The following is a 142722-nucleotide window of genomic DNA, read 5'->3' as shown; positions in this document are numbered from 1 at the left end:
GGTGGAGTGTGTGAGCACTGAAGCAAGATGGCCTGGTTCACAGCCACCTCTGCTTCTGCATCACCTTTCAGGTCTCTTCCCGCATCTCACGTGTGAAATGGGGTAATAATCATACCCACCACATAGGGTCTTGTGAGGATTAAGTTCATTTTTATGTGAAGAACTTAAACAGTGACTAGCACATGAGTGCTCAGTAAACATCAGCCATTATTACACTAGTCTGATGGATTAAGACAATCATTTCCCTGCCTCAAGAAGAACCTAACTTTGCTGGAGAAATAGAACCCTCTCTTGTACTTTTTCTCCCCATGATGCGAGGCAAAGGCTGGTCACATTAAAGCACTCACTGGGAGACAAGATAGTCAAGGATGGGATAGGGGGTATCTCTAATGCAAAAACTCGCAGGCAGGAGACTGGAGAAGGGATTTAGGAGAGATGCTCCAGATGTTTTCCTCCATACAATGAAGCTGAGCACCTCTCACGTCGCTGCCCTACGACAGCTTCCCTCCACATTCCGTTTCTACACCAAGATAATCTCTTACCTTACAGCGGCCAAGCTCATTTTTATCTATTTATTTAATTTGTTCCTTCTCAACCCCATATCCCACTCACTCCTCCCGTGGGCAACCGTAATGCCTGTATGTAACTTTTCGCTTCTATGTGTTCTTACAAAGTGATTTGTTTTGTGTACGTTTTTAATTTACAGAAATGGTATTGTTATAGATCTCATTCAACTTCTTACATTCGCCACTCGGCACCATGTTTAAGATGGACCCATACGGCCACGTGTGTAGCTAAGCCAATACCCCTAACTGCTCCCCAGGACTCCTGGTGCACCCACTGTGTCTCACCTGCCCTCTCTACCTCCCAACGTTCAGACGCTCAGACTGCCTGCAGCCCTCGACTACCACAGGTGTTGGTGAGTATTCCCATACACGCCTCTTCTCATCTCCCTAGGTTTAAGGAAGGATGCAGGTCAGGCTATGCCATCAGGCCTCTGGCACTGCTCCAGGTCAGGCACCGCCTCCATCTTGGCGCCAGGAGGGTATTCTTGACAAATGGAGAAAAACATCAAACAGGAGTTTTGTGGGTTTTTTTTTTTTTTTTGCTAGTGGTAAGTTTTATTCTAGGCAACTGCAAACATCAAAGGGGACATTCACATAGGACCCAGGAGCCCACTCTCATCTCCCCAAACAATAGTGGGGCAGGCATTCAACACTCCTGAGAGATGGGCATCTGTGTGCTTTTCTTCCCATCATTTCAGGAACAGTCAGTCCCAGAACTACTGTGGAAAGTGTGTGATCTGAACAACCTCAAGAAACAACTGGTATCATAAAAACCAACTCAAGTAACCACTGGTATAAGCTGAACAAACATAAGTAAAAAGTAGTCTTCTACGCCGGGAGGCTGCAGAATGGCAGCAAGGATGGGATGGAAGAGCAGAGAGAAACCCCAACTCAGAGAAGCAGGACCACATCTCAGCTCCTCTGCAGGACGCTTCATTCCCAGCAGGGGCTCTGGGGTCTAACCCTACTACTCTCCTCCCCTCGGTCAGGTAGCCCTATTCGGAGTGCCAAGCACCCGCACAAGAGGGGGCCCAGCACTACGGCCCTGATCTCTGGCCTAACTAAACGTGGGTGGGCTAAAAGAGCCCCATAAATGATCCCCTCCCAGAGGGCAGGCCCAGTCCCCATGTTAGGAACAACTTCTACAACTCTGGAAATTTAAAAATTGTCAGACTTTTTTTTTAACCAACTAAAATCTAATTCCAAAAAAAAAAAGTTCTTCAGAGCACGGTGAGCAGTTCATTTAAATTATTTCTTCTACTTGTTATTAACAAGCAGATGACACAAGAAGAGCAACTAGAGGGCTAAATGCTTCCACACATCTGCTCGCTCCTTTGGCCCGACTCAACCCTCGGGAAGACCTGAATGCCGGGACGGGCCCTGGAACAGGCCACCAGCCCTGCGGGCTCAGAGAGCCAACCCCAGCCCACGACTATCAACTCGGATGGGAAGAGCAGAGACTTGACGGTGCCACAGAGATGGCAAACTCGGCAGCAGTGTAAAGACAGCAGGACAGGCCTGGCCCCGACTCTTCCTCTTCCGTGGTTTTCAGGACAGCCTTTGGGCTCGGCCTGGCGCCTGGTCAAGGGAAAGCAAATCAAAGTGACTCCCCTCGGAAAGCAGTCAGTCCCTGACGCTACACTGTCTCTTCGGGGGAACAGTGCCAGCCCCCTCCGCCTCCCCCAGTCGGGCGAGGGGCTGGCACCCCTAAAGCAGGCCGTTGGGCCTTCCGGGCTCCAGGGCTGGCCCGCCCCGCTCCCGCTGGTGGATCTTCTGGTGCTGCAGGAGGTGCTGCTTCTGGACAAAGCTCTTCTCACACTCAGGGCAGCTGTAGGGCCGCTCGCCCGTGTGGATGCGCTGGTGCCGCACCAGGTCGGACGGGTGGCTGAAGCTCTTGCCGCAGTAACCACAGATGAGGGCGCTCCGGCTTTTCCTCCAAGGAATGTGGCCGGGCAGGGCGACCAGGCTGTTGGGTGAGAACCGCTCCTGGACCCGGCGGCCGGCCCCGGGCCCCTCCTGCAGGTGGCAGCGCTGGTGGGTCAGCAGGCTCACCCTGCAGCTGAAGCTCCTTGTGCAGACATCACACTGGTGCAGCTTCGCCTTCCGGGGCTGGGGCTTAAGCCGGGGCCGGGGCCGGGGCCGAAGGCTCTCCTCTGGCTCCGAGGCCGTGTAAGGCTCCCATCCGGGGTGGGTCCGCAGATGTGCGGCCAGCTGCTGCTTACAGCGGAAGATGGCCTCGCACTCGGAACATTCGTAGGGGCCAGCAGTGTCCCTTTTCAGCTTCAGGCCCTGCCCACACTGCTGACCCAGCTGCAGCTGCCTGTTAGACTTCTGCTTCGGGGGGCAGCCCAGAGTTCTGCCACCGCTAGGGTCTCTACTGCCCGCAATGGGCTCCTCTGGATTAGTGTCCCCGGGACCTGATTCCAAGAGGACAGAACGTCCCTGACCATCCCAGAGCTCAGGCTGCTCCGGGCTCAGGAAAGCGTGCTCTTCGGCAATGCCCGAGAACTCTCCAGGAAGGTCCGCAGAGCCGTCCTGCGTGTACTGTATCTCCTGCTTGATCATAACCCCTTCCACTGCCAAGACAAAGAAGAGCCACAAAAAAAGATCACATTCTAGAACCTTCGGTTTTTTCAGAGCTGAACAAAACGTCTGTGAATTTCAGAAGGGCTTAAATCAAAGTACCCCAGCATCAAGGGAATCAGGATAATTTGCAAGAGGATGAGACAGACTGGGCTGCAAGACCTGAAAAAGTAACCTATACTCAGGTAGAGACATACTGATCGGAAATCCGAATATGTTATTCTTACAGAACAGTGTTATAAATTCTCCAAGCTTGTCCACAAATTTGTATTCAACTCTGTGGAAAATAGTAAAACATACATAGGTAACACCTAAGCTAATTTAAGTGTTACAGAGTGTTAAAATAATAAATGTGAATAATTTAAAAAAAAACAAACAACTAAACCTATAGCTTAAAAATTCACGTATCCAGCTCTGTTCTTCCTGCATATTCTCCCCGAATTACCTGGTTTACAACGGTTTCTCCTGCCCCTTACCCAGTTAGCTTCACTCCTGAAGGTCTGACCAACCCTATTCTCAATCTCCAGTGGGTTTTGACTAAGGCCTATTAGACACTCTACACTGTCTGCAGGGCATACAGAAGTATGACAGCCGTGAACCTTAGGGACTCCACACAGCAGTTAAGGAGGTAAGATACACATGTAATAGGTGAGCTGATGATAATCATAAAGGACTTTAGAACAAATAAACGCCAGATGAGGTCACTCACCACCAGTGTTTGGCAGTGTAGCAGTGGGGCAGCTCACTACAGGCTGCAGGGAGCGGGCTTGGGGTGGAGTATTCTGGAGCCACTCACCCGGGTGGACACCACGAGAGTCTTCCTCCTCCAAGTCACCCAGCATCTCTGTACCCAACTCTGCTTCTCCTTCCGGCTGGCCAAGCACCTCTGGGTTGGAAACGGCACAGTGTGAGCCCAGGAGAGAGTACTGGTCATTTGCCGATGAACAAGGTGACCAATGTCAAGGAGCTGATATTAAAACTTCAAAAGATTCAAAGTCACTTTCCCTTAGCAGTTTGGGACAATTAGAAAATTATGGCCAATTCGAGTGGTCCATTCAGCTAACTGCTGCCTTCAATGCCCCTTCTCAGCCGTTTGAGGTGCAGGTGGTCAGGCTTCAGAGCCCACTGCTTTCCTTCCAACACCACCACTGCCACCCACAGACATGGGTTCCTCTCCAGGTATCTAACTTCATCTGGGCTACAGCACTGCAAGGTAAGGTCAGCACCGCTATCCCCCACTATGACAGACAGGGAAACAGCCACTAGCAGAACACGTGACCCAGTCGAGGTCACACAGTCCCATCTCTGACCCATTTGCTACTTCCCTCCCCCTCCACTTCGCTCCAGACACGCTGGCCTTCTTGACAAGCCTCCACGGACCTAGGTTCTAAAAGATTTTGTCAACCAAACAAAATGCATTTATTATGTAATAGCCTATATTTTACATACAAAGATGTACATCTATCAATCAGCACTTCTCATCAACACAAAATGAACACTGGGACCACAAGAACCATCTGTAATTCCAGGTAAACGCCAAGAAACAGTGTTCGGTGAGCCCATGCTGTCTGCCCATCCCAGGCAACAAAGGATTTCTTGTCAAGCAGTCCTAAGTATTAAAAGCAGCATGAGGAACCCTAGCCGTGTTATACTCTAAGGCACATGATGACATCTTATCTATTAGTAAATATTATCAAGAACTGACTGGGGGCTTCCCTGGTGGCGCAGTGGTTGAGAGTCCGCCTGCTGCTGCAGGGGACACGGGTTCATGCCCTGATCTGGGAAGATCCCACGTGCCGCGGAGCAACTAGGCCCGTGAGCCATGGCCGCTGAGCCTGCGCGTCCAGAGCCTGTGCTCCACAACGGGAGAGGCCACAACAGTGAGAGGCCCGCGTACCAAAAAAACAAACAAAGAAACAAAAAACTGACTGGGACTTCCCTAGTGGCACAGTGGTTAAGACTCCAAGCTCCCAGTGCAGGGGGCCTGGGTTTGATCCCCGGTCAGGGAACTAGATCCCACGTGCATGCTGCAACTAAGAGTTCACATGCCACAACTAAGGAGCCTGCCTGCTGCAACTAAGACCCGGTGCAACCAAATTAATTAACTAATTAATTAATTTTTTTTTAAAAAGGGCTTCCCTGGTGGCGCAGTGGTTGGGAGTCCGCCTGCCGACGCAGGGGACACGGGTTCGTGCCCCGGTCCGGGAAGATCCCACATGCCGCGGAGCGGCTGGGCCCGTGAGCCATGGCCGCTGAGCCTGTGCGTCCGGAGCCTGTGCTCCGCAACGGGAGAGGCCGCAGCGGTGAGAGGCCCGCGTACCGCAAAAAAAAAAAAAAAAAAAAAAAGAACTGACTACATGAGCACAGAGAAGAAATACAAAATGCACAACACCAAGACCTTTCCAAAGTCTTCATAAATTCAGGGCCTGGAGACTCCCATTTCTCAACCTGGCTAAGGCCAAGAGAGGATCCACAGCCCACTAGAATCACAGATGCAGCCTGGGTCACAAGCTACTTGGCCAAGAATTGTAGGATGCCTGAGAGCAAATTCCAGGGAGAAAACTCTGCTACTTACTTAGAGAGACCAGAGTCTCATAGTTGCTTTTCATCACATTTGTGTAGAGCTCCTTCTGCCAGTCCTCCAGGTTCGCCCACTCCTGCTCTGAAAAACAGACTCCATCATTTTCAAGTGACCTGGGCACCTGAAATCACAAATGTCACACAGTGAGTGTCTCCTATCAAAGCCACAAAGGAAAAGCCAGCCACTGAGAATCTTCACTAACAAAGGGCTGGGCCCACCCCCTCTGGTCTGACTCTCAACCCTCAAGGCTAACCTTGGGCGCCTCGCCCTTGCTGCCCGGGGGCAGCCGCAGGACCCAGAAGTTCCTGTTCCTCAGCAGGTTCTCCACGTTCTCCAGCCGCCTCTGCAGCAGCCCGTACTCCTGCAGCAGGGTCCCCAGCACCGCCCACTTGCCCTCCAGCTGGTTCCCCAACTCCACGGCCGTCTTCTCGCAGTCAGCCAGCTTCTTCTCGGCCGTCCCTGTCCGGCCCTCCAGGCTCTGCAGCCGGGCGGCCTGGGACTCCATCTTCTTCTCCACAGCTTGAATAGCGGCCACCACTGTCCAGAGTGAGATATCTGTGGTCTGCAAATAGGAGCTTTTCTCTGGTGCTTGTGGGGGCAGCGTGGAGGAAGTCAAAGGGGTGGAGCGGCGCTTCCTCCTGTGCTGAAGAACCAGATACAGCGTCAGGCAGTCAGTGTCACTTCCAAACAACAGGTGAAAAAACACAATGGGTCCAGTGGGTCCAAGAGCGCTTATAGCACCTAGTTTCTACTTCTTTTCTTTCTTTTTAATTTAAAAAGCATGTGGGGGCTTCCCTGGTGGCGCAGTGGTTAAGAATCTGCCTGCCAATGCAAGGAACACAGGTTCGAGCCCTGGCCCGGGAAGATCCCACATGCCACGGAGCAACTAAGCCCATGTGCCACAACTACTGAGCCTGCGCTCTAGAGCCCGCAAGCTACAACTACTGAGCCCGTGTGCCACAACGACTGAAGCCTGCGCACCTAGAACCCGTGCTCCACAAGAGAAGCCACGACGATAAGAAGCCCGCGCACCGCAACAAAGAGTAGCCCCGATCGCTGTAACTAGAGAAAGCCCGCGCACAGCAACGAAGACCCAACACAGCCAAAAATAAATAAATAAATAAATAAATTTAAAAAAAGATTAAGAGGCATATACCATTTAGTAAACTAATAAAAGCATGAAAAACATTAAAAAATAAAAATAAATAAAAATAAAAAGCAGGTGCTTTTACATTCTGATACTGCAAACTAGTCTACGGCCATACCACCCTGAACGCACCCGATCTCGTCTGATACTGCAAACTATACATCTATACTGTAACAAGAAAAAACTGAAAAGAAGAAAGAAAGAAAAATGTATGTAAAATACCACGATCCAGAAATAAGCTGTTGGAATTTTGGTGTACTTCCTATAAGTTTTTTTCATCTTTTAACTTATTTCTTTTTCAACAAAACTACAATCATATTGTACATGTTTTGTTACCTGTGTTTCACTGTCAGCATCTTCCGTAAGACTTTCCTGCATCAGTATTCATTTTTTAAGCCCATTTCTTTCTACTTGATATTTTGGACTATTTCTAATACTTTGCTATGATAAATGATGTAACTTACATCCACACTCAACTTCACATTCCTGCCTGACTTGTAGTTGATCATGTCAGCCCTGCTAAAAACCTTTCAGTGGCTCCCCACAATCAAGACAAAATTCCTTAGCAGGACCTACAAGACTCACCTCATTCATCTTTGCACCCTAGCAACTAGTGTAGTAAAAACACCTACTAAATCCTTCATACACGTTTACTTAAATGACAAGTCCTCGGACATTGTCCTTAGTCTTCACATTTTTATGGTCTGTCCCAGACAGTAGAAAAATCACTGTGGCTGAAACTCAAAATTACTAAAACCAACACTTGGGAAGTCTTCCTGAACTGCTTGCTCTCTTGCCCTCACTGTCCCACTGCATGTTCATTTCAGTCCTAAACCCCTGAAACTTCATATTCTCCAGTGGAACAGCATACACTTGATTCAAGGCTGCTTCTCTAACCATAATGAGGACACCGAGAACAAGGCACTGAAAGGAAATATCTTTGAAAGAACTGCTCGGGCCAGAGCTTATGGTCTGGAGAAAGAGGGGACAAGATGAAACCAACCGGCACAGAACTGAACACTTAAGTTTGGCCATGACCTACTCCAGTTAACCAACTCAGTTCATTATTGAGCATACGAGTCAAAAGCTTAACTATCCCCCTTTAAAAAGATTTAAAGAAAAGTTTAATGTAAAAGAAAAATACAAATGAAACAAAAAAAATTAGATTACTGGGTAAATTCATTTCATCACATGTTCTGCTTTTAACTTTAAGTCTCTAAGTCTCTAGTTTTTTGGAATCTCCTCTTTCCTTTCTGTGGCCAGCACTGTGTCGCTTTCTAGCACTTTTTCCAAACAGGAAGGTGGGTTGGGATCTGAGCAGAGAAATAACATCCCTCCTCTTCCACATAGTCAAAGGCTAAAAAGAGCAGGCAAGCCAAGGTTCCTCTTTTCTTTTGTTTTAAATTATCTATCATGACAGAAACAATTTGAATGTCCATCAACTGGTGAATGGATAAACAAACAAACTGTGTCCACTCATATGTTATGGGTTGAATTGTGTCTCCCCAAAAAGATATGTGGACGTCCTAACCCCTAGTACCTCACAATGTGATTTTACTTGGAGATAGTCTTTACCGAGTAATCAAGTTAAAATGAGGTCATGACAGTGGGCTCTAATCCAATGTGACTGGTGTCCTAATAAAGAAGGAGAAATACGGACAGAGACAAACACACAGAGAGAGAAGAGACAATGTGAAGGCACATACAGGGAGAAGACAACCACGTGAAAATGGGAGGCAGAGGTTGGAGTTATGTGGCAACAAGCCAAGGAGACACCTGGCACCACCAGAAGCTAGGGGACAGCCTAGCTGGAACAGCCTCTGCCTCGCAGTCCTCATAAGGAACCAACCCAGTGGACACCCTGATTTCAGACTTCTAGCCTCCGGAACTGTGAGACAATAAATTTTTTGGTTAAGCCACCTAGTTGATGGGATTTTTTTACAGCAGCCCTAGGAAAGACATATCATATATCAGAATACTCCTCAGCAATGAAAAGGAACAAATTATTGAGACTTGTAACAACATGGGTAAATATCAAAATCACTAGGCTACGTGAAAGAAGCCAGACACAAAATGCTACACACTGTATTCCATTTACGTGACATTGAGGAAAAGGCAAAACTATAAACACAAAACAGAGATCAGTGGTTGCCAGAGGCTGGGATTGGGGGACTTTAATTACTTAGGGGTAATTTCTGGGATGATGACAATATTCTATGACTTGGTAATATGATGGCTACACATTTTTCAAAACTCACTTAACTACAGTTATGCCGAAGGAGTAAATTTTACTGTATGTAAATTATATCTCAGTAAACAGCACTCAGAATGTCAAGGAAGGAGAAAATATTAGCTATCATAAAAGAGACCATAAACAAAGTCTAAAAACAATCAGGGAGAGAATATTTGTAAACAGGATATGGAGTGCAAAGAAAAGATAAACAACCCAAAGATAAAACTGCAACTATAAATAATTTGGGAAAGTGGAAGTGCAGGTGGTCAATAAGCCAATGAAAAGACAGCCACATTAGCAGTCAGGAATGCAGATACAACCAAGTGAAACCCCTTTTCACCCACGAGGTTGAGAAATATGAAAGAAAGGGACAGGAACAACATTCAGAGCTGACTCTGATGTGGTAAAACTGGCACTTTCCTAACACTCCTGGAAGGAATGAAAAATACTACAAACTTTGAGGAAAGAAAATATCCAGAAAGTCATTAAAAACCCTTTCACCTAGTAATACCACTATGGGAATCTTCAAAAATAAACGGCATTATTGTTTAGTGACATACATACAAAGATGATTACTGGCAACATTCTCTGGAATAGCCACAACTTGGAAATAATCTAGATGTCTAATTTTTTTTTTGGCCACACCACGTGGCTTGCAGTATCTTAGTTCCCCAACCAGGGATTAAACCCGGGCCGTGGCAGTGAAAGCACCAAGTCCTAACCACTGGACCACGAGGGAACTCCCTCTAGATGTCTATTAATAAGAGGATGGTTAAACAAAATATGGCACAACCCAAGATGATGTTATACGACTGTTAAAAAGAATGAGTTAGATCTATATGTATGGTTTGGAAGACTGTTCATCATACATTGATAGGCTGTCAACTTTTAGGGAAACATTTATTCTGACTTCATTTTCCTAAAGAAGAGAAAAGATACGTGTATATGTTTCCACACACAGAAAGGTTTGGGAAGATATTCACCAAACTATACTAACACGAGTCAGCCTCAGGATATGAGAGAGAGGAATTTTAATCTTTGATTATAAACTATTGCTTGTTTGACTTTTTCAATAAACACGTATTCCTCCATAATTTTTTTCTTAAGTTCCATATATAAGAATATTCCTGAAGGTAGTGAGAAAGTTTTTAAAAGTATACTTACACTAACTGTATTTCTAGATTTTCTGGGACAGTCCTGCTTGCATATTGTATCATAGTGTCAGATCATGTATCATACACTGGGCCTGCAGCCATGGTCTGAAACCCATTAAGTACAAGACACAGCCCCTGTTGTTAAGACACCTACAATCTGCTTGAGTAAAACACTAAACAATTAAATAACGCTCTAAAGTGATACTTGCTTAAGCTGGACTAGATGATATTTAAGGTCACTTCTAACTCTGAGATACCATGACTTTTTTTGTTTTGTTTTGTTTTGTTTTTTGTTTTTTGGTTTTTGGTTTTTTTTGCGGTATGCGGGCCTCTCACTGTTGTGGCCTCTCCCGTTGCGGAGCACAGGCTCCGGATGCGCAGGCCCAGCGGCCATGGCTCACGGGCCCAGCCGCTCCGCGGCATATGGGATCCTCCCAGACTGGGGCACGAACCCGTATCCCCTGCATCGGCAGGCGGACTCTTAACCACTGCGCCACCAGGGAGGCCCACCATGACTTTTTAATATTGAATAGTTAAAAAAAGAATATTTACATAATACATAAAATATATAAAGTAGTGACAACAAATCTCCATGTAACCACCACTCAGTTTAAAAAATTAATTAATTAAAATTAAATATATATGTATATACACACATACACACACATATACACATGCACACAGCATACCTCAGAGAATACTGTGGGTTCTTAAAGCAAGTATCACAATAAAGCAAGTCACATGAATTTTTTGGTTTTCTAGTACATAGAAAAAAGTTATGTTTACACTATTCTGTAGTCTAATGCAATGGCATTACGTCTAAAAAAACTATATACCTTAATTAAAAAATTAAATTTTTTCAGCTAAAAAATGCAGACCATCATCTGAGTCTTCTTTCTGTAATATTAACATCAAAGTTCACAGATCACCATAACAAATATAAAAACAATGAAAAAGTTCAAAATATTTTGAGAATTACCAAAATGTGACACAGAGACACAAAGTGAGCAAATAAGTTGGAGAAATGGTCGATGACAGACTGGCTCAACACAGAGTTGCCACAAACCTTCAGTTTGTAAGAAACATAGTATCTACCAAGTGCAATAAAGCAAAGCACAATACAATGAGGTATGCCTGTGTGTGTGTGTACGTGTGTGTTTTATATATATCACCTTTACAGTCCTTTGTGCAACTCTCTGAAGTAACTACTATCCCAAATTTGGTTTTTACTATTAATTGCCCTTTTTCACGTTTGTTTGTTTTTTTACATTTGTTTCCAAAAATACATATATTCTTTAAATTTTGCATGTTTTAGGATTTTATATGAACAAGTCACTCTTCTACAACTCCTGGGAACAGCCTGTTGTTGCAGGTGGCTTTAATTAATTCATTTTCACTGCTGTATAATATTCTGTCATGTGACTGTACCACAGTTTATTTTTCTATTTCACTATTGATGTTTCCCCATCTCTGTCATTACAAGCAGTGCTATGATAAATAGAATTGTGTCTGGCTTCTAGTGGACATGGGCAAGTTTCCCAAGGGTATAGTCCTAGGAGGGGAATTGTTGGCTCATAGGGTATATACACATCCTGAACTTAAGCAGATAATGTCAAATGTTTTCCAAAGCAGTCATACCAAGTTCATTCCTGTCAGAAGTCTGTAAGTATTCTGGCTGTTCCACAGCTTCATCAACATTTGTTACTGTCAAACTAAAATTTGCGTCCCTCTAGTAGATCTGAAATGATACCTCATCATGGTTTTAACCTGCATTTTCCTTGATTTTTAACAAGGGATAAGCATCTTTTTTATGTTTATTGGCCATTCAAACTTCCTCTGACTGAAATCTTTAATCCATTTATCTTTTGGGTTATCTGACTTCTCATAGGCTCTATGAGGTTGTCTCATACAATTTCTCTGTAAATTCTGTATACTAATCTTTATCAGTCATATGTGTTACAAATAACTTCCCTTATTTGTGCCTCGTTTTAAAATTCTCTTTATTATCATTTGATTAAAAGTCCTTAGTTTTAATGTAGTTGAGTTTTATCAGTATTAATTCTTTTGTGGTTTGAAATTTTGTGTCAGGTGTAAAAAAAAATCTATATCCCACAATACTGTCTTCTAAACACTTGATAGTTTTGACTTGCACAGTTAAGCATTTATCTCAACTAGAATTGAGACAGTATTTGTGTACAGTGCAAGCCTCGATTTTCATATGGAAAGTCAATAGATCTAATACTATATAATGAAAAATCCATCATTTACCCACTAATTTTTAATGCTATCTCTGTCAAATCAAATTTTCATACATACAGTCAGTCTGTTTCTGGCATCTCTGTTGTGTTCTATGGGTCAATTTTTCTACTGCTTTACCAAAATTACCATCTTAATGACCACAGCTTTTTGATAATTATTGATACAAGTCCCACCTCCTTATTTTACAGGAGTATCTTGACTAATTTTGGCCTGTTGATAGTTTACAAGCTCGAAAGGTTTCATAAAAATATCTTTAGAGATTTTGTTTGGCACTGCATCAAATCCATAGATAAATTTGAGAAGTGGCATCTTTAGGATAAAATGTTTCAGTTCACACACACAGTATATACTCCTTTTGTAAGGTATTTTTTAATACCTTTTGGTATTTAAATATATTCCATAGGTATCTGTTCCAATCATCAATTGCTATATCATAAATAATTCCAAAATTTATGGCTTAAGACAACAACATCTATTTTGTTCACGAATCTGCAATTAAAGGAGGGTTTGTCAGGGGCAGTTTGTGTCTGCCCCACTCCATGTCAAGCAGAGCAAATCATAGGCATGTAGGTGCTGGAATCACCTGAAGAATCCCAAGCCACATGGAGAGGGATGTTATTGGTGGTGATGGTGATGTTCTGTCCAACAACCCTACCTAAGGTCCCAGTCTATACAGTCAGCATCAGCCACCAGAACACACTTTCATTTCTAATGGGGTATTTTTGCCTTCTCTCTTTTTTCGTTAATCTCTCTGAACACTGAAATTATATATTGATATGTGGATTAAAAAAATTAGTATTATCCTCTATATCTGTGCTGTCCAATATAACAGCCACTAGAAACATGTGGATGCTTAAAGTTAAATTAATTAAAATTAAATTAAAAATTCAGTTCCTCGGCTATTGAGCCACATTGCAAGTGCTCAAATAGCCACATGTACTTTGTAGCTACTACACTGAACAGGACAGAGAGAATATTTCCATCATCTCAGAAAGTTCTATGAATGCACTACACCCTTACTAGTTTTTCTCTGCTTGATAAAATAATAATGTTGTTATTAAATTTTCTACTATGAAAATGAATTTTCCCTGTAGTTCTATCAATTTTTGTTTTATATATTTTGAGACAATATAATTAGGTGCACGTAAGATTAGAAATGTCCTATCAGCCTGGTAAATTGAGTCTTTTACCATTATAAAAGTAGTAGTAGCCCTCTATCTCTAGCAATATTAATACAGTTAAGCCATCTTCCTTTTGATTAGTATTAGCCTGGTACATGTTTTCATATCCTGTTATATTCAACCATTTCTATAGCTTTATCTTTTAGTTGTATCTCTTATAAGTCATTTGCTGAACTTTAACCAATCCTATCAATCTTTGCCTTTTAACTAGAACATTTAGTCCATTTACATTTATTGTAATTGTTGACCTATTTTATTTTTACTTTTTTTTTTTTTTTTTTTACCACGGTACACGGGCCTCTCACTGTTGTGGCCTCTCCCGTTGTGGAGCACAGGCTCCGGACATGCAGGCTCGGCGGCCATGGCTCACAGGCCCAGCCGCTCCACGGCGTGTGGGATCTTCCCAGACCGGGGCACAAACCTGTGTCCCCTGCATCGGCAGGCGGACTCTCAACCACTGCGCCACCAGGGAAGCCTTATTTTTACCTTTTTTGTGCTATTTATCCCATCTTCTTTCTTGCCTTCTTTTAGATAATTTTCTCTTATTCTATTATCCCCCCTTTTAAATTGTAAGTTATACAGCCAATTTCTAGTCTTTTAGCAACCATCCTAGAAATTACTTACAAAGACCTTTAAATATCTGAATTCTGATCATCTCTTCCTAACATTTACATCAATGCTGCCATGTATTTTAATTCTGCCTTTGTTTTTAACCCACAAGAGATTATTACTGGGTTTTTTTTGTTTTGTTTTGTTTTTTTTTTTGGTGGTACGCGGGCTTCTCACTGCTGTGGCCTCTCCCGTTGCGGAGCACAGGCTCCGGATGCGCAGGCTCAGCGGCCATGGCGCACGGACCCAGCCGCTCCGCGGCATGTGGGATCTTCCCAAACCGGGGCACGAACCCGTGTCCCCTGCATCGGCAGGCGGACTCTCAACCACTGCGCCACCAGGGAAGCCCTATTACTGTTTTATTCAGTCAATAGTTGTTTAGATTTACCCATTTTAACGGATCATCATACTTTCTTACACTTTCACTTTCCACTTAAGATAATTTTCCTTGTACCTGAAGTATATCCTTTAGAACTTCCTTTAATGAGAGTATATTGGTAACAAATTGTCAGTTTTAATTTGTCTGAAAATATTTTATTTTACCGTTTTTTTGAAAGATACTTTTGCACAGTTTTAAAATATGGGATTACATAGTTATTTTCTTTTAGCCCTTTGATGAAACCATTCTACTGTTGGCTAGCTTCCACTGTTGCTGAGAAGCTGAACCTCATCAGCCTTACAATGGTTCATTTGAAGTTAATCTTTTTTGTTTGGCTGCTTTTAACAATTCTCTCTGCCTTGTATTCTGTACTTTCACTATTATGTGTCTAGGTAGAGATTTCTTTATGTTTATCCTGATTGGGATCTACAGGACTTCTAAGTATTAGTATTTGCATCAGTCCTACAATATCTTCAGCCATTAACTATTCATCAAATATGTCCTCCAGTGCAGATTGTGTGTGTGTGTCCTACTGCAATTCCAATATGTTTTTCTTCTAGAATTGCAATATCTGAAATCTCTGAAGGTCTAATTTTGTTGCCCATTAATTTTACTGGCTTTTTCTCATAGTTTTTCATCGTTTTTTGGATAACTTTTTATTGTGAACTCATTTTTCTTGGAATTTTATCTGAGAATTATCTGACGTCTGAGTTAAGTGTAGACTCCTCTGGAGAAGATCTGTGTTTATTTCTTATAGATGGCTGGAGGCTCTACTTTAAATTCTTGGCTTAAGGTTTCCCAGACACCAAGGTCGTGTGAATTCAGGCAATAAACCCACTTGAGAGTCAACATGAATTTTCAAGGGGCACCTTGCACCCATCTCCCAGCACCAAGGTTTGACATGATTTTCTTTGCAATCACTCCTTGGGGGTAAGAACTTACTTCCAGTTCACGCTGGAACCACGCTGGGGCACGAACCCGCGTCCGCTGCATCGGCAGGCGGACCCTCAACCACTGCAGCACCAGGGAAGCCCAAGAATTCTTTTTAACAAGGTCTGTTGAAGACATGTAGGTAACCGCACTGACCAGTCAAGAAGTACTCTGGAAATTAGTAACTTGTCCTCCTGCTCGACTTTAGTACTACAATTTGATCTCGGGGAAAAGGCAAGTCTTTGACTGGATCACCTTAACTTAAAGGAATCAAACGAGGTAAATATTGTGATATCATGAACATTTGTCTTGTTTCCATAATTTGTTGAAAGCAAACACTGTGTTCTTTAAGTCTTCCAATCCTTCCCCTCTTAGTTCTTACCCACTTCCTACAAGAACCAAATACAATGCACCCAGCTCATGGTCAAGTTTTCACTACAGGATCTCCTTAGCCCTCTATTCTCACAAAGGTCTCACATGATTTTGAAAGTGTTTCTAGATCGAGAAATGCTGCACTAAAAACCAGTTAAACTCCATCTACCCTTCCTAAAACAAATAATCTTGTATCATCAAAATAACCACAACTTTGTAATAATATGAGCGTGTCAGAGCTACCAGAAACCTTAGAGACCGTCTAGTAACTAGTCCAACACTCTCAACTTACAGCTAAGGAAAAGGAGGCTTCAAGTGAACAAAGTTGCCTAAAATCACTAAAGTGGATAGCTGAGAGCTGAGTTACGGCTGACACCTAGTTTCCCGACACCGTGCCCAAGCTCCACGTCTTGCCATTCCTTGAATGGGGACATTTGGGGAAGGGGGAGAGGGAAAGGGGTCGACAGCTTCACAGACAAAAGCCAACAACTACACCGTGAGATAACACCTGTCCCAAGGAGAGGAAGCCCAGCCTGACTTCAACCTGCGGCTGCAACCCAGGACAGAGTCTGTAGCAGGAGAGCAGGGCAGAGTCTGTAGCAGGAGAGCACGGCAGAAGGAACGAGGGAAACTCATCAGCCCGAGAACGAGCTGGTCGCAGAGAGGCAGAGTCCTGGGGTCCCCGAAGCACCGGGCAAGTTCACTGGCAGCGACGGGGACCCAGGGTTTCCAATCCGCGCCCCCTCGCCAGCCTGGAAACGGGCTCTCTTAGGGAGCGACGAAAACGTGTAGGGACGGTAGCAAATCCAAGAACATGAAACAAACCTCCGAGAAGTTTCTCGGCGAAGGCGCGTGGCACTCGGGCTGTGGCCCGACGTGGAGGAAACCGACAGGGGGACGGCAGAGCTCCGGGGTTGCGCGGGGAGGTCGGCGTTGACCCACGCCAGCTGCGGACCACGGCCGCCCAGCCCCGCACCTCGAAGCCCCGCCCCGGCCGGGGCTCCGCCGTCCCGAACGCGCCCTCGGGTCCGCGCCAGGAGGACTCTTACCCGAGCAGGCGCCGACTCCGCCATGGCTGCCAGTCGCCCCCCAACACCCGGGCCCCGCCTGATAAGCCTCGGGGTGCGTGCGGGTCCGCTGGGCGCCCCCGGCACCTCCTCGAAGCTGCCCCCAGCGCCGTGTTGATACAAGGTGCATTATGGGAGTTCGGCCCTCCCGGGCCAATACCGGCGCCAGCCGCTCCTCCTCACCGCGCGGCATTCCCCTTGCGCCCCTATGCGGCAGGAGGGTGAACAGCACCTCGGCACTCCGAGCCCGAGAGGGACAAAAGGACTCGGTGCTTCCCAGTCAAGTGCGTGTTCGGAATTTAAGGCAAACCCATGGACCTTTTTGTGTCTTCTACGTGCCCAGCACTCTGGTAGGTGCTATGAGGGATTCAAAAAAGTATAAAAATCAGACTTTGCTCTGAGGGAAGAACGTGTAATCTTGTTGGGGAAAAGAGATACGGTCCCAAATGGCAAGCAGTTTTATTCCAAAAGTACACCAAGTCATGAACTTATCAGCACCTCCATGACCTCATTATTAGTGAGGGATAATAGTAGCACGTATCTCATAGAGTTATTGTGCAGATTACATGAGTTAGTTCAAATCAAGTGCTTAGAACAGTGCCTGTCGCAGGTTAGGAGCTCAAGAAGCACTCCCGATCCCTATTACTCATTGCAAGATAACAGATGTAAGTAAGGTGCTTGTGCAGCTGAATGCCTAACACTTAGCAAGCACTCACTAACAAGCAATTTCTCATTTTGGGTTTTTTTGTTTTGTATTTTTTTTTTGCGGTACGCTGGCCTCTCACTGCTGTGGCCTCTCCCGCTGCGGAGCACAGGCTCCGGACGCGCAGGCTCAGCGGCCATGGCTCACAGGCCCAGCCGCTCCGCGGCATGTGGGATCCTCCCAGACCGGAACACGAACCCGCGTCCTCTGCATCGGCAGGCGGACTCCCAACCACTGCGCCACCAGGGAAGCCCTTGGTTTGTTTTTGCTTTGGCAAGGTCCAAGCCTTGAACTGCAATGAATTCACCAAGATAAATGTCACCTGTTGCATCTCTTAGACGCCACCCACTTGTCCTTTCCCAATGACACTCAGATCTTGACACATGCCTTTAAATAAACTTAAATGCAGTTCACAATTATTCCCATTGGTGGCAGTGGTATTAGAGGAATGAAGGAAATATACTCTTAGTACTTGTATCCTGTCATCTCCACATCTGTACACTATGAACGTAACATGCAGAGCTGAGAGCCAACTTAGACATCATCTTACCCAAACCCTCATTTTCAGTGACAGAAAAAAGGTATTCTTTGAATCACAAATAATATAAAGTTTAATAATGCTGTAAAATATTTATCTTGTCCCTTTAATTTTCTATCATATGATTTATAGCATACATATTAACACATTTATGTACATATATGTATGCCCAAACATTTTTTTAACTCAAGAAAGTTTATAGACCACGGCTTTGAGACCGTTTCTAGTCTGTTCCCCTTACTATCCTGCAAGTCTCTAGATGGCAGGGACCATGTCTTTAGTGCTTCTCTCCCATCAATAACCCCCTGGGGAGCATGCTCCACTCAGCTTCTGGGTCAGTGAGAACCCCAGAATGAACACTCCTTGGCTCAAGCTGACCCCCGACCCCCACTGTATATATGTATGTAGTAGGTTCCTGTTAACCTTGTCAGCCTAGCACTTCTCCCTTCCTCTGGACATATATATACCTCCTTCCCTTTGGGAATGGCTCTTTCTGGGCTCTAGCCGTGTAATTCAAATGGATGCTGCCATCTTGTTCCGTGACAATTCCAGCCTGGTCACAGTGACTGAAAAGCAGGCATCTGACTCAAGCCAGGCCAATCATAGCACCCCAGCCTACTGGCCACAGTAGTTGAGCCTGTGGTGGGCATATGACTTAAGCTCTTCCCTTGGATTCTTCTACTGGAGCTGAGGGAACAGGTTAATTTTCTCTCTGGTGAAGCTGTAGATGTGAGTCAGGAATAGTCTTGTCCCCCATTTTTTTTGGAGTAAGTTAATTTGAAAGAATGATCCCAACACACAGAAAGGAGCAGAGATGACACATTTTTGTCTCTGTCCAGGATTGGTTATTCAGATGTTCCTTTGAGTCTGTGAATGATTCCAGGTTCCTTCCAGAAACTTCCCCTTTCTTCGTGATTGGCCAGTCAGCCTCAGGTAGGGGAACTGGGTGTCTGGGTGACAAGGAGATTTTTTACTGCACATCCTTTTACCCATTTTGAATGTATCAGACTTGTACAGATGAGAATTCCCTGGCGGTCCAGTGGTGAAGAATCGGCGCTTCCACTGCAGGGGGCATGGGTTCGATCCCTGGTCTGCGAACTAGGATCCCGCATGCCACACAGCGTGGCCAAAAAAACCCAAACAAACAAACAAGAAACAGGATTTTCTAAAAATAAATAAATTTTAAAAACTAGTACAGAGTTCCTTTTAGGGAGAGAAAAGTGTTTTGTTTAGCAAAAGAGTTTTATTGGTCATTTTAATTGTGGAAAAATAGGCTCCCGGGCAGGGCTTGGAAGGCAGAAGGAGAGCAAAGATAAAACTAAATTGCTCTCCAGAGTAAATTGGGATTTGGGGGTTTCCCTGGGGAGCGAGGGACTGGAGAAGGGGAAGGGAAGCTACTCTTCAGAGGCTGGCAAGGTCCTGCGCTAGGCTGAGGTGAGACCCTCTCTGTGAACTTCAAACTATAAAAGTCTATTACGTGTAAGTGTCTTACCTGGGGAAGGCAAAGAAAAGGCACAGAGCTCCACCGTCTGGGTTAACGCAGAGCTGACAGGCAAGACCAGTAGTGTGAAGGAAGATATATGTGAATTGGGGAATCCAGAAAGCACGCAGTAACTAAGGAAAATAAGCCTCTCCTCACGCCCAGATCCTTGAGATGGGGGGCAGGGCTGCTCGTTTTGACACTATATGCTGGGGACTCAAGCCCCTTTACCATTAAAGGATATCGATCCCATTGGGACGGAAGGTGTGGGGACACCCGGGTAAACAACGCTGGCTTACACTTCTAAGACTGGATATAGGCTCTCTCCCGACTATTAAAAAAATTTTTTTTAATAAATGTATTTATTCTGGCTGTGTTCGGTCTTTGTTGCATGCGCGTGGGCTTTTTCTAGGTGCGGCGAGCGGGGGCTATTCTTCGTTGCGGTGCGCGGGCTTCTCATTGCAGTGGTTTCTCTTGTGGAGCACGGGCTCTAGGAGCACGCAGGCTCAGCAGTTGTGGCTCGCGGGCTCTAGAACGGAGGCTCAGTAGTTGTGGTGCACGGGCTTAGTTGCTCCGCGGCATGTGGGATCTTCCCGGACCAAGGCTCGACCCCCTGTCCCCTGCATTGGCAGGCGGATTCTTAACCACTGCGCCACCAGGGAAGTCCCTCCCTGTACTCTTAAATGGGAGTCTTCTTTTATAATAGGAGATAGTAAGCCTATAGCGATTCGAATGCTGAGGACTGATATGGGTTTAAAATATGTCTAAGGAGGTTTGAGCAGAGGTTCTCAGCCTTTAGCACACACTGCCAGCATCTCACTAGGAGATTTATAGACCTACGGGAACCTCGCTGGACGGGGTAGGGGGATGTGAGATTCTTATATCCAGGACCCCTCTTCTCGAGAATAACCATTTTAGAGATGTCCCTCCATGATGGCTCCCTAGCGAGTCAGTGTTGGATGGAATGACGGCCATGGCCTCCCCCAAACTATTAGGGTCCCAGGATGATAAAATGCTGTTACATGTTTTTCTAACAGTAACAAACCGATGGGCCAGCACTGTAAAACACAGACACAGGCTGGTTCATCTTGCGCCTGGTGTGTTTACTCATTTTTCCTTTACCCTCTGCCATCACCCAATACTCCGGGACCAGATCTCAGAGAGCCAGTTAGAGCGCCCAAATCCTTGGTGGTGAGATAACTTTGTCCACCTGTGGCTCTTCATTTTCAGTGGCATCTAGCTTAAACTTGCCGTCTCAAGACTTCCTCTCTGAGGAAGCTATGCCCTGTTTCTAAGGAGTTCTAAGGGGGGGGATGAGGGTGTCTGTGGCACAGCAGATCGCAGGCTAACTGGCAGCCCGTCTGTGGAAGAGTCTTGGCACTGAAGGCCCTCCATGGCCCGACCCCGACTCACCTTGCATCTATATCACCTACAACTTTATACACCCTGGCTCCAGCCGGGCCAGTCTCCTGCCTTACTGCCCCAGTTCCTGCCTCCCCGACATGTTGGATCCTCATCCCACTTTGCCTCTCCCTCCTTCCCCTGCTCCATTCAATGCATCCTTTTAGCCCCGACTCCTCCAGGTCTAAAGGACATATAAGCTCTTGGCCGTGGATGCTTCTCAACAGGAATGTGGTAGGAAAGAGTTTTACTCTTCATTCTTTTTTAAAACCGATTTTTACTGCATGCATTGATCTTTTCATTAAAATACTTTTAATTAACACATTATCGGAAGGAAAATAAAAATCCACCCCCAAAGCAGGACCGCCGTCCTGCTTCGGTAAGCGGACTGCAGGGTCCACACTGAGGATCCTCGCTGCCTGGGGGAGGTCCACACTGAGTGTCACCACCTTTGCTCAGCTCCGGGGTGGGGGGGGCCGTTAGAGGTCACTCTAGGACTCCCCCAGGGGCTGGTGCTGGAGGCTGGGTTGACTTGTGGTATAACCGAGGGGCACTTGGTGCGTGGGGCCCACCAGACTAGGACGCAAGAAACCAGAAACTTGGCCTTGGCTCTCTCACTCATCCGTCATGAAACCTCTTTGGGAATCAGCTCCTCGAAGGTAAAATAAAGGGACAGACTCGAGCTATGGGCTCAAATGTTTCAAACCATGTCTCAGTGGGGATTTCTCCCCCTCCTTCACACTCTTAACAGCCCGAAGAAGCAAGAAACAAACAAACAAACAAAAAACCCTGTTGGCCTTCCTTCCCGTGGTTTAGGTTCTGAACATGTCGATTTTCTCCACGTGCTTTTGAAAAGCAGAACACTGCTGCCTCCCAACCGGTCCAATGGACTAGAGGGTCCCCTTCTGCTCCAACAAAACTCCACTGAGCTTGTCTATATTTAACTTCTCATTTTCTTAAGATGTGCCTCCTTCAAAAAGCAGAATAAAGGGGGGAAAAAATCCCAGTTAGCTGGATTCCAGTTCATTGAGGGTTTACTGTACGAAGCCACGCTGGAGAGCCCTCCGGCCTTGTGAACATGCAGTCTGCAATCTGGACACCTTTTATTTAATTTCAAGAATTCCCTTTGCACGGCAAAAAGGGGTCTGAGGAAAGCAGAGCGGCACAGATGAGGGGAAGGCAGAAGCAGAGCGCGCACACACGTGCTCCCCGGCTGGGAGAGAAGTGGGACCGACGGCAGGAGCGGAAGTCATTCTTGACACAAACAAGGGTCCTGGGGTGTGCCACCCCACCCCAGCGCCTGGCCATGCAAGACGCAGAAATGGAGGCTGTGGCCCATCAGGACCACAGAGCAGATGTACTGACACGGGGAGTCCTCTGGGCGCCTCCCAAGGCGCCTGCAGGGTCTGGAGCAGAGAAGGGTCTGTGTCCATGTCCACGAGCGTGGTCGGTTAACAGACAGCACCAGTTGGGAGGCTCAGGGCAGGAGAGAGACTGAGGCTCTCAGACGCTAGCACCTACTGGCCCCGGCCCTCCTGGGAAGAGACTCACTTCCTCGATGGCTGCCCTTGCAGCAAGAGCCTCTCCCTCACCCCTGTGCCCTGGGAAACGAATAAATCATCAGGATGAGGTCTGAGCCAGGGTGCTAGCTGCCTCTGGAGGGCCAGGTCACTGCTGTGCAGTGGAAAGATGCTGCTGCACCAGGTAGAGGGATTGGAGGTGGGAGGGACAGGCTGGGGGCCGGGGGCCCTCCCTCTCGCCCAGCGGTGCCCACACAGGAAGAACCTTCTGGAAGCACAACCCCGGGCATTTTCTAGTCCGTCTATTCCCCATTCCCAGTAACCCCACGAGTTGGCCCCTGTTGCTTCTGATTATTTTTGGTGGGTCAGGGGAAAGAGAGAGGAGAGAGACCAGGCCAGAGAGGTCTCTCACGTGCCAGAGGTAGGCAGTGTGTGTGGTGGGGACACTGCGCTGGGGGCAGGGCTCTGGTCCCAGCCCTGCCACTCTCTTCTGTGTGATCTCGGGCAAACCATCTCACCTGTGTCTCACTTTCCTCAGCTATCAAGTCAGGAAAATCCTACCCCACGTACCTCAGAGGGATAGGCTAAGGGTGAAAATAGATAACGGATAGAAAACGTGTTTAAAAAAGTATAAAGCGCTATTCAAACGCGAGGCAGTCTTGTGACCACGGAGATCCATCCCTTAGCACGTCCCTCCTCTCACCGGGACACCTTCGCTTCCTTTTTTTAGGGTCTCTTAACTTTAGGACCTATTTCTTTATCTCAGAAGGGTTCCGAGACTCCCTGGTGGTTTCCCCTGATCACAATCTGTGACCCCAGAGGCCCAATGGGCACGCTAGGTGTCTGAGGGGGGGTGCCGGAAGAGGGACCTATCCGCTGTCCTTCCGGCACCTTCCCTGTGCCGGCCCCCTTGGTCCACCCTATGAGAAGAGCTGGGCTGTCCATTCAGGCCGGACAGGTCTAGGGGACCCCTGCCCCACACTCAGGGGACCCCGTCTGGAGTGCAATTCCTGTTCCCGATTTCCAGCAGGTGGCGGGTAGAGGGAGGGAAGGCGCCCCGAGAACCAAGGGCAGGATCGGATCGTGGGGCCTCAGGACGCCCCTGGGCTCGCCCCCGCCCCCTGCTCCTGCCGCCGGGCCCTTCCCTCCCCCGGCCCAGCCCTAGTCTCGCTCTGGCGGCGCCTGGAGGGGCCGCTGGGCGCCGAGGCCCGGTCCGCCGCCGCTGTGCACGCGCAGGTGGTCCTTGAGCGACTCCTTGTAGCGGAAGCTCTTGCCGCACTCGCCGCACGTGTAGGGCCGCTCGCCGGTGTGGATGCGCTGGTGCTTGAGCAGGTTCTGCTTGCGGATGAAGCTCTTGCCGCACAGCGCGCACTGGAAGGGCCGCTCGCCCGTGTGCAGCCGCTGGTGGTTCTGCAGGTGCTCCTTGCGGCTGTAGGTCTTCTCGCACTCGGAGCACTTGTAGGGCCGCTCGCCGCGGTGCGTCATCTGGTGGCGGATGAGGCCCGAGTGGCAGTTGAAGCTCTTCTCGCACTCGGCGCACTCGTACGGCCGCTCCTTGGTGTGGCTGCGGTGGTGGATGATGAGGCTCTTGCGCACACCGAAGCTCTTGCCGCACTCCGGGCACGAATAGGGCTTGCTGCGCGCGCCGTGCAGGAGGAGGCTCCGGCGGAGGCCGCCCGGGCAGCAGCTGCCGCAGCCCCCGCCGCCCCCGCCCGCGCCCGCGCCCCCCGCGGCCCCGCCGCCGCCCGCTTGGCCGCCCGCCTGCGCCCCGCCCGCGCCCCGCTCGCCGGGCAGCGCAGGGAAGCCGTCGTCCAGCAGCGCGCCCCCGCCGCGGCTCGGGGGGCCGCCCGAGTCCTCGGGGGGCGCCGGCAGCGGGGGCAGGCTCTGCGGGGCGGGCGGGGGCTGCGGCGGGGCCGGGGGCGGGTTCTTCACCATCAGCAGGCTGTCACCTGGGGGGGAGACACGAAGAAGCGACATGCTGACACTGCTCGGTCCAGGACTCACGCTGTCCCTGCAAGGGGGCCCCGGGCCTTAACTCGTTCCTCTGCGGCTTCCCGCGAGTCACAGGCTAGCCGGGCCTCAGCTTCTCTAAAGGATGAGGGGATTGAACAAGGCAAATGATCACGTTCCCTGTGCTAGAGAGTTCCCCAACCCTCGGAGCTGCACAGAGCCACCAGCTGGAGAGCACCTGAAGCGGGTCAGGCAGGTGGCATGCAGTTAGGATAGGAAACACCCCCAGATGCCGGGAGCCGGTGGGCGGAGGAGCGGTGCTCTGCGGAAGTCCCCTTGGAAGGCGGAATCGCCTGGAAATAATAAGACTTAATTGTATTCTGATGTTCAGTATTAATTTACCTACGGAGAATCTCCCGACTGGAGGGAGACAGTTTGCCAGAACCTATCCCAGGTGAAAAGCCCGTCTGAAGGCCTACAGGAGGGGAATGCATGGGGCCGGGCGCATAACCACCCTGCGATTTGCAGTTATGTCTCCACTAAGCAGGCAGCCTTCGGCCTTGTACAGCGGCGGGGTCAGCCGGGTTGATATGAGTCCCACCCTGGCGCCTGACCCCACCTGGCCGCAGACCACATGTGACTGGCGCTCTCCACATCCTCGTGTGGAAGTGGCTGCCCAGCCAGCCTCCCCAGGAAGCGCCTGTCTCGCTCCTGCAATGATGCCCTTTCCCGCATCCCTGAGTCTCCAGGGTGCATGGTTCCACACTACCTTGGGATCAGTGGGGCACAAAGCCCAGGCTCTGAGCATCGGAGCAGCAATCTTAGGCCCAGGACTCCGACTTCCAAGGCACTACTGGGTTTGCTGACTGTATTTAGGAGTCTTCCCTTTCCTTCACCCTCCATCACCTCCTTGATCCCCAGTTCACAGTCCTTTCTTCCTGCAGGAGCCCCCTCCCCGTGACATGTGTTCCTTACGTGACACTCCTAGACAGACTGGGCCCAGCCTGGCCCCCTCTATCCCAACCAACACTGACCAGGCAGAGACCCTCTATCCCAACCAACACTGACCAGGCAGAGAACCATTTCCATAGGACACTGGCCAGGGGCAGGGGCCACTGTAACTCTCCTAGCCTCGATCCAGGATGTCATGCCGTTGATCCTGCAGGTTTGGCTGTGGCCTCTGTCACAGCTGCACTGTGGGCCTTGCTTCTCCTTCTACCCGACTGGCTACTCTCACTCCTTCATGGGTGTTATTCCCAAGAGGACCCCCAAGGAAACCACATGCATGTAAACCTCCATCTCAGGGACTGTTTCCCAGGAAACCCAACCCCAAACAATCCTAATCCTACTCTGATCATTCTTCAAACTCAGACTGAGCACCAGACCACTTCTGTCCACTGCCTCCCTGTTCCCCCCCGCCCCCCGCCTCTGTTCTCCCTTCCTGACCCAGCTTAGCTCCTGTGCTCCCTCTGCCCCTCTCTCCTCTGTTGGGCTTGCCTGGGGGACCCCAATGCAGTGACAGCACTCAAGTAGCTGAAGGCTGCTGGAGAAGATCACACACCTCAGACCCTGGCATCCTACCCCATGACTCAGCATACCCCACTTTTCCACTCTCCATGGGGATTACATCACACCTTCTCCTCCAGCCTCTAACATGAGGACTTTAACTCCAGAACTCACTGGCCAGTAACTGATTCAGATACAAGCACGGGACCTTGTTCTGGCCGATGAGATGTGTTTGCTGGGAGGCTTCCGGGAAAGCGTCTCCTTGGAGACAGTGCAGGAAAAAAGACGGCCCTTCCTTTCCCTCTGGGTCTGGAGGTGATGCTTGGAACAGCTGTGGCCAGCTGGCTCCATCCACACCAAGGATGACCGAACAAGCAGTTGGAAAGAATCTGGGTCCTTGATAATATAGCTGCATCCTTGAACCAACCAAGGCTAAAACTGGACTACCTCTTAGTTACATAAGAGAATAAATGTCTTTTATTTTATTTTATTTTATTTTTGTGGTATGCGGACCTCTCACTGTTGTGGCCTCTCCCGTTGCGGAGCACAGGCTCCGGATGCGCAGGCTCCGCGGCCATGGCTCACGGGCCCAGCCGCTCCGCGGCATGTGGGATCTTCCCGGACCGGGGCACGAACCCGTGTCCCCTGCATCGGCAGGCAGACTCTCAACCACTGCGCCACCAGGGAAGCCCCGTTAATAAATGTCTATTCTTGAAAGCGGTCTGAATATTCAATCAATTGTACGTATGTAAAGAAACCCCAGTACAAACTCTGGACACAGAGGCTCTCCGGTGCGGCTCTCTGGTAGGCAGTACTGTCCCTCATCACTGTGCGGGGAGCATGACACTCCCAACTCCACAGGGAGTAGGTAACAGAAGCTTCATGCTTAGGACCCTCCCAGACCTGGTCCTGCGGCTCTCCCCTTTCGGCTGGTTCTGACTTGAATCTTCTTGCTCTAATAAAACTAATTGTAAGTATAGCACGTTCCTGAGTCCTGTGAGTTGTTCTAGGGAATTACTGCACCCGAGGCATTAATGGAGACCCCTGAGTTTGCAGCCAGCTGGTCAGAAGTGCAGGCGGTCTGGGGACCCTCGAACTTGCAGCTGCTGTGTGAGGTGAGAGCAGTCAGGTGGAGAACGAGGTGCTTCACCTGTGAAGTCTGGCCTAGTGCCAGGTAGTTGGTGTCAGAAGTCCTTGCAACCTGTAACTCCCCAATCAATCTAGCCCCAGGCTCTCCATCTTCAGACTCTTGACATTGCTACCTGGATGTCATCTCAAGTTGAACGGGTCCAGAGGAGAACACCTAATTTACACAGCTAACCTGCTGCTTTTCCAGGACTCACCATTTCAGCAAACAGCACCACCATTCACCCAGTGTTTCTGGATCAAAACCTAGGAGTCACTCTTGTCTCCTCATCCACCACAGACAATCCATCAGGTATATTTCCAACCATCACCTCTTGACCTGGTCTCTTGACCCACCACATTAGCTCCTACATGGTTTCCCTGCTTCTGGCTCTTTCTCCCCACCTGACTCCGGTCAATTCCCAAACTTACGTTTTAAAAATGTAAACCAGATCATGTCACCACTGTGTTTAAAACCCTCCCTTAGTCTCCTTTCATATTAGCATAAAATCCAGACGCTAACCTGGCCCATAGGTCATACGTGGTCAGACTCCTCCTTGTCTATTGCTCCAACGTCATTCCCCAGATGGCCTCCCTATGGCCTTCCCTCTTGTGGCCTTCCCTTCCCCAGCAGCCCCATGGTCAGCTCCTTCTCATGATCTGGACACACTCAAGTGCTTCCTCCTCTCCTGCCCCGACTCCCATCCTCCTGTTCTCCCTGAGTCGTCACCCTCAGAGCATTTACCACCCCGACTTGATCTTGTTTGCCTGCTTATGGTCCATCACCGTCCCACAGAGGGAAAGGCCCCTGGTCCTTCTTCACCACTTACTCCAAGTGCCTGTAGTACTGCATAGCATAGAGCAGGCACGAGGTAAATATTTGTTAAGTCACAGAGACTAAAAAAGGCTGGAATCACTGTTTTAACCAGTTTTAACCCAAGGCAGTACGTGGGAATTTCAGGAGGGTGCTTTCAAATCGTATCCTGTGATTTGCGAGTGTGTTTTGAGTACTGGCATCCGGGGAGGGCGGTCTGGCCCGAGGTTCCCCACTCTCTCCAGAAGCACCCGGTAGCCACTGAACTCCAAACCCCTATTCATACTTCCTGCTTCAGTGGAGCCCCATGCACATTACTTCTGAGGGAACCAGACTTTTTTTCTGTCTTACACTAACTGTCAGAGAGCAGAGAGTAATACCCACTCATTAATATATAAAGCCAGGAAGCCTCTTGACTAAAATGTAATGTCCAGTTAGGCTGCCGTCTGACTTTGAGTTAAGCAGGACACCAGGTCTTTCTCTCTTGTTTACGGCAGGGCCAGGGAAGGGGGCTGGCATGAACATGTATATATTACTGCGTTTTACTCTCTAGCCCTGCCCCCTCTCCCCTTCCAAGCCCCCTCCAGAAGACGACCACATGATGCCACGTCTTACCAAAAGTCCACCTGGTTGTCCTGGGCAACCACAGCACTAGGTGGGTTTTAAACCTCAAAGAAATCACAGGTGAGATACTAATTTCACATTCCAACATTAATGAGCGGAAGGCAGGTTCATTTTGGGAGAAAGACAAGAGGCTCTGATATGAGGCTCTAGTGACTGGGTGGGCAGGAGAAGCATTTCCAGACACCCCTCTCTCCCAATTCTGGGCATTTCTTCCCAAATGCAAAGTTTCTAAGGCCTCCCAGAGACAAAACAACACGGGGCAAACTGTTCTATGAGTCGCTCGGCGTATTTGAACTGGAGAAGGAAAGCGTGTTGGTAATTTGCAAAGCCTGTTGATTTCTGCACGCGTTTCTCACATTGTTTTCACAACCACGCAGGTCCCAGGAAAAGGCTCCTTGAAGCCCACACACTCTTAGCCAAGTTGAAGAAATCAGAAGGCAGCGCTGAGGGACAAAGATTTGGGCAGAGTTTCCTGGCACAATGTTTGATGATCTGGTACCCCTGCCTTCAGGGCCAGGGCTAGAAATGGTGGCCTGAGTGCTGCAGAGCATGGGTAGCATCCACCGCTATCACTTCTTCCTGCCCTCACAGGCAGTCCCCTGGATGTCCCTGTCACATCCCACCCCACCAGCAGGTTAGAAAGAGGACAACTGAAATTCTGTTTTAGACAAGGATGTGCACCGTTCCTCTGCCATCCCATGCCCATTCCTCCGGCCCCACTTGCTCTTCCAGAATGAACTAAGTTTGTCTCACAGAGAGTGAGATCCCCTCACCTGGGTTTTAAATGTCCCTTCAGATTCAGAAATAACCCGTGTCCTCAGCTCTGACATGGATTTCGAGCTCTTAGAGGGTGTCAGGCATGTGAGCAAGGAACATACGATTAATTGTCCCATCACCACCCCAATCACCCAGAGGACATTAAGCCAGCTGTTTCAGTGGTACTGGCCCTGGCAAGGAATGTGAGCCTGATGTTACGTGTTACCTAATCCACCAACACGTGACAAAGGTCCTCAGCCAGTAAGGGAGCTTCCAAAAAGACCCAAGAGACCCAAGTCAGGGGAGATATTTGGCCTCAGACTTGTCGGCAGAAAAAAATCCCCTCTTCCTATTTGAGCTTCAGGAGCTTCCCAGTTACTCTGGGGTGTCAGCTGCCTTGGGTGCTCTGGTGAGTGTCTCCTAGTGTGTGAGCCACCTGTTACCACCACCTGGGCCTCAGACACCACCGCCTCAGCTCGCTCCCAGCCTGCTCGCCTTTCCCTGTTGTTATGGGTTGAATTACATCCCCCCAAAAGATACATCAAAATCTGGACCCCGCAAGTACTTCAGAATGTGACCTTAATTGGAAATAGGATCTTTCCAGGGGTAGTTAAGATGAGGTCATACTGGAGGAGGGCAGGCCCCTGATCCAATGTGACTCGTGACCTTATAAGACACAGACCGTGTGAAGACAGAAGATTGGGGTGACACATCCACAGACCAAGGAACACCAAAGATCACCAACAAACACAGAAGCTAGGCGGAGGCAAGGCAGGGCTCCCCCACAGCTTTCAGAGGGAGCATGGCCGTGCCGACCCTTTGATTTCAGACTTCAGGCCTCCAGAACTATGAGAGAATAAATTTCTGCTGTTTTAAGCCACCCAGTTGGGTATTTTTGTTAAGACAGCCCTAGGAGACTAACATACCTGCCATCCTCCAGAAGGAAAGGGGACAGTGCTTTGATACAGGCCTTCGAAAGCCTGCCGTGACAGAACATCATCCTATAAGGGGCTAGGCTGGGTGAGCAACCATCCCTGTGGACAAAACACCCAGGGGCCCCGCTGGATGCACCACTCACCGGGGCCAGAATCCAATCCGAGCTCTCCTTCCATGGAGTCGCGAGGGCCCCACGGGTACGGCTGCTCCTCCTGCTTTATCCAGGACAAGATGTCGTGTGCGGAGATCAGAGACTCTGCTTGGGGAAAGAAGGCAGCCTTACAGCCTGTTCCTTTCCACCGAGCATCCCACCGCAAGTTCGAACACTGCCACGTGCAGAGGCCGCTGCTCTGCTCAGAGGGCGTGTGGCAGTTTGGGTATCCCTGTCCCCCCGCCTGCCAACAGCCTCCCCAGATGGGACCTCACTGGTGCTGCTGCCAGGGAGGAGGCTGTGTGGCGGCAGAGTCAGGACCGGAACCCAGGTCTTCTGGCTCTGTCCTCGGAGCCCCAGGGCCATCCGCGGGGCCAGGCCGGAGGGGAGCCTGGTCTCTGCTGGCCCACAGGACCAAGGGAGGAGAGGTCGGCCTTCCAGATCGGCCACGGCAGAAGCGGTGGACAAAGGTCATTAATAGGCACTGCAGTGGACACTGCCGCCTCTCTGTCGGGAGGGCGCTGCTTGCTCCTCTGCCCTGGACCCCTTCAACGTCCCCCCCTTGTGAAGTTGTAGAGTTGACAAACGACCCGGAATCCTAGATTTTACAGCTGCTTCTTTTCCTGGTGTGTGGGGATGCATGAGACTTTGGGGTCACAACCAGCAAACAAGATGACACTGGCCTCCTCCAGCTCTGTAAGCGTATGTGAACACACGTGCACACGCACAGTGCACACGCACACAAATGCACACGCACGCCCACATGCACACGCACATGGGGCCTGGGCGGGCAGAGCTTCCCTATTGTTCTTTTATGCTTCCCTTTATGCCTGGACTCTCCCCAGAAGTTTCCTGGGAGACATCTAACTACTATTCACTCAAGGAAGATTCCAGGAAATGTAAATTACTTTCTTTCTGTCACAGAAATATATACAACTTTTAAAAGGCTTTTAAATTATATTTCAGAAATCAGTGAAGTCATTTTAGTATCAGTTCACTGACAGTACAAATTATCAGTGTGATGATTAGAGAAATCCTCCCCACTTTTCTCATAGTTTTATGCCAAAATGTGTACAAAGTTGCCACCTGAGGAACACACTGTAGTTTATTCCCTCAGTCTTTCACTGGACTTTGACCAAAGTGACTCAATCAGATTGATTTTCTGGCAGTTACAAAAGTCATCCTCCCCGTGCTCCGACGGCGTGCTCACCTGAGTTGGGGTCCGTTGGAATGTCCCTCTCCGCCAACTCCTGCTGAGCCCACACGCACGGCGGGTCTTCCTGTTTGATCCGGGACAGGAGGTCTTGGGCAGAAGCTGGTGAGTCTGCTTGTGGGAACAGAGCAGCAAAGGTGTCGGGGACACGGAAACGCCCGCAAGGCGGTGCTTTAAGTCTCTCGTGTCAGGCAATTAGTTCTTTCCCCTAAACATCAGCAGTAGTTTTTCTAGTTAATTAAAGCTTTAGGTCAGCTTGGCCTCAGTTGCTGGAGCTTTTGCCGCAAATAAGTGGATACTACAGGGGGTGACCTAACAATGATGTCATCGAGAGAGCTTTCCTGTCCTTCAGGAACTTAACTCCTTCAACCGAGGTTCACGCCTGAGGCCTGAGCAACACTGTGGAAGGAGGTCTTCCTCCTGCAGGGACCATCCAGGAAAATGACACCTTCCAGGAAGCCTTTTATCTTAACCATCTTTTTTTTTTTTTTTTGCGGTACGCGGGCCTCTCACTGTTGTGGCCTCTCCCGTTGCGGAGCACAGGCTCCGGACGCACAGGCCCAGCGGCCATGGCTCACGGGCCCAGCCGCTCCGCGGCATGTGGGATCTTCCCGGAGCGGGGCACGAACCCGTGTCCCCTGAATCGGCAGGCAGACTCTCAACCACTGCACCACCAGGGAAGCCCTATCTTAACCATCTTAGTGGGATTTTTCTAAGATGTATCCTGCACGTTCTTTCCTCTGCAGAGTCTATTAAACCTCATTTACCCTTTATTGCCTTCTTATCTCTTAAAGATCCCTTTGAAGCTCTGTGATGCTCTCTGAGGAATGGACCGGATGAATTGGGAAGCGGCTTTCCTCTGCTTGGGGGCTGCTATCACTTACCTATGAGTGTGAGGCTTTGACTGAGGGATAACTTGTGGATAAGTAAAGAGCTACCGCGTGTTAATATATCCTTTGATGGTTAATTTTATGTGTCAACTTGCCTAGACCACAGTACCCAGATACTGGGCCAAACGTTATTCTCGATGTTTCTGTGTTGTTTTTTTGTTTTGAGGAGTTCAACAAGACCTTGAGTAAAGTGGACTGCCTTCCATCATGTGGGTGGGCCCCGTCCCACCACCTGACAGCCTTAATGGCAAAAGACTGACATCCCGAGGAAAAGGGAATCCTGCCGGCAGACTGCCCCAGAGGTCCAGTTGGCAGAGGCCAGCTCCTTAAATTCAATCACTCAATCAATATCTCTCTACACACATGCGCACACACACACGCACGCATGCACACACCCTGTTGACTGTTTGGAGAACTCTGACTAATAAATACATATCTTCTCTAACAGAGATCTCACGGACAAAGTCCAGCCGGAATGCCATCGCAGAGGAGCTATCCAGACCACCCGACAGGACTGCGGCCGTGCGGGGCCTGACACAGAGCCAGCAGCCCTAAGTGCTTGGTTAAAACAACGAAAGCTCTTCCCACCAGTCGGGAGCAGGTCTCACGGACCCACAGATTCCCCCACCCACGGGACCTGTAAAACGCCTCACACTCAGTACTTCTGCAGATACTACTTTCCAAAGGAAGAAAGGAATAGTTAAAAACTGGTATTACAAAGAAGAGAAAACAGAACGGCTAAGCCCAGACGTGCTGGCAACTCGTCCACGTCGTGTGCCGGGTCTGTGGCTTGTGGGAAACCCCGTCTCTCCATCCATCCCGGACCCACAATCTTCCGTTTTCAGCTCAGGCCTCTGGCCTGGCACACACGTCAGACGACGCTGGGCGCCTGCAGACCACGTTGGACCTTTCCTCTGCCACCCGGCTTGGGCGGCCAGTCAGCCCACTCACCGGTAATGGACTCCGTGGGGATGGCTCTTTCCTCCAGGCCCCGCTGACCCCGGGCGCACAGGGCCTCCTCCCGCTTCACCTGAGAGGGCGCGTCCTGTGCAGGCACCAGGGGCTCTGCTCCTGGGGACAGAGAATCACATCGTTTGGTGCCGTTTTCATGAATGATGGTCAGCTGGACGTTCCCGGGGTCAGGAGCACGGCTGACAGCACTGGCCAGGGAAGAGCACAGGGGTCTTGGGTTTCTCTGGGCAACTACGGGGAACCCCCAGGAGAAGGACCTGGGAGCAGAGAGGCGATGGACGTTCAGGACAAGGGGGTAGGCCAAGCCACAAAATGAGGTGTGGTAAGGCTGGGAGAGGGTTCCAGAAACAGCCCACGCTGGGTGGGTGCCAATCAGGACAGGCCATAGGTCTCCCTCCGTGTGGGAGACATTCGTCCTTGTTCTGCACACCAGTCAGGAAGAGTGGGCCAGACAGACACACACAGACACACACACACACACACACACGAAGTTAGACTGGGCAAAGGGAAGCAACCCCGTCCCATTCCTGGATGGATAACGCACAGCATCCTTTTGCATAAAAGACAGCAACATATCTTCCACGCAGACCCCATGACGTGACCACAGGGGCATGCTCCTCTTATGAGGGTCTGTGGTGTGATGTATAACACTAGCCCCAGCAGGAGCCAGCAGGAGAGAGACTACATGAGGAAGTGGAAGACACGGATCCTGGTTTCACCTCTGCCCCCAGCCCAGAGGATGAGTCACTCGCCCTCTGTGGCTCTCAGTCTGCTCGGTCCATCCATAAAAAGGCCACAGTGGTCCCTGTTCTATCTGGCACAGGGATGGATGATAACTCAGTGAAATGGCTGAGGTTACATTGCTTTACTGTGAAAGGTCACCACAGCTGCTGACCTCAAACATTTGTGGTACCTGAGACGGGGAGGAGCCATTTAGACGAAATGTCCAGAACAGGCAAATCCATAGCAACCAGGGGCTGGGGGGGCATAGAGAACAGGAGTGACTGCTCATGGGTGCGGGGTTCCCTGTGATGAAAATGTTCTGGAATTAGATAGTGATGACGGCTGTACAATTTGGTGAACTGAATGATACACTTCAAAAGTGAATTTACAGCATGTGAATTATATCTCAATAAAGAGAGCAGAATGGGGGGAGGGGGCTGCCTTGAGCTACCTTCTAGGGAAGTTTCGGTGAATACGCCCTCCACTGAAAAGGGAGGGAGGGCAGAGGGTGCCAACGGGTGAAGGTTCCTGGGATAAGGCAGAGAATACAGTTCAAGGACCAGATGTCACCTGGCCCAACAGTGCTCCGGAGAGCTGAGGTCCCGAGAAGCCTCGCACCTCCCATCACCAGGTGTGACGTTCTCGGGGAACTGGATCCTCAGAACGTAAGATCTCCCCTGAATGAGGAGAAAGCCTTGGAGGCTAAGGCTGCCTGTGATGGGGCGTCTGTGAGAACGGGGTGAGGCTACTGAAGAAGACAGCCAGGCACGAAGCAGTCGGCCACGCACCCCACATGCACCACGCAGAGCCCCCTCTGCCCACCTCCCTAGGCTGGAGCTGCACTCAGGTCAAGGGCCCCCATCAGGCCTGGGAGGCTGCAAGGCACCCCCCCCTCTGCTTTCTCTTCTCTCCAGCTTACCTGGGCACCTCGAGCTACACGGTTCTGACCCAAAAGACAAACATCTGTGGTGCGCTTTCTGGCCCTGACACTCTTCCTGTAGGTGACCGCCAAATTTCAAGGGCAGCAGAACTGGCCCCACGAACAACTCAGGAGAAGCCCGCCTGGAATTCATGCAGGGATGGCGGTGCTTCTCTCCCACCCTGCCCCGGACCTAGGGCTGTCTTTGGCTGCCATCACCTGTGTCTGGATCCATCAGGATTTCTCTCTCTTCTGGGTCACGCTGCTCCCACACGCAAGGCTCTTCCCGGGGCTCGGCCTGGGGTGGAGCATCTGGCTTGGACACTGGACCTTCCGAGTCTGGAATGAGGTGGAAGGGAAGGAAGAGCTGAGTGAAGCTGATCAATGGGCCCCGATCAAGGGCGATGTGGAGCTCTCCCCTCCCCCACCCCACCCCAGCGGTCCTCTAGGTGGTGGCCGTTATGTGAGTACGTCAGGTCATCTCTCACGAGGAACTATGAAAACAAGTCAATAGATTCTCCAGTTTCTGGTGCGGAAACAGCTGGTCTCTGAAAGCCAGCAGCAGAGCGACTGCGGCTTATCCAAGGCTGCTGGGAGTCCGCGCGCAGTGATGCTATTTGACTGGAATTCCACTATGGCAGCACCACAGTGTTCCTTCCTGCAGTGACAGGCCCTGTTGTCACGGTCCACTCTGTTACAAATCATTCTAACTTCCTAGCAGGCAGGCAAATCGTTTCTTGAGGTTCCGTGAGGTATAAACATGAAACACCTTGCCCAGGGGTGGTGCACCATGGGTCGAGAAGCATCTCACTCCCCACTCCCGAGGTGCCCGCCACAGGGGAGGGAAGGCGCCCTTACCCAGGGACATCAGGGTTTTGTAGTTCTCCTTAACCAGGTTGTTGTAAAGCTCCTTCTGCCATTCATCCAGGTTCTTCCACTCGTCCTCAGAGAAGTACACAGCAATGTCTACAAACGTCACCGGAACCTGGGCCAACAAGAGTTTTAGTCTGGAACCTCCTGCTCGCTCCTCCCCGCCACCAACTCCTCATCAGGGGCACTGGGCCCGCTCCATCCACAGCCCCCGTCCTCCCCATCCCGCCCGGCCCATTTCAGTGGAGTCAGTCCACTCTGTTCCTGATCCTCCTGCGCCTCCAGTAACAATGATGGTCACCACTACCTTTTAAAAATTAAGCATTTAGGGCTTCCCTGGTGGCGCAGTGGTTGAGAGTCCGCCTGCCGATGCAGGGGACGCGGGTTCGTGCCCCGGTCCGGGAAGATCCCACATGCCGCAGAGCGGCTGGGCCCGTGAGCCATGGCCGCTGAGCCTGCGCGTCCGGAGCCTGTGCTCCGCAACAGGAGAGGCCACGACAGTGAGAGGCCCGCGTACCGCAAAAAAAAAAAAAAAAATTAAGCATTTAACCACATCCTTTGTAATTTCACTTTTAGGTAAACTGGGTACCTGAAGGTAAAGCTTTTGGCATTCAGGGTGACAGAGATGCAGCAGGTTCCTGGAGTGCGTATCAGCGAGCCAAGTACGATAAAACCCTGTTACAGAACCTGTACTTCAGTCAGGTCACCCCTAGGTACACAGCCACGTTTTTGTCACTAAAACTTGCCCGTGCTAAGGCTCCGGAATCTTGATCTGTTTCGTGCACTGCTATATCCCAAGCATCTAGAAGCATGTAGTTTGGAGTCAATAAATATTTGCTGAATGTGTTGAATAGCTGTTGCCAACACTAGGAAGGTCCCACTGTGGCCCAAGTCATCCAGCATCCAATGTCAGTCACGTGGTGTTCAAGGTCATCTAATCTGCTCCATAAAGCGGTTGTTTCAGGTCGACAAGGATTCTCGTCTGTACTCATTTCAGGCACTCACCATCATGGCCTCATCTCGGACAGAACTGTTCAAGATGGTTTCACTTCCAAGACTTCACTATCTGACCTTCACTTCTCTGACCACATAGCCTTACCTCCTACCACTTTCCCATCCCTGCTGGACCAGCCTCTCCCTCTCGCTCTGAAATCCAAGCCCTCGGTTCTCCCCAAGGCCCTAACCCTAGTCCGTCCGTCTTTGTACCTGACACATGGCACCTTTGTGTGAATAAAAAAAGCAGCACTCTTGGTGTCAGGCCTGCTGCTGCACTGCTTGGTAAGTGGGCAGTGCTCGCACACAGATGATAAATGCCAGCCCTGGCATCAGGTGCTCCTCACCCTAAGGGCGACTGGGCAGGTGCCATGTGCAGACCTGTATGTCACCCACTGACTGACTCCCATCTTTAGAAACGGAACTAGAACTCCTAATTCCCTGGACCTTCCACCAGACTTCGGCAAATCCCCAACCTGGGAAAACGGATACAGGCCACTTTCTTCATTTTAATTCTCTGCTCTAGATAAAAGTCACAAAATTCTGCAGGTGACAACCACCACACACTCAGGCCTCCTGGCCCCAGCCTGCTTCGGAAGCCTTCTGGTGATGTTGCTGGCGTCTCCCTGTGTTCCCCGGGGGGCTGCTTTCGCACTTTTCCCTCTCCCCGGCGCTCCCCGGGCCTTCTGCCATCTCCTCCGGTCTCCCCTTGATGGCAGGTCGCTGGTGGCAAACTCCCGTCTCTGCCCTCCTTCTCGCCAAGCCAGCACCCCCGCCCCCCGCGTGTGCCCTTCATTTCTCCTCCTCCTGCCTGTGAAACTCAACCCAAACCACCTTTTCCCTTTGGCATTCTCCGTCTCTCCGTCTCCCCCGGTTCCGCCTTCAGGACCCCCAGCCCGAGAGGAGCCCCACTCCCCTCTGCCACCACAAATGAGTCTACTCTTCCCTTTCACTTGACACACCCCGAGACACACGTTCTGTGCTCTCCTCCCAATCCAGGCATCCTTAACCCCCGAAATCTATGAGCATCCCCTATTCTCTGAAACCACATCCTGAGAGGTCATCAGCCTCCTGCTGTGAGCTTTCACCCCTTCAGACCTCTCTGAAAGGTCAGACCACCTTCCTGGAATTTCCTCCCGCTTGGTCTCCACGACCACGCTGCCTCCTGCCCACCCGGTTCACGTCTTCTGTACCTGCTCTGTCTTCTTCCCCCCGGGACCAGGGTTCTGCCCTCACCCTGCCCTGTTTCCTCACTTTCCCCTCGGCAGTTTCATTCTTTTCACAGGTTCAGTGGTTACCTCTTTGCAGATGACACTCTTCAGTGTTCCTTCCTCCCTTCAAAGTTCACATTTCAATAGCCTTCTGAGTGGCTTCATTTATTCATCTGGGTTTTTTTAAGATTTGTTGTTTTGATATGGACCATTTTTTTAAAGTCTTCATTAAATTTGTTACAATATTGCTTCTGTTTTATGTTTTGTTTTCTTGGCCGCGAGGCATGTGGGATCTTAGCTCCCTGACCAGGGATCGAACCCGCACCCCCTGCATTGGAAGGTGAAGTCTTAACCACTGGACCGCCAGGGAAGTCCCTATTCATCTTTTAAGTACCTCAAGCTAAATGTATCCAAAACCAAGTTTGTTGTCTTTTCCCACACACCAGCTCCTCTGCCCACCCCTTCACCAGTCAAAACTCCAGAATCATAGTCCCACAGTTGGAAGTAGACAGCACTCTGCAAAAACCTCACTCTGCTAGGATGCAGCAGAACTCTGAGACATGGGCCAAGATTGCAGGGAACCTACAGCCTAGCCAGACAGGAAAGAATATCCATGAACAATTAACCAATTAATAGAACCCACGAGGCACAGAGACGCTGAGACAACAGCCTTAACTGTGAATCTGACAAAGAGAATCAAGGCCAAGAGTCTACAGTGAATTAAAACCATTGCCAGCAACAGTAATTAACATTCTCATGGTGCTTTATGGTTACGGAGGTTTTAAAATATGTCTGCAAATTCTTTGACAATCCCTTCAAAAAATAAATCCAATTCTCCTCCTCTTGAGTGCAGGATTGAGTGACTTGTTCCTAACAAATAAAGAAAGAAGTGACGGTGTACAATTTCTAAGACTGGGTCATAAAAGACATTGTAGCTTCCATCCTGGTCTCTCTTTCTGGATCACTCACTCTAGGGGAAGACAGCTGCCATGTTGTGAGAATGCTCAAGCAGCCCTGTGGGGCAGGTCCAAGTGGTGAGGAACTAGCTAAGGCTTCCTGCCAACACAGGCGAGTGAGCATACTGGAAGCCGATCCTCCAGCCTCAGTCAAGCCTTCAGATGACTGTAGCCCCAGTCATCAGCTTGACTATAACTTCATGAGACTCTGAGCCAGAACCACTCAGCTAAGCGGCTCCTGAATTCTTAACCCACGAAAATTGCAAAATGATAAATAATAATTTTTTTAGGCTGCTAAGGGTTGGGGTCATTTGTTACATGGCGATAGAGAACTACTACAATGAGCTACATAGTGTGGTCCCATCAACGAAATCAGTTAATCCTCCCAACTCCACGAAGTAGGCATATTATCATCTTCATGTTACAGATGAGAACACTGAAGCTCAGAGAGACCACCTGGGAATTTACTTACTAAATTACTTACTTATATTTCACTTCTTTCCAAACAGGAACTGAGGAGGCTCAGAGACAACACAAAACACAGCTGACCTGCGGTAGGAAAACTGGCACGTGGCAAAGCCAAGATTCAAACCCGAGCCTTCTAATTCTGGACCCCACAACCATTCCATTCTTCCGCGAGGGTATGTGTCAACTCAAGACCCCCAACGCCTGGCCCAACACACAGAACGCACAGCAGGGCCGAGACGCAGCACCGAGTTAAAGCAGAGCGCAGACAAGGGCAAAGGGCAGCGTGGGAGGAGATGCCACCTATGCTGCACAGCAATATGTTATATAAGCCAAACTCTACAGAAACGAGCCCCTGGGGGCTGCAGTAGTGGGGGTGGCTTAGGGAGGAACCAAAGCCACTGTTAGAACTCAGCTCTGCGTGGCCTCAATGGATCACTGTCCAGCACCTCCTCCGGCAAAGCCACTGGGTCGGCTACCAGACACAAAGACTAAGAAGGCCCAGTCCCTTACGTGGAAGCGTGAGCCCTCCAGCTGGAGAGTCATTCGGCAAACATTTTTTGCTATAAGCCAGGTACTGTTGTAGGCACGGAGACACTGCAGTGAACCAAGCAGAGGGAAACCAACCAAGAGACAAAAAAAAAAGTATTTAAGAAGCCTGATGTCATAAGTGCTTTGGAGGAAATGAGAGCGGGGACCGAGGAAAGAGTGAGCTGGGCCTGGGTGGCCAGGGACAGCGAGCCAGGAACAGCTGAGCAGAACCCCTAATGGGAGCGACGGGGCGGGGGCCCTTCAGTGGAGGAAAGTCCTTGCCATGGGACCATGGGGAGCAACGAGTGGGCAAGACGGGGTGAGGGGGAAATGAGGTCGGATGGGTGGGCCAGAGGGAAGGGGCCATTGACGAAATGGGGGCTTTTATGCTGAATAAGGTGGGGAGCCGTTTGGGGGGTTTTAAGCAGAGGTGTAATGTGACTGATTTGTATTTTTTCTTCCTCCTTATTGGGGGTACGGGGGCAGGGAAGAAAGCTACGAATATTTATTTTTTAGCCTCGCCGTGCAGTATGTGGGATTTTAGTTCCCCGACCAGGGATTAAACCCATGGCTCCTGAAGTGGAAGTGCAGAGTCTTAACCACTGGACTGGACTGCCAGGGAAGTCATGACTGATGGATATTTTTAAAGAATCACTCTGGCTGCTCTGCTGAGAACAGACTGTATGGGGGCGGGGCCCAGGATGGAGACAAGAGGACCAGGGAGGAAGCCACAGCTTCAACAGATGAAGGCGGGAGCCGTGGAGGTGGGGAGGAGTGGCCGGGCTGTGCATATGTTTTGAAGAAAAATCAGATGGTATTTACTAATATAGCGGAAGTTGGGTGTGAGAAAGAAAGGAGAGAAAGATGACCCTAAGGCTTGTGGCCTGAGCAGCTGGAAGGATGCTCTTGTCTTCGACGGAGAGGAGGGCGACTTTGAGTAGAACAGGGGTTCAGGCAGACATCGGGGGTTCAGTTGGGTCGAGTTAAATCTAAGAGATTTACTGACATCCTGACGGAGATGCTGAATTAACAGGTAGGAACGTGACTCTGCATTCAAGGAGGAAGTCTGGGCCGGATACAGAGACAGAGCGGGAGGGAAAGACCGCCTTTGAGAGTTGACAGCGTCTCAAACGCTGAGCCTGGACGAAATCATGAGCGAGGGAGTGTAGAGAGTGAGCAGAAGGTCAGGACGGAGCCCTGGACCCCTCCAAACGCTAGAAGTCAGGAAAAGGAGGGGAAAGCAGCAAAGAAGGCTGAGAAGGAGCAGGTAGTGCTGCAGGAAAAGAACCAAGGGGGTGCGGGGATCCTGGAAGGCATGCGAACAGGTGTTTCAAGGAGGGAGGGGTCTCCTGCGTGAAATGCAGCTGACAGGGCAGGGAGACGAAGACGGAGGCTTTAATACCATGGCTTTAACAACCCTTGGCTTTAATACCATGGATGTCATTAGAGCCTTGGCAAGACCACTAGGATGGAGAAGCGGCAGCAAAAGCCTCAACCACGTGGGTTCCAGGGAGAATCATCCAGTCACCAATTTGCTGGAAGACTGAGAACAGAGGAACATGTTAGATGTAGACCCCAGAGGATGCAACAGCAGAATCCAGAGAGTGAGAAATTCCACAGGACAGATGGCCTAGTTTCTTCCACAGATAAACTACAAGGAAAAATGAGAGAGATGGAGGAGGAACTTACAGACTGAAGAGACTTAAGAGACACAGGAATCACAGTGTGTGGACTTATTTGAGTTCTGATTCAGGCAAACTAACAGAAAAAATAGATAATATTTTTGGAAGAAGTGAACATCTGAACACTGACTGGATATTGGAGTAGGTTGAGATCTTTGTTATGCTAGTGATAATCTTGAGATTATTACTTTAAAAAAAGAGTCCTTACCTTTTAGAGCTACCTACTGAAATATTTACAATTAAAACGCCTGCTGTCTGAGATGTGCTTCAAAATAAAATGGGAGGGGGATGTGGGTAGGGAGTTAGACGAAACAAGACTGTCCAAGAGCTGATCACTGCAGAAGCTGGACAATGGATTCGTGAGGGTTCATCACACGATTCGATCTACTTTTGTCTAGGTTTGAATTTTCTATAATAAAAAGGTTAAAAAAGGGAGAGAGAGACAATGAAGAAAGAATCGGAGACGGCAAGTAAAGACCGCTGTAAAGAGGAGCAGAGAAATGAGGCGCCACTGGAGGCCGTTTTTTTTATTACAGAGACGGGCGACGCTGCAGGCGGGGATGAGCTAGTGGAGAGGGAGGAGGTGACGAGGCAGGGGACAAAGGGCAGATGCTGCGTGACTTCCTGGAGCAAGTGAAGGGGTGGGGTGCAAGCCCACGGTAACAGGAAGGCAGAGTACACGCAGCCGCACGTGGAGTCTCCGGAGGGTGACCCCATCTTCTCAGGGGCGTGCTGACCGAGCCCGCAGGCTTGATGAGCCGGGGACAGCAGGAGAGAAAACGGAACAGGAAACGGAGCGTGAATTCTGAACTGTGAGGAGGGCCCACCGGAGGGCGGTGGTCATGACTCAAGTGACTCTGGGTGGCGTGGTCTGGGTCAGTCTCCAACCATTCAGAGGAGCAGACACAAAGACAACCAATGACAAAGGGTCATTTGCAGGTGCCAAGGGGGAAACCCAAGCATGAGGAGCTGTCGGAATCTGCGGACGCCCAGACACCTGGGGGCGGGGGGGACTGGGAACAGTGAGGGCAAAGGCTCACAGGCAGGGCCTGCGGGCTCCGTGGGGCCTGGGTGGAGGCCAGCCTTGCTGCGGTGGAACATTCCAGACGAAGTGGTTAGAGTGGAGGCAGGCTTTGGGAAGAAGACACTGAAGTCAGGCAACAGGGAGCCAGAGACGCTTGTGAGAAGGCCTGACAAAAAGAGCGTTGTCCACGTGGGCTGGTCCTCTCCGTCATCCCTGCCCCTGGGGACCGCCACTTACCTTGGGGACCTCGCCCTTGCTGCCCGGGGGCAGCCGCAGGACCCAGAAGTTCCTGTTCCTCAGCAGGTTCTCCATGTTCTCCAGCCGCCTCTGCAGCAGCCCGTACTCCTGCAGCAGGGTCCCCAGCACCGCCCACTTGCCCTCCATGTGGTTCCCGAACTCCACGGCCGTCTTCTCGCAGTCGGCCAGCTTCTTCTCGGCCGTCCCCGTCCGGCCCTCCAGGTTTAGCAGCTGGCTGGCCTGGGCATCCACCTTCCTCTCCACAGCCTGGATGGCGGCCACCACGGTCCAGAGGGAGATCTCTGCCGTGGGCAGCTGGGGCTCTCTCATCATGCGGTCGGGGAAGACGGGTGCCCTATCTGGGAAGGGTGGGAACTGAAAAGGCATTGGTCGCCGGGCGTCCATGTCCCATTCCTGAGCCTGTGCGAGAAGGGAGAAAGCGACAGCGGGGATGAGACCCTGTGTGAGGAGGCAGGGTGGCCTGAGAGCAGGGGACAAGTCATCCAATGCTGCAGAGTCTCGCTCTCCTGCCAAGCCCCTGCCTCTCAGGCTACGGTGTTCCTTAACATGCCAGCAAGAGCTCGGGCAGCCACCCACCCAATCTTCCCACTTCCCACCTGCAGGAGTCAAGCTGGCCACTAGTTTGCCACCCCACCTTGACCCTTGAGAGGTCAAGGCTGTGGACCCCTGCCTAAAATGTCACGAACCACTTCCCTTGGCGAGCCCATCTGTTTCCTTCATGGGCTAGACTTAATGATGAACTCTAGAGCTGCCCAGTGTTTGCTGTTTCAAAGTAAAAACTTTCATGTCAGTCAACTGCCCCTAATCTTCCCAGCCATCTCTAAGCAGGTTAGGGCAAGAATGATTATCTCTCTCTGCTTTAAAGATGATGAAATAGAGCCACAGAGAAGTGGCCGGTCATTCCACAGCACCTCGCTGCACTGTCAACTGGAGTAGTTCTAGGTGCTGCAGGTGACAAAAAACACAGTTCAGGTAACTGGGCTGCCAGCCTTTCCAGCAGGGCCGTGGCCAAGGGAGACACCGGGAGCCCGAGCAAGAGGGCAGACGAGCAGCTGTGTCTCCTTATGTAAGTACGTATTCATACTTTCCAAAATAAAAGTGGGTTTGCCAAAAAATGTCATTCACCGAGGAGAGGAGGAGGGGACACCTCTAAGAGGAAGAGGAGACTTCCCAGCACCCCCTGCTTCCCAGGGGGGAGGGGTACCTGATGGTCCCGGACCTCAGGTACTCGCCCAGCTCTGGGTCCTTACCCTGGAGGCTGAGGTCCCCTGGGTGCAAGTTAGGAGCTGAGCCCTATGACCAAGAGTGGGGTGGTGACTGTGCACTGGTGACCTGGGAACTGGCCCCATACCATACCAGCTACCCAGGGCTTACTGGACAGCAGGGCTGAAATGGCCTCTCCTTGCCACATGGGACAGGAGAAGGTGTCATTTTCTGTTCTCTCCGTTGCTGCTGAAGAGGCCCTCAGGCTGGGCGAAGTGGAGACCTGTTACTTAGAGGTGAGCTGGGCAGGTAGGGACAGGCATGCTCACTGCCCTCTCTAACTCAGAGCAGCTGTGACAGCCACGGAGGAGCATCACCCAGCTTCCAGGGAATCACTCCTGACATGGGAGAAAGGGCAGCAGGACCTGGGCCCCAGACCCTGCTCCATAAGGGGCAGTAATATTTCCAGCAAAGCCATGTACTGGGGCTCATTCAGGCATCATTCCAGCCTGGCCTACAGAAGGGGGCAAGGGCTGATGGTGGAAGTTCAGAGAGTCCACTGGGCCCAGTTTACTTTTTGCAGGTGTTGGGGAAGAAAAATTTTCCTTCCACCCTTCTAGGTTCTTCGGCTGGTCTAATAGGCGAATTGACATAAGACAGATTAACATGAGAAAAACGAAGTTTAAAAACCTGTATACCGGGGCTTCCCTGGTGGTGCAGTGGATAAGAATCCACCTGCCAATGCAGGGGAAACGGGTTCGAGCCCTGGTCCAGGAAGGTCCCACATGCCGCGGAGCAACTAAGCCCATGTGCCACAACTACTGAACCTGCGCTCTAGAGCCCTCGAGCCACAACTCCTGAAGCCAATGCGCCTAGAGCCCGTGCTCCGCAACAAGAGAAGCCACCGCAATGAGAAGCCTGCACACCTCAACGAAGAGTAGCCCTCGCTCGCCACAACCAGAGGAAGCCCGCGTGCAGCAATGAAGACCCAACGCAGCCAAAATAACTAAATAAAATCAAACAAACAAAAACAAGTATACCTCCTGTATACCTGGGAGAGACCCAGAAAACTGAGTTACTCGCCAGAATGGCCCAGGCCACTACCTTAAATACCATCTTCAGCTAAAGACAGAAGATGATGTTGGGGGGTGGAGGAATCAGTCACAGGAGGTGACCAGGAAAAGAACAGGACACAAGGGTATACGGGTTTATGCAGATGTAAGTCCTTGCCTTCTCCACTGGTAAGAGTTCTCAGAGACATTGAGTCATGCTCCTCTTCCTGGTAGAGCGACGGAGATTTCTCTTTTACAGAGGGAACTCCTACTTGGTTTTCAGAGCTTCTCCCGTGCCTGCAGCTTCTCTAAAATAACCATCTTAAAATAATCCTTATGCCAAAGAGGCATATTTTGGGGTGGCAAATTCTGCTTCCCTACACAGGTTTGGAGACCTAAAGCTGAAAAATGATCAAACAGGACACGGCAACTCCTGGCCGACTTGTCAGAACCCGGCTGGCTGAGAACCAGGCCAGGGACAGAGGAGGCTCCGCGGGGTCCAGCCCAGGGTCAGCGCCCACACTCTCCTCCGGGCAAAGCTATCCAGGCCTCTCTCAGCATCACGTCCTCGTGTTTTACACACCGCTCTGGAGCTCTGACTCCGGAACTGAGATCCTTATGGACCTTTACGAAATGACTGGTGCCTATTCTCAACCCCAGAGGCGCTGATTTAACCGGTCTGGACGAGGCTTGGGCGTCAGGAGTCTTAAGCTGCTCAGGTGCTTCTAATGTGCAACCAAGTTTGCCCACCGCTGGAAGGAGGGCAGAATCACCTCTCAGCGGCCCCTTTCCTCCGTCACAGCCGGTGCCGGGGAAAGGTGAATCGCTCGTTATGCTCGGTGAAAGATGGCCATACAACGTTTAAAACATCTTTTCATCACAGTGGCCGCAGTGTGACCTGATGAGGTACCCTGCGCGCCCACGTCGCCGGCCCGGCGCGAGTGCGGCCGGCAAGCCCCTCGGCGAGCCCGGGCCGGGGTGGGTGACGCGGTCACGGCCCCGCCAGGGCCCGGGGACCACGCGTTCCGGGCCCCCCGCCCCGCGGGGCCTCCCCGGGCGCCGGCTCTGGGCCCTGCCGGCACGCGGCCTCGGGCGCCCTCCGCTCCGGGGCGCGGGCGGGGCCTGCGAGGGCGCCGGGCCGGGCCTGCCGCGCGGGCCCCCGGCGCCCCGGCCCACCCAGCCTCCGTCCCCACCCCGCGCGGCCCGGGCCCCCAGCCGCCCGGCGCCCACTGCCCGGCGCCCCGCCCCGCCCCCACGGCAGGCGGGCGGCCATGGCGCCGGCGGGGGTGCACCCACCTGCATGGGCGGCATTCCCTCGGCCATTTCCCCGCGCAGCGCCGGCTCCTGGTGGCAGACCTCCTCCGGGGGCAGAGCCTGCGCCCAGCTCCAGCTCCCGCTGTCCAGCCCCAGGCCCTGGATGCCCAGCTGCTGAGGCTGCGGCCGTGTTGACACAAACTGCATCCTGGGAGCGCTGTTCCCCGCTCGGGCCGGCCAGGGAGAAGGAGAACGTTTTCCAGGCACCTTCCCCCTCGCCGGGGCCGGACAGCTCCATCTACAGCCCGTAGGAGCAAACAGTCCCCTTCGGCGGCGCTCCCCGCCCCTCCGCCGCCCGCGCGCCAGCCAATGGCCTCCGAGCTCCTGCCCGCCTGCGGGGACCAACGGGGCCGCTCCGGGGCCAGGGGGCCACCGCCGCCCCCAAAGTGGCCCTGCGCGGGTATACCTCTCATACCTGCCTGCCCTAGAGTCCCCAGCAAGGCAGGCGGGCCCTGGGGCTGGATTTCTGTTAATTCGGCTAATATTTATGGGGCATCCCATCCCAAAGGACCCGACCCTTTTGAAAAATTGGCGATTGTCTCCAGACTCTTTGTTCTGGCCTTTCCTCTTGCCTCACTCCTTTGCAGCCTTCACCTCCCCACTCTCCTTCTTCTCAATCCAAATTTACCTGAATCAACTCCAGGCCTGTGCCTTGGCCTGGATGACAGAGAAGTGACCTGGTCTGTGTCAGAAGAGGGCCAAACTCTTCCTTCCAGGTAAGGTGCACTCACTGCATTTTAACAGCAGCCTCTTCCAGAACCTTTAAATGTAAGTCAACGTCACTTTGAAACGTCAGGCCAAGTCAGAGGAGGAGCGGGGGAGAGGACAAGCTAGGCTGATGGAGAAGAAATGGGAAGGGGAAAACTCATTCCACAAATATTTACTGAGCACCTACTATGCGCCAGCTGCTGCTTGGGCAGCGGGTGGGCTTTGCAGTTTGATATACCTGAGTTTAAATTCCAAAATCACCACTCATTAGCTGTAACTGTGAGCAATTTCACTTCTCTGAGCTTCACTTGGTCTCTTCATATATAAATGAAGAAAATAATGTCTATTCCACAGTTACAAATCAAATGAGAACAGTGCTTATAGGCACTCAGCAAAGGTAATTACCTCCAAAAGGTAAGTCCTTGTAATTATCCTCAAAACAGTGTCTACTCTGTCTTCCTAAATGACTAGTCCCTATCTTGGTAAGACAGAGATCTCCAAGGCTGATTATCGCCCTGTGTAGAGGCAGACCTTCCAAAGAGCCACCCCAGACTAGTACTCTTTTGTTCCACTGCATTTAGTATATGAAAGGGCATTATTGGTCCAAGTGAGACATGTACTTAGAGCACCATACTCAGAAGGACAGTTATCAAGTACTTTCTCTGCTAGGCATACTTCCAGGAAAAAGAATGAGAATCTCACAGACTTAATACTATTCTCAAGGAGCTTACAGGTTAGCAAAGGTTATGTTCCCAGAAGTCAGTGATTTTTTTCCCTCTGTTCCTTGGCCATAGGCTGCCCCCGATTGTAAATATCATGTCACTATTATTAGAGGAAACTGGCAAGTAAAAGCTCTGAAAAGCTCCAAGTAAACTCATTTCCACCAGTGAGACACATTTCAGAGCACACATTCTGACCTATTCATCATCAACATCTTCCCTCGTTCCTAGAGGTGGAAGAGAAGCTAGGTTAGTCCCAAGGGTTTAAGCTATCTTTTCAATATAAAGTAGTTAAAATTACTTCCCTTCCTAAGCATTAAACTACTTATAACTACTTCTCTTTTTACACAATAAGATACCACATAGTGTATCCACTTTACGTTTCTCCTTCACAGAGGGTGAATTTTGCACACACAGAGCCATCGTACTTTCACCCCTGGCAGTCAGAGTTCAGTTCACTGTCATGAGATATGAGCAGAGCTACTCAACTCAAACAGGATTTAAATGCACAGGCTTCGTGGTACTAGCATTATCTTATAACTGCCAACCCTAGCAACCACAGGTCACAAAAACCAGTAGTGGATACAGCAGATGCATGGTGAATGGGGGGATTGGCGGACACTTCCCAGGAGGAAAACAAGAAGGGCACGAGGAGGGGGCTGCTGTCCGTGGACCATGGACTCCAGTGACCAACGGGCTGATGGGACTGAGAGATGCCAGGGTGGGAGAGACCCTCACTGGGAGAGGTGTCCAGTCCTCAGACTTGTTTCTGTGAGTTACTGAGTAACTATGAGGCAGTTATCTAACTTTCTGAGGAGCAGAATGAGCAACTGGATGAAGTGGATTATAGATGTCAAGAATCATTGTTAATAAACATTTCTTGTAGGGGAAGGACCCGGGGCTGGGCCCTCAGTCTCGCAGGTGGGAATGGGCTGCTTCTCATCTCCTCACCTAGGAATTAGATAGCTTCTGCTCAGGACAGGGTATTGGACTAAAGGATATAGGAGAGGCCAAAGGAGAGGGCATTCAAAAATGCCAGAACATTTATGTGTTGTGATGGTTGATTTTATGCATGAACTTGACTGAGCCAAGAGATGCCCAGAGAGCTGGTAAAATGTTATTTCTGGGTGTCTGTGAGGGCGTTTCCAGAAGAAATTAGCGTTTAATCCAAGACTGATTAGAGAAGATGCCCTCACCAGTGTGGATGGGCATCATCCAATCCGCTGAGGGCCTGAGTAGAACAAAAAGGCGGAGGGAGAGCAAATTTGCTCTTCCTTTGAGCTGTCACAGCCATCGCCTTCTGCCCTTGGACATCGGTGCTCCTGGTTCTTGGGGCTTTGGACTCGGAATGAATTACACCACTGCTTTCCTGGTTTTCCATCCTGCAGCTGGCAGATCATAGGACTTCTTGGCCTCCATAATTGCATGAGTTAATTCCTCTGATAAATCTCCTCTTATATATCTCTATGTATCCTTTTGGTTCTGTTTCTCTGGGGAGCCCTAACACACGTGTCTACGACTCCCTAATTCCTGGTGATCCCTGTGCACTCCGTGTCCTTTCAACAACTACAAGCGTTATTTGAGGAAGAAACCCTCTAGATTCACTCTTAGCTAAGTGAAGAGGGTAACCAGATCTGCACTTCTACCTCAGTGTCACTCCTTGCTCAGTTTAAAAAGCAGGCTTAAGGACTACAATGTAATCTTCAAGCTCCCCTCACCCACTGACATGTTCATGGTTACAACTTCCTATCTTCACTTCAGGATGCTTTAGGCCAACCTCCAAGGAAGGTTAACACCTTAGGTTTCAGAGTCATTGACATCCTAAGTATAACTAAAAATCAGAGGCAAGACTATGTGAAGGGGAGGGTCGCTGGGGGTAAGGTGATAAAGCTCCAAGACTACTTAGAAGAGGCAGAAAGTGTTAATGTGGGAAACACAGTCAAATATTTTGTATTATACAGTTTTAAGGTCAATTTGCTCTTGCTAATGAGTTTTCAACATCCTTGCCTTTTTCAGATCCACCTTCTGCCAACATTTTAATTCAAACTTAAATGCCCAAACACACACACACACACACACTTTTTTTTTTCCTCTCTCCCTCTCCCTCTCTTTCTCAGTGACTTCTGAAAATTTCTGCTTTGTTTGGAGAAAATACTACTTTTTCCCCTCTTGAATTTATTCTCAGCCTACTTCAAATAGGCATTCCATCACTTTCTTTGCAAGTCTCGACACAGTAGATGAGTGAAGTTCTCTTCAGTTCTTAATGACTCTATGGCACTTTCCTTGATGTGTGACGGCTTGGTGATTGAGTAAGCTACTCGAAAGTCCTAAACACGGGCACCAGGGCTCAGAAACCCTTTATGCAGAAGACATGTTTTATGTTGGTGATAACTGCAGTACATCCTCTCGAATCTTCTCAGTGGGCAACCCTTCAACATTTAAGTGTGGGTTGACTATATATATTTCTTGTTTTTTGTTTGTTTTTTGTTTGTTTGTTTGATGTGGACCATTTTTAAAGTCTTTATTGAATTTTTTACAATACTGTTTCTGCTTTATGTTTTGGTTTTTGGCCGCGAGGAATGTGGGATCTTAGCTCCCCGACCAGGGATCGAACCCGCACCCCCTGCATTGGAAGGCGAAGTCTTAACCACTGGACCACCAGGGAAGTCCCTGGGCTGATTATTAAAAAATGGTCAAAATTCATTCAAAATAGTCTAGTGCTCATGCAGAATACTGGTTTTTCTAAAAGCAACAAATAAGGTATTAGAACCGTGTATTATTGTTAAATCTGAGCTGGTAATGACATCACCACAGTCCCTTTCGGTTCTTCAGCAAACTGCTCTTACACAGAGGTGCTGGCCTCACCACGATGGAGGTTAGGGAGGACGGCGGTGCAGGCACTGGTGCTGTTCCCACCTGTGCTCATGCAGTGTCCTGTCCATACCAGGTCTCTGGACAGAGCCTGCAGTGGGCACAGCTGAAATGAATGCTGCCTCTGGAGCTCCTAACTTAACTACTGAGATCAGTCAGAACTTTTTCAACAACCATTCCCATAGCCTTATTTCCTTCCGAGTCCTGCCTCTAGAATCAAATTATGACTTCCCATTGTGGATTCAAAAATCCTTTTTTTCATCTTCAATCCACAGCTCCCTGTTCTGGGAAAGCAGGCTAACTGGTCATTTCCAGTCCAATAATTCACTTTCTCTTTCTACGATCTTCTAAACTTGCAGGCACTTTAGAATCACTTGGGGGAACTTTAAAAAACAGAACATCTGGGCTTCCCTGGTGGCTCAGTGGTTGAGAGTCCGCCTGCCGATGCAGGGGACGCGGGTTCGTGCCCCGGTCCGGGAGGATCCCACATGCCACGGAGCGGCTGGGCCCGTGAGCCATGGCCGCTGAGCCTGCGCGTCCGGAGCCTGTGCTCCGCAACAGGAGAGGCCACAACAGTGAGAGGCCCGCATACTGAAAAAAAAAAAAAAAACCCAACAAGACAAAACATCTAGGCCCCATCCCAGATGAATCAAATCATGCCAAGGTGAGCCCCGACATAAATGTGTTTTTTAGCTCCCCAGGTTATTCTAATGACCGGCCAAGAACAAAGTAGCATAAGAAGGGCTCCGTGCTGTTCCTGAGATCCTTGTCTCAGCCCCACAAGATCTCCCTGGGGGCATAAACATCCCAAATTATTACTTACTGACTAATAATAAAAAATGATTGACTTAACTATTCTTGTTCATTGTTTTATTCTGCTGTTTACTCATTGAGGCTGGCTTGCAGATATTGTTTTTCTTATATAATTTTTTAAAACTATAACCTCAAAGCCAAGAACTGATTTGATGTACATAGCTTTACATACATCCTTAATTTTGAATTCTGTTTAAACCAATCTCTCCAGGAATGTGCCTGCCTTTCCAATTTGTTATAATTCCTCATATACATAAAACTGGTTATCTCGCCTGAGTTGCTGATAGAAGTCAGCACATTATATAGGTCACATTATATATGTCACCCTGATATTTTCTGCATCAAAATTTTTTTCAGTCTCTGCCCACATGTACTTCTGTTCTCTCACTGCTTCCCAAATTGCAGTCTCAGGCTAGCTTCCCCCCAGCACAGGCAAGCAAACTGGAAGTGAAGAAACGGCCACTGCCCAGTCTTGACTGAAGAGAAGTATCATTTAAGTAACATCCAGGAAACTGTTTAACTGATCAACAAGTAATTCTTCTGCACCTACTATATCAACACTTTCTTCTTAGGCTTGCAGTATGTTTCAAAGCACTTTTTAAGACCTTCCCCCATTGGAGCCTCACAACACCTTAGGTAAACTTGGTAAAGTGTATACTAGCCTCACACTGCGAGTGAGAAAACAAAGCAAGAGGCTCCCTGACTTCCTTCTTAGGACCTCTTTCATTATGATAATCCTTATTCTTATAAAAGCATTAGAAGTGCTATATACAAAATGTTTTACATTACACAAAATATACAGGAAAAAGTAACCACTGAATGACCCCAGCACCCTAGAACAACTATTATTTTGCTGTGTCTTCCTATGCTTAAAAGTGCAGTCAAACATACTGTGTATTAAAACGAAATTTTATAGTTTTGCTAGAATTTTGTCAGTTTGTGTGGTTTTGGAGTAATCATAATATGGTTGGAATGAGACTCTTTAATCCATAATAACGCATACCTCTCCAAGGTGTTAATTCTGCTGTGTCAAAGAAATCACTCACTCAATAGGGCAGAATCTGGGGAGAAACCAGACAAGGAGAACAGGACCAGGAAGTAAAATCTTAAATTCTATGATTTTAGAGTTGGAAGGGACCTTCTACTACCACCTTGTTCAATCTGCCCATTAGGATTAGGAAAATGAGGTCTACACAGTTTAAGCGGCTTGCTCTGTACCAAGCAGGTCAAGAACGTTAAGCTACAACCAGAATCGCTTGTCATCCCTACTCAGGTGGTCCTCCCACCGCACGGTCATTCATCGAGCACCCGCATCCCTGACAGCACGTGGCCCCAGTTCTCGGGTGGCTTAATTTTTAGACCAGCTTCAAGATTTTACAGTAAATACTGGCTTTGCTAATAGCAGACACAAAGCCACGTAGCCCAATGAGGTTTTACCAAACGTTTTATTTGAAATGTAACCTGGCAGTTTTAAGAGCGTTGCAGCGCAGTACTTTTGAGGCCTCTCTGATTTGACTGTACCTCTCTGCATTCTTCAGTGGGCAGTTGGTCTTAAGGGGTGGAATTATGTTTTGTTTTGAAGAGGCAATTTGACCAAGCTGACAGAAGTCACTGTGTATGTATGTATAAATAGAATTATGGCCAGAGTTACATATTTAAAAAGAAAGTGGAGCTGGGACAGAAAGGAGGAATAACACCCTACAAAGTAACAAATTACTTCTTTTGCAAGATACAGAAAGAGCGCCTTCCAGGTCCTTTACGCGGGGGCCGTGAGCTCTGGTCTAGGATGTGCTGATGAAGTAGAAGCCTTTCAAGGAAGCTTGATACAGGTGAAACAGCCTTTCCTCTCCTCGCAGTACTAGAAATGCCCCCCTGTGCCACCGTTTGCCCATTCCAAGTCAGTCTACCAGGCCCACAGATCCTGGGATCTGGGACCTTCCCTCCCTACTGCAGCTGACTGAACCAAGATGAGCCTGTAACCCAAGGGCAGCCAGTCCAAGGGTTGGATGGAGACTTCTGCAGCCTGGTATAGAAAGAGGAGCTGGGCCAGATTCCACATGTTAGAACGTGAACTAAGAAAAGTCAAGAGGATCAGAACCACCTGGTGTCATGGCACACACAAACTTTTGGGAGCCAGGAGATACAGAAAAGACAGAGTAAACGAACAGGCTAAATGGAAGCAAAAGATGGAAGGCAAAAGCTGCGTCATCAAGCAATCACGTGCTTTTGCAGAGCGACCTCAGTTCTCTGCACTCCCCTCTCTGGTTGGGCCTGCACCTTTCCTGATGGCTTCCCCGACACCTCTGTGTGCCAGGCTCTGTGCTAAGCACTTTCACAGTTTCCCCCCAAACCCTGACACCTCCGAGACATAGCACCATTCTATTCTACAGATAAGGAAACTAGGCTCAGGATGGCTAAATAATATGTTATGTTACTTCTTATGATGTCAGGACTTGAATCTAGGTCTGAATCTAGTCCCTGCTTTAAGCCATTAAGCTGTACTAACCCACATAACATGTCCTTACAACGCCCAAGCACTCCCTACTCCCATCTCCCACCAGTTTGCCCTAACTTGAGGATCTTTTGCTTGTAAGAGCCTGACACTTCCCAAGTCAAAGAATGTCCTCTGTGTAAAACCCTGCGAGAAGACTGCTTCCTTTTTCGAGTGAAGGGAACAGGGTCAAAGGTGTCCACCGAGCACACAGAAAGAACATATCTCTGATGATAAGAGTCCCTGGTCTGTGAGAACCTTTCGGGGAGACTTGCTTTTCCTCATCGCTCCTCAGCAGCCCTCAGATAGCCGAGGAGGATGCTTTTTATCGTCTAAGACGCTACAATGTGGGATGTGGCTGTGGGACAGCATGCCCTGCCCCTCCTCCAGAGGAAATCTGAGCAGAAATTTGGGTTCTCCATCCCATTCGGAATGAACAGATAAAGGAAGTCGGGCCCTCTTTTATCAACAAGACCGTTGCCAACTGAGACAGTGAACGTTTATTACTCCCTAGTAAGCCATAAGGCCTGGTCCTGGTTGAGATAGGCATGGACACCCAAATATTTAAAAATGCTCCAAAAAGAAGCCCAGCAGAGTCCCCCAACAGAAAGTCCGCAGACTATTACTAATGATGAGGGAAGTTATGTAAAGCACTGCTGGGAAGTTATGTAAAGTAGCTAGAGCCCAGCCACGATGTTCCAGTAACAAATATCCAGCAGAAAAGATCAGGGTCTTCTTTCACTTTCTGGACAATCAACTCCATTTATGTTCACATCTGTGGCTGAGCCAGAGGTTCATCTTACGGTGATAATGAAAAATCTAGTAAGCAAAGAGTGAATCTGGTTACAGTCAACAGCTGGATCCACTCCAAGGAGATGGTGCCTATTTATGGGATAGTACAGACTTCCCAGCCCAGCGGGCAGACTGATGAAGAGCACATTTCTAGGTTTTCCTCTTTCCCACTGTGTCTGGTCAGGAAGACCAATCCTCAGTTACTGTTAAGTGTATGGTTTGTCTCAGGAGCCCTTGATGGACCACGTTTCTCCACCCACTGGAACCTCTCTGTTGGACTTATCTTTTCCACTGGTCTATTTTACTTATCCACTTTTGAATCTTAAGCAAACAAACTTGAATTAAGAGCTGGCCTGGAGTTCTACCTGGTAGAGGACTGGTGGAGGGAAAGGGGACCAGAATGTACAATAGCTGAACCCCAAGTTTGTTCAAGGGCTGAGGACTGGGTGACATCTACTTCCATCTTTCTGGCATGATGCTGCCCATTCCCTTTCATTCAGCTTCACGGCTCTTGCCTCACTGGTATTTGAACTCTGTTCACTTCTTGCCAAAGTGTGGGCCCCCGCTGGCTACAGTTCCTTGCAGAAGGGACCGTGGGACCTATCTGCAGCATGTTAATCCACGGGTCTCTTTCATTAACAAGCTCTGTGTCCTCAGTAAACCTCTGAGTAAAAAGGAATTTCCATCTCATCCATCATCACACCTAGTGTAGGAGTGCCTTCTCCAGCAAACCCTGGCAAATGCTCAAATCCATCTGTTCAGAAAAGGGACCTCACCACATAAAGATCTGACTCTTCTTCCTTTTCATTAGGAAGATCAGGATGCAAACCAGAGCTGGATCTCACACTCAGGTTCCTAGTGGGTCACCGGTAAAGCTGGAACCCTGGTTTTGGGATCCCCAGAACCTCCCCCCCAATTTTCCATGGTATGGGTCCAGATTCTAGCTAGAAAACTCTTAATCCCATATGCCAGGGTTCTGTTTATCATCTCTCTCGGTTTGTCCCATACCCTTGCCTTTAGACTATAAGTTATGACAGTGGAATAGGTCTCGTACACATTTCTTAGGCCTCCCATGATGCTTGGTGTTGAGAATGTCACAGATGTTCTATAAATGTGATTATCCTAAAGAGCAGCATGTTCGGACAGAGCATTCCCAGGAGCAAAGCTAGCTGGGATGACACTTTTTTCCTAGTGTAGTTACACATAACTAGGCAGGGTGAGGTTTGGGCTGGGTGATAAGGGAAAAAATGGGTCCTTCCCTTATCATTTCATCAAGAAAGTGTCTTGTCTAAATACTCTCAGACCCTGTCACAGCCATCTCAGGAAGATTCAGGGGAAACGGGAGAGTACAGGTACAAACAACTTTTCTGCCCAAGACTTAGGACTTCTGCATTCTCTGTCTTCTACCTCAGTCTCCAAGCAAGAGTAAAACAACAAATCAAACTGATTTCAGTCAAGTTTCAGCAAGAATGTCGCTGCTTTGATTTTGCTGTCTTATTTTGCTTTGCCTGGATAAAAGCCAGAGATAGAGATAGGATTTTGGCAGGAGAAGGAATGTACAAAAAAAGGGTTTTTTTAATTCTAAAGGTTCACTTTTTTTTCCTTTCACCAGCCTCATTTTGCAGATGAAAATCTGAGATCTGTAAAGGGAAAGTGGCCCAACTGCAAAGCCACTTGGGAATGGGACCAGGCTCAGATGCTTCCAGGTCACTGACTGACCCTGACAAAAGAACACACGGTAGCCAAGGTCCCCAGAAGCAAAGCCAGCAGGAAGAGGCTGTCCTCATCCACGCCTGGTGCTCAGCACTCAGGGGCCTATGAAGTCCCTCCACCTGCCCATCGCCGGGGGGCGGGGGGTGGTGAACAGACACCCTGCTGGCTCAACAAAGCGGCACTGTAACTATCATCTCACTACCGAGGAAGTGAAAGGTGACAGGCCATTGGCACTTTCCAAAACTCTGTAATGCTTCTGGAAAGTGCTGTGACCTTTTCTGCTGATGACTGTCAGAATATCAGACACCGGGAATGGAAAAGCCAGCTTACTTGCTTGGAAACAATAAGGAAGAATATGACCTAAGTGACTCTTAAGAAACATGGTTCAGGCACAAACTCTAGGCTCTTCTGTCACTTCTCGGGGATCTCTAGCTTTTAAAGCTGGGGCTGAGAATCCTGCTCCCAAATTTTTAACCAGGACCCCGGCAAAAGTTTCTAGCAGTTTAAATGGCAGTAAAAGCCTGAATGCTTCAAATTAAGCTAGTGAAAGAACTGTTCTCCTTAAGAAGGTTTTAAAGTCAGATTTTTTGCTCATCCAGTATTAAACAAAATATATTAGAAGAATTAATCTAGGAGACCTAGGAAGGCAGTCTTGAGTCATCATTTCGGGAGAGACAGTACCCAAGCATGTGAGCCAACTGGAGCCACTGTCTGGGAGGAACAGGGGTGGTGCCCAGGCTTGGGCACTTTCTTCCAGAACCATCCTACCATCAAGGAGGTGATGAAAGGCTCAGTTAAACATTCTCTGCCGCAGGATGGGCTTCAAGCCTTGGAGGCTCTTCCACGCACCTGACTCTACCTAGTGATGCATCACCAGAGGCCGAATTACCCTGTGATGGATCACCAGAGGCCGAATCTTGCTTCCCAACCTCTCGGCAACATTCTTCTAACTTCTGCTTAGGTAATGTATTTTGAAAAGATGGGGAAGCTGGGCTCTCTTCCAGGTCTTCCTGGGTTTCACAATGTGCTGCTCTTGTGAAGTGTCGAAACTCAAGCACGGCTCTAGTCAAGTGCACAGGGCCCCAAATTCACTGACGTGCCAGGCAGGCATTACCACCGGGTTAGCGGGGTGCAGGGGCTTCTGGGCTTGCCTCTTGCCCCGCTGCCAGCACGGCTAACCCTGAAAGGAGATTTACTAAACCCCGCCTCCAGTCCCTTCCCCATACCACTGATTGGCCTCTAGACCTTCGGTGTTAACGCCCAGGCCAGCGGTTTCGAGCCCAGTTAGGAGGGGGCCCGGGGGGTCCGGCGGCTGTCCAGAGGGGTCACTGTGCCCACCACAGCCGCCACCGTGGCCCGAGCGCAGGTGGTCCTTGAGCGTCTGCTTGTAGCGGAAGCTCCTGCCGCACTCGGCGCAGGGGTAGGGCCGCTCGCCCGTGTGGATGCGCTGGTGCTTCATGAGGTGGTGCTTGCGGATGAAGCTCTTGCCGCAGTGCGCACAGCTGAAGGGCCGCTCGCCCGTGTGCAGCCGCCGGTGGTTGAGCAGGTGCTCCTTGCGCATGAAGCTCTTGCTGCAGTCAGGGCAGGGGTACGGCCGCTCGCCCGTGTGGATCATCTGGTGGCGGATCAGGGCCGAGTGGCCGTTGAAGTCGATGCCACACTGAGGGCAGGAGAAGGGCCGCTCCTGCGCGTGGCCCCGCTGGTGGAGCAGCAGGCTGATCTTCAGGCTGAAGCTCCGGCCGCACTGCGCGCACCGGAAGGGCCGCTCGCTGGCGTGGGCTCGCCGGTGGCTGGCCAGGCGCGCCTGGTCGGCGAAGCGCTTGGGGCAGTCGGGGCAGGGGAAGGGGCGTTCGGTGCTGTTGTGGACCCGAAGGTGGTAGGTGAGTCTGGATGGGTGAGTGAAAGTCCTGGCGCAGTGCGGGCAGGTGGGTGGCGTCTCGCTGGCGGTAGGCTGGGGGCCGCGGTCGGCGTGCGGGGGAAAGTGCCTGGGGCACTGGGCACAGGGGGCCGGGCGCTCCCCCGCGGGGCCGCACTGGTGGGTCAGCAGCATGTCTTGGCTGAGGCTCTTGCCGCAGTGGTGGCACGAGAACACCTGCTCCCCGGCCGGAGGCGGGAGGGGGTAGCTGCCCAGCTGAGTGAAAGTCACTTGTCCCTCAGAGGCTTCGGCCAGGTCGGTGGCTGGACGTCCAAACGGCGCCATGGGCGCAGACTGCGGGCTTTTGAAGGCCACGTCCGGAAACGTATCCTTAGCTGGTGCTGGTGGAGAAGAGAAGGTGACGGGCACCTCGGGGCACAGGGAGGCTCTGGCGAGGCCTTCAGCTTTGATGACAAGCTCTTCGTCTGAAAGAAAGGACTCAGAGTCACACCTGTCAACAACAGGTGTCCCAGCAACTCTCCTGTGTCCCTGCCCAGCTCTGACAGGCTGCTCTGAGCTCCTCATTGGCCCAGATAAGGAAGTCAGTGGAGGGCTGAGATAATAACCAGGGCGTCTGTAGTCCCTGAGGCCAATTGTCAGAGAATTTACTACTGAACCTCTTCAGCGCTCCCCGTTTGGACAGGAAGAACCCTGGCATCAATCTTCCCAGCATTACTTTTGTTAGGATTCACCTCTGCTCACAAGCTCTGAAATGTTCTCTGTTGCCTATTGTGATTAGGCCTGAAACCATGTATTTATCTAACCTTGTTCCTTTGTATTCTGCCAGGTAAGTCCTTCACTATAGTTAGCTGTCTCCTTACTTTCCTGGAAGGTAAAGTACACGTTTCTGCTCATACGTCTTTGATCATTCCGCCCTCCCTTTTGTAGAATGCATCTCCTCTCTTCCCATCTTCCCAGGTTATACCCAACCACACAGTACCAATTTTCTAAGGCCAATTCTAGCTTCACATCCTGGCTTGCGGGGATCTCAGTTCCCCGACCAGGGGTGGAACCCAAGCCCCCTGCAGTGCAAGCGCAGAGTCCTAACCACTGGACCGCCACGGAAGGCCCTTCGCATCCTTCTTTAGGCCTTATCTAAATACCTAAACTAAAACTGATGTGATGTTCTCCGAACTTGTTATTTCTTGCATATAAGTCATCCATCCCACTCACCCTTGACATTTAATAACAGGCATGCCTAGTACTGATATGTGTGTCCCCAATATAAACTTCTTGAAGAGCAGAAACTGTCTTTTTTTTTCTTCCCCCAGGGTCTAAGCACAGAGCATAGAAGTTAAACAGGTCGCATTAAGTTGCATAAACGATCATGTCTCTTCTGACCTTGAGATTCTCTTCTGGTTCAGATGGCAAAATAGAGATGGTGCTAAATGTCTTAGAAGACGCGTGTTTCTTCTCATGTCACTGTTCTTCCTGAGGGAGACCCCTTCATTAACATTCCCATTTGCGCCTCTCCCAAGACACTGCCGTCTCCACTGCTTGTCCCTCCCGCCCCCTAGCTTTGTTCTGGCCTTCCTGCATATGCTCTTCAAATGTCCTGTCCTTCCCCATCCTCATACTTCTGGTGCATCTGTATGCACTTGTTTTTCTTCCTCGGACAATTCTAATTTGTCTTTACACTTAAGAGTATGTTTTCTCACTTAAAATCTATCTTGGTTTCATTTCCGTTTCATTTCTAACGTACTTGAACATGCCTTTTTTCCCCTTTTCCTCATTCCTCACCCACTTCCTTGCATCCACAACCCCACTTCCTCTGTCGTTTCTTCTCAGTGGTCCTGGCATAAGCTGGGTCTGGGCGGCTCAGTACTCACCGGCATAGGTGCTTTTGCACATGTCACTCTCCTTGGGTTCTTGTGGGGTGCCGACCTGGGTCTCTTCCTCTTGTTTAATCCAAGACAGAATATCCGATGTTGAAATGCCAGGCTCTGTTTGTGGGGGAAGAGAATGGCCTTCAGGGCTTGACTCAGAAAGTGGAAATAATCATGTTGGTTTGCTGAATATTACATTTTGCTCAAATATTTATCTCTAATCAACTATAACAACAAAATGAAACTAGCCTTTTAAAAAATGCATATAACATTTAGAGAACCAGTTCAAAATGAAACCAAATTTATGAATCTTTACATGATAGACTCACCTTGATTCACTATTTTCGGTGAGCCCATTTCAAAACAAATCAAAATTTTTATATTAGAGATGACACTCTGAAATAATCTAGATTCAATTGTACCTTTCATTTCATTAGCACACTTACTTTCAAAGTATTTTCACCTTTTCTCTCACAGCTTTTTTATGAAATAATGAAGCAGGGAATATTTTCTCCATGTAAGCAGGGGGGGCCCTCAGAGGTTAAGTAAATTGCCAGTAAGGAAGTATTTACAGTGAAAACCTATATTATCAAAGATTTGCTTTAAAATACGCCAAAAAAAAAAAAAAAAAGATGAACCGAAAACTTTAAAAAAACGTTAATTTGAAAACAAATACAGGGACTTCCCTGGTGGCGCCACAACTGCTGAGCCTGCGCTCTAGAGCCCATGAGCCACAACTACTGAAGCCCATGCACCTACAGCCCGTGCTCCACAACAAGAAAAGCCATCATGATGAGAAGCCTGTGTGCCGCAACAAAGAGTAGCCCCCGCTTGACGCAACTAGAGAAAGCCCGTGCACAGCAACGAAGACCCAACACAACCAAAAATAAATAAATAAAATTGATCCTTTAAAAAAAAAAAATTTCCAGAATTACAAAGTTAGGTTTAAGCACAGATCTGACTGCTCAGAAACATTTTTCAGGTTCCCAATTCTGGGTTCTTTCCAAGAGATCATATTACTTCTGCTTATTAATGATACAGGTTATTGTTTCCTGAACACTGGGAGTGGGGAGAATAGTATTTGCAAGTCCCTCAGGCCTTGGGGATTCTTTTGGAAAGAAAAAAGAACAGCCTCTAAAGGCTTTGCACATAACATGCCTCATTTGGTCAGTACAGAAACAGCTGTGCTTGCTATTCCAGCCGAGGTCTATATAGCCTTTTTTGGCCTAAAAGGACAAGCTGGCATGCTGACAGGGTCCAGAGAGTAAATTCAAGCTCTCTATATTATTTATGAAAAAAGCCTTATACGAAGGTTATGGTTTTATTCCTAGCAAATGAACAGAACTCAGTGTTTTGTTTTTTGGTTTTTTTAGAACTCAGTGTTTTGCTCAATGCCTTTCAAATCAGTTAGAGACCACTGAAATCTAAAGTCGTACCCAAAGGAGAAATAAGAGGTTGGACAAGACTAAGGCCCAAAAGACTGTCAGGTTATGTAGACAGACGGAAAAATACAGGTTTTTGCACACGTGGCAGTTGTCCTTCCAACTTCCTACTTTGAGCTACAAGGCTGAAGTGTATTAACCATAATCCAACCTTATCTTTTTTCTCCAAGATTTTATAAACACACACATATATAAACAGGCAGTGAGAGACTGAGTGTAAGGAAGTGGATCTTTTAACAGACATCCAAAGGATGAACTGTCTACTCATCAAAAATATGAGACTTTTAAAATGCTTAATTGCTTCATTCGTCAATTTTCTGAATAATGAGTTAGTGCTCTAGAACCTCCAAATGTGACTCAAGTAGTTTTGACTCTTTCTTTAGTTTATCACTATGAACTCATAGAATGCTATACACTGGATGAGTTTCAATCCATTGCAGTCATTATTTTTTTAACCATTTTTTAAATTGAAGTATAATTAATTTTCAATGTTGTGTTTGTTTCAGGTGTACAGCAAAGTGATTCAGTTATATATATACATGTATATATTTTCAGATTGTTTTCCATTATAGTTATTACTGAATACAGTTCCCTGTGCTATACAGTAGGTCCTTGTTGTTTATCTATTTTATATATAGTAGTGTGTATATGTTAATCCCAAACTCCTAATTTATCTCCTCCTCCTCCTCTCCCCCCGCTATCCCCTTTGGTAACCTTAAGTTTGTCCGTGAGTCTATTTCCGTTTTGTAAATAAGTTCAAGTCATTATTCTTTTTAACGCTCAAATTGTCCCTTTTTTGGCCAGCGGGAGCCCCTTCAGATCATTTTTGTATCTTTTCACATCATCAAACATCTAGTTTTCTTTATTTCTGGTATGACAAATTAGACCAGGTTCATCTTGTACATTTCCTGCTCCAAGCACACAATCAATAATCTCTCTGAGAAACGGAATTTAGAGACAACAATCTGGATGATAAGGATGCTAACTGCTAGTAGGTTGTCACTGCTTCTAGGTCTTTTCAATGGACAAAGCTATCAAATACATACCTTTTAGAAAAAGGAAAGTGTCATGAGTTTATATTAATATTTATGATTCATATTTAAGATTACAGGGTTTTAATTAAATCCTTTGATTTTATGCTTGTGTCTTTTCCCTCTTATCCTGAGAATCTTGGTTCCTAATGACACCATAATCTTTGCTTTATCTGAATGTACATTTCAAAATAATACCAATATTATTAACAAAAATATGGACTCAATTTAAGATTTTTTTTGTAGTATACAGTTTAGTTATTTCAGTGTGTGCTTGATTTTTATTTTATTTTTTTATGTAAAATATTTACAAAGCTCCAAAATCAAAACTATAAAATAAGGTACATTCAGAGAGGTCTAGCTTCCATCTCTAATCTCTCCCTCCCTGTGTAGGCAGCCATTCTCATTGGTTTTTGTTTCAATCTTCCATTGTTTCTTGGAAAAATATAAGCAAACATGTATACATCTTTGTATTTTCCCTCTTCATGAGGTATATGACACAAACTGTTCTGTACCTTCATGTTTTACTTAACAATATATTCTGGACATCTGTCTGTAGCAGTATACAGAGATCTTTCTCATTCCTTTTTGTAGCTGTACCGTGGTTTATTCAAGAGTCTCCTACTGATAGGCATTTGGATTCTTTCCAATCTTTTGTTACAATATTAGTCAGCAGCCAACCATAAAAGCTATGGAGGACTAAAAGAACAAGCCAGTTCTCCAGAAATGCGAGTGGCTATTGTTATTACAGCCACTGGCTCAGTATGTCTTCACTGAACTTGGGGAACCCCAGGAAGGTAACCCTTCTTTTTGAATAATGATGCTAAAGTTCCTCTGGTCATTTAACTTACCAGATCAGTAAAACTAAGTAAATATTTATTTTATCAAAGAACTGGGTCTTAGCACTGTTGTAACTGAACGCGTGTAATATGGCTGTGTCGACTACACTTGGTGGGAGTGGTGGGAGTGCGTAACTGAGGGCCTTTGGGAAGTGAAGTAAAAGGAGCAGGAGCACTGGAATACTAAGGGGCCTCATGCAGTCACCTGCCTGGTGACGGTAGGGCAGCTACTGGCCCAGTCACCACAATAGCACTCAGAGGACACCTGCACAGGCCTGAGGAATCCCAACAGTGGATACGTAAAGAGACACAGATGAAAGTAAAATCATTGGTTCCTGCAAGCAGCAGGCTTTGGAGAAAGCCAGAGAAGAGAGAGAAACTGAAAATAGTGATCAGGTAAGAGGAAGTCGATAAATGCTGAGGTTTTAGGTTTGAGGGGTAGTTCAAATAGAAAGGCTGATCCCAAGAAAATATAAAATTTTAATATCTACACTGGTTGAATGTTATTTTAGCTATGAGGAAATCTTATTGTATGTGTGTGTGCATATGTTTTAAAAAGGTAAGGCCCCAGGCTGTCTGAAAAGGAGCTGGAACCTTGAGGTTCTGGGATGTATACAAAGGTATTATGAACTAAATGAGTTAAAACAAGTGCTGAGGGACTTCCCTGGTGGCACAGTGGTTAAGAATCCACCTGCAGGGCTTCCCTGGTGGTGCAGTGGTTGAGAGTCTGCCTGCCGATGCAGGGGACACGGGTTCGTGCCCCGGTCCAGGAGGATCCCACATGCCGCGGAGCGGCTAGGCCTGTGAGCCATGGCCACTGAGCCTGCGCGTCCAGAGCCTGTGCTCCGCAACGGGAGAGGCCACAACAGTGAGAGGCCCGCATACCGCAAAAAAAAAAAAAAAAAGAATCCGCCCGCCAATGCAGGGAACGTGGGTTTGAGCCCTGGTCCAGGAAGATCCCACATGCCGCGGAGCAACTAAGCCTGTGCGCCACAACTACTGAGCCTGTGCTCTAGAGCCCGTGAGCCACAACTACTGAAGCCCGCGTGCCTAGAGCCCGTGCTCCACAACAAGAGAAGCCACCACAATGTGAAGCCTGCGCACCGCAATGAACAGTAGCCCCCACTCAGTGCAACTAGAGAAAAGCCCATGTGCAGCAACTAAGACTCAATGCAGCCAATAAACAAATAAATAAAATTAAAAGAACAAAAAAAACTGGTGCTGAGATTTGCAGCAACATGTATGCAACCAGAGATTATCATGCTAAGTGAAATAAGTCAGAAAGAGAAAGACAAATACCATATGATATCACTTATATGTGGAATCTAAAATATGGCACAAATGGACCTATCTAGAAAACAGAAACAGACTCAGACATAGAGAGCAGACTTGTGGTTGCCAAGGGGGAGGGGGGAGGGGAGGGGGGATGGGGATATCTGGACATCAGATATCTGGACATAAAAAGGATGGGGTGCCACATGGCACTATTGCTATCCCCAAATCTAGTCTACCTATGCATATTTTATTTAATTACAATGCATAGTTCTTCCTAAAGCTCTAAAATGGAATACAATAATAAATTATGGGTGTTATTTTATAAGAAATATGGATAAATCCAAACATAATTTTAGAAAATTGTTTCTAAAAGTACATCAAAATTTTAATGTAAACACACTGGTCTAATAAAAATTACAAGGTGTACTAAAATTAAACAAAAATTAAAATTAAACAAAAACAAGGTGTATTAAAATTAAAATTACAAGGTGTATTAAAATTAAACAAAATTAAACAAAAATTACAAGGTGTATTAAAATTAAACAAAATTAAACAAACCCTGGCGGTCCAGTGGTTAGGACTCCAAGCTTCCATTGCTGGGGGCCCAGGATCGATCCCTGGTCAGGGAACTAAGATCCTGCAGGCCCCGCAGCACGGCCAAAAAAAAAAAAAAAATTAAGCAAACATGATGATGTTAAAGAAGAGAGAAGCTGCCTGCTCAAAAATGAAAAGTTTTGATTCTTTCTTTTTATAATAACAAGATGTTAAAAATGATATAAATGGTTAAAGTGAAGAATAATCTACGAAAAAAATACTTTATTAGTTCTGTCACTAAAGTGGCCCAGCATTAGTATCTACCTGGCATCCGTGTGGACATTTATGCACCTTGATGACCAGACAGTTAATACTATTCTCCACTGAAAGGAACCAGGACATTTTTAATGTGGTAGGAGAAGGAAAATCTAAAATAGGCTCCTGTTAACACAGCAGTCCTGAGACTGCCTATCCTTAGAAGGCCTGCTTGCAAGGTTGGCGCTTGGCTGGCAAACAGCTCCCTATGCTGATATCAAACTTTCCTATATGTTGAGTGCCTGAGCTGTTTGTACAAACAGTGTGGTTTATGTTGAACATCCACTTTCCTTCTGGGAGTCTGGAATCTTGGTACATGCCAGACAGAGGGTGCCTACGTGACCAGCCTTGGGTGCTGAGTCCCCAGAGAGCTCCTCTGGGAGACAACACACTGCACGTGTTGTCACAACTCATCGCTGGAGGAATTAAGTGTGTCCTATGAGACTCTAAGGAAAGGGGACTCTGGAAGCTGGCCCCTGGTTCCCTCCAGACTTTGCCCTGAGTGCCTTTAACCTTTGCTGATTTTGCTTTGTGTCCTTTTACTGTAATAAATCTCAGCGCTGAGCGTAACTATATGCCGGGTCCTGTGTGTCCTCCCAGCAAATTACTGGGCCTAGGAGAAGTCTTGGAAATCCCAACACGGCCTGGAACATATTTTTTTAAGAAAACGAGTCCTGAGGCAGTACTAGAAGGATACAGGAGACACAGGAGATGGTTTAAAAGTCCTCTCACTTGTTGACAATTTGAGCAACCAAAAGAAAACACCTGAATTAAATGAATAAAAAGGCATAAAATATAATTAAACCTAAAGGGGGGAAAATATTAAGGGTTCTAAAGGTTAGAAACATATGAATTTTTTAAAGGCTATATATTGATCAGTCCAAATTATATGACTTCTGTCCTCAAGTTCTGGTAAATATTTAGGTTGGTAACCACCAATACAAGCTAAAACTCTAAAGAATAAAACCAGAGTACTAAATAAATGCAATGCTTACACTGTTAATTCTAAATAAAAATGTATTAAAGTATAAAGGGTGACTACCCACAAATAGAGGGGTTTTTTTTAAGATTTTTTTTTTGATGTGGACCACTTTTAAAGTCTTTATTGAAATTGTTACAATATTGCTTCTGTTTTATGTTTTGGTTTTTTGGCCCCGAGGCATGTGGGATCTCAGCTCCTCAACCAGGGATCGAACCCACACCCCTGCACTGGAAGTCAAAAGTCTCAACCACTGGACCACCAAGGATGTCCCCCACAAACAGAGTCTTAAAAACCAAGGTAAAAATAAATTGACAAGATGGAAGCTAAATCAAACTTTCATATATAATCTCAAAACCAAATTATTTATACCTTTTCCATTCATCCCCAAACAATAAAATGATACACTCATTTTTTCTCACTGAGGACTATGCCATGTAACTAACAAAGGTGACCAAGGAGCCATTTCCAATAATGAATTTTTCTGCAATCAAATAACCCATCTTTACTTGTGATATGATTTTAGACTCATTATTTATATCCATGATATAGAGATTAATAAAATTCAACCTGTTACACTGCCTAAATACAATCACCTACACATTCTTAAAAATAGTGGGTAGCAGATGTATACATTCCTCAAAACTCAGAGAATGGGACTTTCCTGGTGGCACAGTGGTTAAAAATCTGCCTGCCAATGCAGGGCACACAGGTTCGAGCCCTGGTCCGGGAAGATCCCACATGCTGCAAAGCAACTAAGCCCGTGTGCCACAACTACTGAGCCTGCGCTCTAGAGCCCGTGTGCCACAACAAGATAAGCCACTGCAATGAGAAGCCCGCACACCACGATGTAGAGTAGCCCCCACTCGCCGCAACTAAAGGAAGCCCGCGCACAGCAACGAAGACCCAACGCAGCCATAAATAAATAAATAAAATTAAAAATTTACATCAAAAGAAAAAATATAAACAAATATTGAACTCTAGGTAAATGATATTCATGCTGAACTAATTAGGGGGAAATGTATTGATATCTGCACTGATTTTGAAATACATGAAAAATAAGATGTATTGATGCCGGGATAGAGGGATGCAGGGATGGATATATATGTAACAGGGAAGTACAGTAAAATGTTAGTGATAGAATCTAGGTGATAGGTATCTAGGTGTTCGTTGTAAACTTATTTCAACTTTTCTGATTGTTTGAAAATTTTCATAATAAAATGTTAGAAAAAATAACAGTGTATGGGGCGGGGGTGGGTTGTCAGAGAAGTTCATCTAATAGACACGTCTGGAGGATGAATCTTCTGTGAGCTTTCTATCTATCAAAGAACAAAAATTGCATGAGATTTTTCTGGTAACAGAGGTGGGACTTGAGAGAAATAATACAACTGGACTTTTTTTTTTTTAAAGACAATTATTTTTATTTTTATTTTTCTTCCTGCAGCACGTGGGCCCCTCATTGTTGTGGCCTCTCCCGTTGCAAAGCACAGGCTCCGGACGTGCAGGCTCAGAGGCCATGGCTCACGGGCCCAGCCGCTCCGCGGCATGTGGGATCCTCCCGGGCCGGGGCATGAACCTGCGTCCCCTGCATCGGCAGGCGGACTCTCAACCACTGCGCCACCAGGGAAGCCCTACAACTGGACTTTGACTAGCAGTCTTCCCCACACAATATCAAGGAGCTGCCAACCAAAAAAACTAGGGAGAGTTAACTAATGATAGCTGGCTCCCAAATTGGGCAAAATCCACCTTGCCCAGGTGGATGCCATCAGGGTCTGCCAGTTAAGCGCGTCCCCGAGGGACCAGGCAGACTCCCAGCCCCTTAGCACTTCTGAACAGCTGGGCACACATTCCCTCAATAGCCCTTAGGTGTGTGGTACTGATGAGCGAATGCCTTGGACAAGGTTATCTCTAAGCTCTATTTAAATGCCTGATGACCCATTCGCAGTCTACTTGCTTTAGGACTGAGAGGCTCTAGAAGCCCCAAGTCCTGCTTACCTTAGTTCTGAGCCATCATCTCTGACCAGGAAAGGGAGACAGGGAGTGGATACTCTCTTCTCTCACTCACCTTCACTGGGATCTGTGGGAATCTCACTTTCCTCTGGCCCTGCCTGGTCCTCTGTATTATGGTCCCCTTCTGGCTGAATCTGAGATAAGACATCAGGTTGATTCATGGCATAATCTAGGAGGAAAACGGGAAAGAGGGTATGACAAAGTGATAAATGAGGATGACAACTAATGGCCATAAAAGCTGAACTGAAGGCTGTGAGGTCCACAGGCCCAGGGAATTTCTTTTAGAGTCTAGATCACCTCCCCCCATCCATTCACCTCCAACTATGGACACTATTAGGAAACAGGTAAGGGGAGAGGTGAGGTGTGGGAAAGGCACAGGTGCTACTTGGGCACCGCCTGCTACTTCCATGGAGTAAGAGTGAGTGTGCCTCAAGGAGGAGAGGCAAGGCCCTTTCAAAGTGAAGGATACCATGGAAACCACTGCAGCTGGCACACCCATAACCCATAACCTTGAACTTCATTCTCTGTCCCATGATTTGGCAGAAGGAGAGATCATGATTTCCTATTTAGCAAGGGTGAACGGGAAATCTTTCGCTTGGAACCAGAAGTGCGTGAGGACAGAGTGAAAATGAGGACACGGGAGGAACAGGGACCATTCTGAGACTTCCTGGAGCTGTTATCACCTCATTCAAAAGGTGCCAACGTAGCCTCACCCATGGAAATGAGAGACTCGTAGTTGCCCTTCATGATATTCTTGTAAAGTTCCTTTTGCCATTCTTCTAATTTTTCCCACTCTGGAGTGGAAAAGTAGATGGAGATGTCATCAAATGTCACAGGCACCTGGAATTACAACACTGGGGTTAGTTTCTCTCACTGCAATTTAACCATTCAATAAATCTCTATGAAATGCCTACGAGTTACAAAAAACCTACATGAGATGCTGAAAGACACAGATCTAACCTCCAAGAGTTGACAGTGTTTTCACTGTGATAAACTTTAGGGCTATGAGTTCTAGGAGAGTGTAAACAGTCACTCATAGAGGTAGGTACAAATGCAAAGCAGGATTTAATTCACAGAACTCTACATATGGTGAATATTCATCAAGTACAAGGCTTATTCTAAGCACCAAGATTATAAATATATTGTTTCTGCCTAAAAGGAGCATATGACTATACTCAAATTAATGACATGGACAAGAAATTTTGGAAACAGAGCTATAATGGGGTTGGGATGAGTCTAGAAAAGATGGGACTTTGCCCAGTCCTAAAAGACAGGTAGGTTATAAACGGGCCTAATGTGAATGGGAAAAACATTTAAGCATGGAACATTGGAGAGTGCATTCAGAGAACAATGATAGATTCTGCCTAGTCGGAGTCAAGGTTTCATGAAGGAAATGGTCATATACAGAACAGAATCCTCCCACCTTCCAGCACAATTCTGTATAAAGCTAGGAGCTTATCCACAGGCAAATGGATATATTTCTCTGGAAAGAAATACAAGAGTTGCCTGGGGAATGAAGGCCCCAAGTGTGGGCACTATCCCCTAGTGTGAAGCTCTTCTCCTTCTGCCATCGTCATAATGGCTAGCTCTTCCTTTTCCTGCCTGACAGCTTTCAACAGTTTTATTCTTAAATATGAGCTTATTTCTAAGTATCAGTGACCATTTAGAGAAATCCTGCCACATGATCAAGAAAGACTAAAAGGAGGGAAAAAATAACTGTGGAAAAAATAGAAATACCTAGGCAACAGAATTTTTTAAAAACCTTAATTAGTAATCCCATAAAGATTCAAGAGATATTAACCCATAAAATAAAAACAGGATGCTATGGGAAAAGAAATATCTGAGAGGAAGAAAGACTCCACGTAACTAATATATATACATATACTTTTCCCCCAATTAAAAAATTCAATTAAAAGATACTCATCTTCATAAACTTAACATATCCTTTAAAATACAAAGGTCTATACAATTCTATGAGGCAATTAATTTCTCTCTTATTGCTTCATTTGTGTCATCTTTTTTTCCCCAACCATAAATTTTGTTCCTTAGGAGCTAGAACCATAAATTACTCATTTTACATCCTGCTCAGCATCTAAAACCAACTGAGGCAAATGTAGATGCTCAATAGTTAATTTTTTATCTAATCTCACTACACAAAAGATTTGTGATAGCTTACAACAGAAACACATGTGATAAAATAATGACAAAAATAAAGGATTGAGATGGGCTTCTGGTTCAAGATTGTGAACTAAACACACATGTACTTCCCTTTCCACCCAGAGTTCCATTGAAATGACAGTAAATAAGAGCAGGAGGGACTAAATACCAGTACCAAGAAGGAGAAGGAGAGGCCGTCACTAGATCAGAATTTCTGATGAGTTTCTCACTGAGACCTAGAGGATGCACCTGTGCTGGGGTCTAAGGTACGAGGAAGCTGCATCTCTGACAACACACAGGAAAGGACTGCAGTAAGGAATCCAGAGAATTCCAAGCTCAAAGCTGGCAGAGATGCTGAGTAGGGGTTACTGGTTATAAACTGCAGTCTGGAGGTCTACCTCTGGAATAGCGGGGCCCCCTGCCTTGTCCTCATCAGCCCTGGTAAAGCAGCATTTACCCCAAAGCTGAAACCCAGACCTCAACTCTAAAGAAATTTAAAAACCCGCCTGGAGGGCTTCCGTGGTTGCACAGTGGTTAGGAATCCACCTGCCAATGCAGGGGACACGGGTTCCAGCCCTGGTCCGGGAAGATCTCACATGCCGCGGAGCAACTAAGCCCGTGCGCCACAACTACTGAGCCTGTGCTCTAGAGCCCATGAGCCACAACTACTGAGCCCGAGAGCCACAACTACTGAAGCTCACGTGCCTAGAGCCCGTGCTCCGCAACAAGAGAAGCCACCACAATGAGAAGCCTGCGCACCGCAACGAAGAGTAGCCCCCACTCGCCACAACTAGAGAAAGCCCGTGCGCAGCAAAGAAGACCCAACGCAGCCATTAAATATTTTAAGAAACCAAAAAAACCTGCCTGGAGACAGCACCTGGTCCCAATGCGGTGCTGACAACTTAGAGTACCACCTTACTCCTGGCCTCTGGGTGGCCCCCGCACTGCCTGTTTGCTCCTTGCACAGCACCTTAAAGTGAAGCCCACCTATATCGGGCACCTATGGAGAGAGCCTCTCCTGCAAAGGAAAGATCCTTTGGTTAAACAGACTTACATGGTGGCAGAGAAAACACGCCAGCTTCCTCAGATTAACCTCTTAATTAACCTACAAACAACCGAGGATTACTCGATATTGAAAAAGTAAAACTAACAGCATCAAGATGAACACACACTACGAACAATCCTAGAGAATTAAAAAAAAAAAAAGCTCTAATACATATTCTCAGAGACATTCAAGTAAATACTGCATCCATTAAAAAAAAATTCAGGCTGCTTTTAAAAAGGAGAAAATAAATATTCTGGAAAATTAAATATATACTTGTTAAAATAAAAGAAAGACTGGAAGGAAACGTCACAGAACTCTAGTTTAAAAGGTGAAAAATATGAAGGAAAAGTTAAAGACACAAAGACAATAATCCATCATCTGTCAAACAGTAATTCCAGAAAGAGAACAGAAAAAAATGTGAAAGGGGGAAATGAAAAATTATAAAAATAGAATCACAGAAGAAAATTTTCCAGAGTGGAAAACATATCAGTCTTCTGACTGAAAGGTCACACCGAGTGCCCAACAAAAATTTTAAAAGACCTACACCCAGACACATCCTCAACAAATTTTAGAAAAACCAAGTACAATAGAAGATAAAATCTTCCAGAGAGAAAAAAAAACAAAGAGATTTCTTACAAACGAATGAGAATTGATTTGTTATTAAACTTTTCATCGATGGCATTTGATGTTATGAGACAAAGGACCAACGTCTTTAAAATTGTGAGAGAAATGGAATATTATTCAGCCTTCAAAAGGAAATTCTGACACCTGCTCCAACATGGATGAACCTGGGAGAGGTCATGCTCAGTGAAATAAGCCAGTCATATGGGGACAGATGTCATACTGCATGACCCTACCTGGATGAGGACCTAGAGCAGACAGATTCACAGAGACAGAAAGCAGAAGCGGGGCTGCCAGGGCCTGGGGGAGGGGGGAATGGGGGGGTTCTATAGGTGCAGCATGAAAGTTTTGCAAAATGAAGAAGTTCTGAAGATGGTTGGTGGTGACAGCTGCATAACAATGTGAATGTACTTAAGGTCACTGAACTGTACACTTAAAATGGCTAAAACGGTAAATATTTTTTCTTTTTTCCCCTCTCCCACAAAATGGTAAATTTTATGTCATATGTATTTTACCACAATTTAAAAAATTAAAATTAAGAAAAAAATGCTGAGGGAAAATTATTTTGAGTTTGGCATTCAAAAGTAAGGGCAGGATAAGAGCATTTTCAACAAATCAAGGACACAAAATTTCTTTGTGGCCCATGTTTCAATCTAGTAAATCTTCGATATATTTCAATTTCATGAAGAAATCTTTGAGAGAAATCACATTATTTTATATATGACTTTGGAGTTTAAGATGGACAGTTTAAATGTTATCCATTCATCCAGGTAAGACAGTAAGTAACTTTATGGCAAATACTAAGTTTAAATTACCCCAAAACACTTCTGGAGGTGCTCCAGATAACACAAACAAAACACACCGTGGGGAAGGTTCTCTCTAAGATGCTGACTCTGACCCCTCCGCCTCCTGCTCACCTCTGTTCCCCTCCCCCGCCAGCCTTAAAGGAGCCTCCATCGCCTCTCTTCCCGTTTGCTCTTCAGCCTGCTCCACCCAGTCTTCTATCCCCGCCACTGCACTAAAACAACTCTTGCAAGGCCCCCAGCGAGGCTGTGCTGCCAAGTTGCATTCACCATCCTCATCCTTCTAGCCCACTCAGTAACACATTAACCCACACGACCACTGTCCCTTGACCCTGTGACCCACACACTCACTGGCCACCACTCCCACTCATGGCGCTCGGTCCTTGGACTCTTTCTGCTGCTTCTCCACATTCTCTCCCGAAGTAATCACCTCCGGCCTCATGACTTAACAATACAACCTGTACGTCAGTGATTTCCAAATATTTTTCACCTTTGAGCTTCGAAGATCACTTAACATCTCTCCTGAACGTATCCCAGCCGTCTCAAACCAATGCTGCCAAAGGAGAACTAATTCCTTCCCACCCTGAAGCATCCCCACCTCTGTAAATGCCAACACCATCCATCCAGCCCTTCAAGTCAAAAGCCTAAGAGCCCGTGGTTAAGAGCATACGCTCTGGAGCCAACTGGGTCACAGTACAACTCCATTATTTATACTTACTGACTGCATGAGCTTGGGCAAGCTAGGAGTCTCATTAAAGTAACTAAAGCACTTACAACCGTGAGTGCTCAGTAAATTATCACAGTTAATTTACAGCTCTTGTTCCTAATTCCTCATTCCCTAATTCCCATGAGTAAGTCCTACCGTCAATTTTACCATCAAAACAGCCTGAATCTGTCCACTGTCTCCATCTCCACTGCTGCCATCCTCACTCAAGCCACCCTCGGCCCTCCTACTATTACAGCTGCCTTATTGTTTTCTCCCTGCTTCGGTTCTTACCCCCAGGACCCATTCGGCCCAGAGCGGCCAAAGAGATTCTTTCAAAATACAGACCAGATATAACTCCTCCGCTAAAAAATCCCCCAATCTTCCCATTACACCCAAGATAAAGTCCACATTCCTTACCTCGGTCTCCAGTGCCCTATGTCAGTGGTTCACAACCGCAGTTGCATATTAGAATTATCTATGGAGTTTAAGATTAATGATTAGGCCCCATCCTGAACCTGTTAAGTCAGAACCTCTAGATGTGATGCCCATCAAAATTTTAAAAGCCCCCCAGGTGATTCCTGTACAGCTAGGGCTGAAAAACACTGCCCTAAATGAGCTGCCCCCTGCTTCTCTAGCCGTGCTCCACTTATTCACTGCACACCAGTCAACTGGTCTTTTTCCTTCCCCTCAGTGTTTCAAGTTTGTTCGTGCCTTTGGGACATTGCACCAGGTATTCTTTACACCTGGAAAGCTCTTCCTCAGATCTTCTCCCAGTAGGTTCCTTCCTGTCATTTAGTCTCAGCCTAAAAATTAGCTACTTTATGAGACCTTCTGTGACATCCAATCTAAAAAATAAATCACCAGATAGCACTTTTATTTTTATCAAAGTACTTAAATGGATTTATTTTGTTTGTTTATATTATCTTTCCCCCTAAAATTTAAGCTCCAGGGGAGCTTACAAGAATTGTTCACTGCTGTGCCTTCAGGAAGTAGATATCAAGCAAATACTAAGTGTTCAAGAAGTATTTGTTGAATGAATGAATAAATAAACGGGCATGTTTGGAAACTAGCTGCCTCAAGGCTGTCTTCCACAGCTCAAGAATGATGTTTATTTCCTGTTGTTTTAGGGACTATTCCCTTCAGAAAGGCCGGGCCCTAGCACTGTGGCGTACTCTGTAAAGGATGCTGAAGGACAGGATCCAGGTGGATCCTAGACCCACAGACAGCCCCAAACCTTATATTAACCACTTAACTCCACATCCCTTCCTCTGTCCTCCCCCTAACTTTTTTTTTTTACCAGAATTGCCAACAAATTCAAATTGACTGATTTAAATAATACTTACTTTTGTTTCCAACCAAGACTGTAGCAGACAGGTTAATAAAGAAAAAAGTGACTTGGGGGTAATGGGCAGGAGAAAGCAAAAGAGAAAAAAACCCATCTGCAGGATAGCCAACTTTGGATTGGGAAGAGTTTTCCAATCTGAAGTTTGACACTTCACATGATCACTAAATTGAACATGGAATGATTCCAAAATAGATAAAACACAAAACAACTCCTTGATTCCTTCAGCCAAACTGATTGACCAAGACGACCCCTTACTAATAGTCGAAGGTCTAGTTGTAGCACTCTGCTCGCAGAAGTGGAGGTATTACCTTTGGGATATCTCCTTTAATACCGGGGGGCAGCCGCAGGATCCAGAAGTTCCTGTTCCTCAGCAGATTCTCCAAGTTCTCCAGCCGCCTCTGCAGCAGCCCGTACTCCTGCAGCAGGGTCCCCAGCACGGCCCACTTGCCCTCCAGCTGGTTCCCGAGGTCAGCCACTGTCTTTTCGCAGCTGGCCAGCTTCTTCTCGGCTGTCCCCGTCCGTCCTTCCAGGTGCAGGAGTCGCCGGCTGTGGACCTCCACCTTTCTCTCGATAGCCTGCACGGCCGCCACCACTGTCCACAAGGAGATGGCCGCAGTCTGCAGGTGTGCTTCACTTGCTGCTGCGGGTGTGGGAAGAGGAAGCGCCTGCAGGGGTGTAAGGCATTCGGAGTCCCATTCAGAAGTCTGTGTGCAGCGAAGAGAGGAGACGAGACATTGAGGGTTAGAAGGAGCCCTAATCTGAACTAAAATGAGCTAAGCGCTGCTTAAGTGGCCAGCGGAGATGAATCTAAATACAGTATTAGTGGTGCCTGCATAAGCCTCATCTTTATGGAGCTCATTGACATCAAAAGCCAAGAGAATGGCTTTGGTGGTTGAGGGATGGAGTAGGTAAGACAGTGAACAGGTGAAACTGGATCAAGAAGCAGCCTGGCACAGAGCCAGTCACCCAGAGGCCAGACTGCTGCTGCATCCTCTGTCTCTGGAAAAGCTCTAAGTGCATCAGGATCTTTCCAGGTTTCAGTGAGCTCAGTGCCCTTCTGATAAACCCCTTATTTATTGACTTGGGCTCTGGCCCCATCCATCACCCTGCTGACAAGCCACAACCATATCATTCAGTAGTAGTTGAATAAGCTGAGAATGTTGAGTGTGGAGAAAGCTTGACAGCTATTTTCAAATATGTGAGGGTCATAAAACAGAAGGCAGGACAGACTTGTTTACTCCTACACTGTGTTACTCCAGAGGGCAGAACTAGAACGAACATGCAATTTTCAGGAACGTGAACTCTGGCCGATATAAGTAAGTTCTGAACTAGATCTTTCCAAGAACCTAACAGGCTGCCCCGCTCACTGAACCTACCTTGGAACAAAGAGTGTATAGGAAATGAAACTCCTACAACAAACGGGAGGTGGGACGAGGATGACCTCCGCAAAGCCTTCTGACTCTACGAGTTTGATGACCGGCTCTTTGGCCGCAACCTCCGGTCTCTGCGGCTCTCCCACTACCTTTTTCTCCTTTCACCCGCTCTGCAATCCCACCGAACCCCTGACCGTTCCATTTGCTCCTGGTTTACCAGCCTGTTCCGGGCTTTGCTTTCTTCCTGGCTGATCATTTCAGCTCACGTCAACCCCTTCACTCGTCTGCCTTTCTGTCCCACCTGCTCGGCTAACCTCCAGCTTTGAATCAGTTCAATTGTTCTCATTCTCTGTTCCTGGAAGCAGGCCGGTAAGCCCTACGAAAGGAAGTCACACAACCAGGTACACTGGTGTCACCACACACCCGTGGTCTCTAAGCTCAGCAGGGACTCAGCACTGCCCTGTGCCCCATGCTCCTCTTCCCATTCCACAGAGTGGCCACCCCAAGCCCCCGGCCCTCTCCAGCTTTTAGTACAGCGCTTCTCAAACTGATGAGCATAAGCATCATCTGGAGGTCCTGCTAAAATGCAAGACTGATTCAGTGGGTCTGGGGGGAAAACTGGGAGTTTGCGTTGAAAACGAGGTGATGTTGCTGTTGCTGCTTCAGGGAGCGCAGGCTGAGCAGGAAGACTCCTGTCCGCTGTGGGCCCCTCGCGCTCAGGAGATGACGCGGCCTCCTACTTTGAGAAGAGGGTTAGAATGATTAGACCTCAACTCTCTCAACGTTCTCCTCTTTCTCTTCTTTGTCTTCACCCTCCTTCCCACTTCAAACTCATCAGTAGCTCAGTCCATGCTTCCTTCTCTCCTTCCCTCAGGAAAAAGGTTCATCCTATTTAAAACTAATCTCTCCACTTTATGCTCGGAATGCCACCTCCTTCCACATTTTTACGTACACGAATCTTTTCTCTTGTTTATGGTCGATGTTTCAATCTCTCCTGGGTCTTCTCCATGGGACAGACCTGCACTGTTCAATATGGTGGCCACATGTGGCTACTGAACACTTGAGATGCACTTATTTCCATTGAGATGTGCCGTGAGTGAAAAATACACACCAGGTTTTGAAGACTGAGTATGGGGAGAATATGTAAAACTTCATCGATAATTTCTTAATACTAATTACACACTGAAATATTTTGTAAGCCTTGGGTTAAACTGAACATATCATTAAAGTTCATTTCATCTATTTCTCTTTACCTCTAAAATGTGATTACTGGGAATTCCTTAGCATCCAGTGGTTAGGCCTCCGCGCTTTCACTGCCGAGGGTTCAGCAGGCCACTGGGCATGCATGCATGAATAAACAAACAAACAAACAAACAAATAAATAAAATATGACTGCTGGAAAATTTAAGGTTATATATGTGGCTTCTATTATGTTTCTATTGGACAGGGCTGGCATATAGACACATGATCATCTCTACCATACTGAAAAACAAGATCCAAAAGGGAAAAATAGGTCTGAGGGCACAGATGACATTCCCTCTGCTCGATCCCCCACCCCCACTGCTGCTGCTCCCTTTTTCCTCCACTTCCTCTCACTTTCGGGTCACTACTCTGTAGGCCAGTCTGGCTCCTGATCCACTACAATGACTCTCTTTGGGGTGAGCAGAGGCTTCTTAGCTGGCAAATCCAAGGCATCGTTTCCGGTCCTGTTACTTGACTAGTCCCTGCTGGTTCTGCATGGCTCTTGTGTGCAGCGACTGTCTTGGTCAGCTCTGCAGGCTTGGCAACTGACGGAGCGGGCTTGGCACGCGGCAGGCCTGCAGTAAACATCCGCGTAATGAATAAAACACGCAGAAGGTAATCCCGCCCTCCGAATCTGCACCGGTCGTTCACTCTGCAAGCCCGACGGAGGGCCTCCTGCGTGTCCGGCATCGTCACGGGCTGGGCACTGGGGATCCCTGTCCTCCGGCGGTCCTCCAACACACCTAAGTGTTGCCGTCACCACGGCATCCGTGGCTGCGCGAGGCTCACGGAGGCGGCAGCGAGGGTGACTGTGGGGTCGGCTCCCAGGGCTGGAGAATGGCTGATGAAAACCCCAAACCAAGCCAACCCCACTGCCCCGCGTCCGGCAGGCAGGAGCGGGGCCGGCACCAGGCGAGGATCGCTTCACTCATTCCTCTTCCATTGGTGTAAGAGGCTCTCTCCGCTGGAAACCTCCAAACGGGATGGGCGAGCCGGGGCCTCACACCCAGGCGCAGGGATCCAACAATGGGGGAGGGCGAGCTGTCCCAGACCCGCGCTCGGCGTCGGAGTCCCCCCTCCAGGCCGCTCCCCTGCCGGCGGGACCCCGGGGGGTGTTTGTGATCGGCCGTCCGGGCTGCGCCCCGCTCCGGGGCCCCGAGCCTGACAGGCCGGGCTCCCCACCCTCCTCCCTTCCCTCGGGTCCGACCGCAGAGTCCGAGGCGCCCCGACCCTCCCGGGCTCACTTACCGGAGCCGGGGCTGCCTCGGCCATGGTCCTGCGCTGTCCGGCCCGGGCCAGAGTCACCGCCGCTGCCGCCGCCTCCGCGCTGCCCCACGCAGGCCGACCCCCGGCCTCTCCGTAGGCGGCGCCCGCCCGGCCCTGCCTTCCCGACCCGGCTCTCGCGCTGCCGTCGGACCCGGCTGCTCGGGGCGCGGGGACGCGGCAGAGGCGCGGGGCGGCCGGCCGGTGGAGATCGGGTGGCGGGCAGGCTCAGCCGCGCTCAGCCCGCAGCGGCCCCTCAGCTGGAGCTTTGTGGGCACCGAGCGCACCCCGGGGACCGCTCGGGCCTAGACGCGCCGCCCGCCCGCCGCGGCAGCGCGCCCCCTGCCGACCCCGGCGGCCACTTGCGCCCCACCGGCTGGCTGGGCTTCGCTCGGCTCCGCTCGCGAACGGTTTGCTCTACGGAACTAAGTGGGTCTTGTTTTCTCACAAACCCGAGAGTGCTCAACAGATTGGTGCTTAGGGCCCAGCCACAAACCAGGGCTCATTCTGGGAAGTGTTTTTCTTTCTGGAGGCCCAATCAGCAGGCCCCGTCTAAAGGGAGGCGCCAGGGGGAGGGCAGTCCGATGCAGAAAGGTGGAAATGGGCGGAGTGCGAGGGCCAGGTGCCGGACAGGGCGTAGGGAGACAGTGGGTTAGAATCAGAGACCATGAGGCACAGATATGTGATGAAGACGACGTTCATCACTTGCAGAAATTGCAAATGTGGCTCCCAAGGGGAAGCGGTTCACATCCCACGTGGCCGGTGTTAGGACCAAAACTACAGTCGTCCTTATATCTCGGATTATTGAAGTTGGGGTTTGCTGGGTCTGTGCTAACGGACAGCAAAGAACCAAGTGCTATCTACGGAGGTTGTGTATCTAAGGCTGACAGAGCGTATGTTACAGTAAGACAACCACATAACCCTGAGTTTCCAGCAAGGCCCTCCTTTCAAACAGGCTGAACGTGACCCAAAGTCCTCCCAAACCTGTATTTCAGCAAATGAATCGTCAATGCCCATAACAGTTAAAGAAGCTATAAATCACAGAAGTATGAGAACCGTCCTGTTGGGCCTGCTCTTGAGCCTACTAAGCTATTTTTAGACTGTAGCTACACCTGCAGTATGTAATTTGAGGTCTACCTCAAATTAATATATATTTTGGTCAAATGGTGAATGATGGTTAAAAGTTGTCCTTGTGGGCTTCCCTGATGGCGCAGTGGTTGAGAGTCCGCCTGCCGATGCAGGGGACACGGGTTCGTGCCCCGGTCCGGGAAGATCCCACATGCCGCGGAGCGGCTGGGCCCGTGAGCCACGGCCTCTGAGCCTACGCGTCCGGAGCCTGTGCTCCGCAATGGGAGAGGCCACGGCAGTGAGAGGTCCGCGTACAGCAAAAAAAAAAAAAAAAAAAAAGTTGTCCTTGTAAAGCAATTATACTCCAATAAAGATGTTCAAAAAAATTGCTATTCTCTGAATCAGAATATAACCATAACCAAATGAACTTCTAGAAAAGAGAGGGGAAATCTGAATTTTCTTGGAAAGGAAATTCATTTTTGTTATTTTCTTATTAAAAATGTAGTAATTAAAACTTTAAAAAATTTAAAGTTTGAACTTACCAGGCAAGAACAGCAACTGCTGGACACTCCTATGACCATTAAATAGAAACAATTGTATTACTGAATAAGATACTTTCAACTGAGCTTCTTGGGGCATAGGTCTAGTTCTGCCAGTATAATATGGTAACATTACCATTAAATATTCTTTCTTCTAATAGGAGCTTATTAAGGTAAAGATTTTCTCTTTTTTAATTCTTAGCCTTGAAAATTTGGGGGGATGGTGATAGCATTTCATCGAAGCAACTTCACTGACTGAAGTTATGTGCACTGTTTCAAGAAAATACATATTTTCAGAAGCAGATTTAAGATGGCCATCCTCACATTTTTAATTTCTAATTCCTTTTTAAATATCTTTTTACTTTATTTTATTTTAAATTTTTGGCTGCATTGGGTCTTCGTTGCTGTGCGTGGGCTTTCTCTAGTTGCTGCGAGAGGGGGCTACTCTTCCTTGTGGTGAGCGGGCTTCTCATTCTGGTGGCTTCTCTTGTGGAGCACGGGGCTCCAGTAGCTGTGGCGCACAGGCTTAGTTGCTCCGCGGCATGTGGGATCTTCCCGGACCAGAGCGCGAATCCATGTCGCCTGCATTGGCAGGCGGATTCTTAACCACTGAGCCACCAGGGAAGTCCCTAATTTCTAATTTCTAATGTTTTAGCCTGTTCTTGCCGCTATACATACTCAATGGAGAAAAATTTGTTCTTAAACTTTGGATCTAGAAATGGGACAATGGAGCAATTTAACTGGTTTTCAAGTTAAGAAAATAATTGAAGTTTCCATCTGCATCTTGGCTTTCCTGGTATGCACATCAATTTCAGCATCTTCCTTGGAGTAGAATCAAAAGGAAATCTTTTTTCAGCAGCAATGATGTAGGAAATACTTGCATTCTCAAGGCACATCAATTTATTCAGCAAGTTCCAGCAAACAAACTGCTTTCCATGCAAATCACCATTGGTTATTAGTAAGTCTTGCTACGTTGATAACGTTCTCTGGAAAATACAAAATTAAGGCCTTCTTTATTCTATAAGCCTTTGACGGATGTAATAGCTGTTGTTCTATCTTGTTTAAATATTTTGCATATGTACACGAAAAGACAATTTCAAAGGTTCTTTTTTAACAAAATTTGTTATTGGTTGAAGAAAAATTGTGGAAGTGGTCTACAATCTTTCTGCTTGAAGCCACTCATTTTCTATTACATCTTTTAAAGCTATAACCATTTTCTGAATATAGAACTGAAGGGAGTAAACAAATTATATGCTTGTACCCATAGCCTTTACCATATTTGTTCTGTAGTCAATAATTTTGTGCATTTCTCTTTACAGATTTTACATTCCATAAATGTTTCTCAAAGTCAAATTCACTATGTGTGTGAGACCCAGGAATCTTTCAAGTAAGGAAAGAGGAAACATAGTTGAATTAATCATTAATCCTCTATGTTGTCAAACCTAAAAAAAATTAAGGTTGATTCTTCATGTCCAAATGTCACACATACCATATATGGTAGCATATTTAATAATTTCAATAACCTTTTTGTGTACAGCAAAATATAAATCAGGAAAAAGTTTTTAGGAATGTTTTCTAAAATAAATCAATATTTAGAATTAATAGCTTGGGCAAATCTAAAAAAATCCTTTCTCTTCAACAGCTTAAAATGGTTATCAGTCTACAGTAATTATTTCTACAAGCTTTAAAAAATATTACGCTTCACAGATCCCAAACCACAAGGCATTGTCTAATTAAAAGCATTCTTGTGAAGTCCGTTGTTTAGACAGAAGAAATGTATTTTGGGTGTCTCATTTTATCTCCTTTCTCCTTTTTTTCCAGGCTCTCTCTATATTTTTAATCATGTCTCAATCAAAGATGATTAATCATATATGTCTTGCACATGACTTTTTTTGTCCTTGTGAAATTTTGAGGTAGCCATGTTGACATTCTGCATTTAATTTTACCCTCCTAATATGTGAAAAATTACCAAATAGGGCTTTTTCTTTTTTAGGATTAACAGACCAAATGGAATTTAATTAAACGTTAGTTTCTAAAGATTACTTAGTGTTATGAATGCAATTGCACCAAATAATTCTACAGTAATTAGAACTGTGATACAATCTAATCTTTGTTTTTTTAGGCCTGTGGTCATATTTATATTTTTATGAACATCTGTAGGTTCAAAAAGATATATATATATTTTAAGTTATCTGGATGACATTCTCTCAATATTCACATTAACTATTAATATTTAACTATCTGAAAGTTCTCATTTATTACATAAAATCAGCACCTTTCATAATCCTCAATAATTATTGTAGCATTTTACTTTTGCAATATTAAAAATACATTCATATATACCTCAACTGTTAGCATTTCAACATATAAAGCACATCATCAGATTCTGCACTTGTAGTTACATCTAGAATTTCAAATATTTAAATTTGAAAGCAGATATTCATATACTAACAATGACTGATATGCCATGTTCTTTTTAAATTACTTTTTATTGTAGTATAGTTGCTTTACAATGTTGTATTAGTTTCTGCTGTACAGCAAAGTGAATCAGTTATACCTATACGTATAACCACTTTTTTTAGGTTTCCTTCCCATTTAGGTCACCACAGAGCAATGAGTAGAGTTCCCTGTGTTATACAGTAGGTTCTCATTAGTTATCTATTTTATACATAGTAGTGTATAAATGTCAATCCCAGTCTCTCAGTTGGTCCCATCCCCCCCTTCCCCCTTGGTAACTGTAAGTTTTTTCTCTACATCTGTGACTCTATTTATGCTTTGCAAATAAGTTCATCTGTCCCATTTTTCTAGATTCCACATATAAGCGATCGTATACAATATTTGTTTTTCTCCTTCTGACTTACTTCACTCTGTATGACAGTCTCTAGGTCCATGACATGCCATGTTTATGTTACTGAAGATTGATGCACTGATGGGATATGATGGAAATCTACCCAACAGCACAGTCTTACTCATGTACAAGTTTAAGGATGCCAGAAATGGCATTGAGTAAGCATTCAACTATTGCACTTTGCAGTGGCCAAGGCTGAACACCACAGCTGAACAGCAGAATTTGGCCAAACACTGAACTTGAAGCCAAATAGAAAATAGTGCACCCCCAGTACATGTGCATGTAGTTCTCATCTGGGCATATGTGAAAGGGCTGGCAGTTGTGCAGTGACGAGATTACTGTGATTGTAGATGGAAATTTCCAAGTCTATTATCCATCTCGGTTGAAAGTATGGATGTTATTTTTCATTTAAATATTTTTATATTTACATGATGTAAATAGGTTGAAAATATTTTCTATTTTTACTACCAATGGCCACCAGAATTCTGAGGCTAACGCCTTTACTTTTTCTTTTTCTCCATTCACGTGTATTATTCTTTTTCTGTGCTTTGCAGAATATTTGAAGTATACAGCGATTATAAAGAAGACAAAAGCCACCTATAACTGCACTATTCAGAGATAATCACTCAGCATTTTGGTGTCTAACCTTCCAGGCCTCTTTCTTCTATGTATATTTGTTTGTTTGTTTAACATAGTTGGAACCATAAGTACTGTTTTGCAAGCTGCCTTTATTACTTAATACACTTGAATATCTTCCCTAGCATTAAATATTCTTCTAAAACATAAATGAAATGTTTACATACTACTTCACTGTACAGGTGTTTAATAATTTATTTTTACATGTAGGTTCTAATTTTTACCACAACATAAATTTAAGATGATTCTGCTTATCCATAATTTTTATAAGCTTTCTTGATTGTTTTCTTAGATGCAGTTGCCAGGAGTGGGAGATTACTGGGCAAGGGCATGATTATTTTAGACTCTTGAGATATGTGGCTATCCAGAGAAGTTATGCCAATTTACATTCCCACCAGCAATACAGAACTCTCACTTTTGTTTTTGTTGCTGTTGCTGTGTCTTTTAATGTTCCAAAGTTTAGCTTTTATTTATTATTTTAAATTTTTTATTTTATTTTTTGGCCATGCCACGCAGCTTGTGGGATCTTAATTCCCCGACCAGGGGTTGAACCTGGGCCCTCAGCAGTGACAGTGTGGAGTCCTAACCACTGGACCACCAGGAAATTCCCCAAGTTTATTTTTATGTAGTCAAATCTGTCAGTGTGTTTCCCTTTATGCCTTCTAAATTTGTGTTTTGCCATGTTACCCTAAAACTACAAAAATAGTTTTACATTTTCTTCTAGTTGTGGGAAAAATTATATTAAAGTCTTTCCCTTTCATGATCTCTTTATAGCAATAACAACTAACATTTATTGAGTACCAAATGTCAGGGGCCATGCTATGCTCTTTACATGTATTATATGATCTAATCTTCTCAACTATTCTATAATAGAGATAACATGCCTTAAAAGTCAAATAATTTGGGCTTCCCTGGTGGCGCAGTGGTTGAGAGTCCGCTTGTGGACTCAGGGCACACGGGTTCGTGCCCTGGTCCGGGAGGATCCCACATGCCGCCGGGCGGCTGGACCCATGAGCCATGGCCGCTGGGGCTGCGCGTCTGGAGCCTGTGCTCTGCAACGAAAGAGGCCGCAGCAGTGAGAGGCCCGTGTAGCGAAAAAAAAAAAAAAAAAAAAAAAAAAAAAGTCAAATAATTTGCCCAAGGTCACAGGACTAAGAAGTGGACAAGTAGGGATTCAAATACAAGTTCCTTTGACATCCCAGTCCAAGTTGTTTTTTTCTTTTAATTTTATTGAAATATAGTTGATTTACAATGTTGTGTTTAATTTCTGCTGTACAGCAAAGTGACTCAGTTATACATCTATATATTCTTTTTCATATTCTTTTCTATTATGGTTTATAAAAGTATAGTGAATACAGTTCCCTGTACTATACAGTAGGGCATTGTTTATCCACAGCCCAAGTTCTTGACTACTCTACTGCACTACTTCCCCGCTTTTCTTTTTTTAATATTTACTTATTTGTTTATTTGGCTGCGCGGGGTCTTAGTTGCGGCATGTGGGATCTAGTTCCCTGACCAGGGATCAAACCCAGGCCCCCTGCATTGAGGGCATGGAGTCTTAGCCACTGGACCACCAGGGAAGTCCCCATATTGCCTTTAAACTAAATATTAATGTGAAATTGTTACCTGAATGAGGTAGGAAGAGAGAGCCCACCAATCAGAGATGGCTGAAGAAGGTTATAGATTTTTCACTGAGAAGACATTACAATTTGAAACATTCAATGATATGCAAAATTGTCTTTTCACTGCCAAGTGTAAACTGATTAAGAACTTTTGGGTTTTGGAAAAGTCAACAATGATCATTGACACTATAATATTTCTTTTACGTTTTACAATCATTTATGAGTGCCCCCATGTGCCAGACATTGTACAGGGGATAAAGAGTGGAATAAGATAAACTTTCCTCGTGGGGCTGTAGCTTTACTTAGCAGTGGGAGGTGGCAAGAAAGCAAATAATTTCAACTCAATGCATATTGTGTAACTATGTGACGTTGGATTCATTTCCTAGGACTGCCATAACAAAATACCACAAGCTGGGTGGCTTAAAACAACAGAAATTTAGTTTCCCACAGTTCTGGAGGCTATAATTCTGAAATCAAGGTGTCGGCAGGGCCATGTTCCCTCTGAGGCTCTAGGGAGAGTCCTTCCTTGCTTCTACCTAGCTTCTGGGATTTGCTGGCAATCCTTGTGTTCCCTGACTTGTAGAGGCATCACGATCACTCCAATCTCTGCCCCCATCAACTCATAGTGTCCGCCCTGTGTCTCTGTGTTTCTGCTTCTCTTCTCCTCTTCTTATCCGGACACCAGTCATATTGGATTAAGGGCCCACCCTACTCCCATACGACCTCATCTTTTTTGTTTGCGGTACGCGGGCCTCTCACTGCCGTGGCCTCTCCCGTTGCAGAGCACAGCCTCCGGACGCGCAGGCTCAGCGGCCATGGCTCACGGGCCCAGCCGCTCCGCGGCATGTGGGATCTTCCCGGACCGGGGCACGAACCCGTGTCCCCTGCATCGGCAGGCGGACTCTCAACCACTGCGCCACCAGGGAAACCCTATTTTATTTTATTTTTAATTTTATTGAAGTATAGTTGATTTACAATGTTGTGTTAGTTTCAGGTGTACAGCAAAGTGATTCAGTTATACATATACATGTATTCATTCTTTTTCAGATTCTTTTCCCATATAGGTTATTACGGAATATTGAGTAAAATTCCCTGTGCTATACAGCACTTCCTTGTTGGTTACCTATTTTATATATAGTAGTGTGTGTATATTAATCCCAAACTCATAATTTATCCCTATCCACCCCTCCCCCACCAACATTTCCCCTTTGGTAACCATAAGTTTGTTTTTGAAATCTGTGAGTCTGTTTCTGTTTTGTAAATAAGTTCATTTATATCATTTTTAAAATTAGATTCCACATATGAGTGATATCATATGATATTTGTCTTTCTCTGACTTACTTTACTTGGTATGGTAATCTTGAGGTCCATCCATGTTGCTGCAAATGGCATTATTTCATTCTTTTTTTTATGGCTGAGTAATATCTGATTTTATGTATGTACCACATTTTCTTTATTCATTCCTCTGTCGATGAACATTTAAGTTGCTTCCCACTTAATTATTACAGCAACCCTTCAGATATGGAAACCAAGATTCCAAGTGTCAAGTGACTTGCTTGGTGTCACAAAGATGGCGGACGGTATGGCCTATATCCAAAGCCAGGTCTTTCTCGTTTTAAACTCAAGCTCTTTCCACCATAGCTGGCTTCCTTGTGTAATAGGACTCCCTGAAGTCAGCCAGAAAGAACTCAGGAAAATGGAGTTGTGCAAAGTTGATTTGGGATGGCCTAAAACTTGGGGCAGGATTCTTGTGAGGCCGTGTAGGGAAACACCTTCCTCATTCATGGGGAACAGAACCTGGTACAGATGGTTTAGGAAGCCAAGCAGAATTTTACAAAAATAGCTGTATTCATTTGTGAGAGACTGGGCTGCCATTTACACACCAAGTGTGTAATAGGTAGGGGTGTCCTTCAGGTGCTCACCTTTCTGGTCTCCTGGGAATATCATTTGAATGTCCCAGTAAAAGACATTGTAAGCCCAGAAACTTCATTAGGCTGAAAACTGTAATCACTTGAGGAAAATCCATACCCCCAACTTTGAGGCCCCAGCAGCAGCTTTAGGAGAAATAATCACTGGCTACCACAACAACAGTGACATGTTCATTGGCAGCAGCAGAGGGACAACAGTGGAGACACTACAACAGTCACTAAGGAAGCTTGTGAGCCCTCCAGACACACATAAAGAGGAAGGGGTTTCAGTGGCTTTGAAGTCTCAGGAACACTACTAGTTAAGGGCATAAAGCAAATTTCACTGTGATAGAGCAAAGGCTGTCCAAGTAGTACGGATGGATATTAGAATAATAAGAACTACTTTAGATCCATATTTAACACCATAAACTGGATAGTTTTATATAGTTAAACAGTTTATCAAAGAAAATAAATTTGTATTTACTACTCACTGTATATACAGAGAAATTCTAAATACTTAAGTATCAGATTGCATCAAAGACAAAAATAAGTGAATTTGAAAATATACATTTGAAAAATCTGATAAGTCAAGCTACTGAATAAGAAATGTATGAGAAACATCACTGGATTATGTGATGTGACCGTGATGTGATATGGAATTTATATAAGTGTGTAAGATCATTTTCTAGGATCAAATAGGGAATGAAGAAAGCGTTACAAAGGAGGAAAAACAAATTAATGCATAGAAAAGCCTAAAGCCTCATGGCACTAAATACCCACACACACAAATTAATAGAAGTGAAACATGGGACCTCTCTGCGTTATTTCTTAAAACTGCATATAAAACTACAATTATTTCAATAAATTTTTCAATTTTAAAAAGTCTATAGCGTCAATAGTAATTAAAGAAATGTAAATCAGAACAAAGTTAAAATAAGACTATTTGACGTGAAGAGATATTTCACCGAAGAGGGTCTGTGGGTGAGGATTAGGCACATGAAAATGTGCTCCAGGTCCACTCCTACGGCCGGCACAGCGCGGGCGGCTCCCGCGGCCGGCGTTCGCTCCTCCTAGCCGCAGGGGGCGCTGTGGGGGCGGAGCGGCCGCCAGTCCCAGCGTGCACCGCGCCCGGGCCGGGCCGGCTGGTCTGGGTGGAGCGCGGGACCACCGTAGGGGAAGTGCCGCGGCGTCGCCTGGATTCCCGGGTGGGTGGGGGGCCGGGGTCGGGCGGGACCGCGAGGGGACATGGCTGAGCCGGCTTCGGTAAGAGGGGCCGTGGAGGATGCGGGCCCCGTCGCGATCTGGAGTGGACTTCCGGTTCAGGGAGCGAGGCGGTGGGAGCCCCGGCCGGGGATTGTCTGTAAGCAGGACTGCGCTCCGACCCCGGGCCGGAGAAGGCGCGGTCTAGGTGCTCGAGTTGTTGTGAGGTTGATCTGGGAGAAAGGGGCCCCATGGAGAAACCCAGGGTCTCGCTCGTGGTCCGTTCAGTTCCCCTGCTGTTCCCGTCCTGTGCGGGGGTCTCTGAACGTCCTGGTTTCTCTCGGGCTCACGTTCCGAGCTCTGCTGACATGGAGTTTCAGAGAAGCACATCTTCATCAGCAAATGAGGAAAAGTTGGAAAAAGACTGGAGACTGCTTCCTCTAGGAAAAGACGGAAAACTTAACCAGTTTGGGTGGTTATCCTAATTCAGATTTACCACGAATACTCTAGTGATTTAATGGAAAATTTGAACACTGGTTTTAGAGTTTGAAAGACATATCCCAAGCCTAATCCAGGAAACTCTACATTCGATTAAGTGTAACCTGCCTAAGTATGCAAGTTCTCCTTGTATCTCCACTGAGGTTTCCTATCTAATAATCTCACTCATGTAATGCATTTTCTTTCCTTCTGCTTCTCACCCCTCTCCCCCAGCATTCCTTGGCAGGTACCAATTCTGTTCAGATTTCTTTAGGCCGCCTCTCTTCAACGTCCTGGAATCTCCCTCTCTGTTCTGTGAAACTTGGTGGTTTGTGATAGTTCTTCTTCGACTATAAGTTTGAGTCCACAGAGAAAGCTCAAGTGATGTCAGCTTCTTGGCTGTTGTGTTATTGGGGGTAGGCAGGGAGAAATCAGCATTTTCTGGTTGATTTTCCTTTTCACTGGAGCAGTTCAGTGCTAATTGTGAGAATGCTCACAGAAAAGTCTTTTGTAGGTGGAAAGCACGTGGGTGAGTTGCAAGTAAACAGAGGAATTTCATTGAAAGTCCCACCTTAAATGCAACACCAAGTTTAAACTTGTTTGTTATACTAGCTGATACTTCAGCTTTGGGCGCCTGTAATAGTTTTGATGATGGAATTATACCCCTTCAACTTTTCTCTTCAGAAAGTGTCAAGTGGCCCTGGTTTTGGAGTTTCCTAGATTCCTTTATTGGGAGAGTTCACTCTGTAGCATTTGGGACCAACATTTTTCATATACTTGCAAAGAGCCCGAGCTGTCTTGTGGGTTGCCCAGCACTTGCCTTGGTAGGCTCTCATCTACATTTGTAGCACAGAATTTGAAAGGAGTGAAATGGAATCTTCACAACCTAAATTATATATCTTCTCTTCCTTCCCTATTGTCACAGTGCATCTGTCCTTCAAACCTCCAGGAAGAGCGGTCCTGGTTAGTCAGTCCATACCAGAGGTTGTAGATTAAACGTCCATGAACAAATTGTGGCTCGCAGCTGTGTGTTTTGGGTGTTTGTTTGTTTGTTTTTAACCATTCCTTGTTAAAATTGTGAATTTTAGTTGCCAAAATGTAAAAATCAGGAGAGTTCACATAAAACTGTCACATCCAGGGACTTCCCTGGTGGCAGTGGTTAAGACTCCACACTCCCAATGCAGGGGGCCCGGGTTCAATCCCTGGTCAGGGAACTAGATCCCACATGCATGCCGCAACTAAGAGTTTGCATGCCACAATGAAGGAGCCCACGTGCCGCAACTAAGGAGCCCTCAAGCCACAAAAAAGGAGACTTCGAGCCGCATCTAAAGGAGCCTGTTTGCCACAACTAAGACCCAGCGCAACCTAAATAAATAAATAAATAAATAAATAAGGACTGTCACGTCCAAATGTAAAATGTTAAGCTCTAAGATGACATTGGAGAAAATCTTTGGGACCTAGGGCTTGGTGAAAAGTTCATAGATGTGACACCAAAAGCAAAATCTATAAAAGAAAAAAATGATCAAAATTAAAAACTTTTGCTCTGGGAAAAATTCTGTTAAGAGGGTGAAAAGACAAGCTACGGATGGAGGAGGGCATATTTGCAAACCACATATCTGACAAAGGACTTATATCTAGAATATATAAAGAACTCTCAAAATTCAACAAAAACAACAAAAACAGTCCAATTAGAAAATGGGCAAAGACATGAAGACACAGTTCACCAAAGAGGATATGTGGATGAGAAATAAGCACATGAAAAGATGCTCATCATCATTATTCATTAGAGAAGTGCAAACTCAAATCACAATGAGATCACTGCACAACTATTAGAATAATGAAAATAAAAACTAGCAACATTGGGAATTCCCTGGCAGCCCAGTGGCTAAGACTCCACCCTTCCAAGGCAGGGGGTGCGGGTTTGATCCCTGGTCAGGGAACTAAGACCCCACATGCTGCGCAGTGCGGCAAAACAAACAAACAAACAAAAAAAACATTACCAAATGCTGGTGAGGATGCTGAGAAATGATCTCTCATGCATTGCTGGTAGGAATGTAAAAGGGTTCAGCCACTCTAGAAAATAGTTTCTTAGAAAACTAAACATATACTTCCTATATGACCCTGCAGTTGTAGACTTCAGCATTTATCCCAATAAAACGAAATGTATCCCCACCAAAAACTTGTACATGATTATTTATAGCAGTTTTTTTGGTAATAGCCCCAAACTAGAAACAACTACATTGTCCCTCAATAGATAAGTGGTTAACCAAACTGTGGTATACCCATACCATTGACTACTGCTCAGCAATAGAAAGAAATGAAATATTGATAAACAATAAACACAACTTGGATGGATCTCAAGAGCATTATGGTGGCTGAAAAATGTCAATTTCAAAAAGTTGCACACTATGACTTTTTTTTTTGGCCACGTTACATGGCATGCAGTAGCCCAGTTCCCTGACCAGGAATCGAACTCATGCCCCCTGCAGTGGATGCACAGAGTCCTAACCACTGGACTGCCAGTGAATTCTCTGACTTCATTTTTGTAACAGTCTTGAAATGACAAAGTTACAGAGATGGATAATAGATTAGTGGGTGTGATTATGAAGGGGTAGCCCAAAGGAGATCTCTGGTCATGGAATAGTTTTGTTCATGATTGCAGGGTGGTTATATGAGTCAGCACATGTGATGAAATCACGTAGAATTATACACACACTACCAATGTCAGTTTCATGGTTTTGACAGTGTACTATAATAATGTACCGTGTGACCATTGGGGTAAACTGAAGGGTACAGGGAACCCTTCTGTACTACCTTTCAATCTATAATCATTTCAAATTTTAAAAGTTACTTTAAAAATTGACATATCTGGGGCTTCCCTGGTGGCGCAGTGGTTGGGAGTCCGCCTGCCGATGCAGGGGACGCGGGTTTGTGCCCCGATCCGGGAAGATCCCTCATGCCGCGGAGCGGCTGGGCCCGTGAGCCATGGCCGCTGGGCCTGTGGGTCCGGAGCCTGCGCTCCACAACGGGAAAGGCCACAGCAGTGAGAGGCCCGCGTACCGCAAAAAAAAAAAAAAAAAAAAAAAAATTGACATATCTGGCAACCCTGGCCCAGTCTTACATTGCAGTAATTGTTTGCTGCTATGTTAAGTATCCTCCTTTAGACGGTACATGTGCTCAAAGGCCTGCTATTCATTCATTCACTTTACTTAGTTCCAATAGACCTCTGTGACCCCTTTATTATGGTCATGGCACCATCCAGAGATAACTACTTTAATACTGTTCCTGTCTCTTAAAGACATGGATGTTGAAAAACACAGTAGCCTTGAAATGAAAATATATGTATGTACTGTTTATGATTTCAGTTACCCATGGCGTTTGATGATGTGGCCTTATACTTTTTGGAGCAAGAGTGGGAAATCCTGGAGAAGTGGCAGGAGGAAATGTATCAGCAAGAAATGAAGACCAACTATGAGACCCTTGATTCCCTGGGTAAGATGGGTTTCTAAGGAATCGTTTTGGGGGACCCAACCTAATACTGATAGGCTTTCTTCCCTTTATTGGCTGTTGGCTGGTTGAATATGATACTGTGCCCAATTCACATTCAGAATGTCTCTTTAACTTCCTGTAATGGCCTGGGAATTTTGTCCCTTTTTATCCAGTGGTATCTGTGCCCCTCAGCCTCGTTAACACTCTGAATTCTCTGTCTCCCACTCCAACCCTCCCCCATTTCTCCCACAGTTAGAATTACAAAATAATCTAATTGCCTCTCTCTTTTTTAAGTGTGTTGTTTTATTTCTTTAACTGATACTTTAGTGCCTGCTTATGTTGCCTGAATGAGATGCATCCTTATAAGAACTAAGGCTCTCATGAAGGGGCCATAGTTATTATATTAGAGTAAGCTGAGGACCCAACACATTGCAGAACGTGGATACGACAGGGAAGAAAGTTTCCCTGGTAAAGGGAGAGAGACGAGAGCAGGGGCATGGGATACTTAGATATCTCCAGGGAAGTACTCAGGAAGTGGATTGGAAGAGAAATTTGGGGAGATTGTACCTCACTGCTTACTCATCTTGCTCTAACTCAGTCTTGTATCATTAAGAATAGTTCTCCTCTTATCAAGTTAATAGGTGATCTCAGTGTACCTGAAGAATTCTTTCTCTCTTTGGGGGTTTATAATTTATTCTGTCTGAGATATGAATGACAAGAGGGAGTCAACCCTGTGAAATCATGGGGAAGAAAATTCTAAGCAGCGAAGGAAGTAGTGCAAAGGCCCAAAGGTTGGAGTGAATGAGCTCAGTACATGGTGGGAACCACAGTGAGGCTATTGTGGCGCATGCACAGAGGGTGAGCACAAGGGTGATGGGAGGAGAGGACAGAAAGGGCAGCTATGCCGAATCGTGAAGGGCCTCTGGGCTGAGGTGCAGGGTTGGATTTTATTCTAAAGATAAAGGGAAGATGATAGGGGGATTTTTTTTTTCTGCCGCACCACACAGCTTGTGGGCCTTTAGTTCCCTCACCAGGGTTTGAACCTGCGCCCTCAGCAGTGAAAGCACAGAGTCCTAACCACTGGGCCACCAGGGAATTCCTATAGGGGGATTTAAATAGAGAAGTAATATGATATCTTTTTTTTTAATGATTACTTGGGTTGCTATGTGCAAAATAAATTGTAGTGCATAGAAATAAAGGAGACAGACCAACCAGGAGCCTTGGCAGTACTGGTGAATCTTTGTGGCAGCTGAACCAGGTACGTAGTAATGAAGATAGAGAACAGGAGGCAGTCTCCAGGTATGTTTTGGAAGTAGCATCCCAGATTTTGCCAGTGGCTTGCAGTGGAGTCCGGTGAAAGAACCAACTTCTAGATTTTTGGCTTGAGTATCTTGATGGCAGTGTTTGTTTTGTTTTGTTTTAAAGAGCAATGCCTTTTGTTTTTTTAATTTTTATTTATTTATTTTTGGCTGCATTGGGTCTTTGTTGCTGCGCACGGGCTTTCTCTAGTTGCGGCAAGCGAGGGCTACTCTTCGTTGCGGTGCGCAGGCTTCTCATTGCGGTGGCTTCTCTTGTTGCAGAGCATGGGCTCTAGGCGCATGGGCTTCAGTAGTTGTGGCACACGGGCTCAGTAGTTGTGGCTCACGGGCTCTAGAGAGCAGGCTCGGTAGTTGTGGCGCACAGGCTCAGTTGCTCCGCAGCATGTGGGATCTTCCCGGACCAGGGCTTGAACCTGTGTCCCCTGCATGGGCAGGCGGATTCCCAACCACTGCGCCACCAGGGAAGCCCCGATGGCAGTGGTTTTATTCACTGACATGAGGAAGGCTTGGGAGAGAGCAGGTTTTGGCCACATTAAGTTTGAGATGCTTATTAAACATTTATATGGAAATATAAAGTAGATAATTGAGTATGCGAGACTGGAATTCCAGTGAAGATCAGGACTGGATTCACACGTTTGGGGTCATTGTATAAATGACATTTAAACCACAGGGCTAGTTGGGATCATCTAGGGAGAATATGTCAATAGGACAGGACAGGACACCCCCAGCTGTCCCCAGGACACCCCAACAGTTAGGGTCAAGCTAAGGAGACTGAGGCAGGTAGGGTAGGAGAAACTACAGCCCTGTGCTGATCCAGTGTTGAGTTTTGAGTTATCACAATCCTTGGGCTTGGAGAATCCAGTCTGATTTTCCCAAATTTTAAAACCAAACAGTATTATTTGCAAATGATTTTCTTTACAGGATGTCCAGATCCTAACTCCAGAGATTAGGATTTAGCAGGTCCAGGCTCAGGCCCAGGAATCTACGTTTTTAACAAGTACTTCAGGTGCTGCTAATGCTGGTGGTAACTAGGTCACTTCGAGAAACACTGATCCACGGGCTGAGCCATAGGTGACACCACTGCAGGGTATCTGGTGCATCTTCTAAAATCCCTCCACTACTTTGTAACGACCCCTCTTCCCTTCAGGCTGATGTCATTAGACACATTACTCTCCACTTCTTCATAATCACTGTCATTTAACAGCCTCCTGCTTCCTTCATTCCGCTGATCAAGAAAGAATGTGAGCGGGACTTCCCAGGTGGCACAGTGGTAAAGAATCCTCCTTCCGGCTTCCCTGGTGGCGCAGTGGTTGAGAGTCTGCCTGCCGATGCAGGGGACGCGGGTTCGTGCCCCGGTCCGGGAAGATCCCACATGCCGTGGAGCGGCTGGGCCCATGAGCCATGGCTGCTGAGCCTGCGCGTCCGGAGCCTGTGCTCCGCAACGGGAGAGGCCACAGCAGTGAGAGGCCCGCGTACCGCAAAACGAAAACAAAACAAAACAAAACAAAAAAAGAATCCTCCTTCCAATGCTGGGGGCCCGGGTTCAATCCCTGGTTAGGGAACTAGATCCCACATGCATGCTGCAATTAAGAGTTCGAATGCCACAACTAAGGAACTGGCGAGCCACAACTAAGGAGCCTGCAAGCTGCGACTAAGGAGTCCGCCTGCTGCAACTAAGACGTGGCACGACCAAATAAATAATTAAAATATTAGAAAGAATGTGGGCACCTCGGTAATTAGTTCCTTAGATGTGAAGAGTCTAATCAGAAAAGTTTAGTCACCTGGGTTCCCTCCTTGACCCACCCCGACCCCAGACTGCTTTTTATTCTACTCACATTGTTTTCCTAATGATCCCTTTTGAATACTTTCTGCCTGGATCCTCATCATCCCCAACCTCTCTGTTTCCTTTAATTTTGTGAAATATTGTCGGGAACATTTAACAGTTATTCATGTAATTTCAAGAGTTTCCATTTTTTTTAACCTAACATTGATCTCATGTCTCCAGTAATCAAGGTCAGCCATGAAACTAAAGTTAAAATAAAAAATTAAAAACTAAAATTGTTTTTAGTCAAGTACTCAGGAAACCCAGACTGAGTCTGTGTGGACTCTCTCTGCAGGCTGTATTTCTTCAAAGCCAGATTTGATCACCTGGATGGAACAAGGAAGAATGCTGTTAATCAGAGATCAAGGACACTTAGAGAAAACACAAATGACACTTAGCCTTTCTGGTGAGTAGATGGATTTGAGGGCCTGACTCATTTATTCTCCTAGCCTTGTTTGCTAATCTTTCTGCAGAGTCAGCAGGATGTAGTGAATAAGAAATATTATTTTGATGGAGAATGTTATTTTTTTTCACTCAAGTTGGTAGCAAATATAAGAATGTCTTACTTTTATAAAGAAGGAAGTTGTATATATTTCATTAAAAAAAAAAGAAAGAAAATGGAACTGCCTTTAAGAGAACAGTAAAGGATCCATTTGTCCAGTCCTGAGGAAAAACCGTCTTCCCCATCACATCATCATGTCCATTTGTGTACAGAGAAATGAGAAGCCTTCCAGTTTTGTACAATATATTTTTTTATTGTACAGATTTTTAGAACTTGGGATTTTTTTATTCCTTTTGAAGGGTTACTTTTTTTTTTTCTTTTTTTTTTTTTTTTTTTGCGGTACGCGGGCCTCTCACTGTTGTGGCCTCTCCCGTTGCGGAGCACAGGCTCCGGACGCGCAGGCTCAGCGGCCATGGCTCACGGGCCCAGCCGCTCCACAGCATGTGGGATCTTCCCAGATCGGGGCACGAACCCACATCCCCTGCATCGGCAGGCGGACTCTCAACCACTGCGCCACCAGGGAAGCCCTTGAAGGGTTACTTTTTAATTCCTTGTATCATAAGGAAAACATTTTAAATATATTAATACTTTAAGTATTTAAGGGAATGTGCCATTTTTTAGAGTATGTTAATGCTTTACTAAGTGGAGATCTACTAAGTCTCTGGGTATCAAGGACTCTCCTGAAAAAGAGGGAATTTAAACCCAGGGAGTGTGTGACTAGCTCCATCGGAGGATAAAAGAATTCCCAGGGGCTTCATTTCACTGCTACCGTCTATTAATTCACTCATCTAATCAGTATTGTCTCTACCATGTTCATAGGACTATGTCACATATTATTTAGGCCAGGGGTTGGGAGAGATATATATATATGTATTTTCCCATTCTAAGAGTTTATTGTCTGTCTTACTGACCTACTGACATGGCAGTTAGGTTAGTCAATTATATTGAACTATTGGATTAGTCAACTATAAAATAAGACTGTATACACTTATAAGTAGTAAGTGGCAATGATAATAAAGTGCTATAGGGATTTAGAGGAGAAAGCAGAGGAGAGACAGCAATATCCCAGGAGGACTTCTAAAGGAATTAGGATTTAAATAGCATAGAATGGGCATATTTGGTAAGGCAAAGAAGATCCAACAGGGGTCATACATGAGCTGAGGCTTAGAGGTGGGAACAAGCCTGTTATATTTAGAAAATGGAAGGCGCTGAGTCTAGCTGAATGTTATTTGTGGGACCACATAATTGGTATCAGAGACCAAAAATGCCATGGTGGGAGTTTAATTTCATCCTTTAGAAAGGGCCTGGAAAGGTTTTTGAGTACCAAAGAATGAACGACTTTGGTAGCTGTCCCTAAAAACAAATGTTTCCTTTGTACTAGGTGGTACTCACCCAGTAACACAACTACTCCCCTGCCTGGGATAAACAGTAAGTGATGAGAAATAGGATTCAAGGAGACCGGCAAGTATGCTCTTCTCATGGTCCAGGCAACAGCTGTGGGTGCTAAGTTAGTAAATGATGTCATCTCGTTGGAAACATCTGTGTTGTTGAGAGGACCTCAGAGCAGAATCACAGTCCTGCTCTGGGGCAAGCCTGATAGGTGAGGTTTGCTCCCAGGTTAAGAGATTTAAAAAAGGAGAGCTGTGTGACCCACTGCAACAGGATGAGGGGGAAAAAGATGTTCTGGAATATAGCAGCTCAGGTGATTGTCGGGAATTGTCCTCTCCAGGTGCGGTGGGTGAGAATAAGGTGCCAGCCCAGCTCCCTCTGTACCCTGTCGTCATGGATTTTACTTTGGGAACAGCAGTGACTTTCTTATAATTCGGAGTTCCTTGGGAAAGGGAATTATTTCCACAGTGTTCTTTGTGAATTCAGTAAATTGCCATTTGACATTCCTAAGAAAGATACTTCCTATTAGCATTTCTTCAGAAAACTTTTCCTGAAATCTGTGGTGGAAGGGTGCAAGAATATGACCCGAAGCCTTCCTACTTAAATATTGTGCTATTTATTTCACAGATTTAAAGAAATATTATAATGAAATGGTCAGGTTCTCAGAGTAACTCCTTTTTATTTTCTTCCAAGTTCTGCTTAGCCTCTGAGGGTCCTCATAGGCTCACAAAATGTATTTGCCTGCCATTTTTTTCACGTTAAGCCTTTTGTTAACAAATGATGAAAGGATTTGCACATCCACGTTAAATTCAATATAATTCACCTGTGGCAGGCAGATTCACAAAGTCATGGGGACAACGGGAGTCCCTTTCCCACGTTGTCAGTGATGTGAAGACAGCCCTTGACCCCGCAGACCCATCACTGATGAGGGTGGGCCTTTTTGTCTCTCCAAGTGACCGGGGAACTCCCGGGGCAAAAGAGGAGGAATGCCATTTAAATGGTCTCCAAGAGCAGGGCTTTTGTGCTCCCTTATCCAAGGAGGAAAGAAAGATTTTATCAGATCAAAGAGCCGCCTTACAACACCCAAGTCTCCAAGAAACAGAGATTCTAAATAAAAGCTTCGACATCACAGCATCTAATCAGAACAAGAATGATCCACGGCATAAGCCAATGGGAACCCCAGATCACCTGGAAATTCCACCAGGTCTGAGACTTGGTTCCTGCTTTGTCTGTAGGAAGGTCTTCCAGATAAAGAGAGACTTCGTGAAGCACAAAAGGAACCACCGCGAGAGCCAGTCCTGTCAATATCCGAAGCACAAAAACAAGTCCAGGGGGAAGGCGGAGCTCAGGTGGCTCCGGCCGGTCCCGTGTAAGCAGCAGCCTTTCCGGCGCGGCGCGCGCAAGCAGAGCAGCTGTCTCAGGTGCAGCCTGGCCCCGCACCAGGTGGCTCGCCCGGGCCCGTGGCCCTTCCAGTGCCCCAAGTGTGGCAGGGCCTTCCGGTCCAAAGCCGCCCTGAACAAGCATGTGTGTTCGCCCAGAGGGGAGAGGCCGTCTTCCCGCCGGGAGTGTGGCCGGGGGCTCACCCAGCACGACGAGCCGGCCGAGCACCTGCGGGTGCACAGCGGGAGGACACCCTTCCAGGGTCCGCAGGGCGGCAGCGGCCCCTTGCGGGACGCGGCCGCGAGGGCCCACCGTGGGCACACCGCGGGGGGAAGCCATTCTCCTTTGACGACTGTGACCGGAAGTTCACCCACCGGAGCAAGCTCACCGAACACGTCCGAGTTAACACGGGGGAGAAGCCCTTCCGGTGTCCCGAGTGCCAGAGAAGCTTCCGCCTCAAGAGCAGCCTGCGGGCCCATCTCTGTCGGCACAGCGGGAGGAAGCCCTTCCGGTGCCCAGAGTGCGGCCGGAGCTTCTGCTGGAGGAACGCCATGAAGGCGCATCAACGTCTGCACAGCCAGAAGAAGCCCTTTTCCTGCGGGCAGTGCGGCCGGGGGTTCACCTGGCCCTCGAAGCTCGCGCGCCACCGCCGCGTCCACGCCAGGCAGACGGCGTTCCCCTGCGAGCGGTGCGGGAGGACCTTACCCCGGCGCTCGGGGCTCACGCGGCACCTCCAGGTCCACACTGAGGAGAAGCCCTTCTGCGCCCAGTGCGGCCGGGGCTTCCACCGCCGCGCGCACCTCGCCGAGCATCGGCGACTCCACGGCAGGGCCGAGCCCTTCCGGTGCCCCGAGTGGAGGCGGAGCTTCTTCTGGAAGGCCTCCCTGAAGCTGCACCGGCGGCGGCACGCGGGCGAGCGGCCCTTCCCGTGCGGCAAGTGCAGCAAGGCCTACGCTCAGCCGTCCCAGCTCGCCGAGCACGCGAGGGTCCACAGCGGGGAGAAGCCCTTCCGGTGCCCCGAGTGCGACAGGGGCTTCCGGCTCAGAGGGAACCTGAAGAGCCACCTGCTCCAGCACAGCGGCCGGAAGCCCTTCTGTGCGACGTGTGGCCGAAGCTTCGCTCAGCGGTACAGGCTGTCGGAGCACGTACGCGTCCACAGCGGCGAGAAGCCCTTCGGGTGTCCCGAGTGCGGCAAGAGCTACTGCCTCCGGGGAAGCTTGAAGGCGCACCTGCACGCGCACAGCGGCGAGAAGCCCTTCCGGTGCCCCGAGTGCCGCAAGAGCTTCCTCCAGAAGAGAAGTCTGGAGACCCATCTGCACCGTCACCGCGGGGAGAGGCCTTTTTCTTGTGCTGAGTGTGGAAGGGGCTTCACCTACCTGGGGGCTCTCAACACCCACATTGCCACGCACGCCAGGGAGCAGCCCTTCAGTGTCGAGGTCACTCCACTCAAAAAGCAGTGACAGCTCTGCGGTGGGGCCATTGGCTCTGTTGGCTCTGGCTGAGGCAGGATGAAAAATTCAGCCAACATGCTTCAGCCACACTGGCCAGCCCGGAGCAGGTGGCCGTGAGGGCTCTTTGATGAAGGTTCCAGATAATCCAGGCACAGCGTGTAGACACTGGAGGAAAGCAGGCTTTTTGTGAAAGGCGCTGCTCATCCTGATGGGAGAGTCAGGTTAGAGCTCCTCCTTTAGCCTTTTTCCCCCTCTTTTTTGTCATAAAGTTTCTTGTGACAGAAGTTCCTTACATTATGGGTGTTTTAGTCTGCTGGGGCTGCCATAGGAAAATGCCACAGACGGGGTGGCTTAAACCACAGAAATTTAGTTTCTTATAGTTCTAGAGGCTGGAAGTCCAAGATCAAGGTGCCAGCAACGTTGGTGTCTGGTGAGGGCCTCTTTTCCTGGCTTGCAGATGTCACTTTGCCCCTGGGTCCTCACGTGGCTTTTTTGTGGGCAGGGGTGGGGTATCTCTGGTATTTCTTCCTTTAATAAGGACACCCGTCCTATTGGATTAGTACGCCAACCCTGTGACCTCATTTAACCGTAATGAATTAATTTTGGAGAACCTGATGGTATAGCCGTAGACCTGAACAAAGTGCATGAGGAGGCAGAGACGAGGGATGATGTGCCGGTGGAGCCTCCTCTAAACGGAAAGAAATGCCAAGCCTGGGGAAGAAGCGTGCCCCCCGCCAAATCCAACAGCCAGCTGTACCTGTCCGTTCGCCTGTCTGGCTGGCTCTCCTGAGCCACACCTTGTGCAGCAGTTTCCTCTGTTCTCTGTGAGGTGATGATGACTTTTAAATCTATAAATCCATGTTCATGTTTCCAGCTTCCTCCTGATTGTTTCTGACTTCCACAGACATCTCAAACACAGAATGCCCAGAATAAGACTCCTGATCAGTACCAGCCCTCACTCTATACCTCTTTTCTTTACACTCCCCTGTTTTTCTCATCTCAAAACTATAACTAATCTCCAGAGCTGTAAACTTGATAATGATCCTAGATTTTCCTACACCCAATCTACTAAATTTCTCCCAAATAAAAGCCCTTCTCTATCTCTGCTGACACCATATAAGCTCACTTTTGAAAAACTTTTTTTTTTCAAGTGTTTTTCCTAACAGATTTCCCTGCCTCTGGCTTTTTCCACTAATACATTATCACTCTTGTGACAAATTGGTTTTTCTAAAATGCAACTCTAATGTTATTCTCAAAAGATACTTTTAAGAAGTTTCCAATTTTGTTATAAGTGAAAACTCATTTCTCCAAAGAAGACATGAGGATGGCACATGAAAAGATGCTCAACATTGCTAATCATTAGAGAAATGCACATCAAAACTACAATGAGGTACCACCTCACACCAGTCAGAATGGCCATGATCAAAAAGTCTACGAATAAATGCTGGAGAGGGTGTGGAGAAAAAGAAACCCACCTACACTGTTGGTGGGAATGTAAATTGGTGCAGCCACAACGGGGAACAGTATGGAAGTTCCTTAAAGAACTAAAAAGAGTTATGTGATCCAGCGATCCCACTCCTGAGCATATATCCAGAAAGACCTCATTTGAAAAGATACACGCACCCCAGTGTTCATAGCAGCACTACTTACAATAGCCAAGACATGGAAGCCACCTAAGTGTACATCGACAGATGAATGGATAAAGAAGATGTGGGGGCTTCCCTGGTGGCGCAGTGGTTGAGAATCTGCCTGCTAATGCAGGGGACACGGGTTCGAGCCCTGGTCTGGGAGGATCCCACATGCCGCGGAGCAACTGGGCCCGTGAGCCACAACTACTGAGCCTGTGCGTATGCAGCCTGTGCTCCGCAACAAGAGAGGCCACGACAGTGAGAGGCCCGTGCACCGCGATGAAGAGTGGCCCCCGCTTGCCACAACTAGAGAAAGCCCTCGCACAGAAACGAAGACCCGGCACAGCCAAAAATAAAATAATTAATTAAAATTCCCCTTCCTTTAAAAAAAAAGATGTGGTATATATACACAATGGACTATTACTCAGCCATAAAAAAGAATGAAGTAATGCCATCTGCAGCAACACTGATGGACCTAGAGATTATCATATGAAGTAAGTCAGAGAAAGACAACGTATGATATTGCTTACATGTGGAATCTAAAAAATGATACAAATGAACTTATTTAAAAAACAGAAATAGGGGCTTCCCTGGTGGCACAGTAGTTGGGAGTCCGCCTGCCAATGCAGGGGACGCGGGTTCATGCCCTGGTCCGGGAGGATCCCACGTGCCGTGGAGTGGCTGGGCCCGTGAGCCATGGCCGCTGAGCCTGCGCGTCCAGAGCCTGTGCTCCACAACGGGAGAGGCCACAACAGTGAGAGGCCCACGTACCGCAAAAAAAAAAAACCCAAAACAGAAATAGACTCACAGACATAGAAAACAAATTTAAAAAACAGAAATAGACTCATGGACATAGAAAACAAACTTATGCTTACCAAAGGGGGAGGATAAATTAGGAGTTTGGGATTAAAATATAAAATAGATAACCAACAAGGACCTACTGTATAGCACAGGGAAGTACACTAAGTATCTTGTAATAACCTATAATGCGAAAGAATATATTCAGATATATATATCTGAATCACTTTGCTGTACACCTGAAACTAACACAACATTGTTAATCAACTATATTTCAATAAAATTTTTAAAAAATTAAAAATAAATTAGGGACTTCCAGTGGTTGGGACTCTGCGCTTCCACTGTGGGGGCGGGACATGGGTTCCATCCCTGTTCGGGGAACTTGGATCCCAGGTGCCTCGCAGTGCAGCCAAAAAATAAATAAATAATTTAAAATAAATGCAAACTCATTAACATGACATAAAAGAACCTCTGAGCTGAACTGGACCTGCCTTTTCAGCCTCATCTTGTTACCTATTCACAGCATGAATTTCACTCATACCAGATGACTTTCATCTTTCCCAAATGCATCATATCCTCATGACTGCTTCCTCTAGAATGCCTTTCCTCTCTCTTCTTCTGAACTCCTTCGTATCCACCATTCACTCTCAACACCAGGAACATTTTGGGCACGTGCTCATCTCTTCATAGCATCCTCTAAATACCTCTCTCTAATAGCACTCCCCACATTCAACTGAAACCTTCCCTGCTTCCCCTGCCATGCCCCCTGGAGGGCATGGATTTGATCTTGGTTTTACATTTTCTCCATCCAAACCAAGACATTCTGGGCTAGGTCCATCCACATTGCTGCAAATGGCAGATTTTCATTCTTTTTTATGGCTGAGTAACATTACAGTGTGTGTGTGGTGGGGGGGGTGTGGGTGTGGGTGTGTATCACTTCTTTAACCATTTTTATGTTGATGGACACTTACACTGCTTCCGTATCTTGGCTATTGTAAATAGTGCTGCTGTGAACATTGGGGTTCATGTATCTTCTCCAATTAGTGTTTTCATTTTCTTCTGATATATACCCAGTAGTGGAACTGCTGGATTATATGGTAGTTCTATTTTTAGTTTTTTTGAGGAATCTCCATACTGTTTTCCACAGTGGCTGCACCGATTTACATTCCTACCAACAGCATAAAAGGTTTTCCTTTTTTCCACATCTTCACCAACATTTGCTATTTGTAGACTTTGGGATGATAGCCATTCTGACAGGTGTGAGGTGATAGCTCATTGTGGTTTTGATTTGCCTGTCTCTAATAATTAGCGATGTTGAGCATCTCCAGATTTTCTGTCTGGATGATCTGTCCATTGATGCAAGTGGGGTGTTAAAATCCCCTACTATTATTGTATTACTGTCAATTTCTCCCTCTATATCTGTTAATATTTGCTTTATATATTTAGGTGCTCCTGTATTGGGTGCATATATGTTAACAAGTATCATATCCTCTTCTTGTATTGATCCCTTTAGCATTATATAATACCCTTCTTTGTCTTTTGTTACAGACTTTGTTTGAAAGTATATTTTTTCTGATATTGGTATTGCTACCCCTGCTTTCTTGTCCTTTCCATTTGCTTGAAATATCTTTTTCCATCTCCTCACTTTCAGTCTGTGTGTTTCTTTAGCTTTGAGGTTAGTCTCTTGTAAGCAGCATATAGATGGGTCTTGTTTTTTTTTGTCCAATCAGCTACCTGATGTCTTTTGATTGGAGCATTTAGTCCATTGGCATTTAAAGTAATTATTGATAAATATGTACTTATTGCCATTTGTTACTTGTTTTGCAGTTGCTTTTGTAGTTCTTCTCTGTTCTTCCCTTCTCCCTTTAGTTTCTTCCCTTGTGGTTTGATGATTTTCTTTAGTGGTATGCTTGTGTCCCATTCTCTCTCCTTTTTTGTGTATCTATTGTAGGTTTTTGATTTGTGGTTACACAGGAGTCATATATGTTTACCTATAATAATATCTATTTGTTTTAACCAGGTAGTCATTTAAGTTCAAAAACATTCTAAAAGATCTCCACTTTTCCTCCCCTCCCCCACATCTTGTGTTTTTGATGTCATCTTCTACTACTTCATGTTTATCCCTTTACTGATTATTGTAGTTATAGTCAATTTTACAATTTTTTGTCTTTTAATCTTCATACTAGCTTAAATGGTTGATCCTCAGCCTCTACTATATATTTGTCTTTACTGGTGGGATTTTTCCTTTCCTCTAGATTCTTGCTTCTTGTTATAGGCTCTTCTTTTCCACTTAAAGAGGACCCTTTAACATTTCTTTTAGGGTAGGTTTAGTACTGATGAACTCAGTTTTTGCTTGTCTGAGAAGTTCTTTAGCTTTCTTTCAATTCTAAAGGATAATTTTGCTGGGTAGAGTATGCTAGGTTGCAGGTTTTTCCCTTTCAGCAAAGTTTTAAATTTTAATCTAATTTAATGTATTGGTCTATCCTTTGCACTTTGTACTTTTTGTATCTTAAGACTGTGTGTATAAAAATATTCAAGCAATATTATTTATAGCCACAACATTTTTTAACTGCCGCTAAGTACTTCACACGACCCTACCTGTTATGGGCTTAATTGTGTTTCCAAAAATTCTTTAAAAAAAAGTATTTATTTGACTGCACTAGGTCTTAGTTGCAGCACGCAGGATCTTTGCTTCAGCATGTGGGATCTTTTAGTTGTGGTATGAGGAATCTTTCTGGTTGTGGCATGTGGGATCTAGTTCCTTGACCAGGAATCAAGCCTGAGGCTCCCTGCATTGGCAGCACAGAGTCTTAGCCACTGGACCACCAGGGAAGTCCCCCAAAATTCATTTGTTGAACTCCTGACCCCCCAGTACCTCAGAATGTGATGATATTTAGAGATAGGGCCTTTAAAAAGGTAATTAAGGTAAAACGAGGTCTTATGGGTCAGCCCATATCCAATGTGACAGGTGTCCTTATAAGAGGAGATTGGGACTGAGAACACCCAGACTGAGGGACAACCATGGGAGGACACAGGGAGAAGCGCAGCCATCTGCAAGCCGAGGAGAGAGTCCTCAGAGGAAACAGACACTGCTGACACCTTGATCTTGGAATTCTGGCCTCCAGAACTGTGAGAAAATTAATTTCTGTTGTTTAACCCTCCCAGTCCGTGGTACTTTGGTATGGCAGCCCTAGCAGATTAATACACTACCTTAAATTGCAGCCATTTAAAAGTATAATTATGAGATTATGAGAAATATGGAAAACCTTGATATGGTAAGTGAAAGATAAAAAGACAAAAAATTATGTGTGTCTCAGAACCATATAAAAAGAACATGTCTGTGGACAGAGACTGGAAGTCTATATGAAACAAAATTGAGCATTTACATTAGAAAACCAGAATTATGGACAACTTTCACTTCTTTTAAAATTTGCTTTATTGTTGCTAAATTGTATATATACAATATTGTTCGTTAAGAAAACCTTTAAGTTAGGGATAGCAATTACATATATCTAAGCAGTTCAACCATACTGGCTGCTTAAGAGTGAAAGGCAGAGTAAATTTAAGATCCGTTTCATATTTAGGTTATAGACCATTTCTTGAATTTTATAGACTATGAGTCATGTTCCTAATGTAAGTCCATGGGGCCAGCGATGTCATGACTCTGCCTGACCTCCTGAGGATGAATACCCAGCCTCCTCAGGCTTGGCAGGACCATTCTGAGGGATGATCTGCACCCTCTGAGTCCCCAGCAGAATGGACTCCCAGTTGCCGACGGGGGGACCTGCTCGTTAATGCTTAATGCCCCTTGATTTCTCACCTCCCTCACTTGGTTCCTGAATCACCTCACAGATGACCCCTTGAACCTAATCCTTGACTGGGGTTGGCTTTGGGGAGGAATCAAACCCCTGCACTCCCTCTCATTGTTTCTATCTCAGTTAATAGCGAGTATCCTATCCATCCATTTGCAGTGGACGCTGCATTTCCCACCTCTTTCCATCTGCATCTCCGTCTCCCTCCTCTGGGTCCCCCAAGAGAGTGCGAGGATCGGTCACCCCCGGGCGCCTGCGGCTTGCGACTGACGCCGGTCCGCACGGCGCAGGCTGCCAGTGCAGACAGCGCTCGCTCCTCCCGACCGCAGGGGGCGCTGTGGGGCGGAGCGGCCGTGAGTCCCAGCGTGCACCGCGCCTGGCTGGGCCTGCAGGTCGGCGGGGAGCGGCGGGGTGGGAGGCCGCCGCCGCCGTCGCCGCCGCAGGGAAGGTGCCGCGGGCAGCCGGGACGCCTGGCTTGGCCGTAACCCGATCCGGGGCCGGGTGGGACCGCGAGGGCCCATGGCCGAGCCGGCTCCGGTAAGAGGGGCTCCCCGCGCGGACGCCCGGCTCGGGGATCTGGGCGGGTCCTCGGGTTCCGACTCGGCGGGCCGACATCCTGAGGTCCTCCCGGGGCTGAGGCAGACGGGTGGGGCGGGGTCTGAGGGTCGCGCTGAGCGCCTGGTGTGGGGTCTGGACCCTGGACGGAGCCGGTGACCGCCGCCCCTGGGGCTCGTCCGTGTCCAAAGCCCTAAACAAAGCCGATCGTGGAACTGGCGGAGTCTGGGCCGGGGGCGCCTGTGCGTGAGACGGGCGGATGAGAGAATGGATCGAAGTTGGTCTGGGGCCGGCAATGCGTGTTAACTAGTTCAGCCAGTTTTACATTATAGTTACTGAATTTAGAACTAGTGTTTGAAAAGATTTAAGATTCTGAATGGTTGAAATGATGGTTGGCAGGGACTTAAATGTCAGAATTTAACGCTAACGTGTTGAAGTTTGTGTTGAGTGTAAGAAGGAAGGAGGACACATTGGAAGGAAGAAGATATAAAAACCTAAGTAGGGTACACATTATTTGATTATTTAGTGTTTTGTTGAGATTGAGGTTTTATGTTTTCCTCTATAAGCTTACATATTGAGCATTTTTTCAGATTACTAAATGAATTCATGAGATCATTACTTTTAAGATACCGTTAACAATCTCAGCAAAAACCATAATTCCCAGGACTAAATATATAAAAGATATGTAACACCTTTTTTTTTTTTTTTTTGCGGTACGTGGGCCTCTCACTGTTGTGGCCTCTTGCGTTGCGGAGCACAGGCTCCGGACGCGCAGGCTCAGCGGCCATGGCTCACGGGCCTAACCGCTCCGTGGCATGTGGGATCTTCCCGGACCGGGACACGAACCCGTGTCCCCCTGCATCGGCAGGCGGACTCTCAACCACTGCGCCACCAGGGAAGCCCCTGTAACACCTTTATAGCAAAAATTATAAATAACAGGCATACCTTGGGGATATTTTGGGTTTGGTTTCAGACTGCTGCAATAAAGCAAGTATCACAGTAAATGAAGTCACGATTTTTTTTGGTTTCTCAGTGCATATAAAAGTTATATGTTTATGCTGTACTGTAGTGTGTTAAGTGTGCAGTAGCATTATGTCTTAAAAAACAATGTACAAACCTTAATTAAAAATACTCTGGGGCCTCCCTGGTGGCGCAAGTGGTTGAGAGTCCGCCTGCCGATGCAGGGGATACGGGTTCGTGCCCCGGTCTGGGAGGATCCCATATGCCGCGGAGCGGCTGGGCCCGTGAGCCATGGCCGCTGAGCCTGTGCGTCCGGAGCCTGCGCGTCTGGAGCCTGTGCTCCGCAACGGGGGAGGCCACAACAGTGAGAGGCCCGCATACCGCAAAAAAAAAAAAAAAAAAAAAAAAATACTCTGGCTAGGGCTTCCCTGGTGGCGCAGTGGTTGAGAGTCCGCCTGCCGATGCAGGGGACACGGGTTCGTGTCCTGGTCCGGGAAGATCCCACATGCCGCGGAGCCTGCACGTCCGGAGCGTGTGCTCCGCAACGGGAGAGGCCACAACGGTGAGAGGCCCGCGTACCGCAAAAAAAAAAAAAAAAAAAACTCTGGCTAAAAATGCTAATCATTGTCTGAGCCTGGAGCAGGTTGTAATCTTTTTGCTGGTGGAGGGTCTTGGCTCCTTGCTGATGGTTGCTGACTGATCAGGGTGGTGGTTACTGAAGGTTGGCATGTGGCAATTTCTTAAAATAAGACAACAGTGCAGTTTGCTGAATCAGTTGACTCTTCAGGAGTCATTTCTCTGTAGCATGCAATGCTGTTTAATAGCATTTTACCCACAGTAGCACTTCTTTCAAAATTGGAGTCAGTCCTCTTGAGCCCTGCCACTGCTTTATCAACCAAGTTTATGTAATATTCTAAATCCTTTGTTGTCATTTCAACAATCTAAATGGCGTCAGCAGGAGTAAATTCCATCTGGAGAAACCACTGTCTTTGCTCATCCATAAGAAGCAACTCCTCATCTGTTAGAGTTTTATCATGGGGTTACAGCAATTCAATCACACCCTCAGGCTCCACTTCGAATTCTAGTTCTCTTGCTGTTTCCACCACATCTGCAGTTACTTCCTCCACTGAAGTCTGGAACCCCTCAAAGTCATTCATGAAGGTTGGAATCAACTTGTTCCAAACTCCTATTAACATTGATATTTCAGCTTCTTCCCATGAATCATGAATGTTCTTCGTGGCATCTAGAAGGAAAAATCCTTTCCAAAAGATTTGCAATTTACTTTGCCCAGATCCATCAGAGGAATCACTATGTATAGCAGCTATAGTCTTATGAAAGGTATTTCTTAAATAATAAGACTTAAAAGTCGAAATTACTCCTTGATCCATAGGCTGAAAAATGGATATTGTGTTAGCAGGCATGAAAACAACATTAATCTTATATATCTCCTTCAGAGCTCTTGGGTGATCAAGTGCATTGTCAATGAGCAGTAATATTTTGAAAGGAATCTTTTTTCCTGAGCAGTAGGTCTCAATGGTGGGCTTAAAATATTTGGTAAATCATGTTGTAAACAGCTGTGCTGTCACCCAGGCTTTGATGTTCCATTTCTAGAGCACAGGCAGAGTTGATTTAGCATAATTGCTAAGGGCCCTAGGATTTTTGGAATGGTATATAAACAGGGGTTTCAGCTTACAGTCACCAGCTGCATTTAGCTCTCAACAGAGACTCAGCTTGTCCTTTGAAACTTTGAAGCCAGGCATTGATTTTCCTCTCTAGCTATGGAAGTCCTAGAGGATATCTTTCTCCAATATTAGGCTGTTTTGTCTATACTGAAACTCTGTTGTTTAGTGTAGCCACACTCATTACTTATCTTAGCTAGGTCTGGAGAACTTGCTGCAGCTTCTACACCATCACTTGCTGATGCACCTTGCACATTTATGTTTAGGAGACGGCTTCTTTCCTTCGGCCTCATAAACTGTGCTCTGCTGGCTTCACACTTTTCTGCAGCTTCCTCACACCTCTCAGGCTTCATAGCATTGAAAAGAGTTAGGACCTTGCTCTGCATTAGGCTTTGGCTTAAGGCAATGTTGTGGCTGGTTTAATCTTCTCTCTAGACCACTAAAACTTGCTTTGTATCAGCAGTAAGGCTGTTTTGCTTTCTTATCATTTGTGTGCTCACTGGAGTAGCACTTTAATTTCCTTCAAGAACTTTTCCTGTGCATTCACAACTTGGCTAACTGACACAAGAGGCCTAGCTTTTCAGCCTGTTTCAGCTTTCCATGTGCCTTCCTCACTAAGCTTAATCATTTCTAGCTTTTGATTTAAAGTGAGAGATGTGTGACTCTTCCTTTCACTTAAACACTTAGAGACCATTAAGTGTTCACTTGAACACTTAATAATGTAGGGTTATTAAGCGGCCTAATTTCAACGTTGTTCTGTCTCAGGGAATAAAGAGGCCCGAGGAGAGGGAGAAAGATGGGCCAGTCCGTGGGGCAGTCAGAACACACACACATTTTTTAATAACTTTTTTTTTAATAAATGTATTTATTTTGGGCTGTGTTGGGTCTTTGTTGCAGCGAGTGGGCTTTCTCTAGTTGCAGCAAGCAGGGGCTACTCTTGGTTGCGGTGCGCGGGCTTCTCATTAAGGTGGCTTCTCTTGTTGCGGAGAACGGGCTCTAGGTGCGTGGGCTTCAGTAGTTGCAGCACGCGGGCTCAGTAGTTGTGGCACACGGGCTTAGTTGCTCCACAGCATGTGGGATCTTCCCGGACCAGGGCTTGAACCTGTGTCCCCTGCATTGGCAGGTGGACTCTTAACCACTGCACCACCAGGGGAGTCCCAGAACACATACATGGATTAAGTTTGCCATCTTATATGGGCATGGCTCATGGCACCCAAACACAATTAAAATGGTAATATCAGGGCTTCCCTGGTAGCGCAGCGGTTAAGAATCCGCATGCCAATGTGCAGGGGACATGGGTTCGAGCCCTGGTCCGGGAAGATACCACATGCCGTGGAGCAACTAAGCCCGTGCGCCACAACTACTGAGCCTGTGCTCTAGAGCCCGCGAGCCACAACTACTGAGCCCACGTGCCACAACTACTGAAGCCCGCACACCTAGAGCCCGTGCTCCGCAACAAGAGAAGCCACCGCAATGAGAAGCCTGCGCACCGCAACGAAGAGTAGCCGCCGCTCGCCACAACTAGAGAAAGCCCGCGCACAGCAATGAAGACCCAACACAGTCAAAAATAAATTTTTTAAAAAAAGGTAACATCAAAGATCACTGATCACAAATCACCATAACAAATACAATAATAATGAAAAAGTTTGAAATATTGTGAGAATTAGCAAAAAGTGACACACAGACATAAAGTGAGCAAATGCTGTTGGAAAAATGGCACCAATAGGCTTGTTTGACACAGAGTTGCCACAGACCTTCAGTTTATAAAAAATGCAGTATCTGCATTTTTTACAAAGCACAAAGCACAGTAAGATGAGATATGCCTGTAAACAGGAGATAAATCATGCCCATAAATGGGAAGACTAAATATAATAAAGATGATACTTTCCTTCCAAGTTAATACATAAATTTACTGCAGCTTCATCAAAATGGCAGTAAGATTTTTCTAAATTATATAAACGGATTCTAAATTTCGTTTGGAAAAATAAAGGTCAAAATATGATGCTGAGGGCTTCCCTGGTGGCGCAGTGGTTGAGAGTCCGCCTGCCGATGCAGGGGTCACGGGTTCACGTCCCGGTCCGGGAAGATCCCACATGCCACGGAGCAGCTGGGCCCGTGAGCCATGGCCGCTGAGCCTGCGTGTCTGGAGCCTGTGCTCCGCAATGGGAGAGGCCACAACAGTGAGAAGCCCGCGTACCACAAAAAAAAAAAAAAAAAAAAAATGATGCTGAAATGAAGAATAACAGGGGGACTTGCCCTAGCAGATAATAAAATTTACACTAAATCCATGGAATTAATACAGTACTGTTTTGTGCAGGGGTAGACACATGGATCAGAAGAAACCCAAAGAGGACCCCAGAGCAGACTACTGAGTTGAATAGTGTCTCCCCCAATACATGTCCTTCCCAGAACCTCAGATTGTGACCTAAATAGGAGTAGCATTGCTGCAGTTGCAATTCGTTAAGATGAGATCATACTGGAGTAGGACAGGTTCTTGATCCATCATGAGTGGTGTCTTTATAAGAAGACGAGCAGAGTCACAGAGACCCAGACACACAAAGGGAGAAGAACCTGTGACAGTGGAGGCAGAGATGGAACTATGCAGCTTCAAGCTGAGAGATGCCAAGTATCAACAACCACCACCAGAAACAAAGGGAAAGGCCCGGACCAGATTCTCCCCTAAAGGCTTCAGAGAGAGCATAGCTCTGCTGACACTTTGATTTCAGATGTCTAACTACCAGAACTATGAGAGAAGAAATATTTACTGTTTTAAGCCGCCAAGTTTGTGGTACTTTCTGACAGCGGCCCTAGGAATCTAATTCGGAGAACTTCAGAAGTCGTGTTGGGACAACTGACTTTTCCATTTGGAAAAAAACACCAAGGTAGATCATTGCTGTATACCATAAAAAAATTACGTTCCAGATAAATTAAAAATCTAAACATGAAAAGTAAAACTTCAGTCTTTTGGAAGGAAATGTAGGATATCTTCATAATCTTAGTGTAGAAGAAAATTTCTTAAACCACAAAGGGCAAAATGAACTAAGAAAAGATTGATAGATTGCATTACAACTGAAAATTTATGTACAATATAAATATAAGGCAGCTTATGTAAAAATAAAAGGTAAGAGATACACTAGGAGAAAGTATTTGTAAACTAATGTAGTTAACAGTTAATACACAAATTATATAAAGAAATCTTAGAAATGAAAGGACAAATAACCCAGTAAAAATACAGGCAAAGGATATGAACAGGCAGTTCACAGAACTAAAAGCACATGGTCAATGGATAAAAGAATGAATTAAAAATTGTGACATTCAGACAATGGAACACTATACAAAGTTAAAATAAATCAGTTCTATGTATATCAAGATGGACAGATCTCAAAATGTTGCATAAAAATGCAAGTTGCAGTATAATAAAGCATTTGTGTATAAAAGACAAAGCAATACTGTATATTATTTATAGATACATATGTGTATTAAAAAAATTAAAAACATGAGCTGAAAACTTACCACATGCATCAACATGTTTGTGTCTCAGAAGGGAGGTGAATAGGACTGAGTGTAAGAATAAGATTGAAGTGGGGACCGAGGGGGCTTTGAGTTTTATCTGTCAAATTCTATTTCTTGAGAAGGAAATCTGAAGAAAAAATGTTAAATTTGTTAAATCAGTGGTAAATACTCAGATGCTTGTTATAATGTACTCTGTAATTTTCTGGATCTTTCACACTTCTGAAGATTAAAGAAATAAACAATGAAGGCTTTTTGAGCATTTTTGGAAAACATTTTAAAAGTAATGAATTCTGCCATCATACATCATATGCATTTCTAAAAATCACAGCAGGGCTTCCCTGGTGGCGCAGTGGTTGGGAGTCCGCCTGCCGATGCAGGGGATACGGGTTCGTGCCCCGGTCTGGGAAGATCCCACATGCCGCGGAGAGGCTGGGCCCGTGAGCCATGGCCGCTGGGCCTGTGCGTCCGGAGCCTGTGCTCCGCAATGGGGGAGGCCACAACAGTGAGAGGCCCGCGTACAGCAAAAAAAAAAAAAAAATCACACTGCAATGCAAAATCATGCAGTAAAAACCACAGAGCTTATGGGAGAAATGGGGTTAGGTACACAACACTCAAAAAGCTTGTCAGTGACAAGTTAAAAAGAAAAGATAGAAACAATAAAAACAGCTCAGTTTTATGCATGTTAAATGATTAAGAAATAATTACCTTAAAAACAATCTGAAATTTGCTTGTGGAAGTGGGTGTAAGAAGGGATGGAGCTTTTGAGTTATTGTGAAGTAGTGGAAGGAGCAGTATCTGAAATTAGATGGAAAGTTGTAACACCGGGTGTGAATAGGTAGGGCTCACCACAGGGTAATCTGAGGCAGCTGGTGCTCGAAGGGTATGCATGTGTGTGCTTTGTATATTCCTATTCAGTTCAGTTCTCATAGTAGCAACCAGAACTCTAAAATCCCTAGGAATGAACCTGTCAAGAATTATATAAGATCTATATGAAGAAAACAATAAATTTTACTAAAGAAAATTTAAAAATCTAGATAAATAAAAGATATATTATGTTTCTGGATAGGAAGATCCCATAATTTAGAGACCCACTTCTCTCAAAATTAATTCATATACTTATTATATTGCTATCAGAATCCCAATAGAATTTATATAACTTTGACAAAATATTTTTCCTGTTTATTTAGAAGAGAAAGTAGACAAGGAAGGTCAAGACGGTTTCCTTTAAAAAAATGATCAAGGTGGTGGTAGATGGCCATATCCTCTTAAATAGCAAATCATTTGATAAAACTATAAGAATTAAACAGTCCAGTATTGGAGCAAGAATAGACAAAATCACCAGTGGAACAAAAATATAACCAAGTATAAATGGAAAACTAGTTTATGAAAAAGCGATCCCAACACAATGGTAAAAGAATAGTCAATAAGTTTTGTGACAGTTTAATATCTTTGGAAAAAGAATTATGTGCCTTATTGTTATAATATACCAGAATATCTTTTATAATTTTAGAATAGGGAAAGTCTTCCAAATCAAGGTACTAAATCCTGAAGCCACAAAAGAGGTTCTAGCAAGTACAACACTATGAGATAAAAGCAGTGTACGTACTTTGAAAAGAGATGGGGAAATTATCTGAGAACTATGATTGTTTCCACCAAAAACAATACTATTAGAATTGATAAACAAATATGGTACATTAATTGGATATAAAATAAGTTTACAAAAATCAATTTTTAAAAAATACTAGTAATGATTTGAAGTGGCAGAGGTGGTCCCATTTATAATTGCTGGGAAAATTATACAATACCAGAAATAAAGTTCATAAAAAAGGTTCAGAACATTTATGAAGAAAATCATTAAGTTTATTAAAGGATAGGAGGCAAGATCACATGAGTGGTAGAACATGTTCCTAGATGAGCTCAATCTTTCCTAAATACACATATAAATTTAATTAAAATTGAATCCCAATATACTTTTTTTTTAAACTGGACAAAATTATTTTAGAATTTGTAAGGAAGAATGAATGTTCCAGAAATTAACAGCAGTAGCTTGACAAAGAATGGGCGTGGGGGGGGCACTTATAACATTGCATAGGTACTGTAATCAGATATGTATAGATAGTATAACAATATATAGATTCACATACATGTGAAAATCTAATATATGCAAAGGTGAAGGTCAGGATTTCAATCCAAGGAGGAAGAGTGGTGCATTTATTAGTGTTCTGTGATTGGCTGTCCATATGTACCTAAATAAAGATACCAATATCATCTGTAGAATTAAGCTGCAAATCTAATTGTGAAAAAATTCAGTAGAATATTTGTATAATTTTTTGATTGTGACAAATACAAAAAATGAAAGTAAAAGCTGGAAACAATATGGAAAAGACTCAGGTTTTAAATAAATAAAAGGGTCAAAATATTCTCTTTGGCAGAAGAGAAAGTCAAAATACAAATGATAAACTAGAAGAAAATGTTTGTTAACTAGTCAAAGGATTATTAACCCTAATGTAAGAAAGTTAATTCAAATTATAGGAGCCCACTAAAACGTTGAGCAAAGGATGTGAACAGGCATGCACAAAGATAAGTGGAACCCCCACTCCCCGCCAAATATGAAAATGTTGCTAAGCCTCACATATGAATGCAAATTAAAATAATGAAGTACAGGGGACTTCCCTGGCGGTCCAGTGGTTAAGACTCCGGGTTCCCAATGCAGGGGGCACAGGTTCAATCCCTGGTGGGGGAACTAAGATCCCGCATGGCTCACAGAGAAGCCTAAAAATAAATAAATAAATAAAACAATGAAATAGAATATTTTACCTATCATGTTGGCCAATAAATAAACAAATAAATAAGGTTTCAGAACATCCTGTGCTGGCAACGGTGTAAAGAAATGTCTCTTCTTATTAGCAAGGGTAAAAGTGCTGGATTCTTTTTGGAAGGCAATCTAGTGGTATCTCGTAAACTGAAGATGTTTCTATCCTTTGATTTAGTAGTTCTTTTTATTTAGCCTTTTCCTGCAGAAGTAAAACCAGTAATATATAAGGAAGCATATCAGAGCATTCTTGGTAATTTATAAAGGAAATGGAAACAATATATGTGTCATCAGTGGAGTATGTGCACCCATGGAATATAATGCAATTAACAAAAAACCGATTTTGCCTATGTAAATTGACCTGGAAAAATGACATGTTAAGTGAAAGAAGTTACACAGTGATTTGTTCCCATTTTTGTTTTAAAAAAGAAGAAGAAGAAAAATGAAAGAGTTCCATGCTATACATATGCATATGTAGTTGGAACAGGCATAGAGAAACAAGTGGAAGGGGGTGGTCATGGTCACCAACAGAACCACATGATGGGAGTCAGGGAAGGAGCAGTTCCCAAGGAAGAAGCTGCCTAATGGACAAAAACACTGTCCACTGCGAAACTCTTAAATTGATGAAAAGGAACTGGAGTTTTGAAGCCACTATGACTGTATATGTATTATGCCTATATTTTCAGTTACCTCTGACATTTGAGGATGTGGCCGTTTATTTCTCCGAGCAAGAATGGCGGGATCTAGAGGCATGGCAGAAGGAGCTTTACAAGCAAGTAATGAGAACCAATTATGAGATTCTTGTTTCTCTAGGTAAGAAGTGTTTAACTGTGGCTGAGGCATGGAACTGGGTCCTGTTAGGGGTTTCAGTCACTCCATACTCCTGTTTGTCAGGTAGCCAGATTTCTCAGAAATTAACTCAGAAAGGCATTTTTATGCAGAGTCTTTTGTTAATATCTGTAAGCATTGCTAATCCTTACTCAAGGGTAGACGTTGCTACATGAGAATATTTGTGACAGCATGTAATGTAAGGTGGTCAGAGATGACTAAATATATGTCAGGGCTTTTAATCACTATATACTTACTCACAGGTTGCCATGATTTTTCAACATGGATACATACCTTGCCCATATCCATAAAGTACCCTGTATATCTTTAACCTAGGATGTTCCTACCTGTCAACTTTTACAGTGGTGTCCATATACCTCAAAAAAGCTAGTGTTATTTTTCCCTGCAGTGAGATTTCGGAAGGCTATGCACAGGTGTTTAACCGCAGTTGTTTCTTCATGGTTACGATAATGGTGTTCTTTTTAGTCTTTTTGCTTACTTAGTCTTTGTATTTTACTATTAAATATGATTTTTAAAAAATCAGTCTGTTTGGAGAAGCATCAGAATGAATGATAAAAGTCTCTTGCCTCACCCCTCACTCAGTTAATTCCCCAAAGGCAACCATGTTAATCATTTCTGTTTTAGTTTTTACTGCAGTTTACTTCAGTCTATTGTGCTTACACCTATATTTCTTGGTTATCGAGTTTAACTCCTTACTGTGAAAAATGAGGGTTTCACTCACTTACACTATCCCTCTTCTATCTCCTTTTCCCCCCTTCTACTGAAATTTTGATAGTTTTTTTTTAATTTTTTTAACTTAAAAAATTTTTTTATTATCTATGTTACAAATATTTCTTTCCAGTTTGTTCCATACACACACACACACACACACACACACACACACATAATATATTAATTGTTGTTGTTGTTGTTTTATCTTTTGGACACACTGTGTGGCTTGTGGGATCCCAGTTCCCCAACCAGGGATCAGACCCATGCCCCCTGCATTGGCAGTGTGGAGTCTTAACCACTGGACTGCCAGGGAAGCCCCTGATAGTTTTTTAATGCCTCTGTTGGCCACCTTTATAATTTAAATAATAAACTTCTAGATCATGTTTCATGAACTTTTTATTATATCTCTTTATTCTTTCAGTCTATGAAGGTAATTAGTTCTCCTATATTCCCTCCACTTCTCTTGCCAGCGTCTGACAGCCAAACCACTTCTTTTATATTGCAATGTTTCTAATAATTATGTTCTGTTCCATTACCATAATTAAGATTTCCAGTTTCTATACGGTGTTTCTGAAACATTAATACAAGATATTACATTATTTTCATTGTTAGCAAAGAACCAATTAAAGTAATTGAATCTATAGAGAAAAGAAAAATAATCTTGTGACATGAACCCTGTGCCACCCAAAAAGAATGTTCCAAGCATCAAGATCAAATGGATGTGGACTTCTATGGTGGCGCAGTAGTTAAGATTCCACCTGCCAGTGCAGGGGCCATGGGTTTGATCCCTGGTCCGGGAAGATCCCATATGTCATGGAGCAACTAAGCCCGTGCTTCACAACTACTGAGCCTGCGCTCTAGAGCCCGCGAGCCACAACTACTGAAGCCCATGCTCCTAGAGCCCATGCTCCACAACAAGAGAAGCCACTGCAATGAGAAGCCCGCACACCACAGTGAAGAGTAGCCCCTGCTCGACGCAACTAGAGAAAGCCCACGCGCAGCAATGAAGAAACAACAAAAGATCAAATGGATGTGAAGTGGTGTATCAATGTGGGTTTGGTTTGCACTTCCTTAATGGCTAATCATGTTGAGCATCTTTTCATTTGTGTATCTTCTTTGAAGAAATGTCTATTCAAATACTTTGCCCATTTTTATAGTGGGCTATTTGTCTTTTTACTGTTGGGTTATAAGTGTTCTCTATTTGTTCTGAATACTGAACTCTTATCAGATATATGATTTGCAGATATTTTCTCCGTTTTTATGGGTTACCTGTTCCCCCTTTTTTTTTTTTTTTGCGGTACACGGGCCTCTCACCGCCGTGGCCTCTCCTGTCACAGAGCACAGGCTTCGGACGCGCAGGCCCAGTGGCCACGGCTCACAGGCCCAGCCGCTCCGCGGCACGCGGGATCCTCCCGGACCGGGGCACGAACCCACATCCCCCGCATCGGCAGGCGGACTCTCAACCACTGCGCCACCAGGGAAGCCCTACCTGTTCCCTTTTTGATGGAGTCCTTTGAAGCACAAAAGTTTTAAGTTTTGATGAATTCCAGTTTATTTTTTCTTTTGTTGCTTGAGCTTTTGGTGTCATATCTAAGAAGCCATTGCCTAATTCAGTGTCACAAAGATCCACTCCTGTTTTCTTCTAAGAGTTTTATAGTTTTAGTGCATATATTTAGGTCTTTGATCCTTTTTTTCCCCTTCTTTGATCCATTTTGAGTTAATTTTTTCACACTGTGTGATACAGGGATCCAGTTGTCCCTACACCGTTTGTTGAAAAGACTATTCTTTCCCCTATTGAATTATCTTGGCACCCTTTTGGAAAACCAATTAACTGTAAATGTCGGAGTTTATTTCTGGATTCTCAAGTCTGTTTCATGGATCTATATGTCTAGTCTTGTGCCAGTACCACACTGTTTTAATTACCATTGCTTTAGGATCAGTTTGTCACTTTCTGCCAAAAAAAAAAAAAAAAAAGGCAGATGGAGTTTGCGGAATATTGTCATCTTAACAGTACTAAGTCTTCCAGTTCATGAACATGGGATATCATTTCACTTATTTAGTACTTTTTTTTAGGACTTTTAAAATTACCTCCAACAACATTTTATGATTTGTATTGGGCAAGTCTTATGTTTCTTTTATTAAATTTATTCCTAAGTATTTTACTCTTTTTGATGTTCTTGTAAATGGACTTGTTTTCTTAATTTTTTTGAAAAATAGATTTATTTTAAAAGATGCTGAGAGTTCAACCCAGATGAAGACTGAGAATAGGTGTATGGATTTATTTTTTAATTAATTTTTATTGGAGTATAGTTTCTTTGCAATGTTGTGTTAGTTTCTGCTGTACAGCAAAGTGAATCAGTTAAACATGTACATATATCCCCTCTTTTTTAGATTTCCTTCCCATTTAGGTCACCACAGAGCACTGAGTAGAGTTCCCTGTGTTATACAGTAGGTTCTCATTAGTTATCTGTTTTATATATAGTAGTGTATATATGTCAATCCCAATCTCCCAGTTCATCTCACCTCCCCTTCCCCCCTTGGTATCCACATGTTTGTTCTCTACATCTGTGTCTCTATTTCTGCTTTGCAAGTAAGTTCATCTGTACCTTTTTTCTAGATTCCACATATAAGTGATATTATATGATATTTGTTTTAGGTGTATGGGTTTAAATAAAAGATAGTGATTCCTTTTTTCATGAGAGCAGCCTTGGAATTCTTTTGGGGTTGAAGTCAGATTTCAGAGGGCTAATGTATATGTCACTCTGACATTTTATCCCTAAAATTCCTCAGCATTGCCCAGCTTATCCTCTTTCTCTGATTTGGACCATCTACTAATCTCCCTTTAGCAATCCATGAAGCATACTTTTAGTTCTTTTAAATATATGTATTACTGAAAGAAAGTTTTACTTGAAAATACACAGAGTAAACATTTTTTACAGGGAAATGGGTATCTTGTAATATTTTAATTTGTTCATTTAATTCATTGCAACCCCCTTCTATTCTAGCAGAACTCAACTATTTTAGGTTGTGATTAGCACTGTCACTGGAAGTACTTCTCAGAATATTTTAGCTGAAGCTCCAGTTCTTATTTTCATATACCCCCTATTCCCAAGATATCTCCAGTTGTCTCAGGGGTTGTCCCACGATTCTCAAAGCACAATACTGGTGGGTTTTAAGAAACCTGTGACAAAATGCAGCATTGCTAGATATATTGGGACCAAGACAAAATCAAACACAGAGTCGTCTAACAGGTCCAGGTAGATTAGGAACCACTGTTATAATGTGTGGGCAGTTCTGCTTTTCTTTGTGTAAACCTATAATCTATTTTTAAAAATCTCTTCTCATACATTTTCCCAGGGGTAAATTTGAGAATTTAAAAACAGCTCATTGTGCTTTAAATTTAGTGCTCAAGAAAACCAAACTACCCTGTTTGACTTCTCTGTACAGATGATGGACTTCCCAAACCAGAACTAATATCCTGGCTTGAACAGGGGAGAGAACTCTTCAGGAACTGGGGAGAATCACAGAAATCAGGAAACATAATTTGCTCCTCTGCTGATTTGCATTTGGATCCAGTTATTGAGGGACAACTGTTTGGGGGTGAGTATTAAGAAATCAGGGCCCTGTCCTTAAGACATCCCATTCAGGTTTCTTGGTTCCAATTCTCTGACCTTGACTTCCTGTTTGACTGGACTGAGGCTTAAAACCTGGTATATTCTAGAGAAAGGCAGTAAAGCATAGTTGTTAGGATTGTGGGTTCTGGATCCTGAGTCTGGATCTTGCCTTTTCCAGGTGACCTTGGGCAAGTTATTCAACCTCATAGCATTTCAATTTCCTGACCTATAAAATGAAGATAATAAAAGTACCTACCTTATAGGATTAAATGGGTTAATGTGTGTAAACTGTTACAATGATACCTGGCAACACAGTAAGAGTTCAGCAAATATGAGGTATTCTTAGTAGTGAGGTGGGGAGGAATAGAGACTCCTCTTGTTTCTTGTCATGATGGGAGAGTCTGAGATTTTTGGATTCTTAAGGGTTAGTATTAAAGTATGGAAAGAGAAAGTCAAATGGGAGCATCATTCCAAAAAATGTCAGTAATTTAATTTTTAGCTGCTGCTTTCAGGAGAGTAAAAGTTTTTCTTCACAAATTATTTCACTTTTTACTGTCTGTTAGCAATTCTTCCAAGAAACCTTTTTACAAGGTTGGTAGGAATAGAGACGAGGAGGGAGGAACATCCGGTCTTAGGACGGCTCCTGGAGTATATGGAATCACAGTGTTAGCCAGGGCCTGGCAGTAACACTGCCGTCATTATTTTATCTTTTTTAAAGTCTTTATTGAATTTGTTACAATATTGCTTCTGTTTTATGTTTTGGTTTTTTGGCGAGGAGGCATGTGAGATCTTAGCTCCCTGACCAGGGATTGAACCCTCACCCCCTGCACTGGAAGGTGAAGTCTTAACCACTGGACTGCCAGGGAAGTCCCTGTCATTATTTTTTGACTCCAGGAATGTCTGCACATCCAAATGGGACAAGTCTGGTGGCCCTGAGGTCATAACGGTGAACATTTACAGGGAACATGCAGCGTGCCAGGCCCACGCTAAGCCGTTTACCCACGTTTTAACTCATACAGTTCTCACAATAGTCTTATGTACTGTTTCCATTTCTACAGGAGAAGGAACTGAAGCCAGAGATGAGTTTGACAAAGCTTGCACAGTGGACAAATGGGATTCGAACCCAGTCTGATTCCAAAGCTTAGGCCCTACATTTGTGACTTACATGTTCTCTTTTCAATATTATTCTAAGATAGGTCTGTTCAGTTTAGTTTCAGCAGACTCTCACCAAACTCCTGGTCATGAAACTGACCCCCACTGAAAGGAGCTGCTGGTTTAGTTCAGTGGAAGCTGGGCTTCCAGGCCACCTCAGGTCACTGCTACGGCCACATAAGCCTTGGTCATGTCACAGCCTGGGATACTGACTATAGTTTTCTTTTCAATTTCAGGAAGCCAGCAAGCTGTGAAACCAGGAGAAGCCCACTGCCATTTCCAAGTAGATCCTCTTCAGAGCCAGCGTTGCTCTGAACCCTTATTAGGAAAAAGTGAAGATGTTTCCTTCAGGCCTGACCAAGTCGTCGCCCTCCTGAATCCACAAAGACATGATACTCGGGCTCTAGTTCCAGTAGTCCACAGCTCCAGGGAACCCACTCCAAGAGACAGAATCCTAAGTCCCAGGACCCTCGGTCTCCCAGGCTTCCAGGAAACCTCCGGGGAGGGCCTCCAGCACCCTTGCCCCGTCTGTGGGGAAGGCTTTTGGAAGAACCTCTCAGAGCAGCACCAGGGGAGCCACTTGAAGGACCCGCTACACAGGGCCTGGGATCAATTCCGCAAACAAACCGAGGCACAACAGCCGCTGAGCATCCCCCGGCAACAGAGGCACTTCCGCTGTCCAGAGTATGGGCGGGGCTTCCGCCGGAAGTTGTGTTTGCTTAGACCCCTGGCAATCCATCCCGAGGAGAGCCAGCTGCCCGGCAGCGAGTGTGAAGTGTACGCCCAGCACCTGCGCACAGGGCCGAGGCCTTCCCAGTGCCCCCGCTGCGACGAGAGAGGCCCCTGGGGCCCTCCCGGCACGGAGAGGCCAGGCTCCCGGAGAGAGGGTGCCGGGGCCGCCTCCGAGCAGGCTGAGCTCCCGCGCTCAGTAGAGAAGCCGGACCTGAGCCCGGCTGGTGAGGAGCGCCCGGAGGCTCTCGAGCCCTGCCCCGGCGCGGAGAGGCCGGCCTCCTGCGGCCCGTGCAGCCGGCGCTCCTCCCCGCAGTGCGGGCTTCCAGACCACACCCATGTGCACAGCGCAGAGCGGCCCTTCCGGTGCGCCGAGTGCGGCCGGGCCTCACGCCAGCACGGGCGGCTGCGGCTCCACCGGCGGCTGCACTCAGACGAGCAGCCTCTCGCGTGCCCGGAATGCGGCCTGGGCTTCCGGCTGAGGAGGCACGGCGGCGAGAGGCCGCTCTCCTGTGGCGAGTGCGGCCGCGGCTTCGCCCACCCGTGCAAGCTGCGCGAGCACCTGCGGGTGCACAGCGGAGAGCGGCCCTTCGGCTGCCCAGAGTGCGGCAAGAGCTTCCGCCTGAAGGGCATCCTGAAGGCGCACGAGCGCACGCATAGCCGCGAGCGGCCCTTCCAGTGCGCGGAGTGCGGCAAGGGCTTCACGAGGCCGTCCAAGCTGGCCGAGCACTTCCGCGTGCACAGCGGCGAGCGGCCCTTCGGCTGCCCCGAGTGCGGCCGCCGCTTCCGTCTCAAGGGGCAGCTGCGGAGCCACCAGCGCCTGCACACGGGCGAGAGGCCCTTCCCGTGCCCCGACTGCGGCAAGAGCTACCGCGTGAAGGCCGACATGAAGGCGCACCGGCTGCTGCACGGCGGCCGGATGCCCTTTTCCTGCGAGTGTGGCAAAGGCTTCGCCAAGCAGTCCAAGCTCGTGGAGCACATCAGGACGCACACGGGCGAGAAGCCCTTTCAGTGTCCCCAGTGCGACAAGAGCTTCCGCTTGAAGGCGCAGCTGCTCAGCCACCAGGGCCTGCACACCGGTGAGAGGCCTTTCCGCTGCCCCGAATGCAATAAAAACTTCCGGGAAAGGGGCCACATGCTTCGGCATCAGCGCATCCACAGGCCCGACAGGCCGTTCGCCTGTGCAGACTGCGGCAAGGGCTTCATTTATAAGTCGAAACTCGCTGAACACATCAGAGTGCACACGAAGTCCTGTCGTGCCCCCAGTGAGCCTGACGTTAAGCAAAGGCTCAGCCAACTGTTTGCGATGATTGAGGCCGACTGGAGTTGAGGCCGAGTAGGGCGCCCAAAGCGGTCAGCAGAGTCGGTATTGCCAGGGAGTCCACAGCCAGCGCAGCCAAACCCAAACTCTGGTAAGACAGATGGAGCAAGAATGTAATACAAGTTAGAAATATGAGAAACCACAAAGATTCTCATTTAAAACATCACCAGCTGCGTTTTCTATCCATTGATAGAAAACAGTGGATAGAAACAGTAGGTAGGTTTGTTCTTCCCACCATCTTAATGGGTGATTTTCCCCAATGTGCTAATAAGCTAACTCTGAAATTACAGCTTGAATTTAGACAGCAGGAAATCCCTCCAGTACTGTTCTGAAAGCTAAAAGGATGGGGTGACTGTTAAATGTCAGCTCTTCTTTTTTTCATAGTATGATAAGCAGGGGGGTTAACCCAGCGACTTTTGTTGCAGGCCTGATATGATAGGATTTGGTTTTGACTTATTTGAAGCTAATAGCAACAAAATGAGTTCTCCGACTCATGGTTTGTCTGTGTGAATGCTGAAGTTTCACAGCAGGTTTCATAGTGATTATGCATGGTTACCCTTAAGGAAAAGCTGATAATTCATGCAAAATTTGATTAATCTGGGTTGAAGAAAATAAAACCGAAGGTGCTAAGTTGTATGGGACTAGAGTTTTGTTTGTTTTTTTAAATTGAAGTATAGTTGATTTACAATGTGTTAGTTTCAGGTGTACAGCAAAGTGATTCAGTTATACATACATATATACCTATTTTTTTTCAGATTCTTTTCCCATACAGGTTATTATAAGATACTGAGTATAGTTCCCTGTGCTATACAGTAGGTCCTTATTGATTATCTATTTTATATTTAGTATCCCAAACTCCTAATTTATCCCACCCCACGGGGGGGGGTAGCTAGAGTTTAGATAAGAGATTGGGACAGGAGGTCGATTTGGGAGTTGCAGAACACAGGTGCTGTTTGCAACTGAGAGAGTGAATGAGATTCCCAAGAGTGACTTTCTAGGCAGATGACTAAAGTCTGAGTTAAGACAAAATAACAAAGCTAAACAGCTTTATTAGGGAGCCTGACAGGCAACAACAGTTTCGTGTAGAAAGTTTTCAAGCAAGCGTTAAAAGTAAACATAATACAAATAGAAGTCGAGGAAAATATCCCATTTGTTATACTAGGTGAAGGCTGTGTGAGCACAGAATGTTTATACCCCAGGGACAGAGTTGTACTCCATCCAGAGAATTCCTGACTTTCAGAGGGTTAATGTTTCATTTAAAAGAACGGCTGACCTGAAATTCTAGGGATGATAGAAAATGAGATGTTAGTAAACTATAATAGACATTACTATAAAGCAATAGTTCAAGATGATTTTCTCTGGAACACTAGCTCCGAATAAATAAGTTAAACAGTTTCCCCCTACACACACACAGAGTCTATGACTCTCAAGAGGAAGACATAATGTATAGTATATTCTGAATATATTTGACCTTGGGATTCCTTTCTGTCTTTATTCCCCCCCCCCAAAAAAAACCCACTATGATCTTGTGGACATCAATAGAGTTCTACAGGACTCATTCTGGAAAATATTACTGAAGAATAGTCCTGGCTCCAGCCAAGTAGCTCTTAGTCTAAGACAGAATATCAGGGGATGAACACCCTCAGTTTTAGGTGACAAAACAGAACTTTAAGTCAGAATAAATCTTTAATTGGTTTTAGAGCACCCTTTTTTCTCTCATGTGATAGGACACTAACAGAGGTGACTGATGATATTAAGAGGTGATATGATTTAGGCAGGTTTATAATCACTAGACACACATGGGTATGTCTGCTGTGTTCATGAGGCAGCTGACCTCACAGTGTGTGAGGAAAGAAGGGGCCGTGGCCCCTGCTACAGACGAGGGCCCGTGGTGAGGGAGCAGGAGGGCGAGGAGGAGTAGGGTCTGTAGTGGGGGAGGGGGAGGAGAAGGGGGGGGTCTGTGCTGGGGGAGGGGAGGAGGAGGATGTGGCAATGAATCATGTAGAGGCTCTGAGGAAGACTGAAGGCCAGGGCCTCTAGTTCGGTGTTCTCACATATTTCCTGTTAAAATTGGAGGATCTCAGAGATAGTAAAAGATCCAGAGTGTTTGAATTTTGTTAGAAACTGGAAGGGTTTTGGAGGAAGCTGAGAAAAAGGGCACGACCCAACTAAACCCCAGTACCCTAGGCTGCCCACGCTACAAATGAAAAAGATACCAGAGTGGTGTTTAACGAGTAGAGGGATTTCTGGGAAGGAAGGTATTATTAAGCACAGGTTCCTAAAACTTCTCTTCCTTTCCTGCCCAAAATTCCTAAAAAAAAAAAAAATATCACTGCTGAGATATCCTGGTGAAATCCCTGAACTTCCAAAAATAAGAAGAAGGAAAAAAAAAAAAGGATCCTGTCACCTACAAAGGAATAAGAACTCTGATTGGCGCAACAGTGAAGATCATATTAAAAGGACAGAATGGTTTTAAAAAAATCCATTTAAGTCAAGAAGACAAGGTCTCTGCTGAGCCATTATTTAACATTATAGAATACATCATATTACTGTGTACCTGGAACATCCAAGAGAATCAGCTAGGTAACTACTACGAGTAAGAAAAATGACCCTATTCACAAAAGTCCAGTTACTGTCTTGATTCAAGATAGGAATTAAGCACACGCTCATGTTTGTGTCTTCTGCCTCTCAGTATCCCATTGAAATTATAGTAAAGGGATTTTTCTTCAAAGTCTATAAATCCACAACAAAGAACAGAATTCCGAGGAGACCATCACCAGATGAGAAATTTCAGTAGATTTCAGAAAGTTATTAAAGAGTGGTATCTAATGAAGAGGATCACAGGACTGAGCTGAGGGGACTATTGATTTGCTCAGATTAGAAGCTCAACCTGGGGAGCCAGGCAGGATGGAGGCTGGAAACCAGTGCATTAACTGAAAGTCTATTACAGTGAGTAGTCCAGCCCCACTCCACCCCTACCACTACCAACACCAGAAGCAGGAAGTATGTCTGGCAGCTAGGTGTTTACCTTGTATGGGAAAAAAGGAAATGAACAAAGCATCTGGGGATAACTAGAACAATATGGATGTTGTCTGAGATAAAAGCCCTCCTCATTCTAGCATGACTCCTAAGCAGTCAGTCACCTTGGAGTAAACTGTCATACAAGACCCACGCATGGACACAAAGATCCTAATGACTTGTCTACTGTTGCATTCTCAGATATGGACAGGCAAGGTTATCAAACATTTGGAAAACACTTTTACATGAAAGAGAAAGACCAAGACAAGCAAGAAAAAAAGTATGTCAGACAAACCATAGCTCATTCAGGAAATAAAAGCTATATTTTAAAATCTCTAATAAAAATATTCAGAAAAATTGGAGAACACTTATTATAAAACAAGAACATAATGTTATGAAAAAGGAAGCATCTGAAAAACAAATTCTAGGAAGTTTAAAAAAAAGTGATTGCTAAAATAAAAACATCTCAGGAATTCCCTGGCAGTCCTGTGGTTAGGACTCGGCACTTTCACTGCCAGGGCCCCGGGGTTCAATCCCTTGTCGGGGAATTAAGATCCCGCAAGCTGTGCAGCACAGCCAAAAAAAACCCAAAACAAAACAAAACAAAATCTCATAGTAGTATTAAAGAAATCTCAGAGAAAACAGAACCAAGTTTCAACACACAGAAAATAAGAGTAAATGGGACAAAATGAATTGTGCAAATACTAGCCTCTGCCCATTTTTCTATAGGAAAAAAGCATATCTATACATATTAATCATATATACATATATGACATAAAGGTAGGAGGGGAAGAGAGTGGAGGAAAGAAGCAAATAAAGGGGGGAAAGTACACCAAAAAGCCCCTCATGTGTGATTATGCATCTATATAAAAATGTATGTGATTACAAGGAAACTGAAATTTTTAAAAGTAGTAATATAAAAATAAAATATAAAAGTCCTAAAGGAGGGCTGGACACTCCTTTTAATTCTTTTTAGAATTTTAGAGTTTTAAAATCCAATATCTAATATTACAGAGAAGGAAACCAAAGCCACAGTTAAGTGTCTTATCCACAATCTCATACCTAGTTAGTGGCAGGGCTGAGACCGTGCGGGTCTCCTGAGTCCAGGGCAGGGATCCTTCCACCACGCTTAATTGGAAATCCAGGAAATGCATGTTCTGTGGATAAGAAATACTAACTGCTTAAACAAACAAAACCAGCACAGTTACCTAAACCAGGGAAGGAAGATTACAGAGAAAGAGAACAGAGAAAACCACAAGTATTCAGTGTAAAAAATCACATAGGCAAAGGGAGATTATTAGCAGCATCTTGGAAAAGACCAAAAGATTAATGAAAGGATTCTTTTTTAAAATAGGGAAGAAAAGCCATCAGAATGAATGGAAACCCTTTATGATTTTAGGGACAAAGAGATTATTTAGGAATAAAATAGAATCTTCTTTCTGACTGAACGTAATTCACTACTTCACTCTTGACCAAGATAGTTCTGGGGGGAGGTTTCCATCAACCTAAAATGTGAAGCTTGGAGTTATTAAATAACTAAAATCCAGAAACTTTTAGTTATAATTGACAAAGGGGAGTTTGTCATCAGAAGTTTTAAAATAAGTTAGGAACAAACCAGTCACTCCCATGGAAACTAGAGGGCTTTTTAACTGTGACCCCACTCTATGAGAATAACACACACACCCCGGAAACCAGCGTGATTATATCCTGATGAGAGTCACCTGGTAAAAAGTACAGAAAAGGATGTGCTCACCAAACACTTAAAATAAGTTGTTGAGGGAGAGGCAACAGTTTCTATTATGCCTGTGTGGTGTATCAGGGAATAAAAGGACAGCTTCTCACCACATCCACTTGGATGTCTAATAGACTTCTCAAATTCGACATTTCCAAAACCAAACTTCTAATTTTCCTCCCTTATCCTGTTCCTTCTGTAGTCCTTTCCATCTCAGCAAATGGAAACTCCACCTTCTAGTTTCTTAGGTAAAAAATCTTGATACTTTGACTTCTCTCTCTCAAAAATCTCACCTAATCCATCAATATGTCCTGAGAGTTCCATCTTCAAAATAAATCTAGACTCTTAAGTCTTCTCACCACCTCCTCTAAGACAACGTGGCTCAGGCTGCCATCACCTGGTGCCTGATTATTTCAATAGCCTCCTCACTGATCTTCCTGTTTCCACCATTGCCTGCCCACAGTCTGTTCTCCAGAGAGCAGCCAGAGTGATCCTTTAAAAATAAAAGTCAGGTCATGTCATTTTCCTGGTCAAAACCCCCAATAGTTTGAGGGTCAATAGATTTGAAGAAGCAAAAGAGACCAAAAAGGAGAGAGCAGTGAGGTGAGAGAGATCCCATGAGAACATGGTGTCTCACTAGCCAAGCAAGGAGAGTATTCCAAGAAGCAGGTCTGCTGCTAAGGAGTACGATGAGAACAGGGAAATGGCCAGTAGAATTGGCAACATTGAGATAAATGTTGACCTAATCAAGAACAGTTTCATTGGGAGCCGTTGGGGCAGAAAGGGAAAACTTGGTTGATTGGTGCAGGAGTGTGAATAAGGAATTGGAGACAGGCTACACAGAAAACTCAAGTTTGAAAGAAGTTTGGTCATGAAGGAGAAAAGAGAATTTGGCAGTAGCGGGAAAAGTTATTGATGCTGGAGCATGTTTGCATGCTAATGGAGGAGGATTCTGAAAGAGGAGGAAATTGATGTCGAGAGGAAAGATAATAGAGGAAGTGGAGGAACTGGCTTTTGATGAGGGAGGGACATTTTCCCCACAGTAACTGGAGGATAGGAAAAGAGGAGGAGAGGGACCCTCTCCCTTTGAACCACTACCGTCTCCCTTTTAGTGTGCACTGTGCATCTGCATTACGTAGACATTAACTATATCCCCTTAGAAGACACAGGAATGCCTACTCGCCAGAAAAACCTCACCCAATTTCCTCCTGGCACCAGCAGGGTAACTCCTTAGGAGTTAATATTCCTTTCTCAATCCTGTAAGAGGTCACAATAACCCACTACTTGCCTCGTTGGACTATGTAAACTGTCAATACGGTACTTTGATGTATAACGCTTTGTCTCAAAAATCTATATGACTGGGCCTCCCTGGTGGCGCAGTGGTTGAGAGTCCGCCTGCCGGTGCAGGGGATACGGGTTCGTGCCCCGGTCTGGGAGGATCCCATATGCCACGGAGCGGCTGGGCCCGTGAGCCATGGCCGCTGGGCCTGCGCATCCGGAGCCTGTGCTCCGCAACGGGAGAGGCCACAACAGTGAGAGGCCCGCATACCGCAAAAAAAAAAAAAAAAAAAAAAATCTATATGACTGTGCTTTGCCTTCTGATAGGTGGAACAGTCTTCAGAGCTTTCTGCAAGACTGTCTCCCCTGTAATAATCCTCAGGTTGGCTCAAATAACAATTTCCATATCTTCATGAGATTGACTATTAATTTTTTTCACTGTCAAGAAGTTCGGTGTACCAAAAATTCAGGCAGAAATGGGCAACCTTACACATGATCCAATTCCCTGATTGATATGCCCATCAATTTTAGGTCCAACCTTGTGTAACCCCCAAAAGAGGAAGGAGCGGGACTTCCCTGGTGGTCCAGTGGTAAGGAATCCACCTTCCAATGCAGGGGACTCGGGTTCGATCCCTGGTCGGGGAACTGGGATCCCACATGCCACGGGTCAACTAATCCTCCGCACCACAACTACTGAGCTCGCGTGCCTCAGCTAGAGAGCCCGCGTGCCACAACTACAGAACCCACACGCCCTGGAGCCAGCGTGCCACAACTAGAGAAGAGAAAACCCACAGGCCACAACTAGAGAGGAGACCGCGCACCACAACAAGGAGCCCACGTGCCTGAACGAGAGGCCACATGCCCCAACAAAGATCCCGTGTGCCACAACTAAGATGTGACGTACCATTAAAAAAAACGGAGGTGGGGGGCAGAGTTTAAACTGCAGTCCTCCCAGATATAGACCAGACGCGCAGCGCTATGACCTGCCTCTGGAGACTCTTGGCTCCTCCTGCCTGCAGGCGGCGCCGTAGGAGCCCAGTCCCAGAAAGGCAACGTTCCCAGGATGCCTTGCGTGTCCCCATGGCAACGGCCCCCGCTGAGCGGGGCTGATGGGCGCAGGCCCCACCCCCGAGCGGTCGGTAAGATCTGGTCGTCCGCCGCGGCACCGGCATTTGGAAAGGGTACCCCGCACCCAACCGAGCCCTGGAATCCTGCCGGGGACCATCCCGGGGGCGGGCTCAGCGGCCGTGCCGCGGGTCTCGGGCTACGCAGACTCTGTAAGTGTCAGCGGTGACCTCTCGGCCCGGCAGAAGGAGCGGTCCGCGGTGGCAGGAAGAAAAGCCTGCTCGGGCGGGAGCCGGGCCTGGAGGAGGCGCGGTCCGGGATCCTCGGACTGACTGTGAAATCTGCAGCCCTAGCCCAGCAGTCTAACCCGAGGTCGCGCATTGGAGTCCAGAGGGGGCCGTGCAGGGAAATCCGCGCTCTCAGCCGTGGTTACTAAGTTCCTCGAAGCTGGGACTGATTTTTTTTTTTAATCTTTGTTACCCATGCAGTGTGTTTCCACAGTGGGCGCTCTACAAACACTTGTTGAATCAATGAATTAACGAATGAAAGAGATGTACACATAGCCACTGATTTTACAGTCAGCCCAGGGCTTTCTGAGTGTTCCTGCTTCTCTGAAGCTCAGCTTGTGTGCTGGGGAAGTACTGTTAGTAAGGTACATAGTGGGAGAAAGAACAGGGAATTATGGCTTAGAAAAGGAAAGGAGTCCCATAGGGGAACATAGAGTATACTACTAAATTGCAATGATAGGGACTGTCACTTTAACATGTAGTTCTTTAGAAAATGATAATGACGGTTGCAACTCTTATTTTAGTTTCAAGTCTTTCAGAGATTCTCAGGGGTGACAGTAACTCAGTTTCCTGATACTTAGATTAAATTGAAACAATGTTTCCCAAGAAACATGACAATTAATTTCTTACTGCCTTTTCCCTAACACACACACACAAAATGGTATTCAGAATAAAATCTTTAGGGATCATAATCCAACTCCCTCACTTTATAGATGAGTAAAGTGAGTTACACAGAGGTTGAAGTGACTTGCTCCAGGTCATATAGCTAGTGACTGAGAATACAGCCTAGGTTTCTTGAGTTCCAGTTCTATGCCCTCCCTCCTTTCTTTCAACACATATTTATTGGAACTTTTTCAATAAATATTAATATAGTATTATTTCTCTTGGGTTGTGGCTGCTTAATCAAGCTTCTGTTTTACATTTTCCAAGTTATCAGGAAGCTATAGGGCATTTTCCTTATTCCCCTTTGTCATCTACAGAAAGTGGTTTGTTTTTCTGGTGCAAATGGTCTTGAAAAAGAACACTGATGATTTATCATTTCTTTCTGACATTTGTAACATGATCTGGGGGCAAATAGTTTTCAGTTTGAATTTCATTTCAGTGGAGTCAAACTACCAATTGTAGAAGTCTCTGTAAAATGCAACTTGCTGTATTTTTCTTAAAAACACATGAATGGGTTTAAAGATGTCTCACAGGAAATGCTGAAGACAGTTCTATGCATACTTTATCACACAGTATTTTAACACATTTAAACGACTGTATCCTACGGTAGGTACTTACATGACTGTGTCTTATGCTATGTGCTCAAATGGCTTTTTTTTTTTTTTTTTTTTTTTGCGGTATGCGGGCCTCTCACTGTTGTGGCCTCCCCCGTTGCGGAGCACAGGCTCCGGACGCGCAGGCTCAGCGGCCATGGCTCACGGGCCCAGCCGCTCCGCGGCATATGGGATCCTCCCAGACCGGGGCACGAACCCGTATCCCCTGCATCGGCAGGTGGACTCTCAACCACTTGCGCCACCAGGGAGGCCCTCAAATGGCTTTTTATTTTATTTTTATCTTTTACTGTGTCACGCGGCTTGTGGGATCTTAGTTCCCCACCCATGGGTCGAACCTGGGCCCCTGGCATTGAGAGAGCTGAGTCCTAACCACCGGACTGCCAGGGAATTCCCTCAAATGTCCTTTTAATTGAATCAAACTATCTGTGTCAGGTCAAGTTTCTCCAGTTAGACATGAGTGTCTGTGGCAGTTCCAATGACTGACTTCTTTATGAGTTCCCCCCATCCCCCCACTGTTCCTGTAAAACAAGGGCCTGTACATTCAATATTCCACCTTTGTCAGGGTATAAATCTGCTTTGTTTGCAGCAACTGTTGTTTGGGAAAGAGAACCAGCAAAACCATCACAAGCTCTTCTTGGAATTATATCATCCAAACCTTGCCCATTTTACATATTGACAAGTCTGGCTTTTCAAGATCTGTGTCGTAACTTCTCGCCTGATACGAACAAAGGTAGAAGGCTTTTAAACATTATGAGAAGTGTGACTTCTACTACCTTTCAACGTCAGCACTCTCAGCATGAAAACTCTAAGGGCTTGATTTTCTATCCAGTTATGCTTTCACCACTATGTGGACGACTCACTGAATCACTGCTGAATCTTCAACTGCAAAAGTGACTTAAATATAAGTATCTGTGACTTTAAAAGACGCTGGATGGGTACGTCAAGTTTGCTGTCTCGTTAAAGGCTGACCAAGTAGCAAACAGAAAGTATGGATGACCTTCTGAGACTTGCTTAGCCTTTGATTTCATGAATTACTCTCAAATTTTCAACAAAAACATCTCATGCCTAGAGAGAGCAGTCTCATCCCTCATCACATGCATGTAAAGCATGCACCACGAGCATTCGTTCTGATGCTTATCCGGATTCTCCTACTCCTGGGCTCAGAAACAGATGACCACGTCATCAAAGAGCACTGCCATCTGGACCCCCAAACGCAGTTCCTTCTGTCTCAGGATGGCTTCACACTTCTCATGTTTAAAATGACTTGTTCTCATCATTCTTGAGCAACTTCCTTGCTATCTCTGTCACAAGTTGTTCCATGTGTGGCTTCTGTTTACCCTGTTCCAGCGCTGCAGTTGATCATCTCTCCCAGGACCCCTGGGTCCTTGTAACGGAGAGTGGGTTAGAAGCCAAGATCCGGCACTAGTGGTGCCCATTGCTATTTGAGGATCGCTACTCCCAGACCCTCTCAGTGGACAGAGCTAGGACATACGTACATATAACACGTACACATGTTTATATTTACATTTATTTCCACATCTTTTTTTTTTTTTCTTTTTTGCGGTACGCGGACCTGTCACTGTTGTGGCCTCCCCCGTTGCGGAGCACAGGCTCCGGACGCGCAGGCTCAGCGGCCATGGCTCACGGGCCCAGCCGCTCTGCAGCATGTGGGATCTTCCCGGACCGGGGCACGAACCCGTGTCCCCTGCATCGGCAGGCGGACTCTCAACCACTGCGCCACCAGGGAAGCCCTCCACATCTATTTTTATGAATGATTCCACACCAATACCACTACCATACCAGTGTCCGTTCTAGTTTTGTCCCTTCCCATATTGGTAATTCTCATCTCCAAGAGTGAGCTTTGCTTCCATTATCTGTAATATATTTATTTATCTGATCCGTCCTCCTGTGAGTAAGCCACCTCATGGGGCCACTGCCACCCCTTCCCCCGAGCAGAGCCCCACTGGGGCTCTGACATCCTGCTCTGGGCCACCCCACCCCCTCCCATCCCCACCTGCTGTAGATGCTTACCTTACTCAGCTCTACTTAATGATTTTGGAACTGAATTGTTCAGGAAAGGAAGGGAGGAGAAAGAGGAAGGAAAAGAAAGAGGAGAAGGGAAGGAAAAGATGGTGACACTGTTAATGGAAATGGTTTCGTTGACAAAATGAATCAGTGTAGAAGTGAAAAAGATCAGCAGAGGTGATAAATTTAATATGTGAGTGGATATATGACTGAAATTAACCCCCAGACTGAATCTAGTCCAGATCTGAAAGTCATTTAAATAAAAGTGATTCTAATACTATAAAATTAGGAGTAATTTACTAAGATCATAAACATCAACAGCCAATTGCAGATGGCCATGGGCTGAGGTTTGGAAAGCACATCCAGTCCAAGGGCAGCACCAGGAGGAAGAGCAGTCCCAGTCATTCAGCAAACGTCGATGTGGCCGGGTATCGTCCTGCCCTCAAGAAGCTCACAGTCAAATGGAGAGAAAGACGAATAAGGGGCAGATATAGGAAAGTGGAATAAGCGCCAGGTGAGAGGAAACGCAGACGCGTGAGGATAGCACCCCAGAAGGGCACTTAACCCACATTCAAGGGGTCAGGGAAGTTGTCCCAGAGAAACGACACCTCAACTCAGTCTTGACCAATGAGAAGCAGGTTGCACCTGCCCAAGAGGTAAACTTGAAGTTGATTAAAATGCAGGTTAGACAGGCTAATGAGAACCAAGGAGGAAAGTAATGCATGTTTTCGATGAAAGGGCTTCATGTGTGGTTTATGAGAGAAGGCAGATTCCAGTCATTGGAAGGAGGCAATTAAGACTAACACATGTTGAGAACATCCAGCCCTTGGATGATAGGAGATGTTGCCCACAGTCCTAACAGAGGGAAGCCAGGAGGGGAACAAGAGGACGAGCAGGTTCAGGGATGTGGCAGTGAGCCAGGGCGTGACAGAGCGGGATGCCACCCACTGGTCCACTCAGCTGGTCCACAACCACTGAGCCTGTGCTCTAGAGCCTGCGAGCCACATCTACTGAGCCTGCATGCCATAACTACTGAAGCCCGCATGCCTAGAGCCTGTGCTCTGCAATAGGAGAAGCCACCGCAATGAGAAGCCTGCGCACCGCAAGGAAGAGTAGCCCCCGCTCGCAGCAACTAGAGAAAGCCTGCATGCAGCAACAAAGACCCAACGCAGCCTAAATAAATAAATAAATAAATAAATAAAATTTATTTTAAAAAAATTATCAATATCAGCAGTAAGAGAAGTGACCTCACTACAGATTCTACAGTTATTTAAAACATAAAATATTAACAACTTTATGACAATAAATTTGACAACTTACATGAAATGGACAAATTCCCACTAATTACCAAATTCCCTTGAGAAGAAGCAGATAAACTGAATAGCCTTAATATTTATTAAAGAAATTGAATTTATAGTTAAGATCTTTCCCACAAAGAAAATTTCACTAGGGAACTTTACCAATTCTCTAGTGAATTGGTAAACTATTCCAGAAAACTGAGAAAGAGAGAATACTTCCCAACTCATTCTGTGAGGCCAGCATTACTGATTTATCAAAGCCAGATAAAAATATAACGAGAAGAAAATTAAAGATCAATATTTTTATACATAGATATATAAACTCTTAATAAAATTTTGGTAAATCAAATCCAACAATATATAAAAATGATAATACATCATGACCAAGTGCAGTTTGTCTCAGGAATGCAAGGTTGGTTTAACTTTTGAAAACCAATCAATATATTAATCTATATGAACAAATTAAAAAAGAAAAACAATATGATGTATTCATGATTTTAAAAAAAACCTCTCAGAAAACTATGAATTAGAAGGGAACCTCCTCAACCTCAAAAGTGCATCTGCTAAAAACCTAAAAACCTATAGCTAACATCAAATAATGGGAAAGACTGAATTCTTCCCCTGGTATCTAGAACAAAGCAAGGATATCTTCTCTCACTACTTCTCTTCAGCATTGTACTGGAGATTCTGGCCAGTGAAATAAGGAAAGTAAAAGGCATCCGTAACAAAAAGGAAGTAAACTGTCTTTATTTGCAGATGACATGATTTATGTAGAAGATCCAATGGAATCTAAACAAAGCTACGAAAACTGCGGTGAGTTTAGTAAGGTTGCAGGAGACAAGGTCAATATACAAAAACCAATTGTATTCTACATTCAATGAACAATAGGATTTGAAATTTCTAATTTCAAGTGAAATTTAAAGATTCACTTAAAATAGCATAAAATAGGGACTTCCCTGGTGGTCCAGTGGTAAAGAATCTGCCTTACAATGCAGGGGACACACGTTTGACCCCTGGTTGGGGGAACTAAGATCCCACATGACACGGGGCAACTAAGCCCGCACAAGCCACAACTACTGAGCTCGTGTGCCTCAACAAGAGAAGAGAAAACCCGCACACCCCAACTGGAGAGAAGCCCGCCCACTACAATGAAGAACCCACGCGCCACAATGAAAAATCCCGTGTGCCTCAATGAAGATCCTGTGTGCCACAACTAAGACCCAACGCAGCCAAAAATAAGTTAAATAAATATATAATAAATAAATCTTTTTAAAAATAGCAAAAATATATGCAAGATTGCACACTGAAAATCACTAGTCACATAGTAGGTACTCAATAAATACTGAATGAGTAAAAAGTTGGTAGGGTCTAAACTCAAGGCTGTGAGGTCTGACTCCAGAACCTCTACTCTCAATCTTTCACAGCAAACACAGTAAATATTTTTTGTTTCTAATATAAAAGTATTCTGTGTTTAAGTTTTACTATTTAATTTCCACAGGGGCATTGGTCTCTTTAGTAATAGCTACCAAATGTCTGGAACCTAGCATTTGGTGACAATAATACTAAAATAACCTCAGTTTGAGTCTTAAAACATCTTCTTAAGAATTCTTTCACCATAGAACAATGAGAAATGGTGGCCAAGACCACTGGCTTAACAAACAAACAAAATGGCTGTGCAAGTTACCTATATTTGCAAACTTGGAAAGAATGTCTTATCACAGACAATCTCCTGCAAAAATGCTGGCTTAGTCTTACTCTCTCAATGTTTGGCCACACCTGTAGTGTGAACATTTTGCTGTTTTGAATCACATCAAAGGCAGTAAATACTCCAAACTATTGGAAGATTCAATAAAAGTTGCAGTAGCTGAATATCATTACATCCTAAAAGGTAAGGATAGAGTCCGGATACCATGTCTCAGCTATGAACAGGATGGAGTTAACGAATATGGTAGGCATTCCCAGGCAGCTGCCTGAGCAGCTAAAGGAGGTCTGAGTGTGTGCATGGGACCTCATTTCAGTCTCTCATCTTCATGAGTCAAGGTGGACCCTTCAAGGGAGAGCTCAGTTCCTTCAGAAGACAATGAAGGAGCGTGAGAAAATGAGTATGATGTGATTTTAAGTTAAAAATGTAAGCTAGAAAAGTACATGCAGATTGTATCTCTGGCTACAGCAGTGTTTGCCTGAAGAGGCAGAGATTTCTGAAAACGAATCTCTTTATTTCCGAAAACTTCAGCTTTTCTTTCCCCTTTCTACTGGAAGGGGACTATATCAGAACCATGGGAAAGATAGTGAGGACCATTCCTGAGTTCTCCAGCACACAGAAGCAATGGTTTCATCCCACAGGGTTTAATTCCCCAAAAAGATTGATCATAAGCCTCATGCATTCAGGGCATGCAGATGTGCAGCTGCCTGGTTTCAGTTTACAGTTTTCTGACCATATATTGTTGGCTTGTGAAAACTGACACAAGTGCCAAGATTGGTAATGATATTGTCACAGATCCACCTGGAGACTATCTAAATGGGGAAGATTATTTCCCCATAGGCCGCTTCTCTAGAGAGTGCTGTTTGGGAGAAGAGGGAAGCACATGTTCAAATTGATCTATAAACATAACCTAACAGTGTTAAATGGCAGCCCTGAGGACAAGCCAGGGCCAGTTCTGTGTCTTAAAGGCAGCCTCCTATGTTCACAACTAGTTATAAAGATCTTGGAGATAATCACAAAAATCACTCTCTCCATTCTGACCCTGAACACAGTGGTCTCCAGCCTACTTGTACCCATATAACCAAATCTGGTGATATTTGGGGATAAAGAAAAAATGCACAGCTCTTCAACTTGATAAACTAATGTTTTGCTGTTGAATGAACTGTTCATTCATTGTTCATTGCTCTAAATGTTTTTTAAAAAGAAAATATTACTTTAATTTCACAAGTAATATGATACTGATTTCATATATATGTGAGTGTATACATACATATATACTGCATTTTGAGAGGTTTCCTCTCATACCTTGGATCAACAAAGGGTCTTAGTGAAATTGGTTGTATTTGTCCCACTTCTGGGCAAATGGTATTCTCAATCCTCAGTTTAATAAGGATTCAGAGGAAGCTACCAAGAAATATAAAAATTTTGGCTGGGCACACTATCTTTTTGAAGAGCTTCTTAAAATGATATTCAACTGTTTGATATTCTACATTCAGAGCATTCTGATAAATCACTTAGTGCATACTCATCCTGTCGTTAAAGTTAATTGAATAATGTCTTCCTGCCCTACAGAACTGAGGGGAGTACCATCAGATTCAGTAGTTCAAAAGAAATTTATTAAATTTAATAAATCAAATAAAAAACTTTCTAATTACTAAAGCCTGTGAGTAGTTAGCTTTCTTTCTTCCTGACAATCTGTATACACAGAAAAATGCTTCTGGACCCTCGAGTTTTGTTAATTTGACCTATCTGTCTTCCGTAACTCTTCAGGCATATGAATCCCCAGGTGTTAAAGAAATCTCAAACCCTAAGACACATCACGGCTTGACGTACAAAAATCATTATCTATCTTAATCTAGTTTTCTTCCTCCTAAATTGTCAAGAGGGAAAACCCCAAGCCTATATTTAGACTTGTGTAAACCTATAGGTTTTGCATAAAATCAGGAAAATTGATAACATGAAGCAAAGTTTAGACACACACCTGATGGCCTGCTCATAGATGAAATCCTAGAGAGAAGCTTCCCCAAATCCTAGTTCTAGATTCACTTTTACTGCATGCGACCCCCCGTCCCTAAGGCCAATTTGTGTTTTAATCCAGGAGAGAAACGCCAACTTTCATTCGCGCAGGCATAAACCAAAAAGACCACGAACATGAAGCCGACTCCGGAGTCCCGTTCTCTCTCTTTCCCACCAACAGACTAGTTCGGGACCCTCCGCCGCTTCGCTCTTGAGCCGCCCCCCCCCCCCCGGGGTCCCCCAGGGTTGCGCACACGTACCCTCTCACCAACGTTCTGCTAAGGACACGTGTTCTTCCTGCCCAGATCAGCAGCTTGGAGCCCCGCCCGCCTCGCATTTCCAAGGCCCCGCCTACCGCTCCACCGGCCAATTGCTCCTGAGGCGTAGCCCGACCCCGCCCCTCCGGCCCCTGCCGGCCGCCTTTGTTCTCCCCCGCTCCCTCTCTCAGCCTGTGCGCTCCAGGCAAACCGAGTGGCAGCCGCTGATTGGAGGCCGCGGCGCAGCCAATCAGAAGGGGGCACCTCACATTAGCGCTCCGATCTTTAAACGCCGGAACCGCGGGGCCTGCGGAGGAGGCCGGGAGGAGGAACTGCGCTGAGAACGGTGCCGCGGAACTCGGAAGCGCACTTCGGCTCACGCGGCCCGCGCGCCCGGTCGGGCTGGGATTGGCCGGTCCGCGGCTTCCCCCGCCCCCAGTCAATTGCCGGCTAGGTCTTCCGGTGGGGGGCGGTTTATTTCCTTACTTCTCGTTTCCTTTCGCGAGACCGGAGCCAGAGGTTCGGGATCGCCCAGCGGCCGCTGGCGCGAGGAGGCCGAGCTCCGCACCGCCGCGATGAGGCCCCGGAAAGCCTGGCTGCTCGTTCTGCTCTTAGCCCTGGCGCAGCTGCTGGCAGCGGCGAGCGCCGAGGGCCCGGATGAAGGTGAGCGGCGGCGGGCCGGGCCTGTGGGCGGGGGGCGCCGCGCGGACCGCCGACGTGCTGCAGTTTGAGGGCGGTAGCGGGGGACAGGATCGCTTGGGAGATCCGGGAGAGGAGGGTGGCGAAGCGGCCGGGGCTGCCACCGAGGCTTGAACGCGGAGAGGATGTAAAGTGCCTAATTTGCATGCTGGCTCCTTCGCCCTGATGCTGCTCAGATTTTCCTCGAGTCCAGGCTGACTGCCCGCTCCTGGGAAGGGGAGCTTGGGAAGTGGTTCAGCATTTGAGACTAACACGCCCAGGGAGTGTGAAGGGAGAGGGGCCTCTGTTTTCAAAACAGATTTTAGAGAAGGGGCGAGGGCATGAAGCCCCAAGTGGGAGCTCTCGGGACAACTGCGGGCAGCAAGCATTTTACGTCTCAAAACTGGTTTGTAGGTTTGGATATAAGTAACTCAAGGGTTCTGGTTTGAGGGAGAAAGGGATGGCTTGGTTTTCATCTTTTGGAAACCGGAGATAACATTCCTTTTGCGAGCATTTATTGAGCACCTACTGTGTGTGCCAGTCACTGCACTGGGTTGTGGGAGTTAAGGATGAGTGTGGCCCCTGCCCATAAAGCGCCCGCTCTGGGAGGAAGGTTCGCAGCTACTCGTCATCACTCC

At 46.3% G+C, this 142722-nt stretch overlaps 5 protein-coding genes and 1 non-coding gene across 11 annotated transcripts in view; 2 read left to right on the top strand and 4 right to left on the bottom strand.

The window, feature by feature from the left end:
* Nucleotides 1-1097: 1097 nt before the first annotated feature.
* On the bottom strand, nt 1098-17173 carry ZNF212 (zinc finger protein 212). Of its 2 annotated transcripts, none has more exons than XM_060108716.1 (5): nt 17044-17173; nt 5984-6373; nt 5725-5851; nt 3946-4035; nt 1098-3142 (listed from the first exon to the last, which is right to left on the bottom strand). In XM_060108716.1, exons 1-5 carry the CDS (start codon nt 17065-17067, stop codon nt 2274-2276), a joined length of 1500 nt encoding a protein of 499 aa, XP_059964699.1. In that variant the 5' UTR covers nt 17068-17173; the 3' UTR covers nt 1098-2273. The 2 variants fall into 2 exon arrangements, with proteins under 2 accessions (XP_059964699.1, XP_059964698.1); XM_060108715.1 differs by lacking the exon at nt 17044-17173 and adding an exon at nt 15635-15692.
* Nucleotides 17174-21478: 4305 nt separating this feature from the next.
* On the bottom strand, nt 21479-47111 carry ZNF282 (zinc finger protein 282). The gene is made up of 8 exons (XM_060108370.1): nt 46824-47111; nt 43252-43671; nt 36141-36267; nt 35502-35621; nt 33620-33739; nt 31776-31889; nt 30557-30670; nt 21479-24652 (listed from the first exon to the last, which is right to left on the bottom strand). Exons 1-8 carry the CDS (start codon nt 46986-46988, stop codon nt 23865-23867), a joined length of 1968 nt encoding a protein of 655 aa, XP_059964353.1. The 5' UTR covers nt 46989-47111; the 3' UTR covers nt 21479-23864.
* Nucleotides 47112-53418: 6307 nt separating this feature from the next.
* ZNF398 (zinc finger protein 398) lies at nt 53419-79965 on the bottom strand. Its single transcript, XM_060108450.1, has 6 exons — nt 79655-79965; nt 76100-76495; nt 69828-69954; nt 69170-69283; nt 60693-60806; nt 53419-59288 (listed from the first exon to the last, which is right to left on the bottom strand). Exons 1-6 carry the CDS (start codon nt 79676-79678, stop codon nt 58144-58146), a joined length of 1920 nt encoding a protein of 639 aa, XP_059964433.1. The 5' UTR covers nt 79679-79965; the 3' UTR covers nt 53419-58143.
* Nucleotides 79966-85291: 5326 nt separating this feature from the next.
* Nucleotides 85292-85364, bottom strand: TRNAD-GUC (transfer RNA aspartic acid (anticodon GUC)). Its single transcript has one exon. It is a non-coding gene; the product is annotated as a tRNA-Asp (tRNA).
* Nucleotides 85365-89417: 4053 nt separating this feature from the next.
* On the top strand, nt 89418-126092 carry ZNF786 (zinc finger protein 786). 5 transcript variants are annotated; one of them, XM_060107571.1, is made up of 5 exons: nt 89418-89494; nt 93332-93458; nt 96892-97002; nt 122083-122235; nt 123638-126092. In XM_060107571.1, the coding sequence occupies exons 2-5, from the start codon at nt 93338-93340 to the stop codon at nt 125458-125460; spliced, it is 2208 nt and encodes a 735-aa protein (XP_059963554.1). In that variant the 5' UTR covers nt 89418-89494; nt 93332-93337; the 3' UTR covers nt 125461-126092. The 5 variants fall into 5 exon arrangements, with proteins under 5 accessions (XP_059963554.1, XP_059963553.1, XP_059963552.1 ...); XM_060107570.1 differs by lacking the exon at nt 89418-89494 and adding an exon at nt 89495-89552; XM_060107569.1 differs by lacking the exon at nt 89418-89494 and adding an exon at nt 89562-89649.
* Nucleotides 126093-141693: 15601 nt separating this feature from the next.
* The window catches only part of PDIA4 (protein disulfide isomerase family A member 4), a 19249-nt gene continuing 18220 nt past the window's right edge, over nt 141694-142722 (top strand). Inside the window, exon 1 of the mRNA XM_060107500.1 lies at nt 141694-142069. Within this exon, the coding sequence (XP_059963483.1) occupies nt 141982-142069 (88 nt within the window). The 5' untranslated portion in view covers nt 141694-141981. The remainder of the gene's footprint in view (nt 142070-142722) is intronic.

The sequence above is a fragment of the Mesoplodon densirostris genome, chromosome 9 (genome assembly GCF_025265405.1).
Source record: "Mesoplodon densirostris isolate mMesDen1 chromosome 9, mMesDen1 primary haplotype, whole genome shotgun sequence".
NCBI lineage: Eukaryota > Metazoa > Chordata > Mammalia > Artiodactyla > Ziphiidae > Mesoplodon > Mesoplodon densirostris.
This window is presented reverse-complemented; position numbering and strand designations above follow the sequence as displayed.

Bases quoted from the DNA above. Each gene is read 5' to 3' on its own strand.
- ZNF212 (XM_060108715.1), bottom strand. From the start codon at position 15,685: ATGCAGCGGACGCGGGTTCGTGCCCCAGCGTGGTTCCAGCGTGAACTG. The intron at 6,374-15,634 runs GTAAGTTCTTAC...CTGGTTCTTCAG, and splicing joins GGTTCCAGCGTGAACTGGAA to CACAGGAGGAAGCGCCGCTC. The intron at 5,852-5,983 runs GTTAGCCTTGAG...TTGTGATTTCAG, and splicing joins GCAAGGGCGAGGCGCCCAAG to GTGCCCAGGTCACTTGAAAA.
- ZNF282 (XM_060108370.1), bottom strand. From the start codon at position 46,988: ATGCAGTTTGTGTCAACACGGCCGCAGCCTCAGCAGCTGGGCATCCAG. The intron at 36,268-43,251 runs GTAAGTGGCGGT...TTGTTGGCCCAG, and splicing joins GCAAGGGCGAGGTCCCCAAG to GTTCCGGTGACGTTTGTAGA. The intron at 30,671-31,775 runs GTGAGCACGCCG...TTCCCCAAGCAG, and splicing joins TCCAACGGACCCCAACTCAG to AGTCTCTGATCTCCGCACAC.
- ZNF398 (XM_060108450.1), bottom strand. From the start codon at position 79,678: ATGGCCGAGGCAGCCCCGGCTCCG. The intron at 69,284-69,827 runs GTGAGGCTACGT...TTTTCCTCCTAG, and splicing joins CGAGTCTCTCATTTCCATGG to ATTATGCCATGAATCAACCT. The intron at 59,289-60,692 runs GTGAGTACTGAG...CCTTTCTTTCAG, and splicing joins GTGCAAAAGCACCTATGCCG to ACGAAGAGCTTGTCATCAAA.
- ZNF786 (XM_060107569.1), top strand. From the start codon at position 89,572: ATGCGGGCCCCGTCGCGATCTGGAGTGGACTTCCGGTTCAGGGAGCGA. The intron at 93,459-96,891 runs GTAAGATGGGTT...CTCTCTCTGCAG, and splicing joins TGAGACCCTTGATTCCCTGG to GCTGTATTTCTTCAAAGCCA. The intron at 122,236-123,637 runs GTGAGTATTAAG...TTTCAATTTCAG, and splicing joins TGAGGGACAACTGTTTGGGG to GAAGCCAGCAAGCTGTGAAA.